Source organism: Pagrus major, chromosome 19 (genome assembly GCF_040436345.1).
Source record: "Pagrus major chromosome 19, Pma_NU_1.0".
In the NCBI taxonomy this organism is placed as follows: domain Eukaryota; kingdom Metazoa; phylum Chordata; class Actinopteri; order Spariformes; family Sparidae; genus Pagrus; species Pagrus major.
In genome coordinates this window covers 25,643,634-25,787,812 of record NC_133233.1, presented here as the reverse complement: position 1 = coordinate 25,787,812, position 144,179 = coordinate 25,643,634, and the positions used below count along the sequence as shown (strand labels likewise).

At 42.5% G+C, this 144,179-nt stretch overlaps 1 protein-coding gene across 1 annotated transcript; it reads left to right on the top strand.

The window, feature by feature from the left end:
• The first annotated feature begins 39,908 nt into the window (after window positions 1-39,908).
• On the top strand, window positions 39,909-140,154 carry drosha (drosha ribonuclease III). Its single transcript, XM_073488471.1, has 32 exons — window positions 39,909-40,064; window positions 41,393-42,248; window positions 42,335-42,403; window positions 42,925-43,225; window positions 44,877-45,018; window positions 45,810-45,970; window positions 48,821-48,901; window positions 50,499-50,585; window positions 50,817-50,903; window positions 53,347-53,418; window positions 53,778-53,859; window positions 55,318-55,392; window positions 56,566-56,735; window positions 59,473-59,597; window positions 63,617-63,716; window positions 69,954-70,061; window positions 74,544-74,651; window positions 84,050-84,188; window positions 84,286-84,346; window positions 84,632-84,691; window positions 87,344-87,443; window positions 90,597-90,699; window positions 98,685-98,755; window positions 108,034-108,078; window positions 112,203-112,360; window positions 120,449-120,554; window positions 121,826-121,967; window positions 124,514-124,596; window positions 126,075-126,178; window positions 129,332-129,424; window positions 130,344-130,390; window positions 139,438-140,154. Exons 2-32 carry the CDS (start codon window positions 41,395-41,397, stop codon window positions 139,566-139,568), a joined length of 4,065 nt encoding a protein of 1,354 aa, XP_073344572.1. The 5' UTR covers window positions 39,909-40,064; window positions 41,393-41,394; the 3' UTR covers window positions 139,569-140,154.
• The last annotated feature ends 4,025 nt before the right edge of the window (window positions 140,155-144,179 follow it).

Below are 144,179 nucleotides of genomic sequence, written 5' to 3'. Positions count from 1 at the left end.
ATGAAAGAAGAAACATTTTATTGATGGTAAACATGCCAGATTTTACAAATACAGTAAACAGTAAACAATGTAGGCTACTTCTTTGATGCCAGTGGAAAAATCCCCAGACTCCCTTTAAAAATCGCTTAATTTTGTGAGTTGCTGAGTTTGGAGAAACTTTATAAACTTTGTGAAACAGATTCTCTGACAAATTCTGAATTATTGCAACCTTGTAACTAATTCGGCAAATGTCCCAGTGATATATGTGTTTATTGCATATAGAACAGCGAAGTGAGATCCAATCACAAGTGGTCATGTCACGTTTAAACCAGGTGTGAATTGACAGGCGTAAAACTGTCCCCTTGTGATCAGATCACTCAGGATGCAGGTTGATAACAATATGAACAGCCTCCATGTCCCCAAGATGTCCTGTGTTTGTGGGGCTGAATGTATTTTTATGCACATCTGACCTAAATATAAGAAACTGGAAATGCTGTTTTTCTTTGTGTGCCAGAAAAAGGTCCCGCAGCGTTTCTCAATTATGATGAATAATTTAAACCAAAGTAAACAAAACATTTATAACTTTGTCGCGTTCGACATTGCTTCGGGAGCATCGGTATGAAAAATGAATATCAGAATGTAATTACGTCTTAATGAATTCACAGATGTCAAACGAAACACTGACTCTGCAAAATATCAGTGATGGTTTGATAAAGCGGTCTGATGAGGGAACGTCGTTTTCAGTTAAATGCATACAAGTTCACGTTGTGCATCCAATCAGTAAGGAATGTGCTTACAAACAGCGTACGGTGAAGGCTGCAGAAGGCAGAATAACATATGAAATCTACTATAAATATAAGGAAGCAGTGACTCAGCGTTCTCCTCTGTTCTTATTCATCTCAGATTGAAAGCCTCAGTTTGGGCCCCATCGTTTCAGATAACTTCCTTTCCTTTTCATTTCTATTTTCCTTTTCCATTTGCTCGGACTTCAGCACACTGGAACAAAATATCAGCTGTATTTCATGCTGTCCTGGTCGTGTCACACAGTCACAAAGAAGCCGACTCCTTTGTGGTCCGTAAAATCTTGAAGGGTGAAGAAAAAAAACACGCAGAATAAAAACGGGCATCCGGTCAGATCTGTGTTTCCACTGGGAGTCAAACTTCTTCGAATTGGAGAAAGGAAGTGACTGACATACCGTGATGTGAATGTGTGAATGACAATCAGCTGTTTCTCTTTCTGTTTTGTAACGGACTACAGGCTCCGCTATTGATTCACCCGACACATCCTCAGACCTGATCAACTAAACGCACCTCTTGCACTCTGCAACGTCCTGAAAACCTGCCAGTTTGCACCGAAGCAACCAGACGAGACGGAGCATCAATCACAATTGCGACGACTCTGTACTTCCGTGTTAACTGTCGGCTTTTTTTGATGTTGCTGGATATAATTTGTAGCGTCTTAAAGTTCCCATGAAGTCAAAATCACAGTTAAAGTGACTTTTTTCACATGTCTGGCAGTGTGTTATTTGTCCAATAAATACTTTCTTTATCTCATGATGCTGTTGTGGATGTGTAAAAACAAGAATGTCGCCAGAGGAGTGTGTTGCTCAGGACTGGACCTCAACGATTACCGTACCAAAACACAACTTTATTCAGTGATTTGAGCGAAATCGGTTCATGTTCAATGGAGAAAATAGATACTAGTAGCTTTGTTGCTGTCATTTAGCTGCCGTTAGCTGGTTAGCTCAGTAAGCAGTCACCACCGGTGACTTGACGAGCTGCGTCGCAGGCAACACCACCAGCCGGCCTGAGTCGAGTTCACACCGCTCCAACTTTCCCCTGCAACGCTCTGCAGCGGTTTCATCGCGTCACAAATGTTTGGTCTGCAGGACGGAGGCTTTAGAGGCCAAGCTGGAGCCTCTCGGGTTACTGAAGTCTGTTAAAAGGCTTCGTACTTCAATTTTCTGCAGCAGTTATTTAAAAAAAACAGATTTAGTAAGTGGAGATTTGTAGAAGAAGCGTAGCATTTTAAACTGTGTGTCTGAGCAACATTGAGATGTAAAGACAGCTCTGACCTTCAGACGATGAGAGAGGTGATGATGATGTTGGTGTCTGATGGTTCACTGAGTTCACAATTCAGACTTGTTCTTTATCTGTCGTGTTTCTGATTTTCCTCCGAGCACAGCTGACTCACACTTCACGACAGCCTTGTACATAAAGCAGAAGACTGGATTACAGCTCACCATTCAGCTCTTCCTACCGTCCTTCATAGATCCCTGACAAACCAACGGGCTTTTTGCACTAATTAAAGTTATATATTCACCTGAAGTAGCAGAAAGATAGTAAGTAAGGGCGAACTATTCAGACAGCTCAAGGATGTAACTGACGCCATGTCCCTGCTTCTTCTATTCGTCTGCTCTACTTGTTCCTCTGAAGATCCACTTGAAAGAAAAAATGAAAAGATTATCTCTGTGGTTGAGTGGACAGGTGCACGTGAGTGTGAGGGGTGAAGACTTGGACAAAATCCTGCTAACGTTCTGCATGAGCCCGTAAATCTTCATATTCCTTCATTTACTTATATAAATATGCAAATTCAGCTGCGATAACTTGATGTTTCCTGTCTGCATAACAAGACTGGAGGTTTGCAGCCATGCTGAGGACCCTGTGAGCTAAATGCTCATCACAAAAACCAGAAAACTAAAATGCTGGATGGATAAAAAACGGAGAGATAACTGCAACTTGCTCATCGAATTGGGCAAATCTATTCTGGCCTGACAGTCCAGCATACTAATTTTCTTTTCAAGCTTAACACACAACTGCTCTCTTTTGGAAAAACCCAGACAAACCAAATGTTATAGTCAGTGGTTCAGGGAGCTATCTGCTCGCCTTTTTTAGGAGAAATTGACTTGTGCTTCGAGGTCTTTCAAGAAATATGGGGACATATCTTATATTTTATGGAAAATAGTCCACTGGGTCATGAACTGAGGTGGGAATGACGCTCAAAAATAATCAATCTTACAAAAAGAAGCTTGAACTAAAAATTAAGAGCAAAAAAAAAAAAAAAATCATCTGTGGTTTGTCAGCTGTCTGTGCGTGAACAAACCAGGTATTTATTAACTAGATGTCGGGATATTTTTGTGGCTACAACACCAGGTAGTTTTCACTGAATATCAGAACATTTTTCAGGTGTTTCTTTGGCTGCAAAACTGGGTTAATTTTAACAAGACATGAGATTATCAAGCCGTCTTTGTAGCAACAAAAAACAGACTTCTTCAATGTGACGTCGGGACATTTTCTCAGGTTCTTTGTGCCAATAAAACAGGTGTTTTTTAACATTACATCAGGTATGTTGCAGCTGTCCTTGTGTGAACAAAACAGGTATTTTTAACAAAGCATCAGAACATTTTCCAGCTGTCGTGTGGCCAAAAACGAAAGGATATTTCTAACAATACGTCGGGACATTTTCTAGCCATCTTTGTGCGAATAAAACCACGTAGGTTAAATAAGACATCAGGAGATTTTCAAGCTGACTAAAATTAAGAAAAATCATCAAAGTTTTCGAGGCTCACTTCAATCGCTCTGTATACATTTATTTTTATCTACTAATTCCAAATCAAATTTGACAAAAAAATATATAACTACTAAAATATTTAGCAGCACCATACGCATTTAAAAACACACAGGTTACAAACTTCATAATACGGTGCTTGTTGTTACTGTTGCACTTCCCACTGTTTGCCTCTGTATTGGGAAATGAATGCGTAAAAAGTACTCATATAGTAAATCAAAAAGTCATTCACACTAGAGATTTATGACACTTCAAACATCAGTTATTCCAACAATGTAACGTGACAGTCGAACAACACGCCGGCCGGTAAACAGACTTTATTTAGTGGCGTCGCTGAGAATCCCTGAAATCCCCGAGGAACACAACACGTCCCTGCACCGAAGCAGAAACAGGCATCCGTCCAAAACAGTTTTATCTCCTGTTTATGATGCACTTTGCACAGAAAAGACAAAAAAAAAAACTGTCAAGGAGCCTCAGTGAAAACCAGAACTTCTGTAATAAAAAGAAGAAGAAAACCTTGTTAAAAATCCTGCTATGAAACTAAAACCGGCCTTGGAGCAGACTCATGAGCTAAAATCCTTCAGCTGCACACACGGGTTGACTTCCTTCATACATGAAGCTCATAAACACACAAGATTTATAGTTACTGCGCTGAAATGTGACACCTGTATGGTCCTTTAATCAGCATCGTGTCTGAATTTCACACTTTACTTTCCAAAAAGCCTCTTTTCTGCGGTGTGTGACTGACGTAATGCTTCGTCTCCCTGCTCCGCACACTGTGGTATACTATCTTTAACTCCAGGCTTCAGCTGAATCCTAATGAGCTGGAGGGAGGCAGCCTCACCTGACTGCCTCCCATGTATCACCCACACGCTCATTACTCCACACGGCCAACAAGCTCGGCAGATACTCCCCGAAATCGTCAATGAAACTGTCTTCTCAGTCCGGAGTCATTCTTCACACTTAATTTATAAGTGGGAAAGGTGCTGCAGCCTTTTATCTCCTGGATTACAACCTTTTCTCTTTGCCTGCGGCCTTTTGCGCCGCTTTGCCTCCGACTCTCATCGGCTCCATCTGTCCTTATCACGCCGGCCTCCTGGGGATTTGGTGCACAGAGCTGCCTGCATCAAATTAGACCGTGTTGACTCAACTCTCGCCATCCACCAGTAAAGGCAAATAAATGGAGGAATTGATGCCCGAGTCAGGTCTGCCCTGTTAGCTTCAATTAATGCACTAAATTGGATTGTTAAAAATGCATGCGTAGTGTCCCCAGTACTAAAATAGCAATTCTATTACAGAAATGTGTCGAAGATTTGTCGAAAATACTCTCCTTTAATTTTTACTCCAATGAGGGAGGGTTAGTGAAGTTAATATTTCCTATTATTACTATCAGACATTCAATCTAAGCCATGTAAAGACGATTGTGGTGACATGACAGTTGGGCGAGACGGCTGTTGAGTTCAAGACCACTTTGAGACCACCGTTCACTTCCTGTTTCAACCAATAAGTCAGATAATGTAGCGACCGTTGACACAGTCTGCAGCTGTTTTTGTCTTCCAGTCGTCTTTCTGGCAACAAAACGGAATAATCTCAATGAGACGTCGCAACATTTTCCAGCTTTCTTTGTTGCTACATGATCAGATATTTTTAACGTTTCACTGGAACATTTTCAAGCCCTCTTTGTGATTACAAAACCGGGTACTTTTAACAAGACTTTATCAGATTATCAAGCCCTCTTTGTAGCGACAAAATCAGATATCTTCAAACAATATGTCAAGTTTATTGCAGCTGACTGTGGGCGAACAAACCAGGTATTTCTTAACTAGATGTCGGGACATTTTCAAGTCGCTTTTGTGGTTACAACACCAGGTAGTTTTAATGAAATATCAGAACATTTCCAGGTGTTTCTTTGGTTACAAAACCAGGTAGGTTATACAAGACATTGGAAGATTTTTAATCTTACGTCTTCTTAGCAACAAAACCAGATATTTTTGATGTGACGTCAGGACATTCCCCAGCCGTCGTTGTGGCAACACAACATCAGAACATTTTCCAGCTTTCTTTGTGGCAAAAAAAAGGATATTTCTAACGATATGTCAGGACATTTTCTTGCCGTCTTTGTGCCAACAAAACCAGGTACTGTTAACTAGACATCAGGACATTGTCGAGCTGTTTTGGGTCTACAAACTTGGTATTTTTTACAAGATATTGGGACATTTTCCGAGCGTCTTTGTGGCTACAAAACATGATATTTTCATGACCCCAACCGAGGGGTTTTTGTGCGTATTCCTTAGCAGACCCTAAGCATGGCCAACTTTTGTTCTTGTGATTGGTTTATTCAACTCCTTCCTGACCAGTTTTTTTTTTTAATCTCGTATTCATGATTGCATGTTATGTAACTGCATTTGTTTATCCTCCACGTGGTATTAGAGTGTGTTTCTTATTGTCTGCATGAGAGAGAGAGAGAGAGCGAGAGAGGAAAGACAATGGGTGCTATAGTCACCATAACAACGCATGCCTGTATAAGATGACATAAGAAACCTTTGAGAGGCCTCAGGTCTCCTCAGAGTTTGAAATAAATAACAAGCTTCAACAGTTTCTTCACCAGCACACCTACACCTTCACACCCCTGCAGAAGGAAAATAACCCACATTAAGACACGAGATGGATAAATAACGCTGTTCTACCTGAGTCTGTGAGAGGAGGAGAGCACCTGGGACACAAGGGTCAAGCAAACCTGGAGCCATTTATACAGAAGAAGTCCAATCTCCTTGAGGGACAACAGAGCGACGCCGTCTCAGATCTGACGAACCTACGGCTCATCTTCTTCTTTAGAAAAACATAAAAGCACATGTAGATTTAAAGTGCAGCTCTTATCCATGCCTTCATCAGACTGTGTCTCACCATATATACCTGTCTGAGTCATAAGACAACCCGTTCAAGCTTCAAGTGGTGCCGCAGAAACACTTCACACAAGACCCAACAAAAGAATGAACTCCAGTCCAGCATCTCTACTTTGTTACCTGTAGAATAGATTTTCATGAAACTTGTTGTTGGCCGGTTTGCTGGTTTTGGATGCGATTCAAATCAGATGTCTACAGTTTGTTACGGAAATCATGATCAATCTTCTCGCACTCCCAGCAATCACTAGTCACGTCCCAGAGCAGACAGTTTATTTCTCCGAGGACTGATGGACCTGGATTCTGCTCAGCAACTCTGAGGTACTTCCGTCTCTCTGGACCTGACGTCGTCATTGCGTGTCGCCTTGGTTTGCAAACTGCATATATCCCTCATAAGTCATCTTGGTTAGCTTGTTAGACAAACTGACCCTAAATTCAAAATACACATACTAGCTCATAGCTAGTTTGCAACAGTTCAGTGTCAAGACTGCCATGATGAATAATTAACAGAAATAATCCGTTACCATTTTTCTTCATGTTTTAACCAGTTTTTTTCTTTTAGGCAATTTGCTACTAGGCTAAAAAAAGTTTTAGATTAGTTTCTAGTTTGAAAGCTTGTTTGCTTTCTTGCTGAGAAACTGAGAAAAATCTTAACATATAACCTGGACCCTGCAGTCACTTTGAGGGAAACAACTCGCCCACCAACACCTCTAAAACACCAATTAACACATTATTTCTTATTTGTTAAAATGGTGTTACAGGGCTTATAGGCTATTGAACTGCCACATCAACTCAGGCCACGGCAAAGCTTGTTTTATTTGAATATGTTTAGAGTCCTGAATAAGTGAATGTATCCAGTAATTCACATGAAAAAGCAAAGATTAAAAGGAAAAGTCTGAAAAATAAAGTTTATCCTGACAGGTAAAGGTGAGATTGAAGCGACCATAAAGTAATGGGATTACATACAAAGGGATCCAGTGTTTCCCACAAACAGACTTTACTTGGGTGTGGCAGTGCCCAGGTATATTTGACGAACCATCGAATAACTACTGGACAATCTCCCCTCGCTCTGCACCTTCTGACTGCTGACATTCACACATGATCTGCCGAGAAACATTGCAAATTAATTATAATTAATTAATAATGGGTATTATAAAGTGTTACCCTTTCTCTTTATGAGTTGACTTTGAGGGATACGCACAAGAATTTGAATGTACCTGTACTTCCCTGTGCCTGTCCAAATGGCAATAATGTCAGGGAGCTTACATTGTCGCCTGCGATGAGCTCTGTTGTGGCCAGCATATGTTGAAAACCAATTACTGGATTGACGTGAAAATATATGTGCATTCCCGATAGAGACACCATTGATTTGTTGACCCTGCAACCTCTCCACTTTCCCCCGAATGATGGTGGTTGTCATCAGACTCTGACATGTTGCTGATAATATGTATTTTCTGTATATCTCCACATGCCAATGAAGAAAACATGATTCATGACACCCCTTACGTTTTTCCTCAGCTCCATCCTACACAGTTATTCTCTCAAGAGAAAGATGTATTGATCTAGAAAAAAAACCCATGACCCTGAACCCAGCGCTGCCATTGTGTTGTCTCCTGTTATATCACAGCTAACAGTACAATGTTGACTCAGAGCATCAGCTACAGAACCCGGGGAGATGATTAGGTGTTGCTATGGATCAAATGCATTTTCATAGCACCACAGAAACCTTTATACCAAGGCTAAACTGTTCATCATTGCGCCCACTCTCTTTTTTTCTAGTCAAGAGCAGTAAGAGGTACAAAAGTCATTATCTTGTGCTGCTGGTTGTTCTTCAATTCCCTTTATATCTACACTTTAATAAAGGGTTGAGAGAGAACATGACTTTATGTCACAGCAGTCATATTTCTCTTTTTCTGCCTGCTGTCCAGAAACTTGAGATATATTCACTTATGTGTGATTGACTTTTACATTTTAAGATCAAGTTTGAATGTGTGTGATGTCAGGAAAACCAGCAAATATCACTGCATTACTTAACAATTGATGATAAACTTGAATTTTGCTTTTATTTTGTTCTTCCATATCTTGGATTGTGTTATTGTTTCAGTGCAGTATTGTTTTGTATGTTTTTGTCCAAACACATATCAGATATAAAGCTAAGACTTGAGGAGAGAGTAGGGTTGCAGAGCCAGACCTTCTGGAGGAATAAACACCCAGAATTGCATCAGATCGGATCCGTTTACCGATGGGAGGAGAGCTCAGAGATTACTTTTGAACTTTTGGGATTAAAAAGTGTTTTATCTTCACTCCTGTTTATCAACCTGACTGCAGCAGTGACCTGAATTCAAACACACAGACACACAAACCCTTGGTACGTGCCACTGTTGGCTAGCTTACAGCTAATGTACAGTAATCTTTATGGAGCGTATCAACTCAGGCCACGGCAAAGCTTGTTTTATTTAAATATGTTTAGAGTCCTGAATAAGTTAATGTATCCAGTAATTCACATGAAAAACCAAAGATTAAAAGGAAAAGTCTGAAAAATAAAGTTTTTGGACCAGTCATAAATTAAGAGACTAGTTCTGGTGTTCACACACAACTTTATCTTTATTGCGTTTTGTCTGCCATGAATCAATCCAGGTACATCAATAGCTGTGAGTAAAAACTTAGTAAAAGTTTCTTTGAGCATGAGGTTACTTCAAGCTGTTTTTATCAATGAAGATACATTGTACACATTAGGCTCAGTGCATGGACTTGAAGTAGCCAAAATATATCTGCAGGAGGTTGATGTGAAAGTAGATACTACGCCTGAGTCTGTGATTACCTCACCATGAGTCATTGTCTCTAGTTTTCAAAGGCTCATTTTCTGAACCAAACTCCAACTTTTGGAAAAATATTATGTTGCTCAACATAAAACTAATGTAAAAGTGCTGCAACTGAGCTGTGAGAATCAAACACACCACAAAATGATCCTGTCCAGCGAGCAGTAACTGATGACTTTTGCATTTTTATTAGATGCTGATGAGTCTGGCCTAAAATGTAGATTCCCAGTCAGTCTACTCAGAGTGATATTTAACTCCACAGAGTCTAATTACCCCTCTAACAAGCTGCATCCCTGTGTGGTCATGTCAGCACTTAAACTCATGTATTGCAACCAAACTTTGTTCAAACTATAATAACTTTATTTTAAATCCTATTGGAGTTCTCAAAGTTTTTAAAAATTTGTCAAATATGACAGCCTTGAATATTTCCATTTGAAGAAACGGCGCAGCCATAAAAAACTTGGCTTTGGTTTTGAATATTTCAGCAATTTCAGTGACCCTCACTGAAAAGCTGGAACAGACCGATACAGAATGTGTGATGCTGTCAGACAGATGATTTATAAAACCTTCGAGCAACCTGAAGGGATACAAAAGGAAGGAAATGTACACAATATATTACAAGGTTCAGTATGAATGTGTCTGAAATGTATAATCTTGTTACACAAATTGGAAAAAAAAAACAGGGCACAAGGAAAAAGGAAAAAAGGTGAACCATATTCATAGAGTAACCCTTGAGATCCCAGTGGAATTGTACACTGTTGCTGCAGTTCAATCCAAACAAACGGCTATATCTTAACCACAGGAAGAAACTGACAATTTTTCATTTTAAAAAGCAGAACTTCCTCTTTATTTTGATACCAAATATGTGCAAGTTAACATATTCATGCATGCATTCATGCATTTGATTCAGCACATACACAAAAAATACATGTCAACATCTATAAAGAGATGCATTTCAGTCTACCTGAGAGAAGAGAAGGTAACTTCAGGTCACCCTAACCCCAATTTTTTAATGGACAACCCCTAAACCTAACCAAGTATTGCCCAACCTGAACCAAGTAGTTTTGGAGCCTAAACCTAACCAAATAGTTTTGGTTCCTAAACCTAACCAAGTAGTTTTGGTTCCTAAACCTAACCAAGTAGTTTTGGAGCCTAAACCTAACAAGTCATTTTGGAGCGCTAACCTAACCAAGTAGTCTTGGAGCCTAAACCTAACCAAGCAGTTTTGGTTCCTAAACCTAACCAAGTAGTCTTGGAGCCTAAACCTAACCAAGTGGTTTTGGTGCTTAAACCATGACCACGATGCACAGCTGGTCACGATCTATTGTGGCACCTATAAAATCACAGGGACTGGAAGTGGAAACTGCATGGAAATCCATATAAAATCCCAGATTTCGACATCATGTAAATTTAAAGTTTCAGTTATTGTTGACAACTTAAATTGTCTACAACACAAAGCTCAGGACTTCATTTACTGTTTTTTTTCATCTAGTGGGTCTAGTTAATGCATAAAAACAAAGACAAGTCAATTTAAAACAGAAGACAACTGTGTAAAGTTCAGAGGATTTATCACAGTAACTACATTGGTTACATCATAATATTTCACTTCTCTGTTTGATCTCTAATTAGCTCGCAGACTTGTCAGAGAGGTTTTAACGAGGGTTATGCATTACTTATTGCCCTTTCAAACATGCTGTACTACTCATTCTTTTGTTCTCAGCTCAGTATGACTCTCTGTCTCTTTAGTTTTAAGAGCAAATGTATTAGAGAGACCTTCTAGCATGTATCAAGGGCTTGATCATTCGCCAGTAATGTTTAAGGACTGTGTTTCAGAGACTGTTGTTGTTGTAGTAACCTCTGGACTTTATAGTTGTGGGTATAAAACAACAGACCCTGACCTTGACCATAAAAGCCTCATGCAGGGTAATGACTAATGGTCGCACAGTGGTCAGCAGCTTCAGACTGGTCGTTGTGGACATCTCCCAGTGGTAAATATCAGATCAGGATGTTGCTGGAAAAAAGCTGCACTGCTGAGTCACACTGACAAGAGGTAAATGAAGGTTAATAAATGTTCATGTTGCATTCACAATGGATAATTTGTACTACTTTGCAGCTCAGACTCCTCCAAAAGTGACAAAGCGGCTGTTAAATGAAAGCAAGAGGGAAATCAGTGTTATTAATCAGCCGGTTTAAAGAGTCGGCCCCAGTTTATTTGTGGAACGTCTCATGAGATTCGTGGGCATGAACTGCCAATCAAGCTGCAAATGGTGGTTAAGGCTAATGGCCACTGTCTCTGCTGCTGCATGAGTGTGCTTTCAGACTGCAGGATAAGTCCAAGCCCAGTCAGCTGCTGCCTTCATTGCAACCGCCGAGCCTCCTGAGCAGGCAGCTCGTGACTTGAGCGTGTCGTCAAGTGATTAAAGGGTTGGCTTGTCAATGTGTCAAGGCATTGAACCTCGAATTGCACCTGACGGATAGCCCGATGCTTAGTATGCTGGCTCGCTGCTAAAACAACAGGTTTGCTTTATTAGCATTCAACAGAAACCACAATATTTCCCACTTCTCATGGCAGGAAAAAAATGTTGCCAGGGCAGCGATTTATGTTTCCCTACTGAACAACAAAGTAGTTGTATATATTAACATATTTATAGGAGTCAGGGTTGGCAGGAGTACTTAAGATCGGTCCAGTAGCATTGAGTACCACACTGTGTTTGCCAATTAAATATCCCCATCTCACAAGCATCAGGACTGAGTGCAAAATCCCCCATTGTCCCCATTAAGCCTTTGAACTGGACTTTCTGGTTCAAATAGAGTAAAGTATGGATGCAGTTGTGAAATGAGTAACGAAAAAGCCATCTAAGCTAGTTGACGAGACAGAAATGGAGGTTTGTAATTGGAGAATTTGGAGATCTGATGAATCCTAGGAAACCATCTTCTCTGACCACTGTTACAGAAATCGTGGAAGGAAAATGTTCTTCTGCAAGCAGTGAAAGTGAGCAGCATTTTGAGATTGAAATAAAGGATTCAGTTGGATGGATAAGAATGGAAAGGATGTTTTTTTCCGATGATTTGTTTGCCTCTTATGCAAGAGGCGGTCTAAAGAACCCATAAACTCCCTGATTCCTGACAACAATTGAAGTCATTTCTCCTCCTCATAATCTCTGATTTAATAGTGATACAAATCAAATCTATGTTTCTCAGTTTATCTGTTGGACGGTCCAGAGGCATCATCTGGTGAAAATATAATAACGCCCACGCAAGGCCTGGAAGGTTTAGTCAGAGCAGCCCATGGGAGAAAGATCTCCGGTGTGCAGGTCAACAGGTGGGCGAACTTTCTTCTTCTTGTAAGCAGCTGACTTGGTCATCTTCGACATCCTCTGCTACCCTGCGCATGCTATTGGCATACTGATCGACTCTTCTGTCCCTGTGTTTGTTCATCTCTTACTCATTCAGTGTTCGTGCTCTACTGCCCAGACTTTTAATTACAAGTTATAAACTAACCTTTTTCGTAAAGTAGGATAGGAAGCCACTAAAACACTGGAGGTTTGATTAGCATAGGAGATTAATTAGAAAGTGCTTGCCGCGTGAAGAATCTGCCTCCATCTACCAGAGGATGAAGGACATTTTTGAATCTTTTAAAACAAAGAATAAAAAATATCTGACAGCATCGTTCTGTTCTCCTCTAATGAAGCACATACTTGAAATTCTTCAAACAAATATTAACATTTTTAGACAATCAACCACATTTATCAAATGTTGTGAACTATGACTGCAGATTCAAACAATGCTTAACTGCTTCTTACTTATTGCACACATTTGCATAAGATACGTTAAGATACTGTATCGTTAATTATATGATATCTACAGTACACACACACAGGTCAAGTGTTGCACTGGAATAAAGTATATATAGCATTGCCCTAGCAACCATTAAGCAGAACTAAAGCAAAAACCTGATATAGGTTGACAATTATTCTCCTGTAGCCAGATCTCCACAGCACACAGGTATGGCTGCACCTTTTACCATTCTGCTGTAGTGGATAAAACCCTCAGGCCTGTTCGTTTTTCTTTAAACTAATCAAAGTGATGGATGCAGCCACGCTGGCCCTGTGAAATAGTGACGGGGTGAACTTGTTGTGCACGTCGAGAGGCAAAACAAATGGCAACAACTTCTAGCTCATTACTGTTTGTGTGTCTGAGCATGCAATGTTTACTTCAAGACGTAACTTTTTAATTAAAAGATAATATTGTCATTACATGCTGAGTTTTTTTTTCGTAGTCAGCACATAACATTACATTTAGCTTAGCTTGAAGACGGGAAGCCACGGTAAAAGGCTAGCCTGGCACTTACCTACTGAGATCCTGCTCTTTTAGTTTTTATATTTCTGTTTGAACTGTATATTTAACACAACTGTAAATATGTGGAGCCTCTATATTCAATAAATCAGGTATGCTATGTTAATTCATGAACTTTAGAGGTGCTGGTTTTTCAACTTTAGGTTAGCTGGTCCCTACCTGCTTCCATGCTAGTTTTATGCAGTTAAACTAAGTGTTTCCTCACTCTGTTCCTTTATTACAGTACAGTCTTCAGAGCAGTATCAACATTATCATCTGTCTTTTGGCTGAACATGTAAAAATACTCATTTCCCAAAATTTCAAACCATTCCTTCCAAGAATGGTGTTGCCTTCTCGGTTTTAGAAAATAAAACTATGCAATGTTTCACACTTTTATCGTCAACTTTGTCTTCTTACCAACCCTGAAGATTTATCTTGCAAACCCCCAACCTTACATAGAGTTGCCTGACACTGATTAACTTTGGTCATGACCAAAATGAGTTATCGCCTCTTTGATGAAGCCCCTCGAAACCAAAGGATGCCCAAACATCTCTCAAGAAGTCTCCATGACAACAATGTCCGTCAATGAGAGAGGCAAACAGCAGCTCGATGAAGAACTAATCACATACGCTCGGAACGACACGAAACCGCTCTCTCTTTTCAGTCGCTTGTTTGGAGAATCAACCGCCTGAGTCTGAGGAAGCAAAACCAACCTCTTAATGATGTTGCAAACGGAGGGGGATTAACGTCACACCCAGTGTCTCATTAGTCAACTCAGCCGCTGGTCTACACAACAACAGAGCTTAAATTAAAATTAAAAAGCTGTCAGGACTGTAAGACAGCAGCTTGCATAGCGTGAATAGCGGGGGCATAAATGATCGATTTTGCAGTACAACCAACTAATTTGCTATACGGATGGTAAGTCGTGGCTACAAACTGTCAGAAAATGTACTGCTGATTCCTGCCAGATTCTGTACAAACCATATTTTGGAGGTGGTACTATACATGTTTTACATCTTGTCATGGCTCATTTAAGCAGGACACAAACCTATTTTTCTTAAAACTTGTAATAACTAGTAGTTGTAGTAGTAGTACGCAGTAGAAATAGTTTTTTGTTAGGCGGCGACCTTGATTGACCGTAGTGATTATTAGAAGGAAGTTAGGGGAAGAAGTATGAAGATCGACAAAGACCACATAGGTAGGAGGTCGACGTGGAGTTTTTGGTCATCTGCACCCGACAGGAAAGTGAACAGTAAGTTATTTTAAATTACTAACACAATAAAGTTGGTACATTTTTAAGTTACAGAAGTAACATAGTTATTTAACCCAAACCACGATGTTTTCCTAAACCTAACCAAGTAGTTTTATTGCCTTAGCCAATCTAACAGCCAGCGTACGATGAGGGTTCGTTATGGCTGACGCTGGTATGCAGCATTCTTGTTTTATTATGATGGTGTTTGTTAGAGCTGTGGGAACGAATTTCGAGTGAATCTCGCACTGCCTTCGCCCCGTGTCCATAGCGTTTTAATCCGACAGAAAAGCTCTGGCGTATGAAGCGCTCGTGCATCGAGAAACACAAGTACTGAACGTGAGCTTTCATTGACTTTAGCTGGGTAGTAACTTAACGCCACGTTAACAGATCGTTGCCTTCAGAGCTAACAAATACGTAGGGTGATAAAAGTACCGCAGTCATCATCAGTCAGGCTCAGCATCGGACTGTTTTGATCCCAGAAACTGGCTTTCCGTTTGTATTGTGACCTGGCCCAATACAGGCACAGATATCGTTATATATTATTATTAGCTTTTTGGTTCTGTTACCTGCCTGCCTCTGAGTGTTTTGCGTTTGGGTCCGTTTTTGCAAAAATCTTGACAGTTATCTTGTTATATGTGTGAGTTCTGTGCGGACAGTTGCAGATTTTACATTCGGGAATGAGAAAGCATTGGCTTTGGATCACTAACCAGTCAGTATCATCAGATATCTGCTGTATCTGGAGACAAAAAGTTGGTGCATCCTTAAAACTCAGTCGAGCAGAAATCAAACTCACTGTTACTCCGTCCTGATAAGCCCGACTGAGTGCTTTATGTTGAGCAATCCGCAGTACTGCTAAATATTTATAAGAACCTTTAAAGATCTCTCTGCATTTACATACATTATGAACAAACTTTTCCTGATAAATGGAGGTCACAGTGAAAACTTTAATGCATTTGGTTCAAGTTTGAATGTTTGCCTCTTTGTTCAAGAAGTGCCGAACCATTTCAGCATGTGTAGCACTCAACATGAGAGATTTTTCTAAACTTCTGAGGTGAAAGCTTATCTAAAAGACCTTGTACAACAGTTACATAATATATGTATAGTGCCTCAAATCATTTGTCCCTTGTTGACATCAAGGCAAGTTTATTTCAGACTATGAAAAATCTCTTTTCAATACCAGACAGAACATTTCCACAAAGCTCCTCTTCAGGTTTTGTCTGAGCCCGAGCAGACGGATGATATCTGAGGCTCAGTTTAATGGGGGAAGCTGAAGCATAACGAAGCCTCTGGATCCGACTGCATAATAAATCGAGGCAAAACATTCAGGTGGGAGGATTCCCACATTTACTCTTTATCTATTCCCTCCTGTGTTGGGTAAAGTAAAAAGCTCTTTTTTCCCCCTGCAATGGAGCAACCTGGCCCACTGAATATAATTTGCTTGCAAGAAGTTATGCAGAAGATAAAATCCCCAGTTTTTACTTAGAGGAAGACTTTATAGGCAGTGAACCAATGAGCCAAACATGGACTGACAGGGGACCTTTAGCATTATTATACTATTTATTTAAACTCCCCCAACACACACAATACAGTAGGGTATTAGTAGTATACTGAGATTTTTCTTAAAAGGAAACCAGTTAATTGTTCGTTTTAAGAGACTTGTCTTATTTTTCCTTTTGTATTTGCACTATTGCTCTTGATGAAGGCAAAACTTCCAGCAATCCTTGATTACTGGTGTTCAGGCAGCCATGGATAATGCACAAGAGAAAAAGGCACTGGGATTATAAATTAATTAATTAATTAATTAAGGAACACATTAGGGTATGGGTGCGCTCCCTGTCTGTCGTACCAGCTAGATCGTCACTGGAAATGTCCTGGAAAATGATCTGTAGAAAATCTTGTTCTTGTTTTTAACCGCCTTTTTTAATCTTCCAGAAATTGTTCTGTGTGTGAGAGCACTGAGAGCAATGAAAAGTTAAATATTTAAAGAAATTAAATAAAAACTGAAAAGAGTCAAGTTGCCTGTGAGCCATCTGTTCACATTCTCGGCCAATAATTTAACAAAGTTTAGCAAAATTAACACCCGGTGTCGAGGTCGTGTTAACTTTCCTCGAGCCAAAAAACTGTGCAAGTAAACGGCAACGCTGGTGTGACTCATTTTCAAAATGCGTAACTGCTCCACTGTTTTCTTTAAAAAACACACTCACACACACACAGAGCATTTGTGAATGGATTGATTGGGCTTATTTGTGACGGAAGTCCACTCTTCACAGCCCGGTGGGAAATGGTCTTTCCATCGTCCACTGATTCTCACCAGCTTGCTTTGATTGACGCATGGAGAGGAAGGAAACGAACGCTCACAGGAGGGATTTCGATCGACCCTTCTCTGCCTGCCAGGAAGGTGTTTTGCTGCTTGTAATTGCAGTGAATTCACTGTTACATATTGGTTTTATATAATAGAAAACCTCATGAGCAGTACATGTAAAGGCTATATGATGGAATGGGTTTATTAAGGTGAGAGCTGGCGATACATTTCCTGCATTTCTTGCTTCCTTCTGTCTCTCAAGTTCGGCTAGTGTTAAGTGAAGAGTGCTTCAACACCACTCAAGAGGTCGTGGGTAGGTTGAGTCGTGATTGACCGACCCGTCCTCCCTCTGAAATGTTGATGCGAGAGGATTCATAAAGCCTCCCGGTGCCAGGTGTCCACGCTGTTCTTTGAATCCCTGCTGCTCATCGATGGTAAAGGTCAATTTGGTCTCTCAGGGAGAAGCAGCAGGAAAACACTGGCATCAGTGAGGAAACTGCGGAGTATTCCCTGTTGTTGATGGAAAAACTGGAGCGCTGAAGAAATTCCTCCACTTCCTCCGACCGTCTGGAGTGACTTGACTTCACCACCGTTAATTTACTGAGGAAAACAAACGATGAGAAACGCGGTGTGCTTCCCTTGAGGTTGCAAACTTTCGTTTAGCTTTTTTGAACTAAAAGACATTGGAGGCAAAAGGGAAGGCCCGGTAGAAACAGAGAAAAAGGAACATGGAGCAGATTAAAACATGGAAAAAGTCGCCTATAAAATTTGAGGCAAATGGGACAAATGGCTGCGGGATGTAATCAAAGTCATCGCAGTATTGTGTGGCGTTGGAGGTGGCCGATTCTCACATACCTTCGCACCTTTAAAGTAGAAATAGACAACTTTTCAGGTTCCCCTTGTGGTCACACAAAGATCAGATCTGTTTTATTGGGTGCATCTAAATGAAAAAGTTAGTCTGGAGACCTGTAAACACTTGGTTGCATTGACAAGTAGAGGTGGTTTTGTGATCTACTGATCTAATCGACAGACTGCTGGTTCTGAATCATCTCCCAGTGGTAAGAGGAAACACATGTCGACGGGGGAGCAGACTTTGACGCAACACCGGAGCGCTCTCCATCAAGTGAAGGCCCATCTGTTCACTCTTGTTTTACCTCTATCCCTCTTCACCTTCTTCGCCTCCTCCATCAGCGTTTCCAGTTGTTCCACTGTTACCTGGGGACAGTGAGCGGGGAAAACAATGCCTCTTTCTGTTTTAGATCAAAATTGTCGTCCATTGCAAGTTTAAATAAAAGGTTTTTTGAAAGAAACACATGGTTAACAGACAGGTTTTTGGCTTAAAAAGTGTGCAAATGTCTTTTTCAATCGATTAAACTACTTATTTATGCCTAAATATCCAAATGTTCATTATTCAATGACAGTACCAAGTCCTAAATCTAAGTATTGACAAACCTTAAGTTGGAAAGTGATAAAAGTGATAGAAACACTGTTGAGGTGAAGATCAAACTCCCTCAAATAGAAACTTTAGTTCAGTTTAATGTTTAACTTTCTCTATTCACTTTTCAAATAAAGCCAATAAAATGAGAAGTAGCTCTTTTAATGAGCAGACAGCGTGATGGTAAATGTTGCACAGCCTTTAAGTAGCTCTAATGAGCCGTTTTGCTCGACCATGGTGAAAAAATCTCACCGTTTTTGACAAAGTGCCTCACTCACACAGTTCAAAGGGTTGTGTTTTGTTGTAATATTCGGGGTGACGGTCCATTTCCAGACCTTTCTGCCCTCCTTCTGATCCATTATCTGGATACGCGGCGCTCATTACACTGATTTCATCAAGTGTTTGCATGAGTGCCAAAGTGAGGGCACGCTAACTGATTGTGGGCCACACGTACAATGTTTCAAACCGTTTGGACAATTAGCCCAAAAAAAAAGGTCACGTTCAAACAGATGTGGTGTTTATGTTTCGGGCTGCAGCTGAGCTCTCCACCGTGTTATTGAGGGCGGGAGCTTTAATACATCTGAAGTACTACTTGGCCCCACAGCCCTGTGACATTTGGGTGATAATGCCGATTTACATATTCAAATAGTAAGTCAAGGTGCCGTCGAAGTGATAATTAACTTTCAGTTTCTGCTGGAGAGTGAGAGTCAGGGATGTGGTTTTTAGCTAAGAAGTTTGTTTTTCATGTCAGTCGAAAAGTTCTTCCAGTTAATCCAGTCATTATATACCTCACTAAAGTTTCGTAGTCCACAAAACATGACCTCCTGTATGTTATACGTTCAGTCACTATGTATTGTACCTTGTTAGGATGATGTGTCCTGGTTGTGTTGCAAACCAAATTGCCCCTCGGCGACCAACAAACAATAAAACAAGCTGTGTGTATCTGCTGATGAATCTGCTCCTATGAGACGCCAGTAAAAGCCCGGGGGGGGGGAAACGCCAGTAAGTGGACCTCAAGCTGAAATCAATTTGTCAAACTCCATCAATCCATTTTCTGCAGCTGAACCGGGGCCAGACGGGGGCATTCACACACCAGGTGAGATTTATGGACGTTGAATGAATCCAAATCAGATGTAATTATAACTACTCTCTGTGTTTCGCAGTGTTAACACTCTCTACCCCCAGTCTGCTTTATCTAATGGTGTTTTCTATTATCTTTGCTCAACTGCAACAGCAATCTTTTTCTAAGTCTTGAATATTATAATGTAATTTATACAGGTACCAGCAGGTGAAACATCTGGAGACTGCTGCTGATATAAAACGCCGCTGCCAGGATTTTAGTCTGTGCTGAGAGAAGTGACCAAATGAACCGGTCCTGACTGCTGTTCACTGGTTGCAGGTGAGATTTAGAATTGAGTTTGAGGTTTTTACTGCTTGTTTTGAAAGACTTGAATCAAACTTGCAGCAGGAGATAGATGCATCATGAAAAGACAAATGTCAAACGTTCTCTGTTGTTTTTTCAGTTGCACCTGTAAAAGTTCATGGCTAATAAACAAATAAAGCTTGAGATCCTTCCACGCAAGTCGTATATGTCCACCGAGTTTGATCAGCTCAACCAAAGTGATTTTTATCCCGAAGAAGTAAAAATCCAGGAATTAACAAGAACAAAGAAAAACACTGATGGTGCCTTCACTGAGGAGAAGCGATGTGGAGATTCAGAGCTTCTTGCATAATCCTCCAGGTGTGTGTGCATAATTTCCCCAATGTTGTCAGTGATTTCTCTCCTCTGCTTGTCATTTATGTCGGCGCTTTGAGCTGCCATTAACTTTTTCTGACCTGATTGACGTGATTGATTGAGGAGCTGCTGAGTGAAGTGGGCCAACATAAATGGATAAAACCCAGGTGCTGAATAACTAAAGATTCAAATCAACTTCAAGCATTCACACAGAAGTAAAGTAGTCGAGTAAGAGTTTGAATGTTTTTCGAGAGTTACAGAGGAAAGGAGCGATTTATTACGGTTCATCGATGATGAGTGAACTTAAAAAGTGAAGGGGCAGCAGCCTTTTGTGCGACAGCACTGCTGTCACGGCCGCTTACTCGCTCGTGGATAAAAGGCGGACAGTCACTGATCGTGCAATCAGATGCTCACATGTAAATTTGCTTGTTCAGAGATCATGGCAACGTGTCGTCCTTGCTCGTTAGTATTTCTTGTCTCTGCGTCATACAAATCTAGTTCAGATGAGGTTCAATAAGACTTTGGTTCAGCAGCAGTATTCAAGTGAAAGAAAGATGTAGGTGTCAAAATATTAACTTTTGATTAGAGCATCACGTACCAGAGGTTCAAAGCCTTCAGACAGCGACAGGAACACACGGAGGAGGTCAAGGTGGATGGTCGGGTAACAAAACGCTGAATTTGAAAGGGATAACTGCTGTTTTTAGAACGATCGCCCTTACCAAGTTGTTATTATTGCAAGTCAAGAATCGTTCTGCAAAACCACAGATAAGTTACACAGCTGTTTAAAACTCCTCACCACTTCACATAACCTCTCCTCAAAAAGTTCCACTATTTTTAAAGCTTCTTCCTCTCGTCCTGTGGTCGTATCGCTCCGTTGGTCCGTATCCATAAGCTTTCAGGCGGTCAGAAGGCTCTGTTTGTATCCATCGCGTTTAGCGTAAATTAGCCTTTAACCCGCTCTCTTGTTTCTTGATGTGTTTCTGCTTGTTTTTAATGTCTTTTTAATATAATTGTATACCCCCGTAAAGCACTTTAAGTTGCCTCGAGTCTGAATTGTACCATACAAATAAACTTGCCTCTCAATGGCGCCGGTTATCCGCGAGGAGGCATCATCTAATTTGAGTTATAGTATTAAAGGGGCTCCATGGAGCTTCTGTGTTGTGCTGGAAGCCGGTTGTTGGTTTCTGTTATATTGAAACTAACGTCAGCTACTGTTGCTCTCTATTAGCAGGGAAGAAAGAGGCCCTGAGACGAGGCACTTCCAGAAAGTGCAGGCTTGTCAAGAGGGCTGAGAGACGTCATGTTATATATCGGCAATAAATACACTTTTAATACACGCAAATTGCTCCACAGAGCACCTTTAACATTTTGATAACCTGAAGCAGTCAGTGCCGAGTGTGAAGTAATTTTGGATGAGCGGCTGCACGCAGGAACACCGGAGGCCGAGTGATCAGCCCGTCCTGAACGGGCACGATATTAATATTCATGAATACAAACACAAACACGAGGCTGTTTACTGATTCTCTCCTGTGCCCGTGGGTGAGAGGGGTGGATCGTGTTTGTCAGCAGTACTGTCGATGAAAAAAAATTGCACTATGGGAAAAAAAGAAATGTCTGAACTGCAGTGAACTGGAAACAACTGAAAGAGACAAATTAGGCTGTAAACCAAGCCTGATTATCTAATAACCTCAGTGTGGGTGGAACAGAGACACTTTAATATATAATGCAACCCAGCGCTGCAGTCCGTCATATTATAAACATGTTTATGTTGATTTTATTGTGTCCACCGAGGTTTATTTTAAACATATTTCACATACTTTCCACCGCTGAGGCTTGTTTTCTTGTGGCTATATGGTGCCCAAGGCCGTCGTGTTTTCACGTGTTGTTTTCTGCTTCGTACCCACTTACAACTCGAGTCCAAGCGAGCACAGGGAATGAACTGGTTCGAGGAATCAAAACACTACATCCTCTTTGCCGGTATGCATCTCTAATCTGTTTCGCCCTCCAGGTTAAGGCTCACTCAAGGATGCCTCTCTACAGACTTGTAAGGGCTTTTAGAAATGTCGATAACCACTGCAGTCCCTGGGAATGGAAAGACTAATTGTTTAAATGTTTTCAGATTTATTTTTTTTTATTTTTTAAGGCCAGTGTTTGTTCAGATTGTCTGCTTAAATATATGTTTTTCTCTTCAATTATGAAATATTTTAGTTCTATTAGCAAATGTAGAGTTTTGATTAGAGTGACCTTAAACATTTCCCCATTTCCTGTTCAAAGTAAGTTTGCTCTGAGAACATCTTGGTCATGTTCCCCGTCTGATGCTGCAGGCAGAAATAAACACTGATATATATTTTGTTTAGTTCAGACAGGTGCGTTGTCGTTTCTCTTATGTTACAACAACATAAAGAGATGAAAGTCATATAAAGTCATATTCTACATCTTACACACTGAATCTTAAAAGAATAAGGGGGACGTTGGGCAGCTTTTATATTTATTATGGTTGTCTATGAAAGTGTGAAAAGCCAATGTCATCCTGAGTGACAAATCATCTTTCGGTAAATCTGTTTCTATCTCCATTATTCCTCTTCAGGGTCATCATAAAACAGCTGCTCCCAGCATGCAATAGGCAAAGCGCCTCAGACAAGACGTCAGAAAGAAACTGAAGTCTTGCATTTGGTCTGTGGGACGACAGTCCAGACGCAGGAATACAATGTTGGTAGTAAACATGTCTGCAAACCAGGGATATGTTCATGTTACATGCATCTCATAGACATGTATACGTCCTTTCATGTTGAAGGTGGAGAAGATGGTGGCGGAGTTGCATCCTGATGCCAGTGACCACTGTTCGAGACTGTGTTTCAACATTTGCAAGTGTGACCACAGGAGACCTCGGAGACAATTTCCAGCCGCGTTTGTGGCGACAAAACCAGGTATTTCCTAACCGGAACCGAGTGGTTTGTTGTGCCTAAACCGAACCAAACAGTAAGCACAGCATTCTCTCAACATAAAACACTGGACCAAAAGTTCAACATAAAGAAATGTAACGTACATTACTAATTTAATCTGCCAGTTGGGGGATGAATCTCTTGCTGTGTATGATTTATCTACTGAACGACCTTTTCCTCTCGTCGTTTTCAGAATTACTGAGGCAAACTTAGATTTGTTTACTCAGAGCGAGGATTGACGATCACCGATGGGAGTTTTATCAGGCCTGTAACAGAGCTCAGCTCAGCTCAGCTCAGCTCAGCTCAGCTCAGCTCAGCTCTGCTCCAGCAGCAGCAGCAGCAGCAGGCCACAGACATCTTTCGTAAGCCTCCAGCTCCAAGAACGTCGCTGCTCAGCCCGATGGAAATCTTTTCCTTAATAAGTCCAGACACACACGCATCAGTAAGTGTGATCTGGATGCTAATATGTGAGAACACGTGCAGCAGGCATGACTGCTCGTCATGAGCGTGAATGCGATTAGAGCTAATTGAAATCCTTTTTTCGATTTTTTCCGCTGAGACAGATGTGGTACACTTCAGTTATCTATGCCTCCTCCTTTAGGTTGATACATGTTACATAATTTCACTTGCAGATTATTGTGTAATGATTTATTTCAGAGGTGGTGCAGAGGTGAGAGAAAAAAAGGCCTCATTTGCAGGGAGTGATGCAAATTGTATGAACCCAGGTGTTTAGCTCTATGCTAATAAAATTCCTGCTTTCACTTGGAAACAGATGTTGAAATGATGATAGTGAGGACAGAGGCACAGATATATCTGCCTGTATGAGCAGATAAAAGCCCAGAGGCAATGATGTGAAGGGCCGATCCACTTTCCCAGTGAAGAGATCTGTCTGGAACAATACAATCTGTATTAACGTGAGTGGCATCTGTCCCATTCATTTTCTCCAGTAATGTAGCAGCCTATAGCAATGTCATTTAGCTGAAGGGACTCACTGGAGAGTCTTCAAAAAGAGCAGTAACAATCGAAGTGCAGACGCAGAGTTATCCTGGCATTTAGCCTCTTGAATGAGTCAAGCTCCAAAAATACCGGATCCCATTATAAACCCCCTGTGTCTCGTAAACGCCGACGTGCCTTACGGTAAATCTACATTACAAATCTGTATTCAAGCCCACACTGAGCTATTTTCTAAACTTAACAAAGCCTCTCCAGAGCAAAAGATGACAAACAACCGATTTCACGGGCTGAGCAGAACTCCCTCTGTTAAGTAAGCTGACATTTATGTGTAAATTTAGTGCAGTTCTCCTTAAAAGTAGGAATAAAGCAAAGAGCGCAGTCTGTAGGGCATCACCATGTTGATCCATGACCACCATCACCATGTTGATCCAGGACCACCATCACCATGTTGATCCATGACCATCACCACCATGTTGATCCTGGACCATCTTCACCATGTTGATCCTGGACCATCACCACCATGTTGATCCAGGACCATCATCACCATGTTGATCCAGGACCACCATCACCATGTTGATCCTGGACCATCTTCACCATGTTGATCCAGGACCATCACCACCATGTTGATCCTGGACCATCATCACCATGTTGATCCTGGACCATCTTCACCATGTTGATCCAGGACCACCATCACCATGTTGATCCAGGACCACCATCACCATGTTGATCCATGACCATCACCACCATGTTGATCCTGGACCATCTTCACCATGTTGATCCTGGACCATCACCACCATGTTGATCCAGGACCATCATCACCATGTTGATCCAGGACCACCATCACCATGTTGATCCTGGACCATCTTCACCATGTTGATCCAGGACCATCACCACCATGTTGATCCTGGACCATCATCACCATGTTGATCCTGGACCATCTTCACCATGTTGATCCAGGACCATCATCACCATGTTGATCCTGGACCATCATCACCATGTTGATCCTGGACCATCTTCACCATGTTGATCCTGGACCATCATCACCATGTTGATCCTGGACCATCTTCACCATGTTGATCCTGGACCATCTTCACCATGTTGATCCTGGACCATCATCACCATGTTGATCCAGGACCATCATCACCATGTTGATCCTGGACCATCTTCACCATGTTGATCCTGGACCATCATCACCATGTTGATCCTGGACCATCTTCACCATGTTGATCCTGGACCATCATCACCATGTTGATCCAGGACCATCATCACCATGTTGATCCAGGACCACCATCACCATGTTGATCCAGGACCATCCTCACCATGTTGATTCGGGACCATCATGTTGATCCTGGACCATCATGTTGATGGTTCAGTTCACAAAGCAGATCAGTTGGCACCTTGCATTGCCATCAGCCATCAGTGTATGGCACTGGTATGTCAATCCAGAACCATCATGTTGCTCCAGGACCATCATCAGCTTTCAGTATCCAGGCTACTACAGTGCAGATAGCTACAAGAGCTACTTTATTTCCATTTAATTTCGTTGCATATTGGTTACGTCAGGCAGAATGAGCCAGAAAAGTTTGATCAATTCAAAATACTTTTTGTACCGGGTGCTTCATTGAATTTTTGTTCACAGAACTGCTCTTTCCTGATGTCCTTCAGCAGGATCTTATTCTGTAGCTGAGCTGAGGTTCTGCTGAGGGCAACAAAAGACAGACTTTGTGTGCAGGAATCAACAAAGCATTTCTAACATCCCTCGTCCATCCTGTATATGTTCACTATCTTTACCAACATGGTGACTACAGCATTCACCATGCTAAAACATTACCAGATTGGATTTTGGCTCTATTCAGACAAGCTCTCTCCCAGTCTGACCTACCTGACTGGATGCACAACAAACCTGCTTATAGCACCATCACAGCTGTTCAGAAACTGACAAGAAAATTATATTGTTGGTGGAGTGTTTTTGATTGAAGGATACTGGCAGCCAAAATCACAACACACACAGGTCAGAAAAACAAACACTCAAGTTGTTTTAAAGTTCCCATGAAGCAGCTCTGAGAGAGCTATTGGCAGAGTTAGGTGTTCTCTCTTAAAGCAGGCAGCTGTGTAGGGCTTGTCACGGATATTGATTTGTGATTGGGGCTTCAAAAGAGCAAAAATTTAACTTTGTTGGACTCATGACGGACAGTTTAAAATAGAAAGGATATAAAACAATGCGACTGAACCAAAATATAATGCCTAAATTACCCACAATGCGACTTGGTTTGATAGAAATCACCATTAATGCAGTGGGGTCCTCCTACAATAGCCGCACGTTCGAATGCAAGCTGTCCAAAGAAGTCAACAATTTTCTATATTTACCTTTACTCTCTTTATAACCCTTTAAGATTTAAAACAATACAACTTAAATCGTAATCCGGCCAAAGACAGTGTCTACAAAAATACAGTTAATATAAGATACACAGGTAGGAACAGGTGATTGGCAGTCTGAAAGTGCAGCAGACAGCAGGACATAAATAAATAATAGAAGTTTAAATGTTTAATGTGTGTAAGTCAAAAGTGAGCAGTCTATCCTAACTAGAGGAAGCTGTTACACAAGCTGATGGTAGCTGGCAGCAGTGACCTCCTGCAGTGTTTTCTCATCACTGTGTCTCTGGCTGCAAAGAGGTTGCGGAGGCGATGCGAGATGTTTTCTATGATGGATAACAGTTTGTCCAACAGTCTCCACCACCGACTCTTTGCAGATTTAGAGCAGCTCTAGCACAAAGTTTGCAGAGCGAAAGAAGACTGCATCAAAACTGCAGACTGGTGAAAGATTTGCTGGACAAATTAATATAATACCAGAGCTCCAAACAGACCTAAAAGGTAGCCTGGCATCACAATACTCACCCGCAAATGAGTTTTAGTCTGGTAACCTCTCAGTTCATTTTCGATTTCTTAGGTTTGTTAGTGTTGGAGTACCACTGAGCAACATCTGTGAGTTGAGGCAGTGCTTAGTCTGTTTTCCAAGCGTGAAAGAAATTGCAGCCTGTTCACACACTTTCTCAAATTACAGCTAAACAGTGTATCAGAATACGCTTCTGAAAACATTTGAGGCGGGAAGTACGCAACGCATTAACAGGTTCTTGAGTTTCGTGAATGTGGACGGACCTGCAGACTCAACGCTACGGGATGAAGCTACCGAATCACAGCAGCGAAACTTGGGATGTGAGACTTTTCAAACAGGACCGTTAAACAGCGACTAGCGGTAACAGGTCCGACTGGCCTGTCACAAACAAGGTCTCAGGGTAATCTGATGGTTAGCTCGGACACAAACGACAATCACACAGCTGACGATGCTCGCAAAAAGTTTTCTTAGCAAAGAAATAGACGGAAGAAGGAGCAGCTGCAGGAGTGTATCGCCAGGTTTCCTTGGCCATTTTGATTCTTTGTGTTCACTATGAAACTGGGCCACTGTTGTTATTCATGCTTTGATTTCAATCTGGCGACAGCTGCGTCCTCTTTGTTGGAGCAAGCTGCAAACTTTATAAAACCACCTTCATTCCTTCAGTGCCTGACTGTTTCACAACCATCGGTCTTAAACTTCCTGCACAAGTCCAAACCCCAGGCCCTCTTCAGCAGCTCAAAAGCAGACAGTACGTCACATGGTTTTATCTGCTTCAGACAGCAATGATACTTCATGACTTTTCCTAGTTTTATGGAAGTACTTGTATGCATGAGTTTGAACAAAAGACTGCTTCAGAATGGAGTCTGTCTGAACCCGACCGAGTCTGAGAGAGTAATAACCGAGCTTTTTGTATGACAGTTTATATAAGCTAAAGTTTGACGTGAAAAGCCGTTGTTTTACGCATGTAGATAGAATATTAATACGTATATTTTATATCTATGACGTGACTATATAGAAGTCCAATATTACACGTTACTTTTGTTTAGGTTGTAGAAACCCCGGCTGTAAAAACATGATTAAACACAATGGATTTCTGTGTGCTACCCCCAAATCACAAATACATATATCTGTATTCATTAGGAGGTATAGCATCCTCACACAGGAGTAAGGATAACAAACTGTACATTTCTGTATGTGTGAAAGGAATATCTGATAATGCAAATGCATTTTCTTACGTTCCTCAAATGTGTAAAAGTTAGTTTTTGGTAGGTGGAAGGGTTAGCAGTTCAGTTCTTTTCCACACATTGAGAGGTAAAAAAGAGGAGAATATTTCAAAGACATTCATGATTTTTCCATTATTATCCTTTTCACACATACAGCTTTGTGGTCTGTGATGATGAATCAGAAAGTACGAACAAAACATGTGTTAAATTATGTGACTATGAAGCTGTAGTTATAAAAAAAAGTGTTCTTTCCAACATAAAAGAAGGTTAAATGTTGCATTGGTGAGTCAGTTCTGCATTATTAACACTCACGTGGCCGAAATACCAACCGCACACAATGATCACATCACTGTGACATCACTGTGACCCGACGAATGAATGACACGCGTCTGTCTGCAAAGTTAACAAAGGACTTTTTCACTTCACTTCAAGCACAGCTGAGATTTCATCCTCTTTATAGTTTTGTATTCATATTTTTCTTTCCTGTCTTCTGTATGTGAGTTTTCTCTTCAGTGTGGACTGTCCTTCTTATTTAATTTTGGGTGTTTTGACCAAACCCTCTTCTTACACTTGTAACTTGTCCTTCTCATTAGGCAGCATGTGTTCAGAGTAGTGAGATACTTGGTTAGATTTAAGAAAACAAGTTAGATATGTCTGCTGACATATGTTTAAATAAGTCAGTGTTGACTTTTGGTTTCAAACGTCAACATCAACCACCACCCTGCTTGGTTTTCCTTGCCCTTTATAAGTGGGATGCACAACTTATATCTGACCGATAATGGAAAATTTACATCATCGGTTATCGGCAATAAATCTTATTACTTTGTATCGGCCTCTGTGTAAGAGCTAACGTAGCTCACAAATCCTGCTCGCTCAGCTGATCAAGAAGCAGGTTTGGGAAGTCTTGAGGTTTCAACAATGTCAAGAAAACAAGAACTGTCTATATTCTCGTGTGACTCTGGAGGCACCCCATTTATTCACTTATTTAACGTATTAATTGTGTGTTTATGTATGTATTTAATTGCTTTGTCTGATTTCATTGATGTTTAATAACATAGCTGTTTGTTTTTTAACGTAGTCTTTAAGATGCCCTCGACTTAATTAGAAAACTTGTCCTTTGTTGACATAAAGACCCCAAAAACAAACCTGAATCCTCCACATTTTATACGTTTGCCTGAAAACGAGAGAAACATTATAAGACAAACTATAATTAAACCCATTGAGCTCGGTCTACACGCTGCTCGCTCTTAACCGAACACTCTTCTGGAAACAGGGAAATGACAGATAATCACAGTGCTCCGGACCGACGCGAGGCACATTAAAGCCAACTTCATGACCCGTATTTTTCTCTGAAATTCATTTCCTCCTCTCAGCACTCCAGTGAAATGCATCATCTTTTTCCAAATGAAAAATGTTCCCTTCAATTTCTGCACGTTACCTTTGGTAATTACGTGTGTCCATGTATGTGCATGCACAGTGAATAAGATGATAAACGCCAAATAATAAGGAGCACGCGCCTCAAGAAAATGACATTATCTACATCCATCAAGGGAGCAACTTTTCTGCTTGCAGCCCACGTTAGAATAATTACCTTTCCTCCGTGGGTTTTTTTAATTTTATTTATTTAATTCTTTTGAATCAAAACAAGCCATGTTGTCTCTGTGAAAAACAGAGTTAAATTTATCCTCCTATGACTCAAAACTGCAGTGATTTTCAAAGACATCCAGTCATAATGGTTAGGTAACCATTATTAATGAAATGTAATGTGAAGTAATAGCACCGTGTTGGCCAGTAAGATCTTCCTTGATTGTAAGACAGCAAAAACACATTACATGAGTCAGAGTCTCCTGCAGGTTGAACTGGGCAGTCTGAACATTGTGATTAACTGGAGAACACAGACGGACTGGTCATACTAGTCTAGTCGAGTCCACAAACAACAAATGACCCTATTTTTAAATTTAATTTAATTTCAGCTCAAAATAACGGTGAGACTGTCAAAATACCAGACTTTCACTGAACAATTTTCATGGCCAGAAGAATCCTTGATAAAGATATTTTGAAAAAAACAAATCAGATTCGTGTTGAACTCTGATGAATGACGCTTGGGAGTCTATTTAACCAGACTACTATACCCCTTTCCCACCGATCCCACTTAAACCTGCTAAGGTCGGGATTCTGTGTGCAATGGAATGTGTACACTCTGCATTTACACCCAGGTCAATGGAATCTGCAGTAGACACGGGTTTCTATCACCTCAGCTTGGCTTTGATCCAAACGTAAGACCCGGGTGATCACGCTTAAATTCTGCCACGCGAAGTGATGAAGCATCATCATCAACATCCGGTGGTGGCGCGTGAATAAGGAAGGAATCTGGGATGCTGTCTATTAACTACTACTAACTGCCTTGCCTGCAGGAAGTGGAAGTGGGGGTCAATAGAAGATTTTTAGCAGGTGTACCTGTGTAGTTAATGTAGTTAATCTAATTTTGGTGTAAAAGCGGTACTAGACTACTCCTAAATCCTCCTAAAATCTAACCATAGTCGAGTCAACATGAATGTTTTTCCTCTTATGATGTTATTTAAAAAAATGGTTTATTGTTTTTTGTTGTAGGCCCACAGTGCCGTGTAGTCAGCCTCCATGTTTCTACTGTCTGATTCAGGAGAGTTTTAATCTGGTGACGTGACTTTTCCGTCCGTAATGTGACCTGATTGGTCCACATGGGTCTACTCCCTGCTTAAGATGGTCTCCGATATTGTCCTGATGAAGGTCTAACCGAAACGTTATCAAAATTCATCGCAGGTGAGGCGAACAGTGTGCGGGAGTTTTTTTTCTGATAGTGAACTATTTTCGAAAGTTGGGGTGCAGTCAGGGAGTGTTTGCAAGGGTGTAGCAAGCGTCCCATGCTGGGAGGCAACACGAGTCCTCACGTACCATCAGGCTTATCGCTGTCGGCCTGTTTCAGAGTCTAGTTTCTGCTCTCTAGTGAAAAATAATCCTTTAATTTACCTTGATGCCAGTTTGATTTAGCACAATCGTGAATAGGCGACTTTTTTTAATCACAAGTGATAAGATGAGTTCACGTCTGCGCACTTTAATGATCCGTTAAGCACGGAGAACATCTTTAGAAACTTTTCTCTAAACAGGCATGAAATCGTGCAGGTGACGTAACTCTGACATCCTTGAAAATGTTTTTTGTGCTTTATTTGACACAAAAACTCTGAGGCGTAGGCTCGGAGCTCGTTATAAAGGCGGTATGACTGTCGAGGACAGTTTGTGGATAAAACCGTGAAGGGCAGTGTACGAAAAAGTGACCTGAGAGAAATAATAGATTTGTTTTCATCCAACAACTCTCATCAGTGATTTTAATATATTTTCGAAAGGTTTAATGTAGTCTGATTGGACATAACAATAAAGTACTGCAATGCATCAGAAAAGCATGAACACAAAGCGCCACGAGCAGAAAACTGGGTCTGTTTTAGTTTTTCACCACAAACCATCAACGGTCCAAATGCTGCAACATGTTTAGCTGTTCCTGCTTTGTGCATCCAACCCCACACTGGCAGACCCACGGTCGCCGCCAGCCGCCTCCATTTACACTCCCCTGCACTCATCTAAATGTTCAGCCCCAGATAATTCACTGCTTTCCACCACGTTGCTTAAACCTCTTTTACCCTCACTTTCATTTGTCACCCTGCAGGCTTCAGATGAATACAAAGTGACGCAGGTTTGCTCGGATCCAATCCTCCGAGAGAAAGTTAAATAATAGAAGCTGAGTCACCGTGCCTGGTGGCCTTGTTGGTTTGACCATACTGTTTGTTACGGTACAAAATATCAAATGATAATCTGTACTTTTTGGTGTACATCACATTCATTTATGAAAAATTGGAAGCAGATGCCTTTAAGCTGAATCATCAGGCGGAGGATGTCGCTGATTAGGTTGTTTTAATTAATAATACATCACTGTCACTTTGCTTTGAATAAAACCTTAATATTCAAGCTTGTTTCTGAGTCTTTAGCCTGTCAAACTAATTAACTGCACTCCTAGCAACAGAAATAATTAGGCATTTAAAACGGTATGAACTGGAGAGATTATTATCTTCTTGGCACACTACAACTGATAGAGTGACTGTTTTACTAAAGTAAAGTTAACTACAGTATTTGCCATTTGCTGGGTACCGAGTACAAGTACATGGGATGAAAACACAGACTTGCACGGTCAATTTATGCTTAAATCTGAGAAATCATAGTTTTGTGGGGCAACATATCTCCAGAAAGTTGGGCTGTCCAATGCTTTCAGGCGAGGGAATGCACAGTCCCTAGCCAGCGTTACTTACCAGCTCTCGAAGAAACATTAAACTTCATGCCTCCGGTGGTGGAGAGGAGCGCCAGTGTGGACTCTTCTTCTGCCTCTAGCAGGAGAAGGTGGTGGTGGTGGTGGTGGTGATAATGGTCGCCTCCCAAGAGCTCCAGTCACCGTTGCGTTTACTGTTCCAGTCATTGACTATCTGTTCGTTATTGGTCTGAACAGGTGCATACCTTCACCATGATGGACAGCAGGTTATAATACGCTCCACAGCTTCATCCTCTCATGCTGGACTGAGGGCTGACTGGACCAAAGTCCTTTTTTTGGCAAGTCTCGCCGCTCGGCAACGCCCCAGGGCAGCTCTTTTGGGGCTAACAGGACCAGGCTCTTTCAGGCGTGTTTTTCCTCAAACTCCTTGTTGTTATCTTGTTTACACCCTGAGGCTGTGGACATTAAATCTGCTAATTTGATAATAACTGCTTTAAATGTTGTGGTGTCTTTCCCCATAAAATAAGGTTTAAAACACATTTCCCCGCAGGTTGTACTTCTACCACACAGTTACACAACTTCGTGCCACCAGAGCACTTGAACAAATGCGAGTTTGATGTCTAATGTTTGAACAACCTCGTCTTTCTTGGTATTCCTGTGCATTCGTGTGATATCCTTGTCATGTATCCCAACTGTGCATGTGTACTTGCATCAGTGCAACGACATGATTGGCTGATATGTGACATACTACTGACATCACAGACGGAGGATTAGGGCCGATGGAAATTTGGGGGGGAGATCTGATTAATCTTTTTTCTCACAATTTTGAGTTTTATAAAAAAAAGTCTATTGAACTCAGCTTATTTTACAGTGGGGCTGTAATCCTAATCCTTTTCCAGACACCTTTAACCAAACAAGCTTCATTAGTTTAGTTCCTGATATTTAGAGGTGCTAGTTGGTGGATTTTGTTCCCTTTAGACAGAGCCAGGTTAGCTGTCAGGCTACTTTCCGGTGTTTTAAGCTAAGCTAACCAGCTGCTGGCTGTAGCCTTGTATTCACTCCCTCAGCATGAGAGTGGCGTTGATCTCCTGTCCTCATCTTACTCTCAGCAAGGAAATGAACAACTTTCTCTCCCAAAATGTCATTTAAAATGGCTCTATTGTAAGAGTATGGATAATTGTGTTAAAAGCCCAGCTGAGACACACTTTCTGGGAAAAATCATTACCACACATGAATACTCATGTGTTTCAGTGCGAGTGCTTGAGGGAGAAGAAGTTTCTCTCTGTACATGTGAGATCCAACACATTATCACAAACATCATCGCGGAGATGTGCTGTGTGCGGGGACAGTAAATGCCACGCTGTAATGCTTTCTGTGGCGGGGTCAGCCTCCAGCCTTGTACTTCAATGATGAGCGTTGTATTAAAGCAGATGACCGAACACTTTAGATAAACGCTCCTTATTTTCTTTTTGGATCTGTGAATAAATGAGTTAGCCTTGGATGTAACTCAATTAGCGCATACCAGCATGTAACAAAAGTGCGTCATGTAAGAAACCTGTGTTTTGTGAGTCACTGAGGTTACTGCCGCCTCTTTTATCTCTGCTTTATATCCAAGCAACGACAGAAAAACCTCTGAAGTAGATTATCTAGGTGTATAAACTACACACTGGGTTTTTTTGACTATTGAGTAGCTCAAGTAGCTAATTTTCTCTGGATTCACACCGGCCTTTTTGAGGCCACTTTCGTAAAAAGTGCCATATAACACTGAAGCTACTATCAGCCGCAGAGGCCATGGTGAGTTGTTGATGAGCATATACACCTCTTGTGTATGTCATTAGCCTTTGAATAAAGCTTTATGGAGAAGATGAAAGCACCCCTCAGCTACTGCGGATAGAATAATCAGCTATAGAAAAACATAAAAATGGAATATATATATATATATATATATATGATGTGATGTGAGGTCATTTTGCTCAGTTACTGTCTACAGACGGTTACAGATGAGTTGTGTTTAATCAGACCAGATCTTTACAGTAAAATCTATTAGTTTATTCCTCCTGATTTCACCGATTAATGACCCTCACAGTTCCTTCCATCCACATTTGGAGAGACGTGTTGCGTGTAAATATTCACATAACTCTCCACCGTCTCATTGTGTCATTCAGACACCGTTTTCTTTTTTAGCCCTTTGAGCCACAGTGAACGCTGATGAGGGGAATTACCGGATACTTTTATGCTCGGTCGGTACGACATGTGAAGAGGAAAATCGTTTTGAAAAAGACAACACTTCAGGGTTATTGTACGGATGCTGTCACGACTTGAGACTGTGATCGACTCATGAAGTTTGATAAATGTAAAAAAACACGTGACTATGTCCGTCCATTTCTGCATTTTCAGTATTTGAAATGACTCTTTAAAAAGCTGTGTGAGAAGACAGGAAGCCATGTGTTGCATTTCTCTTGAGGAAGAGAGAAAATCTTTCCTTTATTTATTTATTTTCTGAGAGAGAGAGGGTGTGACCGGCACAAAGGCAGAGAATATTAATGCTGCTTGAGGCGACCTGAAGTGAATCATAATGGAGTTCTGCTGACCATCAGCAATGTCAGAGGGAAAACCGAGGAGCCTGATGAATTCTGCCTTTTCTCAACGCCGTCGTGTTTGTGGATGACAGTAAATGTAATGCAGAATCGATATCCAGAAAATGTTTGTGTTGAGTATTTGGTGATGATTGAAACAAGATGGAAAACAAACCAGCAGACAGTCATGAGTCAGGTGAGCTGCACTGGCAAGTGAAGAAAACATATTGTCTCTGAATGACCAGCATACAGATCGGTCCGGTCTAAGGTATAGCCTTCACTCTGACTACTATATAAGGCCAAAAGTATGTGGACACCTGCACTAATCCCAAAACCACAGGCTTAAAGTCGGCTAATGATTATAACAAGGAAGATTGCACCAGTTGTTTGATATATTTATATTCAGTAATAACCCCTATATACTGTATAGATGTACGTATGTATGTGGGGGTCTGTATCTGTATGTAGTATTTTTGGTACGGTGGAGGAGTCCGCCATTACTGTGCTGGATTCAGATTGTCTGCCTGTGAGGGGATTCACAGGAAAATAAACCAAGTAGTTTTGGTGCTTGAACCTAACCAAGGAGATTCAGCTTCCACGCTCATAGATGTGAGGTCAGATACTAAAATTACTGAAAAACAACCTGCACTCACATTAATAACCGTAGACGGGTGAATTGTAGCATGCCCTTTTAATGTGAAGCTGACTGCATCCGTCACTAAAAGCATCTACAAAACAAGCCGCCGGTCATTCTCTGTGTTTCTTTTAAAAAGAGGAAATAATGAAAAACGTCGGCCCGGTGAACAGTTAGATCCAGAGTCCAGCTCCGCTGCGCCCGGCAGCTTGACGTCAGATCACAGACATTGTTAAACGCACATTTAGTTTGGTTGAGATGTAACATGCACATAACAAGGTGGTCAGTTGCACTTGTTGTTACCATGGCAACCATAGATATTGCCCAAATGAACCAGGCCTGAGAGGTATTACCAATGTAGTATGCTGCTATACGGTCTATACGGAAAAAAATGATCTCATTCAGGTGTTCGATAAGGAACCGCAGGGTTCTGTGAAGCGTTCACGACTTAATGGTTCAATATTGGATCTGTGCAGAAAATAGAACCTTTCATGTTCAAAGGGATTCTCTGACAGGCCGGTTGAAGGACAGCGCTGCGCCTTCAGCCTCCACAAGTAAGTAACACTATTTATCTTTCACTTCAACCAGCTTGGTTTCTCAAGCACGAGCATTTTAACAAAAGATGCACGTGTGAGTCAAAAAATGCTTGTGGTTGTGAGGTTTTGCTGCTTTTGTTATATAATTTATATATTTTTTGTCACGCTGAATATCAGTGTGATGTTTTGGACTAGTGGTCCATAAAAACAAGCGTTTGAAGATGTCACTTTGGGCTTCAAGAAGTTGTTACGTTGCCCTTTTCTGATCTCTTGTAGACCACAGTGTTGATAGCTGATAATGTAATTGTTATTGCAGCCATACGCTGTAAAAACTCAGAAACTTAACAAAGATATTGGTCTTTTTATTAGTCAAAAACATCTTTACGCTTAATAACAGACACAATCACCTGACAGGTAACATATAAGTGAGATATAGGGACTTGTTTTTACACATCACATCTAACTTCAAGAAATCTTACCAAGCAGATTTTTTTTACTTCTTAAATTGGCAACTTGAATTCATTCTTTTATAATCTTATTATTATGTTTGAAGAGGTTTTTCGATTTTTTCATCTCAGAGGTGTTGGAATAAATTGAGGTTTAGGGAACTAGGAAAGTATTTCTTTATGGGGCATCGTCATGTTGCAACAGGAAAAGTTTCTTCTGACCTGAACTGTTGCAAAGATCGAAGAGGAAAAATATTGCAAAATAAAATCTAGAATCTACTCACAGACGATCTAAGATTCCTTGACCCCAGACCAAAAGTAAAAGAAAAAATATGCAAGCAGATGTGTCCACATACTTCTGGCCACATAACACTCCAACTAGCAGTCAAACTGTTTTTACACAGGTTCTCCCTCGCCGGGTGATTAACGGGCCAGAGCAGCATGTGTGTGTGTTTCCTCCGAGCTAACTGTGTGGGCTCGTCCACCTTAACCTCCACATTGACTCATCTGGCGGCGCATAACATCACAGCAGGGCGCACGTCAATGCTGCAACACAAAGAGGTTAACAACTGGGCTGTGAGCCATGTATTCAGAGCAGCGTCTCCTGAGACCGGGGTCAGATCGATGCAGGGCAGAGGTCCAACAGGTTCCCCTCACAGAATGATTTGCATAGATGAGGCCAGAATGTTCCCGAGGTTTTTAAGGAATGCAATAACAGAGTTTTAGCCGAAAGAAACAACTGTACTATGAGAGCTGTTACTCATCCATTCATCCTTTAAATGATGTGTGGTGTGTTTCCATGGTAATGCTGCACCGATTCAGTGTCATTCATTGCAATTTATTAAAAAAAACCTCTGCTGGCCTCTAGTGGATTCATGGTGGAAGTACACAACAGAATCAGAATCAGAGGGTTAGTTTACACATCCAAGGAATTTAAACTATAAAAATATACAGTTTGTGATTTTTATTTCCTTTTTTTAAGTGGAATTATGAGTTTAAGTTCGCACAAAACAGTATTAAACAAGACGTAACGAGACAAATATAAAACACACGGCTGGCTAATGAACACATGACAAATACAATACAAGCAAATCCAGTATTTTCAACATTATTCTTACATTTCTTCTCCATTTGTCCTGTAGAGACTTATGTCTTGAAGTGGAAGACACGATGTGCCCTCCACCGTTTGACATCGGGAACACAGTAAAGAAACAGATATGTGAAGTTAATGAAACCTGTGAGACGAGAACCAGCTCGGTATGAGCTGATATCACCTAGTTACAGAGCAGGTATTCACACCTGAAAGACTTTCTTACCATGAATCTTATGAAAAACTGCAGGCAGTCCTCTATGCAGCAGCATGTAACCAGTGAGATTTCAAATAGGTGAATATATGTCATTTAAATAGGTTTTTACGCTCTGAACTTGGAAATTGGAATTACAATGTTCTCTTTGTATTTAGGCTGTTTTTCCATCCAAGCTTTTGTTGTTTGACTATATTATGCACAAAGTTAGCGCAAATAAGTAAATAAAGGACTATAATGAGTTTAATGCTCCTGTTACTCTCAGACAGGGGTACTTTGGGGTCACGAAAGGTCAATTTTCAGTGATATTGTTCTCTAATTTGAACTTGGACCATGTAAGACAATATGATGTGGACCCGTTGTGTTTTCCAGGTTATAGGGACAGTTACAGGTCATCTGCAGGCTTATTTTTTTTACATCAAAAAATTCAGGCGAGAAAAACTAAATATTTAAGTATGTTCAAGCTTCAATAGATCAATGACAGGGGCATTCACAAAGCTTATGACAGCTTGTGAAAAGTTCAGTCTGTAACCTTTCAAAAGAGCCTAAAACCACGGCTGAACTTCAAACGGTTCAACAACAGCTTTGATTTTACTCTGGGCTGGACCGGTTTAGGCATTTTAAGATAATAAAATAATTTGATATACATTTCCAGGAATGGTAGTAAAATGAATTGTGTTCACTTTAAAAAATGCACCCATTTGGATGACAGATATCTGTTTGCTTAGTTGTGGATATATTTCAGATTCAAAGCAGTTTATTATCAATCTGCTCCACAGAAATGGAAACGTGTAAAAGGCTAAATGTCACAGAAGTCCTGTATTAAAGGTCGGAGAATGTCAGGTCCGTCACACCTGTAATAGCTTTTTAGAACGGTGGTTTGAGCGGTTTATGCGGCCGAAAATCAGGACTCTCCCACAAAAATTTTTTTTCGGTCTTTAAGGTCAAAGAAGTCTTGTTTTAAAACACTCATCGATGTTACCTGGCTAGGTCTTTTTTGATATGTTCAATAAGGTATTGATTTAAGCTGATTTAATCTTCTGTGATTCTCATACTGAGACTGTTATCCATCTGCTATGGAAATGTGCATATACTCATTAACTGTGGCAAGATAATTATAGATTTGTGTTATGTTATGTTTTTACATTCATAATTGTACTCTGCGAAGGTAAAACCTCACTTCCATGCTATCAAGAAAGGTATTGAGTGATATATTTGGATAATAACCTTGGCAAAAAAACAAAAAGCTGTTAAAACTGTGAGACTTTGCTTCTATTTGAATGTTTTTATATATAAAAGTTACTCCTGTATGTTTATGTTGAGCCATGGAATGTTTTTTTTCTTACCTATTTTCTTTTGCATTAATCTTATTATGAGTATTATTATTATCTTAATTTATTTATGTGTTTATCCTTTTATTTTCTTGCTTGTACATTTTTTCTCTTCTTCTTCTTCTTCTTCTTCTTCTTCTTCTTCTTCTTCTTCTTCTTCTTCTTCTTCACTATTTCTGCTGATTATCAGCATTAATGCCTTGTGAATAAAAGATAAATAAACTATCAGGTCTCAGTACATTAATTTAATAAAAGATCATTTATGAAGAGGTGACTCTCTTGTGTTAAAGTAATGTTTTGTTTTTTTTCCTTCAGCGGTGCCTCAGTCCGGCTAGAAACCCTTCAAAACTACACCGGCATTTCATTGGTCGAAGGCCGATTCGCTGAACGCGATTGGTCCATCCTCGTCCCTCACCCTCACCCTTCCGACTGGAAACACGGTCCCTCGGAAAGCGTGATACCCAAGAGACAACTCAGTGAACCTCACAGCTTCTCGTTAATAGCCCTGTTTTAAGACCATTTACACTCGTGTAAACTGCGTGTTTTTAAACCAGCGGTGAAGACGGAATGATACGCTTCTGTTCTTAGTGCTCCTTTTATTTTCTGAAGGTGAGTTCTTCCTCACGTATCCCGTCAATGTGTGCTAGCAGGCTTGCTAACAGGTTACCGTCTGAAGCTTTTACCTAGCTGCTGCTGTTAGCTTAAAAAATACGCCACGCTTATATTGACCTAGTGTGACTACTTTATCTTCTAATGTTGACATTAAGCTGGCTATCTTAAGGTATTTTCCTGCGTTTTATGCGTTTTTTTTGTGGGGGAAATGACATCTGTTGAAGCTAACGCTAGCCAGCTAATGATGCTCATGTCAGTGGAGGCAGTTCTTTTATTTAAAGGTGTCCAGTAAGTGTTGATGGGATGCTGATTTAGTATTTTTGTGCTACATTACTTCATGCATTCATTCATTTAGGTGTATCAGGGAGATTTTCCTGCAAGTGAGGCAGGAAAATAATCACCACAGACACACTGCAACAATTACAAATATGACTTCTGAACATTAACATGTAAAGCCTTGAAATCCCTCAGACGAATGCGTTTTTCCTAACTTAACCCAAACACCTCAACCTGAGCACAACTGCTCGTGTATACAACTCATAACCATAACCTAACGAGAGCCCTAACCTCAGGTGGAGAAGGTGATACTTCAGGAGACACGATTTAGATCAGTGTTACCAAGTTTAGAGTTCGTCCCAAGGAATTTAAAATCCAACTTTTCCCCACCTTTTTAAAAAAAAAATCTTTTACTGAACTGTCAACATAAAAAATAAGAGAAGAAAGCATCGATGAAACAGTACAAAGAGCAGTGTCTAACAGAAATAAGACAAGCGAATCAAATGTAAAATAAGAAGACGACTTAAACGATGTAACTGCACATACGTTCATTGTCCGATAGCTTTTTTGTCTTGTGAGGAAGAAATTAAAAATGTACTGTTCCATTTCTTTCATAAATTCGTAAATCTAAAAAATTCAGTGTAATCTGGCTTCACTGTCAACGTCAGACTTTGATTTAGGTGCATTTACTTTCAGGTGTGTTTCCTCAAACTCCTATCAGACAGGTTACCTTGGGTCCACCCTGAGGCTGTGATTTTGGGGCACATGAAAACTGCATGTATAGATTCACCACTCAAATTTCTCACACGGTCTCATGACACCAGCTTCTTTTATGTCTCAATCTAGAGTGCCGTGACACTGTTAGCACATCCCACCAGAGCATTTGAACAAATGAGTTTAATGTCTAATGTGTGAATATCCTCACCATTCTTCTCGTGCTTTAACCTGATATCCTCCCCTTTTTTTGGCTGTGATAAAGCAGACGATTGGCTTGGGGTGGGATACCAGTCAATACTGATTGTAATCTGATTATTTCTTCTTGTCCACAGTCATGTCTTTCCATCAGGATCGAGGGGGTCCCAGAGGAGGAATGCCCCCGGGTCAGCACGGCTCACCTCAAAACTACCGACCCACCAACCTGAGGCCGCCGCCTCCGCAGCCTCCTGTTCCCCAGTACCACTACGATCCTCAGACTCCTCCCAGTTCAAGCTACCATGGAAACAGCGGCTACATGCCTTCACACTCTGACTTCATGCAGTACCCTCCACCAGCAGCGTCCCAGACTCCCAGTCCTCTTAACCAGTGCCCGGTGCGCCCACCGTTCCCCAAGCCCCCCGGCCGGCAGGGCTTCCCTGAACCCCCGCCTAACTTTCCACCTCCTCCCCTCCCCAGCTCCACAGGCAGTCCCACACAAGGCTCCCAGCTGTCTGCTCAGAATGCCTACCACCCTTACATGATGCCTCCTGTGCCCCCACCAGCATTACCACACCCAGCCATGCCTCCTCCCATCGCCTCTCAATCTATGGGCTACCATCCTCCGTACTCCATGAACTACCCCCATCCTCCCCACCCTCCCTTCCCTCCTCCCACCTTCAACACCGGCTACACTCAGAACCCAAGCACATTCAAACCCGACCACACCTTCAGGCACGGGGGGCAGTACAAGTATGAGAAGCCCATGGACAGCAGGAGGTCTCCAGAAAGGGGCTATCGCCACGATGACCACAGGCAGAAGGGCTATGGCTATGGTAGTCACGGCGAGAAGCATAAAATGGATTTTTCTGGAGAGAGGAAGGACCGCGGGAGGAGTCCTGACCGGCGCGGCAGGCCAGAGGGAGGACGGTACAGGTCTGAGTACGACAGAGGCCGGACTCCACCCAGACACAGGAGCAGAGAGCGCAGCAGGTACCGAAACAGCAGCAGTGACTCTCCTGAAGGAGAACGATCTGTTAAATTATTTCTTACTACTGTGTGTGTGTGTGTGTTCACAGGGAGAGGTATCGTCACAGAGACAGTCGGAGATCCCAGTCGCCCGACAGGCACAGAAAGAGGCCTCGAAGGTACAAATGTTGTCCATTGTTTGTCTTACTAGATCTGTTGTGAAATAACTATCCCCACTAAACCTCCTTAAACATTTCAGCGATCTTGGATGATTATGTTGGTTCATTTTTGGGCTTTTTTTCATGTACGTATTTATCTACATTTGGGTTTTTTAAGTGGAAACAACACCAGCTTCTACCCCCCGAGCATTTGCAAGTAGTATTGATGGCACCGAAGTCGCAAAGACAACTAGATTGTTCCGTTTTTTCTTGGAGAAACATCTACCATACACATTCATTTAGTCTCTGACATGATGAGACATGAAAGCAGATAGAAATGGTGCCAGGCTGCCAGCTGAGCCTTCATTTTCACGGGAGATTTCGTAGCCAGTGGCAGAGTAATTTCCTCACACAAAATTCCACTAAAAAACTAACCAGTGATTTGAGTTTGTCGTGTAAACCCTAACCTGGTCCCTTTGGTCACATCATAATCACATCCTGGCCGATTGCGATAATTGTTTCATTTTGTCTGTGCTTTGCAGTCGGTCCTCGAGCAGAGACAGGAAACGAGGCCGCTGGGAGGAGGAGCGCGACAGGAGGTCGGAGAGCTCCTCCGGCCTGAGCAGAGAGCGCAGCTACTCCTCCATGAGGAGCAGGGACTCTGAGGAGGCCTTGGCTGACCGAGAGCGAGAGCGGGAGAGGGAACGGGAACGAGACCGAGAGAAGGAGAAAGAGAAAGAGAAGGTGGATGACGAGAAGGAGGAAGAAGAGCTGCTGAAACCTGCTTGGATCCGCTGCACGCATGCTGAGAACTACTACTCCAATGACCCCATGGACCAAGTGGTACTGTCTGCACTTTTGTCTTAATTACATCCATCCTTTGTTCAGCTGGTAGCTGCTGTAATATCTAATTGTTATTATACTCCTGGTTCCCTTTTGCAGGAGTTTCCAAGTCCATAACAATAAAACTGTCGTTGCCTGCAGTTGGATTAACAGGAGAATCACTCGTTTTAATTCAATGCGTTGAGCACGGTGCCCATTAACGCTGAGCACACACTCGCTTGATTTTGTTTTATCCGACTGACCGGCAAAAGAAACTTCCCTAATCTTCTGTCTGCCATTTTATCAATTTTGTCTGGTGCTGCCGTTAAAGTGTTGGATTAGCTGCTCTCCTGAGCTGGATGTTTTTCAAGCCTTTCAGCTAATAGCGAGCACTCAAAGTCGCCGCATTGCAAATCACCACCTGCCCTCTCAAATGCTTCCCTAAATGTGGGTCTTTTGGATAGTGCCAACTCCTTTCTCTTCTCTAAAACTCTGACCTTTAGTGGTAGTCTCTAGATGCTCACTTCATGCTGTCATCATCTACCAAATTACACATTCAGCCTGACCTGACCTGTCCTTCAATAAAACCGACGTGAAGGTAAATGTCGAGATGGAGAGGCACTTTATTTCTTTGCTCCTCCATAAACGGCTTCAGGACTGTTCTGTTGTTTCTGCTGTGACAGTAAAGACACTAACTGTAGTAGTTATTTCAGCACATAGATGGCTGTGATCACAGAACTTCTGCTTCTTAGCTCTTTTGGGGCATTTCCATACAAATGTGCTGACTTGGTTTGACTCTGCTCTTACTAATGACGTGCTTTTTTTGAATAGCGGTCAACTGTAGGGCCGATCCGGCCCTTCTCACAGCATTATAGAACAATAGCTGTGAACAAAGCTCTGCTAATTTGGTTTTAAACACGTTTCATTTCCTGTAAACGCTTAAAAAAATAGTCCCCTGTTATTCAGTTATTTAAAAGAGTCAGGAAATCAGGAAATGTTGGGTTTTCACAAGCAGGAACACAATACACAAGTAAAATAAAGCAGTTGTCTGAAAGTAGGGACGATGGAGAGAAACTAAACTAGACATTCATGTAGAAGCTACAAAATTACTGGGAGACTTTTAGATTCGCTTTCTCTGTGGTTTCCCTGCGCAGACATGAGTCGTGCAGTCGCAACACATGCTTGTTTGAGGGGGAGACGGGGTCGTCACAGGTTGAGTTGGTCACTGTTGCAAGATGTCACTGCACCTCGCTTGGAGGCCTGGCTGGGCTCGACTCAGTGTGGTAAAACTGGTAATGGGGACGTAAATCAGGACAGTATGGTTTGACTCAAAGTGGCATTGTTTGATTGCTTGATTCCTGAACTTTTTCCCCCTATGATAATAAGAACAAGAATAATAAATGACATTTTTTAAATGTAGATTTGATTAGAAGGAACAATTGCAATGCAGGAAAAATTGCAATACAACGTAATATCAAATCATAATACTTGAGAATAACAATACTTGGCACCTAAGTACCATAGTAGTTCAGGGTCCATAGATAACCATATTGTCCCAGCTCTACCAATCAAAGATTTATAGAGCGACTGTTGGTGTGCACAGATTCAAGAGACTCTTGACTTTATTTTTATGGCCTTTTTATCTGAGTGTGTTTGATTTAATTTTGTGTAGGGTGACTCTACTGTGGTGGGGACCAGTAAACTGCGAGATCTGTACGAACGCTTCGAGGAGGAGCTGGGGAGGAGACAGGAGCGAGCGAAGGAAGCTCGACCCCAGTGGGAGCCACCCAAGACCAAACTGGACGAGGATCCAGGTGGGTTTAATCCTGTGGGAACATTTAAGAAGCCTGAAAAAAGACAAACGCAAAAGTTGAATTATTGAAGCACGTCAATGCAAATATTAGCATAAGCCTGTAATTGAAAGATGCAAGTTGTTCTGCATAAGCGCAACAGCTATAAAACAATATGTAAACAGTTGATACATCTGTTGACAATCTTTCTGTAATTGATATGCACACAAACTTGCTGTCTTCTCAGCAGTGCGTTAGGCTGAGGCAGAGATTAAGTTCAGTGTTTATGATGTTATCTGCAGGGCTGTCAGCTCGATTGTCTCTTTCAGCGCCGCAATAATATAAATCTCGCTCAGGGAGATCTAATTTGCTCAACATGTTACTCCGGGCACCGACTCCACAATCAAGCACTGGAGTTAAAACGCCGATAAGAATTGAAGACTTTGCTCAGCTAAGAAGCAAAAGCTATTCAGCTGACGGGTAATTAAAATCCTCACTTCGGTGGCGAGGCTTCTTTTTGGTGAGTGACGAAGCACCAGATGTCACCGCTGGCAATTGTGCTCGCTCGTTTTAATCTCAGATTCATTTGGCTCGAGAAATTAGGTAACAGATCTTATACTTTTCTGTATCACAGGCAACGTGTGCACACAATACGACAGCATTTTGACGGGTTGCTTGATGAGACTTTACGTTGTAGGATACTTTGTGAGGGCTCAGCCGAGCAGAGGCTTCACAAGGCTCAGCGAACGATGTCTTGGTCTTCAGCCCGGTGAGGTTCAGATGATTAAAGACCTTTTTTGCACTTTTTGTTTCAGACGACAGCAGCAGTGACTCAGAATGTGAGTCAGACGCTGAAGGGAGCACCTGCTCCAGCAGCTCTGACTCAGAGGTTTTTGATGTCATCGCCGAGATCAAGAGGAAGAAAGCTCATCCCGACCGCCTGCACGAGGAGCTGTGGTACAATGACCCAGGGCAGGTCGGTCTTTGTCTGCTGCTCTCTTGTGTAACCTGTTTTATTATAAAACCAAATTTAATGTTCACCTCCAATTGTTCCCTGTCTCTTGTGATGCTATACAAGTCTGAGAAAAAAATAAAAGTTACGCAACAACTGAACAACTTTAAAGCTGAGCTGTACATGTGGAAATAACAAGTGCAACTAATGATACGATACCACGACATATCAACCTTGGGATCACAACATACTGTAGGGCAGAGGCCAAAAAAAAACATTTCCCACCTGACAGCAGCTGAAGTTTTCACTTTTCACACGAGATGACAGTAGATGGCAGTATATAATAGTGTTAACACAAAGCTGTAAATCCCAATGAACATGACCTTTTTTTACCATCTTAAACTGCCGCTACATGAAGACACGCAGCCAAACTGTGGCTGATTCTGTGCCAGGATAATTAATAGCACACAGCGTTTAAATGAAGTCTAATAAACACAAACAAATGATATAATCCACTTTGGTTAAATGAATTCTGATACAGATTTAAGCAGATAACATTTTGTTTTTCAAAAGACAGTACATTAGTTCAACCATCACTGAAGCAAGCCGCTGTTCAACTAAATCGCTAGTCTGATGTGCATCTGAGTAATTCTTTTGCCTAATGAATAATAATTAGCTGCTTTTACTCTGTTAGCCCTAAACTACTAAAGGAGACAATAAGATCTGCTGTTGGATACGATCCTAAAACAAACACTCTTCCATTACAAGTCATTTTTAGTCTTAAATTAATAAAAAAAAAAAACAACAAAAAACACAATTTCCACAGTTTAGACACAGAAGAAGACAAACTGCTGCAACAAACTGCTTCTTAGCAGCTGTTTGAACACACAGTTACACTTCATTTATGAAGGAAGACACCATTTACCAACAGTAAACATGTCAAATTTAACAAATACATTAACCAGTAACCAATATAGACTGCTGTGGCGAAAGTCCCCAGACTCCCTTTACAAATCGCTCAATTTTGAGACTTGTTGAGTTAGGCGATACTCTGCAGTCTTTGTGAACGCTGTTTATGATAAATCCTTAATTATTCGGGCTTCCTTGTTAATTCGGCAAATGTTCCTCATGAAGATATTTCTGTCTTTGTTTAGAAAACATCGCCCCAGATTGTCCCAGTGATGTTTATTTGCATATAGAGCGGGGAAGTGAGGTCTGATCACAAGTGGTCACTCGAGAAACACATGTTGAGATGTTTGTTAATTCCAGATGAAAACTGATGGGCTCAGGACAGATGTTAATACCAGATCTGAATTCCCTCTGTGATGTATGACACACTACAGAGCAGCCTTGTGCAATAGAGCTAGACTATTAAATCAGACAGTATTACCTTATTATAGATACAGTTGATAAGTAACTGAAACACGGCAGTGCAGGAATACCAAACATGGCCTGAGGTAGTAGAAAAGAAACTGTGTCTTCATTCCACAGTTTGTCCACCAGAGTGCACTGACAAGTTTATTTTTTACACTGCAAATGTCCAGCTTGGTATGGAGCTGGGTGACAGTTCCTTTAAAAACAAAAAGACAGAAAGCAAGCGATTCTTTTATCAACATTGTTAATATTCTGTGTTTTTTTTTTTTAAATGTACATAAAAAACACTAATTTGGCAAAATAATTCAAAATAACAAGGCTTCATCACAAACTAAATGCAGTTTAATCATGAGATTCATATTTTTTTGTTCTTCTAGTTTAATTGAATCTTGTAGAAAACTTTGATTTAAAGAGAAAACGTGAAACGTGGAAGGATGCAGCTCTGCCTCATATAGTCAGAGAACATGTTTGTAGATATCTGCTGCTCAATTTAACGGCCCATGAGCCAAATCCTTCCAGTTTCTAATTCACAATAATTCAATTCAAGCCTTTATATAAGCCTTTAGTTTCCCTCAGTTGCGTTGATGTTGAGATGCACAAAAAATACGCACAGTTAAAACATCTCAAAAGAACAATATTGTGAAAATAATGGCACACTGAGGTTCAGTGTTGAGTTTGTTTGTCTGTTTATACCAGTTATTGAATGTTCAGAAATGTCCCTCTGCTGACATTTATGCCAGTTGAGTGTGATGGAATAAATTCAGCTGCTGGTAACAGATGGGAGGCTGATCTTTGCTGTGCAGGAGGATCAGACAGCTATGAGCGATGCTGGAGGAGAAAACTATTAGCTGAAGAGGAGCAAAAGTGGCAGAAATGAGGATAATTCTGATCCCTTTAATGCATATTTCACATTAAAAGATATTTAATATGCTGCTCATTCTGTCGCAGCTTATGTTTTTTTACGAATCTTTCCAACACTTGAGCGATGGCACGATGGAAGCATACACAACTTCTACGTTCCCTAATCACATTATAAGTTATGATTGGCTGCTAATGGAAGAAAACATCACTATGTAGAAAACGCAGCAAGATGTTTCAGCGTTATTTGATTGAGAGCGCCGAGTTCAGGCTCCTCTCTGGGAGGTTTTTAAAGTCATTTTAGTAAATATTGGAAATCGCTTGCTTCAGTAGACGAGGCAGTTTGCGCCCTGACATCTAACTATGTAATTGGAAAAGAGTTGTTTCTCCGTTTTTTAAAACGAAGTTGAAATTATCGGGAAATGCACAGAAAAACGTCAATAAAGTCTTTTTTGGTCAGCGTTTGCCCTCACATAGCACAGACCCCATCAAACAGGACGACTCAGAACTCCAGTGAAGGAATAAAGGTCAGGAGTGTGCAGCGGTGCAGTTTTTTTAGATGTGAAATGTTCTGCAGCCCGCTCCGCTATACACGGCAAGTGAAGCAGTTGTGTCTGATTTACGTATTTTCTCTCTGTCCAGATGAATGATGGCCCCCTGTGTAAGTGCAGTGCCAAGGCCAGACGTACAGGGATCCGCCACAGCATCTACCCGGGGGAGGAGGTATGACACGCCGTGAATAAATCACCCTTTCATAACCTTGCACACAGGGGCAAGGACATTATTCTGCTCAGCCTGAAAGTATTCTCTGTGCTGTGGCCGTTTTCCTTTGTGTTTAAAGGGACAAACAGATTGTATCATCCCAAAAAACCAAATGATGATGCTGCAACTGCAAGAATAAGACAGGAGAGTCGATCTGTACCAGTGCACACGGAGGCATCTACAGCAGATATTTCACTATCCTTGTTTTTATCACAAGTGTGATATTACTCCTTTTATTTGACTTTTATTAAACTATTTGCTTTTAAAAAGAGGAAGGCTTCTTTTAGCTGGAGGTAAAGTCAGTCAGTGTTGTCGTCAGTAGAGACCGATGAAGGTCATTGATTATACTTAATGAGCGCTGTTATTTTGTCGTTCTACTCACCGGTTACTTCTGCAGGCATTCAAGCGTTATTTGAAGGTCATTTTTTAGAGAATGTGTGTTGGCAGAAATGAAGAGGACTTACCACCTTGTTAGTCCATTAGTCGACTAATTGCTTGTTACCGTCTTGGTTGACCTGGAAATTATGAGTCAATTAGTTGTTTTTAATGGCTTCATACAGTAAACAGGAAGTGTGACTGTAGTCATTAAAAGGACGTCAATCAAGTTTTTTTAGTCATCAGGCGTTGATGGGAACTGGTGGTTAGATATAATATATAAATATAGTTTGGTGTTAATGTTTATATTCCTCAAAATCTATCTGCAAACCAACTGACAGAATTAAATGTTGGCAATGTACGTTTCTGCAAACTACATTTATATCGCCACTTTGTTTTTTTATATTCATCTTTCACTTTTATATTGTGACCATGCTGCGCAAACGGTAAAAAAGTCATGTTTGGGCTTAAAATACCTGCTTTAGTTGCCGTGAACGCAGCAGGGGACGTCTTGACTTCTGTCAAAACTCCAGCTCTTCTTTAAAATATCCCAGTGGTGTCAAACTCTGTGCTACCTTTTCAAAAAATGTGTTCTTGGCAGCATTCTTGCCTGTAACTCCGCCACCATTGCTTCCACCTCCTGTAATGTGAAGGTGACACGACACGTATTGTTGAAATGTCGATATGGTTCGTACAAATGTGAAGATATCAGTGGTTTGCAGAGATTGCTAACTGCCAACATTTTATCCTGGCGACTGGGCTGGAATCTGTGTCAACTGTTTAGTGTCGACTTCTACAAGCCTGCTTCCACAAAGGTTGGGACGCTGTGTAAAGTGTAAATGAATAGTCTTGGGTAGTCTTTGGTTTTTTTAACTGTTGAAACTGTATAGATTAAAAATATCAATTGATTGTGAAAATATAGGCAGATCAATCGACAGTGGAAATGATCTTTAGTTTCAGTCCCTCCAGCAGCAACATGCAAAGTAAGAAGAACCACAACATCCTGACTTTTTTTGTGATTGCTTTAGTTGGAGATGATCTTAAAACTGAGAGACTGAGTTAGTTTATATACATAATTAGTATCTCTTCCATGTGTGACGTTAGACTACAACACAAATGCTGTCTTAAAGAGGATCAGACATACAGATGCATGTGGGTTGTTGAGTTTGTGTGTCTCTTTCAGCCTGTGAAACAGTGTCGAGCGATGAACAACAACTCAGGAAAACTGTTTCACTACAGGATCACTGTGTCTCCGCCCACCAACTTCCTGGTAAGACTTGGTCTCTTTTTATTAAGACTCTTAAAATTGGAGGAGCTGCTTTTATTTAATTGAATAACATACATTGTATTACATCTGTACCTTTTTAGTTTGAATTTCTTGAGTATTTCTCTGCAGTCTTTAGACAGTATTGTATTGAAGTACCAGAGTTTTAATTCTTTTGTCGTATGTTTGATACATTTTCTGTTCACTCACCGAGCTGTACTCTGTTTTCTGTGTCAGACCGACAGGCCGACGGTGATCGAGTACGATGACCATGAGTACCTGTTTGAAGGCTTCTCTCTCTTCTCCCACACACCTCTCACTAACGTAAGCCTGCTTTGAACAGTTAACCTTATAGGCCGTGATCCATTAATTTTACACCGTTTGAGAGTGCACCTGCTACGCCTGTTTTATATTGAATGTCATCTGTATTTTTTAATTTGTTTTTTTTTGCCTCTCATATTGTGTTTTCAGGGGCAGGTGTCACGTTGACTGTTCGTGACTATTTAATTTCAAAAAGTATATTTAAACCTCACAAAGGTGAAAAGAAAAATTAAACGGGGCTGCTTCAAACTTCTGTATAAGCTTATATAACTCCTATGCAACGTTACGTACAAGGCACAGTATTACAAATGTTCACGAACAACCTGAAGACCAAAAGTTCATGATCCTGTTATTCAAGGTAAATCGTCATGTACTTCATAATATAACGTTCATCCAGGATGCCGAGTTCACACTGTCGGATTGCAGCCCTGATTTTCCACTCGCCGGCCGTTTTTTTTGGAGATTATCGACAAAACCCCCAGATCAGAGGCAAATCTGCGCCCGCCCCTGCGTGTGAACTGTTCAAAGGCGTGATACGAAAGTTCACCGTTGCCTCGCAGACGCTCAAGATGTTAAGCGGGCTAAATATCTTGCTTGTGCCGAGGAGCTGCAGCAAAGCTACAGCCAATGAGAGCAGACACTCCTCTGCTGTCATCTGCAGTAGCTCTCTGAACCCGCTGTTATCATGCATCTGTTTGTTCGGAGGCGGCACAGTGATAAACCAGAATGCATTGGCATACACACACAAGCTTTTCAGTATTTCTAACCCTGTCGTCCTTGCTGAACTACAATACAACAATGCCACTATATGTTTTCAGTGAAGAATACTTGTTTACCTCCAACTCTCTCATCCGTATTCTTTTCTTTTTCAAAAGCTGAAACAGGCATGCCGGGTCAATAGGTGGCGGGTTTACAACGCCGATAAGTCAAACACCAAAGAGGAATATTGTGAGCATGCACAGTGAACTTTTTCCCCTTATTATTAATTTATTTACAGCTATTTGAAACGTATTTCCTCACCTTTTGATTTAACACCTTTCCGGCACACCGCCCGAGGTGCTCTGGACAAACCAAAAGAAAAACATTTGTGTGGACGGACGATGAGGTGGAGGAGTTGCTTTTGCTATCATACAGATACACGGAAACCAGAGTTTTTAAAGAAATGCACTTTAGAAGGTGTTTTGTGGGACAGGAAAATGTTTGTTTTGCAAAATGTCTGTGTTAGCGTGGACGAGGCTTTAGTTTCAACTGTACAGCCCCGTCCTGGTATTCCACCCTCATTTGCTGTGCGAGTACGTATCCGCCTCTATGAACCTCAGCTGTGTAATGATTGTTTTATAACCTCCCTCCGTACACTATTTGACCGCTGCTGCTCATTCAGCTCTTTGCTGACCACGTATGATCCCCCTCCTCCTCCTACATCTCCGCTCAAGCAACACATATAATTTAGGCCAGCGTTTGAGTGAAAAATCCCCTCCTCCTCTTACTCCACTCTCCTCGAAAATAACTTCAAAATCGGCTTTTTGGCTCCGGGTCGGCCTCTTTGTTGCCCGGACAAAGTGCTCCTTGCGCTGCGCTGACCTTGTCGCTGAGTCCTCTCCTTCACACTTTGAAGGCCCATCAGCGACTGTCAAACATTAGAGAGGTCGTGACTCAGAAAGGGCGCTCTCTCTCTCTTTCTGCAGCCGACTTTTATCCCAAGGAGGAAGTTTAAAGGGAGCGAGAAATCCATAGGGGGACCGCCGCTCCACGTTTCTTAAAGTGTGAACATTCATGTGCCTTGTGTCCATCAGTGTTCGTGCTTGTGTGCTCTTCCTGCATGTTTGAATAATAAACTACTTGGTCAATATCCGTCTAGCTTGAAAAGCGCCCCGAGGATTAAGGCGTGATTTGAACTGGATAATTTAAGCAGGCCTTGTTAAAAGCTGGGGTAAACGCTTCGTGGCAGTGCGGGGATTAGGAACCTTGGAGCGCAGTGATATTAGCCCCCCTGCTAGTTAGCTGCCGGGATGGGCAAGAATGAATGTGGCTCCCAGGTTAATCTCTTAAAATGGACCCCCACGCTCTGACAACAAAGACCGTGTAACTAGGGAGATTAAACACAGAGGAGCAGGCTTATCTATTTAGCGAGATTTGAGTTACTTAATTTTCAAGAGTGTGTGAGTGTGTGTGTGTGTGTGTGTGTGTGTGTGGAGGCATGCGATCTCACAGGGCTCATTTAATTGTCCTAAGGTTGTGCATGTTTAAACACTTTACAGCAGAGTTACAGTGTGATACCTCGCTACTTTTTCCTTTACATGCATGTGGTCGTGTCGGCCATGTTGGGCGAGCAGAGACGAGGGTTTTAATGAGTTTCCTTGAAAAGCTGTAACCTCTGCCTAACGCCATGGTAATGAGTCGGCCCGTCCTTTCTTCTTCTCGTCCTCTGTTCCTTTCATCATCACAGATTCCATTGTGCCGTGTGATCCGCTTCAACATAGATTACACCATTCACTTCATAGAGGAGATGACACCGGAGGTCGGTAAAACCCCACTTTATCTCTCAGCTCTTTCTCTCCCCTTTCTCACCCCTTTTTGTTTTTATCTCAAACGGCTGAGGCTGAGCCACATGTAACCCTCACACCTCAGTGCCCGGGTGAGCCAAGGTGCTAATCCTTGTAGAAGAGGGAAAAGAGATTCTTTGTAACCTGCGCAGGTTGATTACACCGATAAGGGTGGCTTATGTGATAAAGTTAGAGAACTGGATTTACTTATCAGTCATATCTACATTAAGGTACTTTTCATGGCAGTATTACAGCTTCTCTTTTTTTCAGTCTGCCTGAACTGTATGATCACATAACACTGCTCTCGAACACCGTCTCTCTTCCCCGTGCCCAGAACTACTGTGTCCGAGGCCTGGAGCTGTTCGCCGCCTTCTTGTTCCAGGACATTCTCGAGCTGTACGACTGGAACCTGAAAGGTACAACTGCCAAACCATGTTCTGTTTCACAACAGGGATTAACCAGCAGTGCTGTCCTACCTGTGTCAAAAAAGAGCCGAATGAAATCATCTCAAATCACAGCTGGATGTTGCAGGAATTTTGAAAAGGACATTTGGCTCATTTGACTCTTAAATCCTTTCATTTATGCTGATAATAATAACTTTATTTATACAGCACATTTAAAAGAAGAATTTACAAAGTGCTTTTACGGACAAAGTAAAAGCAGGAAACTCAGGAAGACAATATAACAGAATAAATGCTGAAAAGTCAAGCAGGAACAAAAAAAAGCCCGGACGAAGGAGGCGTGAAAACAAGAAGGCAAAACACAAAATGTCAATATGAATAAAAACAAAAGGAATAAAAGCAATAAATGGACAATAAAAAATATGTCTTTTTAGAAGTGCATTTAACCTGCATTCTTTCTAATGGCCAGCAGGGGGCGACTCCGCTGGTTTCAAAAAGAAGTCTCATTGTGTGTAGCCTATGGGAAAATAGCCCTACTTCTCACTTGATTTATTACCTCAGTAAACGATGTCCTAATGAGTTTATGGTCTCAGTGGTCAGTTTTAAGGCTTCAGAACGGGAGACCACAATGGATGACATCTCAGTGGGTCCAGCTTCTATTTATTCTGCAGTCTATTTATAAAATCCTGTTTTCATGGGAGTGAAAAGTGTTACGAGTCCTGGCATGCAGACATGTATAGCCATCGTTGGTTGGAAGTAACCTTTACCCTTAGATAATATGTTGCTGATGTTACTACTCATTATGTTTTGAAAATGGAACAGAAACTGAATCATTTTAAAAGTTGACCTTAAAGGAAAATTTCATCATCTCCTCCCTCCACGCTGATGTAAAGTCAGGTGAAGTCTCGTAGTCCACAAAACGTTTCTGGAGCTTCACAGCAAAACAGAGTTGCAGCATTCTCATAAACGACTGAAGTAGCTGGAGACTTGTTTTAAAATGTCAAAAAACGACCTGAAGAAGAAATAAAATGGCTCCATACAGCCTCGTCCGATGTAATCCAAGTCTCCAGAGGCCAAAATTTGATTTGAAAAGATGTTATTTACACCCTTTTTAAGGTTGAAATCTTCACTGTAGCTGCAAAGCTAAAAGCGCTAGCATGTATCCAGTGTGATACATAATGAGCTGTTGAGATGTGTACAGAAAGCATCTCAGGTTTGTCCTCAGGCAGAACATCTAATCATGATATTATTAATTCAGCCTCCACGGTCATCGTACATAATCACAGAATATTTACAGTAGTGAACGTCTTATTTCACTTCACAGTCACTGATAGGATTTAAGATTAAGAAATCGTGACAAAACTGTTGAGGAATCTAATTCTGACCATCATTTCAACCATGACCCTACACTCCTCATCCTGAAAAGCTTGTCAGATTTTATTTTGAGAGGTTGTTCTGTGCTCTTTCCTCCAGGTCCTGAGTGGGACAATGAGTCCTCTGGATGCCCGCAGTTCCATTTCATGCCCCGTTTTGTACGATTCTTGCCTGGTAAGACTGCCAATAACCTACCAAGACTGCTTTCCTTTTGCCATTTGTCTCCCTCTGGTGGTCAGCAGTGACTCAGTCTTCAAGTTAAAACATGCCGCAGATGAGAAAAAAGGAGCTGCATGTCTCCAGTAATGCCATTGCCAAACTTCTCTGCATACGCTGGTGTTCATATTTGTGTTCAATGCAAAATGACTTCCAGTGCCTGAGCAGCTGTGTAGCTGCATGGCATTCATCTTCAGTACACATGATGGTGCTGGTGCACTATGATTTTGCCGACGGTGTTTGTTATGACAGCCGTGCCACCTACCTTCTTTCCATCAAAAAACAATTTCTCTCCTAGCTCTCCCAATTTAGTCCGCTACAAACACTTATCTGCCTCTTTTACAAAAGCACACGTAAAAAAAACAAAAACTGTCCGACGCATTGTTTTCTGATGTGATCTGTGAAGAGGAAGACAGTGAGAGGAGACGGGGAGTTATGGTGGGAGTGTTGTGATGCTGCGTTTGAAAGTTACAGTGAGAGTGAGTGCATTTGTTATTGTCTTAATGCATTTCCAGCACTGAGAGGGCAGTGGATTTTTGTGCTTCTGTCCATGTGAACTCTTGTAAATGGAGGTCTATACATTTTGCATGAGTGTCTATTAAACCGACTCTCTTTGACCCGGTGGATTGCACGCGTGTGCCTGGCTGTACTTCTGTGTGTGCGCGTCTGTCGGCTGATTTGAATGTTGGTCCACGTGCGTGTCATTACGTGCCTCCACGTATTGTAAGGCATCCAACCTTGCATCAGTGCCTCTGTTCACCTGCGCGTTGCTTGCACAATGCGATCGCGATGCATGGGGACACCTTCACAGTATGTAATATCGGTTCAAAAACTCTGAGTTGGCAGAGGTGAGGCCGGTTGAGGCGCTTGCACAAAAACAAAGATTTTTCTCCTAACATCAGCCTTGATTTTGGGCCAAGGATATTTGAACAGCGAGAGAACACATTGTATGAAACATTCTCCCTTGTGTAAAATGTCACAGCTTGTTTAATTCCACCAACTGTTGCTACAAAAGACTCAGAGTTTTGCACTTTTTTTCAATTTCCTGCAAATCTCTGGTGGTATGTTTTACTTTTCTGTCCATACATGCATTTCTTTCTGATGTGTGTTTATGTTGATTAATCATCCTAGATGGCGGGAAGGAGGTGCTGTCCATGCATCAGGTGCTGCTCTACCTGCTGCACAGCAGCAAGCCGCTGGTCCCCGAGGAGGAGATTGCAGACATGCTGCAGTGGGAGGAGCTGGAGTGGCAGAAATACGCGGAGGAGTGCAAGGGCATGATCGTCACCAACCCGGGCATGGTGAGGCCTCAGCTGCACCGTTACGACAGGAGGCGGCCTTGTCTGCCGTTTCAAGGGCAGGCGTCGCCCCCAACCCCGACACTGCAGGAATAAGGCTGTTCCTGTTAGCCTGTGACATGAGCAACCTCACCTATTATCCCCAAGGGCGTTTGCTGTCATCAACACTATTCGGGGGCCGACGCTTTTTATGTCACGATGAAGTTGGTTAACCTTCTTGTCTGGCCCATATTTTAAAGGATGTACAGTAATTGTGTCTGGGTAAAGGTGAAGATGTCATTGCTAGCTAAAAGGTTGCATATGAGCAGTGAATATGATTGTGTAACCTTTTGGCGTGGGTGAGTTATTGAGTCAACGGCTCTTGCTGGCAGCACTGAATTGTTGCTGTCAGGGTTTCAGATAGGTGGGTGTATAATGGTCTCCCGTCCCTACACTGAAGTTAAAGATTGGTCTGCCAGTCAAACAAAGTCTATTAAAAAGGTCATATATAGAGACTCACCCTGTTAGGAGAAAATAGAGCTATCTGAGGCGACGGTCAACAATGGTTATCGTCTCCTGGTCAAACCCAGGATTTTTTTTAAAGGTTTGGTTTGTAGGTTCTTGCTTTAAGGGGTTATTTTATGATCGTTTCATTCCTTTACAAGGTTTCGAGACCTGTCCTGAAACCACTTACTTAACGGAGCAGTTCACCCAAAGATGAAAATCCAGTCAACATCTCTTACTGCCATGCTGATGGAAAGTCAGGTGAAGTTTCGTAGTCCACAACACATTTCTGGAGCTTCACAGCAAAACAGCATTGCAGCATTTTCCTAAAAAACTGAATTAGCTGGGGACTTGTCACCAGAACAAAAACAGAAAATGGCTCCTTGCAGCTTGTCCAGTGTAATCCAAGCCTCTGGCAGCCCTGAAATCTCAAATTGGTTTAAAACGATGTTGTTTAAACTCTTTTCAAGCCAGAATTTTCACATCTGTCAGAAAATAGTAAGAACTTTTAACAAAACACCGAACAAAACAACAAATAGCTCTAAAACTTTTGTAAATGGCGATGACGAAAATGCATCTCGGTCTACTTAAAAGAAGATAAAAGTAGCTTCAGGTCAGTTTTATAATGAATATGTGACATTAACACGTGTCTTTGTCTGCTTCAGCATTTAGAGTCTGACAACAAAAAGGATCCTTCACTGGATAACGCCAGTCTTTCAAAATGGAAAAAAAAGAGATGTCCCACACTCCAGCCCACTCAGCATTATTATAAGAACAAGCAGCAGTAATGGAGTGGTTTAAGATATGTGGAAAAGTTTGCTGCAACCCATTCAGTCCTCCTGACAGACTATTTAGTGCATTTTTTTCTATTTTGAAAACAGCATCTGTCTCCACGCAGGTCCCACTGTTTACTGTGATGTCTTTGTCGCGTATCGTCTTAGATTTTGTTATATGACGTGTTTTCTTTTCCTGGTTTTAAAGGCTGCATTTCAGTAAAGTTATGAAGTTTTCCCAAAATTATATTTAAGGCCATATCGCATAGCCCTCGTGGGTCAGGATCTTTCTTACGACACACTATCATAGCATCCATAGGATTTTAAAGAGCTAGCTGAGACTTTTTTAGATTTACATGTGTAAATCTGCAAAATGTTGTTGTTACAATGTGTGTTTTCAGTTCCAATTATTGAGGACAACAAAAAAAACAAGCTTTTGGAGTGATTTGCAAACAACAGGTTATTTGTATTTAGCGAAATATAAAATGGAAAATGGAAAAACTGCAACCAGTTTTTTCTGTCTGATGCTTGATAAATGATTCAAACAATCGTCCTTCTCAAAAAATAGCTTCTGACTCATTCGCTAGTTAATTGGACGTGATCTCAACCCTCACATTTGGTGAAAGGAAGTATGTTCACGGAGGTAAAGAATTCATAAACAGACACAGTCGGTGCTCTGTAATCAATTAAACATCCCTTCAGAGCTATGTTGACTGACTCACTCCATACATGCTCTCCTTTTGTGGAAATCTTTCCTCGCTGTGGGATGTCAAGGTCGCACATACTTCTCCAAATGAAGGGGTCCGACGCCAATCAAGCACGCCAAGCTCGAGTGATTATTCTCCACACTAATGAGGGCACAAATCGTCGTCAACCTTCAAACAGCCATGGTGCATTAACACGACGCCAAAGAAAGCAGTGTACATATACATTAGCATCTACACTGTGTCGAGACTGTAAACAGGGGCAGTCATCAAACCCTCCATCAAGCCAATCAAACCTGATTATGTCGCTTTAAAGGCAAAATCAAAGTTGCCTGGCGACCTCTCGCTCTCAAATCAAAGTTTGTATGCAGGCCATGACGAGCGAGCGCGGCTAATGTCAAGGTGAGCCCGAGCCTCGAGCCATCTGCCGTGCAGCTCATCACGCCTTATGCTACAGCTCCTTCCTCTGATCTCACAAAACGCCTGACAGGCTAACTGTGATTTGGGAGTCAGCGGAGGACATGTTGCTTGTCAATCTCCTCCCCGATAAGAGCGACAGAAGTTAGCTCGCCCCGTCCCGGACATCACTTTATCATTGTTGTACGCACGCTACGAGCCCGATCTCTCATTACACTCCTGTGACGGACGACCCTTATGGTGCGGATTATTTGTTTTTTCACATATTGGGAGCAGATGATTGAATGACAGCGACGGCTGCCTTGTAGCTATATGACTGTGTATACTGTATCATGACTCACTGTTCTGGCTTCTCTCCCTTAGAAACCCAGCTCGGTGCGTATCGACCAACTGGACAGGGAGCAGTTCAACCCAGACGTCATCACCTTCCCCATCATCGTTCATTTTGGGATCCGGCCTGCTCAGCTCAGCTACGCCGGAGACCCTCAGTAAGCACACACACACACACACACACATACATAAATGTCGATCACACATCACAGGACAGATCTTTCCCTCCGCCTGCCTGCTGTGTATCGCCTCCCTCGTTCCCTCAATCCTTATTCACCGGCGCTCTCCCAGGACACTGAGACGGCAGAATATTTCGTGTCGCATGTCGAGGAGGACGACGTGTGTCAAAGAGGAGGGGAGATGTGAGAGTAGGGGGGGGGGAGAAAACGAGTGGCGTGACATTTTCACATGCGTCGTCACGGGTCCCAGGTTTCCGCTGTGCGCCTCCGCCGTGGGATCTGCCGCAGGTTTTTACGTCTCGTGCATAGTAATGCCACACACAGACGCCACAGGGCTGCAGCAGGGAATACTGTACTGTGCTGGTGCATAATTAACAAAAGCAGTGTATTAGATCATCTGAGCCGCGGTCTCTGAGGTGTTCGGAGAGATGCGACGACGCCGCGCTAAGCACCAATCAGAAGTCGGCGCACAACTCGGTTTCTGCGCTCTCAGTCTAAATTTAAACCTGTGGATTTCTCTTTCAACTCCCAATATCTGGCCTCAGTCACAACAGTCAGGGGGAAAATGCCAGTGATGAAGATGCAAACAAGAGGATGATCATTAGGAAATCCATTTAGGCAGAACTAGTTTGCTTCTTTCCTCCGACTAATGTCCCCTTCTCCCCCGCCGCTACATTTTAGCCGCCTGTCCGCTGAGCTCTTTCATCCCTATGCACCCTGCTGCCATGTCAAACTCCTCAAAGCGTCAGACAACGACAAATTTATGGACGGACTGGGACATCATTAGCTGATGCAGAAACGAGTAGTAAGAGACCAGTGGAAAGGATTTCCTACCACTGCTAATGATGCGTGTAGCGAGGGCAGGAGTCGGTGTTGATTGCGGCGGCGGCAATGCCACAGAGAGGGAGCCTCGGACACAGCAGCAGCATATATTAACTCAGGAGACTGAAGAAGCTGTGTTAGTCGTCTTCCTTTTCAAACTGCCCAATGGATGCATTTGTGTTCAGGGCCGCCACTCGAGCTTCTCCGGCTCTATCACGACTACTGAGGCAAGAATGATGACATGTCAGAGGTCAGGGAATGTAAAGAAAAGAGAGCAGGACGGACGACGCCTGCGAGAGACGGATGAAATACGAGGGGAACATGATGGAGGGAAGAGGATACGAGCAGAAAACATAATCCAGAGGAGGTTGAGACAGAAGGGCCTTTCTGACATGAATGTGGTCTCATCAAATACGTCTCTTTTCTGTAAAGTCACGATGGAAGTCTCACAGAGTTGGGCCCAGTAACATTCCTCGAACACCCCCCCAATCTTTGCTCGAGTTCAGCTGAATGCTGTCACATTTCCGTCTCTCTCATGAGACTGAAGTTGAGCACATCATTTACATACTCAGCTCTGATTGGGGTGTTTTTTTCCTTCTCTGACATCGCCACTCTACAGGCGCACAGTGAAGTATATAAGTACGAGCGCCGTGTCTCCATGTATGATTTTTCCCTTTCAAGCCTCGCTAGCTCGTGAAAGTTTTATTGCAGAGATTTTTCGAGAGCTGTTGTCCTCCATTTTCCTTCCGTACTCGACGGGAGTAGAAAACAACTACGTGCCTCCGTTTCACGAGGACGGCAAAATATAAAATGATAGGCTGTCGTCAGGTTGTCTGTCCCGAGCGTCAGAGAACGTTTGCATGAGGTTGAAGCTTTCTGTACTCCGATTGCATCCTGTCATGTTTCCATGTGTGTGTGAATGGTTGGAAATCTAAAGAGTGCTGCAATCAATTTGTCTTTTGATTATCATCTTTTTTGTTAAAATTGTTCCCTTCACAGTGCAGAAACACGTCACTCACATCATCGGCTTCCCCCAAAATTTCCTGGGTTCAGCTTCTACAATATTTACTTGATCGGTGTCCAGCAAAATTCTCCACATTCAGCATGTGAGCTAAAAGGGATTAAATGCAAGTCACTGCTGCATTTAGGTTGTTATCAACTACAAAAAAACGTAGTTGATTAGTCGATGAAACGCAGGAGTTTTATCATCTTTTTTTTTCGCCCAATAGCTGCGATCAGTTCTCGTCTAAAACGTCTCAGATACGACCAGTAACGGGTTAAGTAATGTATGCAGGAGCTGTGATCTGATAGGACTTCATTTTGTTGCTTTAATGTGGCAGAATTGATGAGGACATTTGTTAAAGTTGGTTAAACTTGTGAGAATTTTGCTTCATCTGCAAAGTGTGAAAGGTGCTCGGTGGAGCTTCAGTGTCGCGCTGGAAGCCGGTCGTCAGGTTACGTTAGCGGACTCCATCTCTAAGCCAATGTTAGCTGCTGTTGCTGTCTGTTAGTGGAGCTGAGAGGAGGCACTGAGATTCTGTGGCGCATGTTGAATTTCTGGACGTTGGCACATAAATGGTTTTTCCGTCCGTCTCAGTTTGAAGCAGCTCTTGAATGGAGCTCAAAATAAAATTGAATTGAGTTTAAAATAGAGACTCAAGCAAAAAAAATATATAAAAAAGCAACCGCTGTAAGATTGTCTCCGTCCACCGAGCTGCTTCCTATTGTTCCCTGTTATCTGGTGCACTTGTGACATCGAGTGACACACAAGAAAAAAAAAACATAAAGGCAAACTCATCTACTGGCAATGGAAAAGAAGTACATTGCGTACTTTTAGTGGAATTACTCACGTTGAAAAAAAACATTATATACGTGATCATTTCTGTGTAAAACGGGCGTCAACGAAACGGATACGTTCTGTATGTTCGAATGCCAGAAAACGCTGTTACTTCATCCGATAGACGAGGCCAGCAGTGCTGCAGATATCATGCCTGAAGAGTGCTCGACGCAGGAAACAGGAGAGAGAGAAAGAGGCAGCATATGCTAATGAAAGCATGTGCAGGGAGTGGCGAGGGCCTCGGCAACGCTACCCTGAGAGCACACAGCGGATCTGTGGAAAGGTCATTGGAGCGGATTGGGGACGAGGGGGCCTCCCAGGCTGGATACACTCTCTCTCTCTCTCTCACTCTTTCCTCCTCTCTCTGTCTCTCGTCCGCTCGGGCTGCTTCAGTGCGGAGGTGGTGGTGAGCTGATAATCGAGGCGGTAAAGCCGTCTCATTCCCTCGTCTCAGTCTCTAATGAAGTCCCCACTATTAAAGCTCTATAATTCTTCTATTCCACAGCACACCCCTCTGTCCTCCCTCCAACCTCCCTCCTTCTCCTTCTCCTTCTCCTTCCTCCTCTCTCTCTCTCTGTCTCCGTCTCTTTCTTTATGCCTCTCTGCCTTTCTCTCCGTCAATGCGCCATCCTATCCCCCAATCCCCGCCACCTTACCCCCTCCATCCCACCAATCATAATTGAATAACTCTGGGTAAATGAGGAGAAAGTCTCCTGAATGGGAGCAGAACGGTCACACTCGGCCCTCAGTGCATCAATCAAGAGGTCTGATTGAAAAGAGAGAGAGAGAGAGAGAGTGGGGGAGGAGAGAGAGAGAGAGAGGTGGGGGAGAGAGGGTAGGTGGTTAGTATGGTGGCTACATGTCACCTTGCCGATAACTCCCTGCCTCTTTTCAGATGCAAATGAGAGCAAAGACAATGAGGTTTTATGGAAAATGAGAATGAGGAGGTTGCGAGATAGCTCTCGTGTCGCGTGTCAGGGGCTGCTCGGATGTTTCACGACTTACAGCTTTTTAAACGAGAAAGGAAAATAAGGTGAAGCTTAAATTGTGTGTGTGTGTGTGTGTGTGTGTGAGAGAGAGAGAGAGAGAAAACTGCTGCTCTCAGTTCAAACAGTGGACATCTGAAAGACAGAGAATCTTCTGTGTCCACTGCCCTCACACACAAGCAGCTAATGCAATAACGGCCGCAGGCAACTGTTAAATTATGTTTAATATCAGGCCGGCCGCAGATGAAATATTGATGTGTTGTTGCACAGCGGGGGAGCGAGAGGGGGGGAGGAAGAGGGGGGAGAGAGATGGACTCCTGTCAGCCTGACACCTCCTTATTTACTGTTGGCAGGTACCAGAAGCTGTGGAAGAGCTATGTGAAACTACGCCACCTGCTGGCCAACAGCCCCAAGGTCAAGCAGATTGACAAGCAGAAGCTGACGCAGAGAGAGGTGGGTTGAGAGAGGAAAACAAACACGCTTTGATATTCTTTGTCTCCTTTTGTCACACTCACGTTTTAACAAGTGTTTTTTCATTTTAAATATTTTCGGGAGCTCGCTTTCCTGCAGATACGAAAGGTTACGCTGACACACAGGAGCACTTGCACACTCTGCATAAATAAAAGCTTCAAGGCCGTTAATTTCCCAAACAAAACTATTACCATTACTATAATTCCTGCTGTGCGCATGGATTCAAATGCCGCTTATCTGAGACTCACCGCTGGTCGTCCGTTTGTTGCCTGAAAGTCACACGGATGCTGATTCACCAAACAAAAGTGAGACAACCAAAACCTACAAAGACATAATTGTTTTTTAGACAAAAAGCATCAGAACCAGAAACCAAAGCCTCACTTCAACGCTTTTAATGTTTTGCCACAACAGAGGAATATTTAATATTGCATCCAGGGTTTTACCTTGGAAACATTTACACTTTCGTACCACGTACATGAGCGTAGATACCAGGGACACTGGAAGTCAGTCACAGCAAGGTGTCTGACATTCATGTTTTATCATTTTTACAGTTATTAACAACAAATTATAACAATTTGAGAATGTTTTGCACCACAGCAGACGGCAAACTTGAACATTAACATACTTTAGGTCAAGGCAGCCACATCACCTACAGTAAACTGCAAGGACATGAAGAGGGAGAGAAAGCCCCCAGACTCCCTTTAAAAATCACTCAATTTTAGGAGAAAGTTAAATAACCATTTGGTTATCAGCATTAAAAACAAAACATTAAATTGTTTCTATCATTGTAAAAACATGTCAGTTTGTCGTGGCATGGCTGCACCAGCCTGTCGGCTTCTGTGTATAAAGTGCGTCTTACCTGCCGACATTTAACAGCTGGTGAACAAACTGTTTTCACCATTTACACTCCATTTTCTTAAAGAAAGAAAGTCCCAAGACTCCATTTTCGCTTTTTTTTATAATGCCTCCTACTTCCTGTGTCCATGCTAGATACTGAACTGATCCAGCTTTACTCTGGATAAACATTTATATTGTCTAGCCTCTACAAGCAGCCATCTCCTCATTATTATTCACCAAACCTTCACTGAACAGCTTTAAGAGTTTAAAATAACTTAATGTTGCAATTGGTATTAATGCAGGAATTTAGAGCATGCTGTGTGACAACTATTACCTTTCCTCGCATTAGAGCCTTTCTCCCAGCATGTGTCTACATTTCTGGCTCTTGTTTAGCTCAGAATTATCATTACTGTAATCTTTTTCTTATTTTCTTCTGTACTCCAGGTAAATACTTTGTCTTTTGTCCTGCTTAATAATGCATAATTTAGACGAATTCACAGCTCAGAGTAAAGCGGCTGTAACTGCGCGTGAAGGTCAGACCACCACCAGGGGCCGAGAATGGAAAAGGTTTAGGTTTGGTGAAGTAATGACCGTGTCGCCACAGGGAATCGCAGGATACAGGTGTACTGTGTGTGGTTTAAGTAGCAGAATAGAGGGCTTTGTCCCAGCGCTGTAATTATTGTATATACTGGGAGGCACATTCCCTCCAATATTCCAATATACTCGAAATGCGAGCCCTAATATATTGATATAAAAGATCTAAAGGCAACCACGCACCGCTGTCTGAAATAATCATTTGCAAATGTAACCATAATCCTGACTAAACTCAACAAATTGCCATTAATACTATTATTGCTTTGAGTATTAATGTGTACTTCAGTTCTGTTTGTAGTTTGTCCAAGTGGTTTTGCCGTACCCACGTAGAAGCTGCTCGACTGCTGTGGGTCCAATCAGTGTTTTTTTTTTGTCTTACTTTCAAATGTATTAAAAAGCAGAGAGCTATGATGCAGTATGAGTGTTATGTAGGCCATATCACAGCAGATTATGAAAATTATAATTTTATGAATGGTTAGGAGCGGAGAGACCTGGAGGAGAGAAGACGGGACGCCCACCCAAACAATAATTTGCAAAATCTCGCCTACAATGTCTGGACTTGTCCTTATATATCAGAGCATAGATTTCTGTTTTTGTAATTACGAGTGCAGCGGCCGTGCAGAACATGTTGTTCGACACAGATTATCTGGTGATGTTTTCGGGGTTTCCAGATCCGGTCTGAAGCCTGCAGACCATCTCACAGACTCACAGGGGCCCGATAATATCATACATGTTGGATTTTTTAGACATAAAATCCTGACGCTTACTTCGGTACTTTCTGAGCCGGAACAGAATAACCAATGAGAGAAGCGTCCTGGAGCAGCTAATGGTGCTGCCTAGCAGAGGTAAACATCCCAGCCCTTGAGGCTAACGTTAGCATTATACTGTTGACAGAAAAATAAAATCTCACCTCCAGTTCTCACTGAAGAATAAAAAACCTGTGTTGATCGCGTCTCCCCACTCACCCACACTCGTTTAACTTTCTGCTGTTGTTTTTTTCTCACTGCAGCTCGTTACTACAGCAAGTTGTTGCATCACGTCCAACCTCCATTTTGTATTGTAGCCCTTGAGGCTAACTTTAGCTAGCATACTACTGCTGACAGAAACTAAAAATCTCACCTACAGTTCTCTCTGAAGAATAGAAAACCTGTGTTGACCGCATCTCCCCAAACATCCAGAAATGTTACTACAGCAAGTTGTCTCCATTTTGTTTACGTCTGCTTCCCCATGAGATCACGTGATGGGATCATGTGTGAGCCAAGCCAGAGCATAGAGCGTTGTTCGCTAAACATGTCGTGTGTCCAAATTGCACCGAACTCGACACTGCACTCCCTTGGGTCATCAGCACCAAACCTGCCAAGTGTGAAGTAGATCAGATTAACTGTTCCTTAGATAGGTGAATAACATACAGACAGACGGAGATTCTTTGCTTTATAGTTAGATGGGTACGGTGGACTATCCCTCATCTCTGCCTTCTCCCACCATGTCTCTGCTGTACACACCGTTTTAACTTCTCTCCAGTACGTACAGCTTTCTCCACTCTCTCTAAAGGCTGTGAGTGCGCTACTGATCCAGTCTCCTGCTTTGGTCTGTTTGATACACTCTGAACCAATAATGAGCAAGAACTCGGAGCTCAATTAGCTTGTTTCCCAGGTAGCTCTGCAGAGCTCTCCAGCTAACAGGCCCTGACAATCCTACTGTCAACCTGCACCGTAGCAATTAGTGAACCCAAACACATGCGCACTCACACACTGGGCCCGTCAGGCTCCACCACAAGCATTGGCCACGTCACTGTCTCTTCACTGCAGTGGCAGTGTGGCATCGCTGCTTATTTAATGCCCGAGGGAGCACTGAAGCTTCCCGTGTAAATGGGCTTTCACTGAAAGACTAAACTTGTCCTCCTTTCATCGGTATTTTCTACCATTAAGCGTCACCCTGTCAGAGGTGTTCACAGCACTGTTGTGCTTCTCCAGCCTGCTCTTTTGATACCTCTGAGCTCCGGAGTCCTCAGAGCTCCGCGGAGACCAAAGGTGTGCGCTTTGGCTAGATCTGGCCTTCACACCAGGGCGCACGCCTCTGCTCCCATCTCCAGATCTCACGCTGAGAGCACCGAGGGTTTTTGTGTATGTGTGTGTGTGGGCAGAGTTCGTGTGGCATTGAGGGATGTGCAGACTGTCAGTGTGTAATTCACAGACAGATTTTTCTTTGCGAGTCCGTCAGCCAAAACACTTGACTTGACAGACTGATATTGTCATCAGATAATACTCCAACTCCTTTGGCTCACTCTTAGACGACTGATGAACACATTTCTTCTTTAAATGCTTTATTTTTAGTGAACAGTCGGTACAATATAACCAAAGACAATGCAGGTTATAAAACATTTCTGTAACTGTATTGTAAAAATACAGAAGCATGTTACTTTGTTATCTCATATCTCTAATTTGAATAAGTACGCAGCCCAGAGTCGGTACTTTGGCATTGAATTCAGCGTCGAGTCTTCTCTATCAGCTCGGCATATGTGGATTTGGGGATTTGCTCTGATTCTTCCTTGCAGATTTGGCCGAGCTCAGTAGAGCTGCACGAGGAGCATCTTTGAAAAGCTATCTTATACTCATTCCACAGATTTTCCATTGGTTTAAAGTCTGGGCTTCAGCTGGGCCGCACAGGAACTTAACGCTATTTTTCTCAGTCTATTCCAGTGTAGACTGGGATTTCTTTTTGTAAGAATCAGCCTACTGTCACATAAACTGGCCCAAGATGAAGCTTCTGGCATTTTCTGGTTCTTGACCAGAATTTTGTAGTCATTTGGCTCGTACTGTAAGTTTTAGCAAACAGTCAACAAAAGATCCAACAGGCAAAGACAAGGCTTGATAATACTTCTCGTCTCGTCTCCTCGTCTCGTCCAAGCAGCAGTCAAACATTGTTCGGTTGGCGCTGAGTTTGGAAGACAGACTGAAGTTAAACATCTAAAAATAGTAACCACTGTTACATTGTCAGAGACTTCCTTGTCAGTATCTGATCCTCGTGAGCGGCCTGATCCGTTCTGTGCATGGGAAACTCTCAACAGAGATAAGAAAAAAAGCGAGATGTCTCACTCCTCCAACTTCGATCATCAGAGCCACAAAAAAATGATACGTGTAATTCAGAATATTATAGATTTAAGACTTTTTAAAACAAGCTTAATGTCTTCTGGATGTAGTCTGAACAAGACATATGATCCGCTGCTTTCTACTCTGCTACACTCCACTCGTTTTTTCAGTGTGTTTGCGAACACATGTTGATTTACACAAGAAAAACAAACAGGCACACTCCTCTATTGGCAATGGGAAGGTTTACCATGTTTAAAAAAACCTGCATATACAGTATACGCTAACCATGATTATCTATTCCTATTTTCTATCTATTTTTCTAGAAATATATCCATCAGTTTAGAAAAACCTTATGCTAGGCCACCTTTAACTTTAATTGTCTAGCTTTCCATTGCTCAGACAATATGAGAATAAGCTAATGTCACGCAGTAAAGTTTGTGGCAGCACGCAACAAATCCCAAAACAGTTAAACACTAGGTGCCGTCAGCACACCAGATAATGCTCTCGTGAACGTCTACTATGTCTCAGGCTCGTGATGTCTGTGTGCAGACTCTGTTTTTGTATTTTAGACTAAGATGAAGTGCCCTTAATGAACCTGCAAAAGAAAACATGCAACAGATGTGCACTTCCCCTCCTCAGACAGTTACTTCGGTGTTTGACCTCGCTCTGATCCAGAACACAAACACTCCTCTCAGCAGCAGGATGTGATGATAAAAGTCAAATGATCCGTGACTTGTGTGTTCGACCAGCAGAAAGTTCTTCTCTCCACCTTCCCCGTCCTAATTATTAACTTTTTCTTTCATTTGTCCATTCCCTGACCCCGTAGAAAGCCTCCCGTAATAAACTATTTACATATCATTCGCACTTGGCTGTGATTACTGCTTTCCATATACAGTGGCTGGCTGTCCATGGAAGGATTTGTTATGCGTGTGTGTGTGGTTGCGCATGCACGTGCTGCGCGTGGGCAAGCGTGTTCACTTTGATGCACAGTTCAAAGTAGGATGGCATTATTTATTCATGCCTTTGTTGTTCTTATTTCCTCTGCGAGTCAAAAATTCCTGGCGTTCCATTTTAGGCAGATCACGGCGAACTCAGACGGAGTCGATAGCGTCTCAGCTGAATGAAACACACTCATGCGCACACACATTTAGGAGGTGCAGTCTGTCAATACATCTTCCATCTTGGTTGTTATTTGTAGGACCCTCTTGTCTCAGACACCCCCCCCCCCCCCACACACACACACACACACTCTAAGTTTGCAGTTATTTACTGTCGGGCTGACATGATTCTGTGTGTGTGTAATGATTCCTGCTGCTGATGGAGGTACCTCTAGGCTCCTGTGCGGTGGTCCTAATGGGCGGCCAGGTGACTTGGCTCTTTGCGACTGAGACTGAAGCCTCGGTGTCGGGCTCTCTATACCCAGCACCACCTCCACCACCGCCCACAGCCATCCTGACCCATAGCGGTGCCTCAATTAGTCAGGACCGGCATAACTGTCACTTCCCCTGTTGCTCCTATCCTCTCCTGTACTGTATGTGTGTCATGCCATGGAGGTTTCAGTTTATTGCATGTGCCAAGGAGCAGGAGTGTAAGAAGGGGGGAGGCGAGTGAGGGCGGGGTGGGGTTTTTGAGGATGGGAGCTGTCCCCCGAAGGCTGTGCTCCAGCGGATCAATAATTGACTGGCTGGTTGTTTGGCAGGAAGCCCTTCAGAAGATCCGTCAGAAGAACACCATGCGCCGTGAGGTGACAGTGGAGCTCAGCAGTCAGGGCTTCTGGAAGACTGGCATCCGCTCCGACGTCTGTCAGGTAACACCCGTTAACTCTGTGTGTGTGTGTGTGTGTGTGTGTGTGCGCACCTACAAACACTGACACGTGCATGCATGCTGCAGTACATACTCCATCTATGCATCAAACACGTGAATGTTCATATGCACACAGATGCATACACAGATTTACATGCACACACTGTTTAACATTCACATAACAATGAAACTTCATCATATATGTTAACAGTGCTACAAAGTGTCCAGAATATTCAGAAATGGTTTAAAAATCAAGCGAAGTACAAACAATTAGGACGATAAATAAAAGAGCCATTTAGATTTAGAAGGACACCAAATAAAGATTAGATTCATTATCAGTTAATCATTTTTTAATTTAATTGTAAAGTCAGAAAATTGTCAGAAATGACCTTAAGTTTCCTTGTTTGGTTCAAAACCCCCAAATAATCAACTTACAAACATATAAAACACATAAAAGAGCAAATCCACACATCTAAGAAGCTGAAACAAAAGAGTGTTTTATTTTTTTTTGGTTGATAAATGTCTTCAACCAATGAGTTAGGGATGCATGATATGGGAAAAAACAAAAAACTAAATTAAATAAGGATTATTTTGCCTATTTTAATACTGATATGTCCTTAAATCAAATCAAACACTGACTGAGAGATAATGCAGACATATTTAATGAATATTTATAACTTTTTGTCATAGTTTTGAGCTTATATTACATTCGACCGTTAAGTACTGAGATGAGCAGTGAGATGATTACTCAAACTGTCTGCTGTAAACATCCAATCACAGTTCACAGACCCACTTCCTGGTTCAATTTTGACCCGTGCAACGAGGGATCATTACTGACACTTTCAGTTTCACCTCCGAATCAAGACTTCGAGATAATCTCTCTAAACCGCTGGCTCGTCTACATCCTGTCTATTTACAGGATGGATACAGTAACTGATAGAATATCAGATAGATGGAATAATGATGGCAAGAACCCTGAAAAAATGAGACCCAATTTGTAATACACGGCAAAGAGGTCGACACAGACCAGTGCTCACAGCACAGCCACAGTCAGAAACTTCTGATCTTTCCACACGTTGCGTCACTTCTTCCGTTCAAGTGTCAAAATCGGAGTAGGGAAAGTGGACTCCTACTGAGCCTCAGCAACCATTGCCTTCATTAAGTAATGTCTCACTCTTGACATTTTATTTACTTCACCAGCACTCGGTATGGCGAGAGCGCATGTGCCGTTATCTCCCTTCATGAACTCGTTAGCGGCAAAGTAAACCAGAATTAGATTACATCTCCACACGGTCTATGTGTTCTCTCGATCTCATGGAAGTGGGACAACATATGCAGCTTGCAGTCCCGAGCGTGCATACAGTTTAGCATGGGCGGCCCTGATGAGATCTGAACCATGACTCTGAATGTGTTAGTGCCACGCGGTGCCCACTAAAACATCCAGAGCTGCATTTGTTCGTGGATTTGTCTGTAATGAAATGGACTCGTATGGTTTATTTTTTATAGTTCTTTTATTTATTGTCTTTTCCAGTATTTTTTTTGCCGGTTACTCTGGAAATAATTGCCATCAGCGTCGCACATCTTTTTCCTGTGAACTCACGCGAGGATAGCCTACAGCTGATACTCATGCTCACATTTGGAGAGGAATGACAGAAAGTTCTAGTCTCGCAAACCAGACCTCTCTTACAGCAAGGTCTAGCAAAGAAGGATCCGATCCATAATTGCTGCCCAATTATATTTGCTTCAAGCTGTACTGCTACGACTAATTGGTTCATGAATAATTTCAGTTCGAACCAACGGTGGTACAGTCTGCACAGCGTGTGACACAGACGAGAGATAACGGCAAAACTGACCCATAGTTTCTTGATTCTTAAAGCCGGCGCTGTATTCAGAACAAAATCAACCCCCTCATTACTGACATCGCTCGGCTACACCAAGGTTGTTTCACTTGAAAGGCTCTGTCAAGGACCGGGCTACACATCGGAGGCAGGAATGGATTTATTTATTCATCTATTTTTTTTATTTATTTATTTTATTTTATGTTTGTATGTTTTTCTTGTTTCTGCTCTGTCTTTGTGCCTTTTTGCACCCCTGATCACATCGATGTGAAGGCCATCCATTGGTCAAAAACATTTCAAGGAAAAAGCAGCTTGTTTTCCTGTGTACAACAGAGATAATAAGTGTGAGTGGGTCTTTATTCATTGCAATAATGTGTTGCATTTATTTATTTATTTATCATCACGTACAATACATGAATCCGCCAACTAATACAACAGAAATAATGCCAGAGCACGGAGGAATACAGCTATCTTCATTTATATTGCCTGCAGTTAAGCAGGAAGTAGATTAAATCTCTAGAGCTTAAATACTTGGTATTGTTGAATATATGTTGCCTCAGAAAATCTCTTAAAATAAGTTGGAACAGAGCACTGTAAGCCTTTAGCCTTAGAATGACCTCTTTATTAGATAAGACGCAGCGTATATCAGCATAAATGTTCAGTTTAATATGTACTCTGTAAGAAACAAAGGGATGTGATTAAAATGGGGTCAACGGTACACAGAAGTCACGGCTCGGTACGCACCTTGGTGTAGGCCCGGTGGAAAAACCCAAATGCGTAGGGCTAGGTTTCTTTTTTTTCTCCTGACAGGTCATTTCCTCCTGAGATAGTTAGTAGAGCCTGTAAACCAAATTCAAAGTGCTCTACAGGCACATAGAAATTAAAACATTCAAAACTAGAATGGCACTCAGTAGAGAGTATACCTCCACCAAGGCCCACAGTCCCTGTTATCTGCATCAAGCTTTACTCACTTATAGTTACCAACCACCTAAATACACCTGATTTCTCTTGTCAAGATCCAACCAACCAACCAACCAACTAACTAACTTTAGAAACGTTTTAAAATGGCCCTTTTTAAAGACAAGAAAAACAAAAGGAAGCAAATAGTTAGATATTAAAAAAAGGTTATGTATCTAACTTATTGGAAAATCACAGTAAAAGCTTCTTCACCTTCACTTGGTATCTTCCCGTGTATCCAAGAACCTTTCAATCAGACAAAAATGTGTAGTATCAGATAGTTTTTGCAGATTCGTCATAGAAATAAGAACTGTGCAAGTTTTATTTCGTATCGAGAAGCAAAAAAGTTACAGCATGGTGTGTTTGAGTTGATTCGCCTTACTACACACATTGCCATGTTGATGCTGAAATGATATATTGTACAGCCCTACTCGGAATAATGTGACAGTCGGATGTATCCACGATATCTGTACCATGATGGTTCGGGACGAATGCATGTACCGTTACACCATTACTGCTTACACTGAAAACATGTCGCTATGACCATTTCTTGACATTCCAGTTAATAAAATGTGATATACTGGGTTGAAGTGCAATTTAAAATTCATGCTTGCAATATTTCAGCCAGGGGAAAAGAAAATTCAGGCTGCTGGTCCACTTGGACGTTGTCCAAATGCCCAAACGTCATCCGTGACAGTAAATTAGAAATTTCCCACCTTTTAATTACCTGAGTATCAACTCTAACAAGCCCCCACGCCACCTCGCTACACACACATACACTCAGTCACTCCGGCAGTCATCAGAACAGGTCAGGAGCTGTAGACACGACCAGGGCCCGGCTTTGTTAATTGGCCTGCTTAACAAGGCCTGGGGAGTGTGTCACAACGGCCCCTGTGATGGCCCCAGGGCTACGTGGCAGTGCTGCTTGTAGCCGCCGGGCCTCCGGCTCACCCTCCCCAGTAGCACTAATTAAAACATGCATGGCTCCCTTCTCTCTCATGTGGTGGCACGGGGTTAATGTGTGTACACCAGCCTTTGCTACAGTTTCTCCGCCACTCTGACTGGCCGACTTGATAAGCCTCCACTAATGATTCTGTAGATTGGCTCTCCGACTGTCATGCGCTGACCACTGACTGTTTTCTCTCTCCGCTTTCATTCTCACTTTCCGTGTCACATTCCCCTCGTTGATATTCATGCTCTCTTCGCACCCCATCTCCCTCCCCCCTCGTTTTTCACTTGCACTTTGTTGCACTCCAACTTTTTCTTTTATCATACGAGGGTCAGAGGGGGGCTGTCAGTGTTTGTCCGAATCTAAGTGTGTCAACATGTCGAAATGGGCTTCGATTCGACTGTCCTGTCCAAATGTGAATTTCCCTCCTCTCTGTCATTCCCTCTAACAGAGCAGCGATTGGGTTTTTGATTATTTCATCTCTCTGTTGCAGAGCACCACTTAATAAATAATGACTGGCTGATTGATTTCTCCCTCCCTGTTCCCTCGATCAACGCTCCCCCTTTCTCTCTCACAATCTCTTCATCACACTTTCTCTCAAAACTCACTCCCCTTACTCTTCTTTCATATCACACATGATCCTTATTCTCTATCTCTTCCCATTTCTTTCCCCTTTCCAATAATCCCCTCCTGTGCTGCCTTCCCTCTTGCCCTTTTTGCCAATTCTCTCTGTCCTCCACAGCACGCCATGATGCTGCCTGTTCTCACCCATCATATCCGGTACCACCAGTGTCTGATGCACCTGGATAAGCTCATCGGCTATGTCTTCACGGAGCGCTGCCTCCTTCAGGTAAGGCACAGTCATGACAGCTGCTTACTTATAAACCGATGTGACTCTATGCCCCCGAGCTGCATTATTTAAAGGCTGCCATAGTTGATAACTAACAGGATAGATAAGGGTAGGCAAATCCCTGTGGTTCTTTTAGGCAGGGTGCAGTCTACAGCCGGTTAGATAGCCTGATAAAAAAGTAAACATTTTGTTCAGGGGCTTCTTGTGCGCAGAGATCCAGAGAGGCAGCGTTTGCCTCATTATTGTGCACATTCCACCTCTGCAGGGATACTTCAGGTGGAAACAGGGGCTGAGGAGTCAGCTGAGGTAACCCACACACACACGGCCTGAGTCATATCTCTGCAGCGTGCAGCACAGGTCTGCTGTGAGCCGCAGTGACAGTAGACAGGACAGCAACAGCCTCCTCCATAATGCCAGCTCTCCCCTGTCAGGTCTGCAGCCTCAAGCTGTGCGCTCTCAGAGCGAGCCCCACGGCTGCCTCTAGCAATATTGAAGAGCTGTCATAACCTGATACATTAGAAATCAATGTGTTGTAGCCTATTCATAGTTAAAGAGGGGAAGGATGCATTAAGATTCGCTCAAGGCTCTGCGCGTGTGCATGTGTGTCTGCGTGCACGACTGCTCAGTGCTGCGGGTGTGTTTATGTGAAGGGGATTTGCACATATCGATCAATGATTGGTCTTTTTGTCGTTTGCATAATGATGACCTGTCATTACGAGTGCTAAAAAGGAAACACTGACCTGCTGCGAGGCCAGCCGTCAGCCGACAAGCCACGGCCCTTTCATCGAAGAGACGCCCGTTTGAGCTTGACATCTCCGTCTCTCGGGGAGAAGTTAATGGATCTGTCCCTCCCTCTCTTTCATTCAATTCCGTCATCTTTCAAAAAGACAAAGAAAAGAAAAACAATCAGTTTGATCGTAACTGCTCACACACAGGCCTCTGGAGTGTGTGCTGCCTGTCTGTCTGCATTGCAATTCTGTCCACTGAGGTGTTAATACCGTGACATCGCTTGTTTGTGTGTGTGGACAAAGCCAGACCTGTCAGCACTTCCCCACCACTGGGACTGAAATGACCCAAGTAGGGAGCCATCATCGCTGGGCTTACAGCACCTTCCTCATCTACTGCATACACACATCAGTGGCTAATGTCCCACAACACACACACACTTTCTGCCCAGATAGGTTTGGACAGAACAGCTGCAGGAGTGCAATGGTGCTTGTTCAAACAGCCCTATCCGAGTCAGAACTGATTTGAGGCCCGCCATCGCCTCCCATTTGCCTCCACTCTGATGGGATGAGCACTTTTAATGGGTTGAATGTTTTCCAGTAGCAGTCGATTCATTTTGAGCATGAGAGAATGTGCTGCACTCTTTGATTGCATTATAAATGAATTGTGCTTTGATACAAGGTTTGTGTGCTTTGAATTAATGTATCGCCAGCTGTATATATAATGAAAGGGTGCATAACGACATTTTCAAACCACAGTGTGGATCTTATAACGCTGAGCATCTGTCTTTTGGGTGTGTATATCCTAAGGATTGTACGATGACACTTTTGCCAAACACTTCCCAAATGTGCTTCTTGCAGTAGCACTTTGGAGCTGTCGATAGCGTGACATAAAAGCCACATGTTTTAAGGTTTTGTTTTAGAGGTTTCTATAAACATTTGGATGTTTTTTATCGCTTCGACTCCCTGATCACCACTGGAATCCTTTGTAACTCCTGTAAATCCAAATCCACTTCCTCCGCCGAGTGGTACGTGGCGCCTGTTCAGGCTCAGGCTGAAAAGAAGTAGCATGCCGCTTTTATCATGATCGCCCACAATCCTCTCTGGTGGGGATGTAGCCTGAGCTGTTGTAGAGAGGCACCAAGGACATATACTGTAGTTGGGCCCACCTTTTGCACAGGGACAGCTCTAGAAACCACCTCTGGAATATTGTCTGGTCTTCTCTCTTTTTTGAGGACTTGACCAGGGTGATTTGCAGTGTCCAAGTTTAGGAATACTAAACGCAGTCATTTGCAAACAGCGGACCATTTTCAGGAATCTTTCTAGTAACCTTAATCTGCTGGATGAGTCAAGAGTCTTGATATACTGTATTTCTAGTGCTGTTTCCTGCCCCCCAGAAGACTTCTGGGGTACTACAACCCTGATCCCAAAAAAGTTGGGTTGCTGTGTAAACATTAATAAAAACAGAATGCAATTATTTGCAAACAGAATTAGTTTATCTACTAGTCTTTCCGAGCCGATGTAGTAATATCCCTGCTTGTGAACTATTTGCGTTTTCTTCGCTTAGCTTCCTCAGTATAGCTAGCTGGTTAACGTTGTTTCAAGCTTCTGAGGCTGAACACAGGGCAGTTACGGACATGTGGTGAGGAGATGAAAACACTTTTAAACCTGACACAGGGACGTATGTTGGATGCTTACCAGGCAGGGATGTGAAAGTGTATCTGCCTCCATTTGCTGGGTGAGACACTGTGAGGTAGCCACCAAAGCGACAGCAGAAAACAGTGGTTATCAATGAAACAACGTTATCATTTATTGCAATCTTTTACCGTAGACATCGTTATATGCCAGTATGGTAGACATTGCCCAACGCTGCTCATAAATTTGAGCATAAATTTACAAATATATCAAGTTGATGAGGTAAAGCATAAATATATTGTCTTTGTACTGTTTCAATTGAGTGAATGTCAAAAAGCAGATAGCTAATTATCACATCCGGAGTCCCAACTCTTTTGGAATCAGGGTTCAATTTTTCTGGCAAAAAATAAAACAAAAATCCTTCAGCTTCCTCTGCTTAACATATGTCCTTGATATTAGTAGTCACACACGGATTACTATGTACTAGTGTAAAATTTTAGAAATATTCTGACATGTTGATCACACGCTCATTTCTGGTGAAAGCTAGTGTGCTTTGAATTCAAAGAAGTACTTCTAGAGATGAACAAGACTTGGGCCGTCGTTCTCTGTTTGGGACAGTTCAATCGGTACTTCAGTGTGAGAATTTTTGTTCTAGCTATGAAGGGTAATGAGCTGCACTCCCATTAAAGGAATGAGAATTTATTTCCCTTTTTTCATATTTTCCTTAGAAGAGATGAAACAGCTGATCATCTGGGAAACCAGAGTTGGGTCGGTCTGTAGCGAATCAATGCTTGTTTCCAGCTCATTCTCTGTAATGTTTTAATGAAAGCATGTCTGCGAATCAAAATTGCAAGAAGAGCATATGTCGTAAATGTATAATCACTATAGGATACTGTCAGTAAAGCCATGAGATCATTCGATTCTCAATGCAGCAACATACCTGTTATTGCAGTACAGAATGGCAATGTGATCCTGGCATGAGGCAACTGACAAAAACCCAGCCTGGGAGCGGGAGCCGCTGCATTCGGCACATCCCCCCGCCTGGCTCCAGTGGAGCCATGGTCCTTTGAAGCTCCTCTTCTGAGAGCCTCCCTGTTAAACATTTAACATTTAAAACTTTGGGGGGGAGGGTGGTGGGGTTGGAGAGACATGGTCGCCACATGCTCCCGCATCCACACAACCACCAGACCCTCATAATCCTTTCCACCCCCTGTTGCTTCATCCCCATTCCTCACTTTTGACCCATGCTGACAGAATGAGAGGCATCACAGAGGATCTCAATAATTTAACTGTACAAGTCCTCGGCCCGAGCTCTGATATATGCATGCTTTTGTTTGTGTGCCTCCACGGATGCGGCTTTGACTGTGTGTACAGAGTACCACGGTATTTTATTTGTTTTGTTATTCATGGCGATGTGTGCCCAGCCATGTGATTGAGGTGTCCATCTGTTTCAAGTAGGGCTGCCATGAATACCATTTAACAGCCTTCAGAATATTTGCTTGTATCTCCGAGCAAATATTTGAACATAATGTTGCATATTATGTCATAATCTAAGGAATGGAGATGAAGATGTCATACACAAGCAAGACCGAACCTTCACCAAAACCTGAAGCCACGTCTTCAACTCGACTTTAACTTGATGCAGTCCTGCTGTAGAACGTTGATTAAAACAGTATAATTCAGACATGAATGTATTATTTACATCTGAAATGGTTTTGGCTCCTAAAGAAGAAGTGCAACATTTTAAAAACACCCACTTATTCACTTAGTGTCTGAATGTTGTAACCATTTTTTCATCCACATATAATTTGATTTTGAATTTGTTTTCCAGTCCAGAAAAGTGTAAACAACCCAAAATGATTATTGAACCAAAACGATGCAATAGGGCTCTAAATATTTTGGGAACCTGTTTTTCTTTGGGCCCTCTGCAGACCACTCACTGGTTAGATTAAAGAGGTTTAAACGTAGGGTGAGCAATTACTGAGAAAGATAGTTGATTGTAGAGTCTCATTCTGAGGTTGTTAGTGCATGACCACCTGCGAATGAGACTTAACAATAAACAATAGTGGCTTGGACTGAGTACTGACTGGTATTTGACGACCTGGGAGATTCAACAACGAACTGATCTTTCTCCAAAATCGCTAGTCCTATGTTTAAGCTGTGATTCTTCAGTCCACAGTGTGTTCAGCTGATATTCAGTGATCCATTTCCAATAGTGCTAACCTGAGACCAACCTTCTGTTTATATTTTGAAGTTTTAAGAATATCTTTCCTGAAGCAACACGCCTGTTAATTCCAGCTTGACATTATTGTGCACTTGGCACTGAAACAGGAACCTGTCTCTTTTCAAATCTGCACAGATTTCGATGCTGAGCTTCCAATTTCTTTTACCAATGACTGGTGATTTATTATATTCTTCTTTTACAGTTGCTCAGAGGTGTCCTTTGTCTCTTTCTGCCCTTTCAGTTGTCAGTTTAGTTGAACCATTGTACAGCGTTTTGTTCTCCATATACAAAACAACATGTACTTTTTCTGGAAAACCTTTTATACAAAACAATATCTATTTTGTGATGAGGACTTTCTACAACTACAAAACATTAAGAGCATTGTGGCAGGCATTTCCACACTTTTAAACAGTGATGCACCTTTCGGCACATGTTTTGATGCCAAGTTGAGCTATTGCTTGAACTATTGGGCTATTGCCCCCCCCCATGACTAGCCGAGGTACTGCTCTGCTGGTCCATATCGGTAAGCTCTCAGAAAATGTGCAGAAATTCTGACATAATGAACATAGACTACGGACAGAATGCTCCGCCCGTATCCTTATGCGTATATAACGTAGAGCATAAATGAGCCATGAGATGTCAATTTGGTGTGTCAGGTCCAGCCAATTCTGTCTGAATAAGGCCTTTACCACCCATAAATCCCTTGTATCAGCCAGTTTATTTGGATTAAGTCAATAGTAAACCAAATATTTTGTCTCTCTTCAAGCATGAACCTATTTAGCTAATCATCAAACACAGAGACAAAACATTCAAACATTTATCCTCTCATTACGATGCAACCTTGGTCCTGGCATTCATGTGGATGCCACTTGATACCACCCACCCAAACACCAGTGCAGACCTCGTACACCCCCTCATAGCAACAATACTCCCCGATGGCAGTGGCCTCGCCAGCAGGAAAATGCAGATCGCAACACCGCAAAAGACTCGGGCTCAATGTGTCGACCTATAGCCTCCAGATTCCACAGATCTCGATCCAATCGAGCATCCGTGGGACTTGCCGGAACAAGTCTGATTAATGGAGGATCCACTTGCAACCAACTAAAAGGTCCTGTGTGTATGCCTTGATGGGTCAGACCTGTTTTGGCAGCATGAGGGAAACCTGCACAATATTAGGCAGGTGGTTTTAATGTTGTGGCTGATCGCTGTAAATCAACCCTAATGGCCGTTGACCAAAAACTTCAGCAATGAAACTGATAAAACGGACTTTGTCTCGTTTGGGAAGAACATGATGACAAAAATAGCTAAATCCTCAAAGAACTGAAAAAAATCCAAGCTTAGCCAAAATATCCTTTCCCATATTTGGCTCTCTGTTCTCATTTTGGCTGTCCCTCCTTGCTGGACGCCACTGGTGTGAATGTGCAGATCAGTAGGTCGGAGGGACAGATTGATGTAGCTGCAGACATTGTGGAGCTTTTTTGTGATCCAAATAGCAATGTACTGTAAGGACGACGCAAAGGCAATTGTTATATGGCACATTTTATCACGAGTAACCTCCAAGTTAAAATGCAGAGGATCGAATATTCAGATTTTGCGAGGGAACACAGTCTGTACCTGCTGTGTTTTTTCGCCCCTGAATCCTGATTTACCTGTGTACTGTATTTAATAATGCAGTGCATGGTAATGACATTGAGTGCTGTTTGCCAAGCAGGCAGTTTGCCCATCAGTTTCCCTGCATGCAGGTCCAACAACACTTTTTCCAGTCAAGTCTGCAGCTCTCCACTGAGCGATGATGTTTATACCCGTTTAGCCAAAGGCAGTTGAGCAGCAGCTGAGGCAGTGATCACTAAATCCAAATCCCCCCTATACTTTACGCAGTCATTATGTTGACAGGAACAGTTGCAGACGTCAATCCTCTCCACAGATTCAGCTTAAAAGCCAAGACTGTTGTTGGATGTTGTCCTTAACTGTGAAGAACCTGCAGTGTTTACAGAATAACTGATGTTTTTTTGTGTGATGCATTTCCTTCAGAGTACCTAACTCTGTAGTTCAGGCTGTGTAGTAGGCAGTCATTGACTTGTGTCTGACATCGCACAATGGGGGGAGTTGAAATTGGAAGTAGAAGTGGTGGTTGTTGTTTTTATTTATATTTCCATCAAACTGTCAACACGGCACTGAGATTTGCTAGATTTCTGCTTGTGTCATGTCAAATAACTAGCTTTTTCTCCCACCAAGAAACGCTGTTCCTCTTAACCACAGGACAAAAAAAAATACAATCACTGTTGAATTTGTCATCTCTGTGTTCAAGGCTACAAAGCTGAAGGCCTCTTGAGCAACTATAAATATTGAAACCTCTCTGTTAACGTTTTACATATATATCTCATTGGAGCTTGAAATTGATTTGAAGTTGGCTGAAAGGAGACAAGCATTTTGAAAAGCAAGCCCAGGGGGGGAGAGTAGTTGGAGTTTTTTTCCCCTCTTTTTTTGGGCTGAGATTAACATTCTCCTAATGTAAGATTGATAAAGGCTTGACATATCCTACTGAGTCCTATCTTTTCCCTTTTTCTTCCCTCAGCGAGTTTGAGATGTTCAGCCGCGGCAGTCTTTCTAGGCACAGCAGTTTCCGTCCTCTTTTCAAACAAAGCTGAGTGTCGACTAATGCGTTTCCTTCAGGCTTATTTTTACCTTAAATTCCCACGTTTGCCTCTCTTTACAGGTTTGAAAAGTTTAAGTCATTAATTTTCATACAAACAACTTCACCGTGACAAAGAGGCAGGGGGGACACACAGCGGCTCACCTAAGTACAGATATTTTCCTTTGAGCGATCGCTGATCCAAAATAAAAAACATGATTTTGCCTTGACCGCCGTTACTGTTTGTAATTAGCCTTTACACAAAAGATGAAATGAACCTGATGAGGCTCTGCGGAAGCTTTTCACAAGGCCTGGGGTTGGGCCATGTTGTTGGCGTCCAAACACTGTCAGTTTGGCTTTTGTTGCTCTCTGTGCATGCTATTGACCCTCTGTGACCAGGAATGAAGCTCCAGAACAGAACTAAACACAGGAAATAAAAGCCTCTGAGGTGCTCAGGACAATACAACAACTCAGTGTCAATGCATATTTTTGATAATTTACTGCTCTGCGACTTGGATGCTTGAGTGGGATGTTGAAAAGCAGATGTGCAGAGATGGATTGAGACTGAAAACACCACAAAGGCCAAAAGGGATAAGGCATATTTCTGCCAAGGCCTAACAGTCCCCTTTAATTCAGTCAAGCCTGATCCAGTATCAAACTCGATAGTCCCATATCACATGATTTAAGCACACCAGATCAAGGTCATCCAATTGTACTCACTCATAGATACCAACCACCTAAATACACCTGTTTTTTTTCATCAAGATCGATGTGTTATTCCCTGAGAAATTAACAAAGATGTTGAAAAAGGCCCTAGTTTTTGTGTAATCTCGCTGACAAACCAACCAACAAACAAACCAACGGACACGGGTGAACACTCGACATGCTTTGCAGAGGTAAAAATCAATTTCAAATGAAAGCAACCCTCATATCCTAATTGTACACTTATCTTTTAAGAATTGATTTTTCAGTCATCTGTGGTACCTCAGCTGCCACACTTTGGTGACGAGCTAAGAGTCAAGTAATGGTTGATAAGAATGCATTCGTGCTCGGGGTTGTTCCAATACCGGGATTGTAAACGCCTCAGATATAGCTTAAAATGCTGGTTCAGATATTGGCGAGAACATGAGTCAATGCACGGATCCAATACCATGTCATTTATTAGCACCGAAACAGGATCCTGTTTCTTCTGGCACACCTGATTGCAACTTAACAGATTTTTTTTACTGCACAAGAAGCCAATGTCCATAAACGGCCATAAGGGACTTGTTTAACTTCAAGCACCTCAGCGAACTTAGATTTGTTGATACTGTTTCTTGAACACCCTGGTGTCAGATCTGAGCTAAGTATTGGTCAATGCGCAAGTTTAGGTATCTGAATCAGGAAGGAGGAAATGGCAACCGAACATCTTTAGTCTGTACAACATGTTGTCCAAATATTGTTGTTCCAAATAGCCACACTGTAAATAAAAGATGGAAGGTGGACTTAAAAGCCGGCCGTCAAAGAGAGGAGAAAGATGCATTTTTCAGACGGTCTCATCCTGGCAGCATTTATAGTTTTGCACTCGGCTGTTTAGATGAAAATGTTGAATGTTGGATTGTTTGTGTTTTCAAAAAGTTACAGAAATGGTCGGGCTCAAGCTTTCCGAAGACGATCAACCATCCAACAAGCAATTCTGAGAAGCGTACTGTTCGCTTAACAGATGATGTCAGATCTGTTGTCTCTGTAATGTGACCGTCACACATTTGCATTTTACAGAATTTGCAAACACCCCTGTCTTTACCTGCAATTTCGACATTGGTGGTGCAGAAACCAAAATGGTTTCACATGATTATTTCTCAGATGGTTTGTTGTTCAGCTCAGCTCCATAGGTCCTTCTTTTTTCTTTTCCCATCATAACCTAGTAACAGGCAGGGAACCATGACATGCAACAGACAGAATGTAGCTCCTCTCAGTTTGTTTAACACTGTATGAGAAGTCAACCAAACTGCTTTGTTTATGTTTCAAAGTCATTGAGCAGGAGCAAAGACTTATTGGGGGCAGGAAATACAACTCAAGAACGCCAGTAAATCAAGACTCTGGTTCATCCAGCTTGAACAGAGGTGAAGTTTCTGAGTGCCTAGAAAGCTTCCTGTAAAATTGGTTGAAAAGTGTTGAACTACTCCCTCATTCTCTCCTCCAGCTCGCCATGACTCACCCCAGTCACCACCTCAACTTCGGCATGAATCCCGATCACGCCCGCAACTCTCTCTCCAACTGCGGCATCCGCCAGCCGAAGTACGGAGACAGGAAGGTCCACCACATGTACATGAGGAAGAAGGGTGGGTGACTTTTGCTTCTCTCTCCACGTCTCGTTACTTCTTGACCACTCAGTCTATCGCGGCCCCTAACCTCTCCGCCCGGGGGATTTGTTTTCAGGAATCAACACATTGATTAACATCATGTCTCGTCTGGGGCAGGATGACCCCTCACCATCGAGGTAAGCTGCCTGCGGGCACATATCTGCTCATGCTATCACTGACCACAGGAGCAATCAAAGGGGCGATTCTTGTGATTAATACACCCGGCAGGCCTGCTGACAAGAAAATTAACTTTAACTGTGAAAGGAAAGGATCTCTCAGGGGAAATGAAATGAGCTAATTTTAAGGGCAACGACTACTTATTATTGAACGTGAGCTGCTGTTTGCCTGAAGTGCATCTTTCTCCCAACTGTCCTCACATCTCCACCTCCCCCTCCCGTCTCCTCCCCCCTCGTCCTGTCCAGGATCAATCACAACGAGAGACTGGAGTTCCTGGGCGATGCCGTCGTCGAGTTCCTCACCAGGTGAGAAAGCGCTCGCACATCTCTGATAGACGGGAGCGCTAATTGAATCCGACTAAAACACGATCGGCCTTTCTCTCCCTCCGTTCCCTTCTCACCCTCTCACTCCACTTCTCCCTCTCTTTCATTGTCTGTCCACGTCTGTCACAACCGCACTCCTCTCCATACTGTCCACCCATTCAAGTCAGTGATTTACTGGTAATTGGAACTGGGATGTAATTTTTTTTTCTCCCCCTTTTTTTTTTAACGGCCTGAAATTCTCCATGACAACTTGCAATTAGCTGTCTGGCATTGCTGTCTCGAATGCTGACTGTGTTATTGACTCCCAGGTGAGTGCAGGCGTTGCTGCCCGGCACTTACCTAAGCACAGCGCTAATTATATGTAGCTATTATTAATCTTGAGAGAGTGCCCACCTACCTGCTGCACCTCTACCTCCTCCTCAGAGTGGATATTACTTGAAGAAAAGATAGAAAATGTGCCCCCTTGCTCTCTTTCTCTCTCTTATACTCTCATAGGTTGCAGAAAGGAAGAATAGATTTTTTTTTATCTGACTTCCATTTGCCCAACTTCCACTACCAAAATCTAATTCGTAACCCTCGATGCTAACACTTCCACATCAGTGAGCATTCAGGAGCAGGATTTAAACCTTAATGGGAACTGACGCTGGGTTACACAGGACACTGCTCCAGCTCCTTATGTAGCAAGAGCAGTGTTACAAAGAAGGTGGTTAGCCTCTGTTTCTCCGGATATCTCTGGGCATGTTTCGCCACTTTCTCTCCCCCCTCTTCTTCCTCTGCCTTCCTTCTTTGATTGTTAGCGTCTGACGAGACATGCTTGGCCTGCGCGCTGGCCCTCTGAATTATTTATCAGCCTCTTGTCCAGTTAAATGGGTACAGCAGATCCAGCCAACTGCCTCGTGCGCCCTCCAGTGCGCGCTGCCCTTGGAGGCTATCTGTGCCTGTGCTGTCCAGCCAACAGAATATTTTGCACATTTGAATAGCCCCAACACAGAGAGCCAGTGTTGAACAGAGGGGGGTCATGGGATGATTTTTCTTTTTTTTTTTTTTTTCCTTTCGTTTTTTAGTCCACTTGCAATAGTTTTGATCCTGGGTCCTGTAAAAGTAAATAATTCATTAGAGCGAGTTCTGAAAGTCCAGGTAAGTGTTTAAATTAGTAAAAATGTGTAAAGATGAAGTCAACATTGCTTTGGGTTTTCCTTGCAGAACATGCTCATGAGAAAATGGACTACAGATGAAAGTAGAGCCAGAACCTGAGAGTTCACTTTGATGTAGAGCCCGGTCTGAGGGGTCGATAGTTCAGTTCTGAAGGCTGTTTTCTTGCGAATCAGCCAATCTGCTCCTGATTAATAAACTGAGCTACAAACCTGAAGCCCGCCGTGCCGCCCAGTTGGCCGCTCTCTCTGACTGACACCTCTGCCAGCGAACCAAGTGTCTCCGCTCTAATTATTTTTCATTACGCTAAGTGCTTTTTATTAATTCCAAGTGCTTTGTTTTCACACCAAGATCACAATACCCTGACAAATAGACCTCTCGTGGATTTGGAAAAAAAACCCAGAACGCCACCTGCTTTCCTCCCTTTGCATTGATTAGAAATGACTGAATTAAATGGCCTGTTTTAATTCAAATGAAATCAAATGATACGCCGCGGTTAGGGAGACGCTGGACCGTAATGAAAATGGAACCTGCTCGCCCGGAACCCAGCTGTGGAACCACTGAAGCGTCCGCCGCCCATTTCTGGGTTCCAGCGCCGACCTGGAAAGTGCTGGAAATGTCTGAAAAATTAATTGGGTGGTCTTGAAAAATTAAGTGAACACAGGAAACATTTTTTAGGGCTTTAACTAATGATTATTGTCATTGTCCATTATTTTCTTGACTAGGCGAATAGTTTTAGTTTAGTTTTTAATTTTTCTTTGATTAAAAAAATGACTCATCATTAAGAAATTGTACATTTATTGTTAATTAAACTTTAGTTAAAAGTTAAATTAACAAACCATTTATTAAGCAACTGTTTATTGTGAGGCTGTAACTGATGTTTATAACACTTTATAATTGGTTAATAAATACTGTGTAGTTCATCTTTAAACATTATTTGGACGACCTTCAAGACTGTCTCTGGGGCGCGTTACTCTTCGGTATTTATTTTCTACAGCCAGTTAGCATTTGATTCAGGAGACTCTTAAGTTTCAGTCTGGCTCATTTAAAAGTCCCAATTTGATGTTTGTTTTGTCTGAGAAAGGATGAAGTTTTAAAAGACTGGCTGTCAAAGTTTGGTGTTTTCTGTGCTGTGCACTCGGACAGAACCACAGCTTTAGATGTACTTGGATGTTTTAGACATTAACATGAGTTTTTAAAGGATTAGCTGTTCAAAAGTTGTTAAACATTTTAGAACAATGGCTATTTTTAGCCAACGACAGCTGTCTGACAGTTAAAAGTAGCTTATAAAGCAATTCAATGTTCATTAACAGTGAAAAAACTATTTACTGAAGTTAAATTAACTTTAAATTTAACATTTATTAATAATAATTACTGTCAGGTGTCTGACACATTCTTGTTTTAGAGTCATTTTCATTAGATTGATGTTTCTTAGCACTCTGACCCACTGATCCTAATTTGTCTTTGTTTCTTTGTCCACAGCGTCCACTTGTACTACCTGTTCCCCAGTCTAGAGGAGGGCGGCCTGGCCACGTACAGAACAGCCATTGTACAGAACCAGCACTTAGCCATGCTCGCCAAGGTAAACCCACCTCCAGCTCGTAACGAGTGCGCAGGTCAGAGCAGTGAAAGGTCTGCGAGCTGATAGGAGGACATGTGTGAGACGGTGTTATTGTTTCCTGTCTTGCTGTTATGACTTTGCCTCTTTCTAAGGGGGCGCTGGGGAAAACACAAATTTTGTCTTCCTGCCATCCCTACTCGTTTTTTTTTTTTTCTTGCCCCCTCAGGTTTGTAATTGGAGTTAAAAGGTTGTTGTTTTGGAGGACTAGACTAGTGCGGCAGGGGTCCCTGTGGGCCCCTAGAGGTCTTCCTGAAACACTCTCCAGTTCCTGTTATCACTAGGCCCCCTTTGCTTCCCCTCTTTCTCTCTCACTCCCTGGCAGCGTCGTACAGCCAAGCCTCACTCACTGGCACGTTTGTAAAGAACACAACAATAATCGTCCCGTGATGTGGAGAAAGCAATTAAAAACTTCAATCTTTCATGTTGCTCCCTGCTGAATACAAAGATGCAGCCGCCCGAATCTGCATTAGTGCTGTGTAGCAGTTTGGCTTGTTTCAATTTGCCGCTCGCGGTAAAGTGAGTGTGATACAGTGTTCGACGTTGCCAAGTTGTTTACCAGGCTCCTCTAAAGCCGTCTGCTCAAGAACACTCGCAATTATCTTTCAAAAAATATCTTCAGCGAGCAACGGCACAAACCGCCACTTCACTTGGAAGGCTTAAAAGTCAGAACGCTTTCCCTCTGAGTTGGAGTATTTATGAATTGTGATTTAATTTGTGTGTGCAATCACGGGGGGTGGGATACCACCAACAGTTATCAGCCGTAATTAAATAGCACCCTGACTGTTTTTTGTTCGGTGTTTCGTCTGTGGTGCGCTGCCAGTAAAGCCAAGTTGGGCTACTTTTGACTTGGCGCAGGGAAATAGTTGCAGAAAGTTTCACTGACCCTCAGCCCCACACATCACATCACAGCGCTTGTTTACATTAAATGCAAACTAAGCATTCTGTTTTTGTTTTATTTATTTCATTGATGTCCTGCTTTATTCTCACACTGCTTTATCAAACCCTGAGAGTTGACCAATACTCCATTGGGTCAATTAGGGGGAAACTTTCTCATCACATATTTTTTCCAGCAGGTCATCTTAGTCTTTCCACTGAAGTCTATTTGTGCAGCTCAGTTGTGACATAAACTGTCTCAACGGGCTTCACAGGCCCACATCAGCAATTCCTCCCAACATATTAAAACATGGAGAAACTTTTTTGGAAAAGGCAGAGCACTTTATTAATCCCATTGGGAAATTACACTGTTAGAAGTGTAAAGTCACATAAATCATGAAACAAATGACATAAGGACACTGGAGGAGGTGCTGCAGGAAGGAAAGACGTTTAAGAAAAAGGTATAAATAACAATAAACAACTAGAATAAAATAAAGTGTATAGTGGAGTCCGACCGATACTTCATGTAGGGAGTATATACACATATACACGCAGATATGCTCATGATCCCTCAAATGTGGTTGCAAAGATATTATTATCATCTATAATGACACGGCACGTTGCACTGAAACAGTCAACTTCAATGCTTGACCTGTATCGAGCTGATATTATCACCAGATATTGGGAAATTTATGTTATTAGCTATTTATCTGTATCAGTGACTTTGTTACCGATAATAATAGATAATAGTACGAAACTAAATTGCTTTAATGGACTTAATAACACGGCATCTACACACACAGTAGGTGGTGGTATGCACCTTTACAGTTGGTCAACAACGAGAGGAAGCAGAATGCAACACGTGTCCAACAAATCTTATTTATTATAAAGATTATTAATCATACATTTTAGCATTTTCTTGCCCCTTAAATGTGCAGAAACTAGAGGTTAGGATCATCTTTTTAAAATACAAAAATATGAGAATATCAGCGTTGAGAAGCGGTTAATTCTCGGTTATCCATATCAGCATCCCCAGTCATGATGAATTGCTCTGTTGAGTCTATCTTATTCTATTCTCTCTCTTTTTTTCTGCATTTCATTAAACATTTTAATTATTTCTTTGTAATTAGCTATGCTTTTTTATGTCCTTTTGCTGCTTTAACACCCCAAATTCTCTTTAGTGGGATCAATAAAGGAGTGTTAATATAATATCGCAATGTTGATATCTAGAAATCTCCTCAAAAGCACTTCTTAAATGCTTGGACTGGGTGGAAAAAACATTAATGATGTGGATTTAATGACTAAGTGGGTAAAAACAAGTATAAAACAAGTAGAACAGTCTGGTAAGTTCAAGTTCAGCCTTTAAAACCAGGAAACGACAGCACTTATGTCATATCACTGTAACAGTATAATATCACCCAGCCCTCATTCTTACCTTCTCCTACACAGTAAACTGAACTGATAATATTCTGTTCAGTAGAATATTGTGTAATGTGCAGCAAGGTTTTGGACTCACCTTGTACGGATTGATAAACAGTCAAATGAATGAAATGTGTGGCATTGAATACATGTTTACATATAACACAGACACACACAGGCGGATGCACGTTGAATAGAGGTGTTCAACAGTATCATGCGACAGAGATGAACAGTAGTCGCTTTATTGTAACTTCCAGTATAATAAACACAATATCAGTTCTTTTCAGCGTCATTGAGATGAAGTCAGCTGCAGTTTCAAGCCACCTCTCTGTTATTCATACTTATAGCACTAATGTCTGTCATTGTAAAAAGTGTTCAACACATGAAAGAAGTCCCTACTTTTTCAGACAGAATGAAGGTCACCACTGTTTCTATTTCATCAATTTGTCTCGGGATTATCTGGCGTGTCCGTGTGTGTCTGCGTGTGTGCGCGCGGCAGTGTAATTTTGTGCACGTGTGTGAACATTTTCCTCCTGTGCCGGCTTAGTGCATCATGCCACAGCTGGACAACACATGGGCACATCTGTCAGTGCCATGAAGTAGAACCTTTTCCAGCAAGGGCAGGCAATCTTTTTCATTTCCCTCGAGTTTTTTTGGCCCCCCCACTTTTTTTTTTTTTTGCCTTGTTTTCCATAGAGAGCCTATGAAAATGTGCAACACCAAAAAATGCTATTACTTTTTTTTTCAAGAGGCTATTACTGAGGTGTCGGTGGCGGCACACTGATATGAATGTTTGTCTTTTTTGTGTTTGTTTTTTTACAGAAACTGGAGTTGGATCGCTTCATGCTTTACGCTCACGGGCCAGATCTGTGCCGGGAGTCGGACCTGCGACACGCCATGGCCAACTGCTTTGAGGCTCTTATCGGTGAGGTTCCCACGAGATTAAGATAGAAAGCTGGGATCACGGTTTTACTGGAGAGCAAAAAAAAAAAAAAAAAGGAATTGCATTTTGACTAAACTAAATATGTAAATCCATTCCCTAAAAGGATAGATTTACATATACCGAAAACAAATACTGTCTCTCCACTCTTACAAACACAACACACAAATTAGCAGGGGGTTTAATACTGTTTCAGTGGAGGGCTGATTTGCTGGACTTCGCAGCAGCATGAAAGTCTTGGTAATGCTTCTGTGCATAAATGTGTTTTTTAACCCCGTGAAAACAGACCTACCGTGGGCGGCCCTCAACTGGCCGTGGGAGACTGTTGTTGACATGATCCTGTTTAAATTTATCTGAAATAAAAACCATAATAACTACAGCATTCATTTTTTGTAGCACGAAGCAAAAGGCCTTTGTCTTTCGCCTAATCGCGTTATACGTGCATGATGACATCATTATGTCACGAGACGTGAGGTGCAAGAAGTCGTAACGAAGAGCGAAGGTGCCAGAGGACTCCCACGAAACGGTCGCAGGAGATCGCTGTTGGCGTGATCCTGTTTAAATTGATCTAAAACAAAAAACATAATATCTACAGCATTCATTGTTTTTGCAGGAGGAGGCTAAGGCTTTTGTCTTTCGCCTAATCATGTTATACATGCGTGATGATGTCGTTACATCATGTGCATGTAGAGCAAGTCATTGTGACTGAGAGAGAAATTGAGAGGAAGTGTAGTTTTGACCAAAGTGTATTTTGTATCGAAATATCTCTATTATTATCTCTCTCTCTATAAAAAATGATTATATCTCAGAAACATACGTAGTTGAAATAAGTTGTCGAGTGTTTATTAAAAATTAAATACATTTTTATTTCTTTCATGTTTCTACATTTAGAAATCTTTAAGATCAATATGTTCTGTGTTTTTATTAAGTACATTCAATTAAAAAACATGTCTGGTTTTTAAACTTTTTAAATCTACGACCAAATTTCGATACTTTCATCGTTTATTATTGTTTGTTGACTAATGTAAACTTTTAGCTGAGGCTGTACACATTTCAGGGATGTGAAGCATTTGAAGATACTCCAAGAAATTCTACCAATATAGGCAGTGGCGGCAGTTTCTTAATTTACGTGCCAACTTCACACACTTTAAATAACTTTTAATGGTTGAATTCAGGTTTCTGTGTGTGTGTGTGTGTGTGTGTGTTGAGCTGTGTAAATAGCTGCAGTGGATCTCCCATTAGGCCCTGGAAACATTACACAGCTTTATTGATCTCAGGAGATGTGGTTTGACCTCTGGCTGGACAGGCAATCCCCAGAGCACCACTCTCCTTTACCCACACCAAACACATACACAAGCTTGCTATTCATCTCGCTAGCAGTTCACTGATAGAGTTTGTGCAGTGATTAGGACACTCTGCAGGAAACCACACACACACAGAGACACACACATAAAAAATCTCATGGCACGGACGGTCTCCCTCTCTCCATCCAGCCCCATGGGCAGCGCTAAGCCGAGCCTCACTCCTGGAGAGCTGCAGAGTCGGCAGCTTTCCTCATCTTATCACCATCTTGATTGAACCAGTTCAGCCATCTCTGCGCTCCCCTGATGATAGATACAGAAAGTGGGTGGCTTTAAAGAGATCTTCTCCACGCTCCCCCCCGTACCCAAACGGCAGCACACAACGAGCACTGGGGGAAAGTGCTGACTGGCACCACGGCCCCCTGTCGGCCCCGGGGCCCCGTTCTTGTTACGGGTTCATTATCGGGAGACGGAGTCATAATCTATTCTGTCCCGTGGCTGTCGCCGCCTCATTGCAGCACACATCCGAGCAAGGCAGCGGGGCCACGACACTGGATGCCTCCCTTTCTTTTCCCCTCTCCCTCTCGTCTTCTATCTCAAGTTTCAACTTAATAAAAGTGATGAATAAACAGATGCCGTTATAAAGGAACCTGTGAGCAAACTGCTGTCAGAGAGCACCCTGTTGTGACGAGCTTTGGATTACTAACTCAGAAATATCACCCCCCCCCTCTTCACCGCAGACACACATGCTGAGGGGCAAAGCATGCACACATACGCACAGATTCAAGTCGCTCGCATTGAGGACGCCGTCTGATGTTGCCGCTCTTCTTTCACCGAGACTTTTGTCATCTTCATTTCAGTTTTTTTTTAGCTCAAACGCCTCCTTTAAGACCTTGTCGTTGAGCAGTCTATCTGTCTCCACCCTCCCCTGTCTCTGACTTACTCTTTATGTCCCTCCATCTCTCTCTGTTTCCCCCCTCTGTGATCTAGAGTTTGGGTGTTATTAGGTGAAAGATGTGCCACGCAGATGATGAGTCATCCTGTCACTCTGTCATCTCCCCCCCTCTCCTCCCCTTTCCTCACCCTCCAGCCCTCCCGACTCTCTCACCGCACAGAGCATTTTCTCCTTACAAGACGAACTCGGATCGCTCACACGTGCCGTAGGATGGTACGGGGGGCATACAACCGCTGTCATTTCATCCTCACGCAGGCCTCTCTCCGTCTGACATAGACGTCAAACCGCCACTTTTGCAAAAGCAGCAGGCGCCACATCAACAGACGTACACTTCTGCAGACGTGTCGCTGCCTTGTTGTCTGTAGGTACCGTCATTTTTTGATTTTCTTTTTCTGTTCCAACACGCTTTTTTTTTGTTTTTTCCTCCAGCGTGCACACGCGTGGAATTCAAATGCTTCTCTTTCCTGAAAGCTGTGATGGAATATGACATGCTCATAATATTTCCAAGGCCCTGGCAGATAGCTCTAACGGCTTACTATGCATGTTTTCTGACCTTTGTTTTATTTGTTTCTTTGCCACGGTGACCGTTGAACCTGGGCTTTGTTGGAAATGGCAGATAATCTCCTGCTTTGCATGGGCAAAGCTTTCCCTCCGTGGAGCCGAGAATGTGTCTATCTCCTAACCCTGAGGCAGGGCCATTCTCTTGCTCGAGACAGAGAGAGAAAGAAAGGGAGAGAGCTGGGGAGGGAGGAAGAATGGAGGGAGAGCAGTAGAGGAATGGAAAGCAAAGGCATCTGCAATGCAAATGGGTGCCCTGCAACCCTGAATAATTCAAAGTGTTGAATGGAAATCTTGCTTTTCTGATCCCCTGTCATTAACTTCTGCCGGAGTGGGCCATTCTCATTTGGGCTCTTTTGGCCCGCGCACCTCCCATTCTGTACCACCCCCTCCTCCCCCCTTTCTCTCTCTCTCTCACCCTCTCTCCGCCTGTACTTATGCTCTTGCCCACTTTACCTCTTCGTCTTTAGAAAAACCACTTTCTCCCTCCGCGTATTCATAGAAACTCCACCTGCCTGTTGCCCTCCCGTTTCCCTCTCAGGTCCTCTTCACTGATAAGCCACGTCGCTTCCTTCCTAGCGAACAGTTTGAAAAGAATTGAGAGAAGAAGAAAAGAGGCCCCACTCTGTTTTTATGGCCCTAATTTCCTTGTACAGTTGATCTGTGGATTATACGCTGCCAGCAGCCATGGGGGATACAGATGGTGAACCTTTGTGAGGGCCCTCTCTAAGCTCTTCCTATTAAAAGAACGGAGAGAAAGGATTATCTCTCACTTGCTGAATATCAGATTCATACACAATGCAGCCGGTGTATTCATTGAGCGAGTACTGCTCCCTTTGTTAATTGCTGCACTGGTAGCAGTGGTGGAGTTGGTTTCTAGTGCGCCCTCTTTTTTTTTTTGTTTCTCCGTCTCACCCCCCCTCGCTTCGAACGTCATTTTTTTTTTTGAAAAGTAAGATGTTTGATGTTCCAACGCACTCAGCCTGCCTTTGTCTTCGCCGTGACGAAAAAAATTCTATTTTCCTGTTTTGGTTTTAGTTTATTTTTTGCCCTTAATGTGTTGCTTTCTGTGTCCGTCTGCCGCTTCAGCCCCCATTGAGCTGAGAGGGAGCGGCTTAATATATTATTTGATGGATTAGAGCCTGAGCGTTTTTGAATAATTCATTCTAGGTTATTAATGTGACTGTCAGCCGCTGGTGTTTCATATGCCCCTGACTCTGGGTTTTTATTGGTCACTGAAAGCCCACAGACATTGGATTTCTATTCCTAAACATAACACTGTACAGTCGGCATGGCTGTCTGAATTAGACTTGTGACAGATGTGGAGATTCATTAGTGGCTGGCCGTCTCTGGCCGTGACTGATATTCTCTCCACAGAACTGGGTGAGAACTTTATATGCACACTCTGTTCTCTCTGACCTATATCAAATAGAAAAGGTGAAACTTGCAGTTTATCAGTTTGGAGTTGGACTCGGTTTGGCTCCATTTTTAGGTAGAGGGTGCACCCAGATTTATTAAACTTAGTATCTTGCGTAAAGATGACGATTTCTCAAATAGCAGATAGGTAATCTACCTTGAAACAAGCTGAGATTTAGTGCACAGAACTTAAACCTCTTTCACAATGGACAAAACATCGGCATTCACTCTGGCGTCAAATGACTTTGCAGCAGTCACGGGTGTTTATCAGCCTCAGTTCTGATCGGTTTTCAGGCGCAACGATATGACGTGTGTTTGAAAGAGAGACTGAAGTAAAAGATATTAAAAAGCAACCACCACTACATTCTCAGAGGCCTCCTTGTCAGTACCTGATCCCTGCCAGCTGCCTGATTGCTACTGAGCATGTGCAGCTCTCAACAGAGATGAGAAAGAAGCAAGATGTCTCACTCCTTTGCCACTTCCGTCTTCATGTCTGGATAAAACGATGAGATGACGAACTTGAAATATCGAGGCTTTGGGATCGTAGGTCAAAACGACCACCATGTCAAAGCGTCAGTGTTTGATAAGTTGGGAATGAGTCTCAAAACTAAACTTTCTTACAAATTGGACCTTTAAACAGCCTTGGTTACAAGTTTTTGATGAAACTGGGGTATTTATGTGCTTGTCTCCGAGCAATGAGAAAGGAGTCATTTGCCTATTTTTAGAGGGTTTACCTGCATTTGAAAAACCCTCACGTATGCAAGTTTTAGTGTAGAAGGTGTTATAAGGGTTCCTAAATACTGAGTTATCTCCAAGCTCTAAGTCAATGCATTCAATACATTATATACTGAATTCAGATCCAATAAAATGCTGTTGGAATCCAGTTTTAAATCAGTGATATTAGGTTTTGTAGGAGCTTGTGAATCAATCACATTTTCCTGGAAGTTTCGAAAGAGTGTCCAGTCGTCCATTTCACCCTCACATCCAGTCAAATCCAGTGTCCCCCCTGCAGTGGCAGTGATTCCTCCTGCATGTATTCCAGGCAGGTTTCCCTCACCCGTAGGCCTCACGTATTTTCATACTGGCCGCTCTGCCTGAGTCGACAACTCAGTGGTTTGAATGTGCCGGAGCTCGGAGACTGCAGAGTGATTTGCCCAGCGCATGATGTTACTGCGAGATGAGCTGTGGAGAGATGCTAGCATGTAATTGCCGGTTGAGTCGGCTGCGGCGTCTTTGTGGGCTGTGTGCATTCAGGGCGTCAGCTGCAACTTTGCAGGCTGATGGGGTGCGCTGTGAAGCACAGATCTCCGTTTAATGATTGCGGCAAGTTGTGCGATTGATTGGATCGCTTTGGGGCACACTTTTTGCATGGACAGCCGCCTTGTCAAGAGTGTTCTCGTAAGAATTAACTGCATATCTGGGTTTCTTCATCCACAGGGCCTTTGATTGACACCAAAGGTGTTGCTTTGAGATTTTTAATACCTTTATAAATCTCTTGAGGCTCTCCTGGTTTTCCCCTCCCTCCCCACTCGCCCCCCCACCCCACCCTCTCCTGCCTCTTGGAAGAAGTTTTAAAAATCTAATAAGAAGCAAAAACTTTGAGATTTTTGACGTCTTTGAGGCCTCCATTTGAGGAACTCTCCATATCTGCTGTGTCATCAAAACATGATGAAAACTGCCTCCCGGCCCCAACCACACCCCCCCAGCCTCGGTGCTCACACACATGAATGCATTATGAGTGATGGTTGAAAGACATTCAAAACTTGGTCCTAGGAGGGAGCTCTTATCCTCCCACAGCTGGCCTCTGGAGGAATCATCTGCTGAGTAGCAGCGTCTGGAACTGAGGTCCACATTATGGTAAAACCACAAATCTCAGAGCTGATGCTTAGTGGAAAACATCCGCTCCCCTCTCTAGAGCCTCCTGCGGTCAGCCTCAGTGAGACGTTCAGCATGTCACGCCGAGATTACAGAGGCCTCGCTTACTGATACACATCTGCAAGGAGTTTAGTGGGATGTTGTGTTTGCGGACGCCTTCCAGAAGACTTTAGATTTATAGATAATGATTTATAAGCGTATTGTGATCAGATGTTCGATGGTCATAAGCATCACAGGAAATTGTCTAAAAAAAACCCACAATGACGGGTTCAAATTCACAAGCTACTTTCATTATTTCACCACTCAGCTGCATTTTTATATTAGTAAAGGCCCTCCAAATGAATGAGAGCCTGTTACTTGCCAAAGTGGCTGCTAGGGTGAGACAAAGTTGTCAGGCTTAATCAAATTTTACGAACATTTGGGCAATGGCTGGTAGTAATTTCCCACTCTGTTTAGAAGTAAAGGGCATGCGAGGCAGATAGAGTGGGTGTGCATTTGTGTTTGTCTTTGTGCGAGGTGGTTTGTTTGTATTTTTTTTTTCTTTATGGCTCGGGTTATGTAGGCCGCATCTTCACTGTTTGTGTGCGTGTGTGTTTGTGTGTGTAAATGGCCTGTTAGCCATCTGAAAGCAGTTTCCCTCCCCAGATGATGAATCCCTCATATGTTTTTGATGTCGTCCATGAAAGCAGTTTGCGCATTTAGACTTGCAACCGCACCGCGCCCCATTTCCACTGGCTCATTTATGCACATAATAAAAACCGCTGCACGATTGTATACCCAATTTGCCAGGTGGTTATTGCTTTCTAAATTGAATGAGCCACCCTAAGTGTGATGGTTGGAAGTTGTACGGAGCTTAAAGGCACCATGATAGTTCCACTGATTTTAGTAGAAACAGTAGAAGAGCAAAACAACACGACACACAAAAGGAGAGTTGACTTGGGCGAAGGAGCTGACTGCTGTAGCCGACTGAGCTGGAGAGACGCTGCATATCATTCCCGTAGAGAGAAAAATTTGGGATACTTGTTCTTTGCTTGCTGTGACAGCAGCTCTCTCTTGCAATTTGGGACCAATCCTCTATTGAATTTCTTTCTTTGTCCCTTATCTTTTGTGTGTCTGTTTGTGTGTGTGTTTGTGTATGCACATGCTGTATGAAATGTGTTTTTTTTTTTTTATATATTTTTTTTTTCCGCCCTCACAATTCAAGTTAGATTCACCACATTCTGTGTGTTGTGTGGACATCTGCACAGATAAGTCGCACCCGGGAGTGTGGGCGGGCGACAAAGAGGACATTATACTTTGGTCCACAATGTCCGTGAATAGGTTTCAGCATGAAGTACACAAGTCTGTATGTGGGCTCCTACATGTTTGTCGGGCTTATTCATACACGGGCATGTGACACCGTTTCAGCCTGCCACTCTAAATTCAAGTTTGATGTTTATGTGACCTTGACCAGTTCCATCTCAGCACGATGGTGCAACCATATCTTTCTCCTCCTCCTCCTCCTCCTCCTCCTCCTGCGCTGTGACAGGGGGGGGGAGGTGGATCTGCACCGGAACCCCGAGGTCATTTCACCGCCAAAAAAGCAATAAAAATGCACTCCTACTTTTAATAAAGCAATTATAACTCATTGCCGAGTTCAATTAATTTTAAGTTTTCCATTAGGAGAGAAGTCTGAAATTGCCTGAGAATTGCTGGAAATTTTTACACCAGAAATGCACTGGTGGTGGAGTGTCATGCTTTTCACAGTTACTTTACATTTCTATGGGTGGAGGTTGGGGGACTTGTTTACTGTTTCACTAAAGTATTTCCAGCAAATACTGAATTTTCTGTTTTTTTAATTTTGTGTTTTTGTTTTTTTTTTCCAGGCGCTGTGTATTTAGAAGGAGGTTTGGAGGAGGCACGGCAGCTCTTTGGTCGACTGCTCTTCAACGGCGAGGTAACTGACAGTTTATTACTCGAGTCTAATTTGGTTTCTGTCCTTTGCCACCGTACGAGATGTCTATGTGCATGTGTCTCTTTCATGTGTATGTACTCATCTCGTCTTCGAGAGGAGCTGTGGACACACTAGACAAGATTTTTCCTATTTCGGTCTGTGCAAGACAACTGTAACATTTTCGCCAATCTGGTCTCTTTTATTCGCTCAAACCCACACACTGCATGTTTTGGCAAAGTACCACACATTGCACGATATTGAGGCCTTGCCAGTCTCAGAACCTGAGATCTCCCAATGCTCGCTCTACCCTGCAATACTTTTGACTAGCCGCTTATTGTGTGTGCACTGATATGCACAAAGATAAAACAATATGACTGAGACAAAAAGAAAATCTGGATGAAGCCATAGCTTGGCTTGTATGTTTTGCAAAATGAACTGGAGGTGTGGAACATTGCGGTTTGCCAGTCTCCAGCAGGACACCTGCTATTGTGTGTGTGTGTGTGTGTGTGTGCGATCAGCAGGCATGAATAATTGATGAATGAATCAGGATTTTGCATTTATCCTGGCAAGAAATATTATGAATCAATTAAATGACTTGCAGCACGTCTAGTATGTAGCAGCAGGCCCGGTTCTAATTGGGCATTGAGGGTTTTGTCTGAGATTCAGTTGGTGACTCCCACACACTTCAGGACACACAGCGAGATCCATCAAACATGTTTGATCAAAACCGGTAGTGTTTGAGAGACCAGATCAGAAGCTGCAGGACTAAATCTTTGAAAAACCCCACACCACAAAACATCCCCAGAAGATTAGCGTTATTGGAGAGAACCCCTCCTGAAAACATCAAATACAATCTGAAATACTGTTTTATTTACATGATTCTTCAGGATCAAGACACATTATTCTACATTCTTTCAAATCCTACCCTTTTTTCCACTTTAACTGACAAAACATTTGGCCCTGATCTGTCTTCATCCTCGGCCCAGTTTACCGCGAGTCTCCTCTGCTGTGCGACCAGCCATTGTGTGAGAGCGCTGACAGTAGAGGATCTGCTTCTGTGTGGAGAGCTGAAACGTCCTTGATTCTGTTTCACTGTCATCCTCGGGCCATGAAAGTTGACAGCAGTTATCGAGTTGTCAGAATTTGGAGGTCTTTATTTGCATGATGAAAGATTTCGGTAAAAAAAAAAAAAGCTGAGTTTTTGGACACAGATTTAAAAAAGAAACTACTGAATCTTAAGTTGTGGAATAACTGTACTGTAAAGAGCAGTGCAGCGTCTATTGGAACAGAGACTGGAAGCACTGCTTAAAAACTGCAGTCAGCACAGAGAATAGACAAAGTGAACCACGCGCTAACAAACATGTCTTCTCATTACAGAAGATCCCTGCTGTTGCTTGTTCCTATGATAGTCCAATTGATGATGGGATATGGAGTATGGGCGTTTTGTTTCTGCAGGGAGACAACAGATGAGAGGAAAGTTAGGCGTGCTTATGACAGGATTTCCAGATGGAGCACACAAGAACAATGAGTAAAGGAAAGACAAAGACGGCGTGTATTAGAAGTAACATTTCAAAGGAAGCCAAGTAGACAATGAGAATGACATCAGCTGCAGAAACTGTTTAAACTGTGGTCAGTCTTAGATGAAATGGTCTGTATTTGATTTAGTAATAATAATCCATCAGACCTTTCAACCTTAAGTAATTGGCAAGATCTTAAAATCAATGCTATAGTCTTAATGGAAGCGTTGTAAAAGGATGGGCCAAATATGTGATCCATTCTCTTTGTTCTGTTTTAAAGTGTCTCATCAGCATTTTGAACCTGAGTGTGAGCTTTGCAAAAAAAACAAAAAAAAACACAAGCAATTAAATTGGTCAATACAAAAGTAATAAAGCTGAAATAACTTTCTCTAAAATCTTTGTGAACCTTTTGTGCAAGATCTTTAAAGTTTAATTAGAATTTAAGTCATCAAGATTTTCTCACTAATACTAATGTCTACTTTTTACAGAATACAAAAGTATTTCATTCACACAGGGTCAAATTGCACCTACGTACGTTTAGGAAGTCCTACGTGGCCACGGGTCAAACATATTATTTCCTCCGTTTTCCCGTGATAACGAGTACTATGTTTTTATTTGTGTAATTATTATGAGATAACACCTGTTGTTTTCCAGAGATAATGAGATCAGTTTGTCGGGTCATAGGGAGAAACAATGAGAAACTCCACATGTAACATCTGTTGGGAGAAAGTGGAAGTATAAGAAAACTGTCAGTCATATAGAACGTATACTAGAGCATACCAGTGTCTGTGATTCTAACACATGGCCTCAAGTTAAATGTAATGATCAGCATGGTTAAAACCTGAACTAAAATGTCTTCAACACAAAGCCTGGTTGCTACTTAGTCAAATCAACCTGTAAACCTGAAGAAGTCATGCTTTACACTGATTTTTGAATACTTAAAGTGACTACAAGGAACTTTAAAGTGTTCACGAAACAGTCTGGTGATTCCTCCGATGATTATAAATGAGCTGCAACAGCAAACGAGACCATCAGCGAAAAAAAATGCTGCTTTTATATAGTTAACAAATGCACGCGCCGCCTGCACACGCTAGCAAAGATATTTACAACAGATCGTACCGCTTTTGTCCAAAGGGGGCGCTAGAATCTACAAAAAGTGAAAGTTCCTCGTAGTCACTTTAAAGTGGACTTGCGTTCATTTCCAGCTCTTTATTTTCATTCTGGGACTCCACTCGAGTAGCTTTACACAAAATACCTTGTTCATTTTATACTGGTCCTTCATACAGTCCTGAAACAAGCCATTTTAGCTCCCATCTCTCTAAGGCCCCCCTCCCTCAAAGTCGGGAAAGGCATTTCTAGGTAAAAAAAAAAAAAAAAACCTAACAAAAAGTATTTGACGGAAAAAACAATGGGAAATATGTTTTTTCAAACAAAACCACAGTTGCACGAACTACTCAAATTTTTGTAAGGTAACGACTATTCGAATATTTAAAAATCATGACCCATAACTACCTTAAAGCACACTTTCTTCTGATTGGCCAGCAACCAATCCTACTGTACAAAACCAAAGCTTCAAACTGTATTCGCTGGTTTTGGTAAAATTGGATCATATTTCATGGAAAAGACGAGTCTGGTTTTCCCTGCCTCAGTGCTTCAGACTTTTTCCCAAAGTAACTGGTAACTGCTGATAACTGTAGCTGCTGTTCACTAGTTACCTCAGTTAGCCGTGCAGCTAGCGGCCCAGTTAGCTGTCTCTGCCCCGGACTGGGAAACTCAAACAACCAGAGGAAGTGTCGGTATTTACACGGCAAGCGCATCGGACCACCGTGAGCAGGATGTTTTCAGGGCCAGGGCAGAGGCAGCTGACAGATATTCCCAGGAGAAGTTGTCCAAACCAAAGTTTGAGTGATTTTCAACTTTTGGTTTGAAACTTTTTAGCTATGCAGACTAAGGATTGAAATAGTATGGCATGTCACCCCCCTGCTGAAGCTTCCTGATGGCTGCTCTGTCATACAAAGCTGCGAGGAGACAGATGGACACAGACCAGAAAGCCAAACACCAGCCGGGTGGTATGATGGGTTGTGGGGGTGTGGAGCTGTGGGGCCGACCAGAGAGATGGACAAACAGACAGACAGACAGACAGAGGGAGGGAGAGATTTCTGTGGTCTGCGGGATCACTTGAATCTGTCTGTATTTCCACGACAGAATTGGTCCTCACATTGCACATTACCAACCTAATGAGATGCCGTGCAAAACTGAAGGACTCCACATTTCCCCTCGCACAACCTGGATGGTTTTGCAGCTCCTATTTGTCAGTACGGTATTCCATTCACACATGGTTGATCAGTCCCATACCCTCCTTTTCTCTCTCTGTAACAACGGGATGCTGGCTGGTGCTCCCTCTTGTTTTCTCCATCATTCCTTTCCATTTTTTCCCCTCTCTCTAACACCCCAGGATGTCATTACCCCCACAGATGTTTCGCTCCAGTCCTCTTATGACAAGTCAACACAAAAGCTCCACAACTCCGGAGGTAGAATTCAGAATTGACTACCAAAAACAAAGCACGCATGTAATTTCCACCTCAAGACCCAGCCAGACAAACAGTGGCCCCATTTTTTTTTTCCACTTTCTCTCCGTTATTCCCTAATTGGTATGGCATTCATGGCTGGAGCGCAACAGTTATTTCCATCCACTTGTTTTTCTCTCAACACGTCACCTTTGCTGGCACTGGTTCCCAAACAACGGGGCTCTCACAGAGGATGGAATGTAGCTTCATTGCACACAGACGCCCGGAGGAAACAATAGATGCTAATTTGCTAATGACATTACTGTGGAGGTTATTAAAGCATCAGCAGAGAGGCAGGAAGCATCTTCTTCAGGGGGAGCTGCTCGATTGCTCCCAACCTGGACTCAACAGCAGTGCAATATCAGTGGGGAAAAGATGTTGATGCGACTGAGCTGTCCTGGGGGAAGTGCCTCTTTTGAGGAGCAATCACCATAATGATGATCTCACTGGTTGCCCACAGGCTAATCTGTTGGCTTTTATTAACACCAACCGCACAAGCACTCAGACGCCAAATGTGACAAAGGTTGCTGTGACAACTGAGATGGTCACCCTGGCACTGTTGCTTTTTAGTAGTGTGGCATTGCAGCCTTCTTCCTACCTCCCTCACTTCTGGGTGCAGTGCCAGAAAGGGTTTTAGCAGCTTGCCTCGAGCAGAAAATGGCATAAAACGATCAAAATCTTTCAATCCTTTTTCTCCCCATTTTGATGTTAACACTTCTGGTATGTATTCTGAATTGAATGGCCCCATAAATCAGGTTTTTAACTGTATTTGATAATCATTACCTACTCTGATATTATTATGGTCTCTTGGTACGCCAGTAGAGTGTGCTAGGCTTACATGCTCGTACGGGTGAAAGGCTGGCTGACGACTCCCTCCACACTGAGGCCACTTCAGTGGCTTGCAGCAGCAGTAACCCCTTGTCTCTGTTAGGAGCATTCAAGCTGCATTAAGACAGATCATGTGCTTTATTTTTTTGAGGAGCATCCACTGGGCATGAGTCTCTCTGAGTCTCTATGTCACAAACATACACTCCACTGTTTTCACTGAGCTACTTTACACCCTTCAGCGTCTCAATGTCCCACTCTGTTCATATTATTTTACTATTTTTATTCTTTGTTTAACGAAAGATACAGTTAATTTTTCTGAGCACAAGTCTTTTCTGCTGCGTCCTTGGTTTGGTAATAGCTCGGAGAATGAATGTGTGCGCACATTCACACAGGTCTGTTCTCCATTCACATACACTCCGCTGCCCACACTTGCAGGAACTGTGAAAAGTTCACCTCCACCGTGAATCGCATGATAGACTTCACCGAACAGTCAGCATCAGTTTTCCCATATTGGAAGATCACCTTGACCATTCACTGAAGGAAGCCTCCGTTTTGGACTTAGGGCCGCTTTTATGTTGGTATTGATCAGCGACGCTATCTCCTATTGATCTCCCTGCTGCACTACTACGTTTGATGGATTGATTGGCAGCCTGTAGCTAGAGACCAATTTGTCAAGGAGCATTGGACCTTGTCGGAGAAGAGCACCATTATGTCCCAATCATGGATGGCCGACATTCCCAGGGGTGTGTGGGGTTAGGGGAGCGTGTGTGGGCAGCGGGTTATAGCGGTGTTGCCTATTCACGGTTGGCTTGCGAGCCCTTAGTCTTTGCAAGACCGAGCCTGCGTCTCGTCTCCCCCGTGGGTTGCGGCTGCGCCGATTGAAGCCCACTTTTAAACGGAGATCATAGGCGGCTTCACCAAGTTGCTTTTTTCCTTTTGCCTTTTAATTTCAGCTCTCATTATGGGTAGGCCGTTGACATTCAAATAAACATGTTTGCATATGTTTTTTCTTTCTCTTTTTTTTCTGTTTGTAGCACAAGAGCTCCATCCTCCAAATGGCTGTGATTCAGCTGCTGCACATGATGATTTGTGCCCCCAGTAATTATACCTTCCTCGTGCTGGGAAAGAGAGAGAGAGTAGGGAGAAAAAAAAACCTGTTGTTATTCTTAAATCCCCACTCGATGCCGGCTTAATCATTGTCTGCCTTGTCTTCGCAATGGCTGTAATTGAAACATTAGCTGTTCGGGTCTATATACAGCATGTGGGCGGATCGTGTGCGCCCTGTGGACGGATTTTAATCATAAGCAACGATTGCACGCCAAAGCAACTTGTGCGTACTTCACTTTCTCTATTTGTTTTTTATGCCTTTTTCGGTGTTTTCTTCCTCATGTTCTGCACGCTTGTCCTGCGTTTGAGATGCATCGCTTTCATGTGTATTTTACAGCAATTTGTGTGGCTGCAAAATCACTACGTCAAAAAAAAAAAAAAAGCATGCGATCCATTAGCCGGCGGTATTGACTTTCCTTCAAGCGATGCCATCCTCCACAGCCAAGAACCCATGTTGTATTCACAGGCAGGCTCCGTGTTGACTTGATACCTGCTATGTACTTAGTGCTTTTCGACTCCAGTCCCAGGCTAAGAGACAAGCAACCGAAAGGAAGCATTTGCTCAAACGTATTGACCACTTTCATGAATTTTTCATCGGCTGCTCAAGGCGATGGGTTGCCAGCTGGGTGGGTAGAGGAGATGAGGCGCCCGTTCGATGCCGCTGACCACACACACAACCCCCCCGTAGGCTAGAGACACATTTTAAAGGTTTATCTCCTTGAACCTTTTAAACACCTGAGTGATACTGTACTTTAGAGGCCCTCGCCACATCTCTATCACCGCTATGACTCACCTAACATTAGACCCCAGGCCCAACACTGCTTCTGACTGCCGTTGTCCTTGGCAACAACTTGAGCCACAGCTTATACTCCCTCTCTCTCTCTCTCTGCTATCTATTTCTGAGCCTCTGTCTCTCTACCATTCGATCTCGTCTGGTTACTACAGAGCAGGGTTGAGGAAACATGTTGATCTAGCACATATTTCTCTCCACAGGCAGGGGAGGCACAAGGAGTCCAACCCCTGTCAACGTGTGTGTCTCCAGAGACAACACACCTCTCACAAGCCAAATCCCACCAACCCCTCCAACCACAACACCCCTCGCCTTCCGCTCAAATCCACACACCCGCCTCCCACCTCACTCCCCAGTGGGTGGTCGATATACAGACCTCTTGGTCTGAAAATGAGATGCCGACTCATTTGCTGCTATTTTAACGCCCCCTATTATGGCTGCTGATGGCACCTGAGAGCACTTGGCCTCAGAAATGAGTGTTCCTGACATCTGCGGTGCATTGTCACCATCTCAGATTGTTTTCGCCCACCACAGAATCAATCTTTTAGTGTTAAATTAATTATTATTTCTGATTTTTGGAGTGCGTTGTCACTTCTGTTGGTGTATTACCACCAATAAAGGCACAGCATTTTAACATTTTAGCACCTTTCAGCCATTGTTTTGGTTTTTACGATGGCAATTGTGTGTTAATTCACTCTTATCGCTGTCTTTAATTCATTTCCAGCCGGCGCAGGCAGCAAGAAAAGCTGTTAAAAAGCTACTTTACACTTTTCTGCTCAGCACCTTATGGCAGACAGAAGATCTAGCAAGCAGCTAGTGAACATAGTGGAGTGTTTAGCTGCAAAAGAGAGAAGATATATCCCTCAGGAGTTAGCAGAAAGCAAAACAGAGGCTTAACTTTTCACATTGGTTGTACTGGTGTGCCTATATTTTTCATATACCTACGAGCACCAGCACAACATAGAAATCACATCACCAGAACCAGAAATTGTTTAAAAAGATAAAGTGATAAAGTGCGGGTGTTTAAAGTGCTTTACAAATAAATGAATCCACCTAAAATATTATTAGGATATTATAAAAATTATTTGATATTACAGGTTAAACTGCAAACTATAGAGCTGGCTCTTGAATATATAGTTTTGCCTGAGTATTAATGCAGTAATGTGTAAATGTACTGGTTTTTTTAACACTTATAAGCAGTGACAGACAAATAAGCAACAAGAAAAGTAAAAAAAAACAAAAAACAAAATGTTTTTCTAGGAACATGACTCCGACAATATGTCAATATTGTGTTTACAGCTTGTTCCACTGACGCCAAGTGGCCAAAAAAAATCAATGACTGCAGCTTTAATAAACATGGTTAACCAGGACGTGCATAGTTAATGGGAGCCCAAGGGAGCCATGCTCCTCGTTAACTACACTCATCGTTTGGACAGTATTTTATCCAGCGCAGTTTATAGCTGGTGGGTCGAATACACAATGCATTCCCCAGTCTTTTATCCTACACATCCATACAGATCAGTTGTGGAGGATTAACAATCTTACCTGTGGCTCTTGACTAAGCTCTCCAGTTTTTTCTGTCTTTTTAAGTCTTTTTAACTAAAGCGAATGGCTGACAATGACAACAACGATGGATTTCGTCGGGGATCACTTTCAGAGCGATTTGATTGATGACAGAAACACTCTCAGCAAATGAAAAAAATCCATCTCAATTCACAGGACCATCAATTAGCTGGATTTTGTGGATATTTTTCAACAAAATATTATTGCTGGAGTGATTATAATATTGGTTTCTAACTGTAGCTGACCTCTTTTATGCAGGCTAATTGATGGCATTTAGCAAACACCCTCAGATGCTCTTCTCTAATAACTCAGTGGTCATTTATACAACTTATTAAATGTTCATACTGGACTGCAAATCACACATCGCACTGAAGCTATTTTCACCTGAGACATACCGCCGAACACTCTCTGAGGTTGTTTTGTCTTTGCTGAAGATCATCAGTATAATTACTCAAAGTATGAGGGATGGAAACTCTAAAAGAGTGCCTTCTAGCATTTTGGGTGGTTGTTCCTCTGTGTAACATACAGCAGTAACAGGTGGACACAGCTGGAGCATGCAGCAAGTGCTTGCCGCCGCTGTAGCTGACTTAGTAGAGCATGTATGGAGGCTGTGTCCTCGCTACAGCAGCCCAGTGTAACATACAGTGGTAACAGGTGGACACAGCACTTTCTGTTCATCGTTCATCAGTGTGGATGCTCAGATCATTACTGTTTGTTGAAGCACATCCTTTCTGAATATTAAGCAGTATGTATTTATTTCTCTTCATTCCAAAATGTGTGATTTATTCTCATGTTTATTTGTACTGTTAGACTGATATTTATTTAAACTCGGATGACCCTCACGCTGTAATCTCTTTCGTCTGACTGCTCGTCTCTCTCTCTCCCCCCTCTTCTTCTCTGTCTTTTCAGAATCTACGGGAGGTCTGGCTACACTACCCATCACACCCCCTGCAGGTTGGTTGAAAAATGTTTTATTATTGATGTTTATTTTGGCTAGGTGCCTCTCATTAAAAACTCACCTCACCCCCAAAGACACAAAAGCGTTCTCCCATCTTTGAAGTTTTCCAGCCCGAATGTATGTTTTTCCTCTGTGTGTGTGTGTGTGTGTGTTGCTAACAGAGGTGGGCAAGCTGTTAGTTATTTTGCCTGAGGCTGACTGAGTGCTTTATAGCTGTCACAAGGCCCCCGGTAGCCTTCAACTAGTCTGCATTGTTCTGCTCGCTGCTCTCCATTTTGGTCGAGACCCTAATCCGCTTTTTCATTCACTCACCCTCTCTTCCTCCTCGCCGTTGCTCCTTTTCTCTCCTCTTTCTCCGCCGCACCATTCTCCCCTACTCCTTCATCGTCTCTCTCTCTCTCTCTCTCTCTCTCTCTCTCTCTCTCTGCCTCTCTCTCTTTCTGTTGTGCCGTTCGTTGCTTTTGCATGATCTGCCCAGAAACATTGAACATGTCAACAGTGTTTGTTTGAAATTAGGATTTGGAAGAAGAGATCAAAGATGCCATAACAGGATTACAGTCCCGAATCACATGGGGCCTCCAGGGACCGTCAGGCATCCTTCTCTCTGATGTGTTTGTGTGGAGAAAGTGTCTCTTTGTGTGTATGCCGAGACTCGTCTTTAAGCAGTTTATTCTCTTCATCTCCCGGCATGCGCATGAGGTCTGCGCCTTCGTGTGTACATACGCAAAACAAAATAACATCGCATTTCTATATGTATATATGTGTTTAAACCTCCTAACCCTTTTTTTTATCCCAAAGAAGATCCACAGAGCTGGATGTTTTTATTTGAGCTTGTCAACTCTCTTAAAAAAAAACCCCAGCTGTATCCAGCAGTCTGTTTTTTCCCGCTGAGTTGCACAGCGGAGGCCCCAGCGGCAGGCACCCCGGTTAGGGTGGAGCCCCGGGGTCAGCCCTACCAACCGCTTTGTGTTGCGAGGAGGAACCACCACAGAGTGCTGCATGAGTAGTCATTAGCCGCTTCAGAGCGGTTTGCCTCATTACCACACACTGCGCGTGGCTGAGGTTTCCTCTGGGTGGTCCCCTGCCAGTGGGGTAACGCCTGTTAAATTGTGCCAACCTCTTGGTTGCTTGATCGCATCCTGACCTTTTGTCTTGAGATGATGATATCCACGAAGGTTCACACAACAACAAAAAAAAAAATCTTTCCCCTCATTATTTATTAAATTCTTTAGTCCATAATTGATGGAGGCTCCTTGGAGTTTAGGCTGGAAAATGATGCCCAAAACGTCTGCAGAGAGGTAACACGGTGTCAGCCCCCCGTCCGCTGCCCACCAAGACGAGGATGACAACACAGAGGTGAAAGAGGAGCTCGCCTTAATGAGATTTGATTGGATGGCAATGGCAGCTCGCCATGGCGTGGGTAATTATGCGTTCACCCGCATGCATGCATTAGCCTCGCCACCGTCGTGCCCGACAGAGCGCGGTGGAACGCTTCGAGGCACATCTTTATGTCGTTCGTGTTCGCTATATTCGCACCAGCGCATCATCACCCCCGGCTCTCCAGAATAATTTAGCAGAACGTCATTTACGTCGAGTCGAGATTTCAACATTTTTCCTCTGGTTTATTGGGGAGATACACGAGTGTCAGGCTTTTTGGGCCTCAAAAGACCTCGGCTCTGATTCTGCTTTCTGCCTGGACTGAGCTGAAAGTGATGCTTTGAAGCCATTTCAAACGTGTTTTTTTTTTTTCTTTTTTTTTCACAACTGCTGTTGATTTTTTTTTCCTCCTCTCTCCACTTCGTTTGAAGCCTTGCTGCTGGCCATTCCCCCTGAAGGATAGCTAGCGCCTATGAGTGCTGAACTCGTCAGATGCCGTTAGTTGTGATGCATGACATTTAAACGCCTTTCCTTAATTAACAGAGGGAAAAAGGGCTGGAATGAAATGTTTCTTAGGACATATTGGAAGATGGAACCATGACATTACTGGCGGCACTCCAATTAAAAGACTGAGTTTAAAAATACATCTCAGCTCTACGTGCTGGCTTGACATGGGAGACTTTGAGAAAGCTGTTTACTTGTCATTTCTTCATGAAAACACAAAATAGATGCTGGAAAATGAAGAGAAGTGTCCATCTTCCCCTGGAGAGCCTTGAATGCAGGTTCTTTTAAAAAAAGACGCTTTTATACCGGCTAAAACGGTCAATTGAATGTGCTTTAGTTCTCCTTTGAATGTCCGCATGAAATTATGTGGCTCAATGTTTTCTTTTTCTTTGGAAAAGATGTCTCGGTCAAGCTTACAGTCGTACCACGCAGAGACCAATTAGATGTTTCTAGCAGCCTAATTAATGCACCCATAAGGAGATATCTCTTGATTCAACAAACATGCATGCACATATTTTCTGAGCATTTTTTTCTTTAAATGACCACAGACTTGAGCAACTACTGCATTTAAAACAAGCAGCTTGTTTTCATGAACCCGTCTACCTCTGAACTCACCGAGCCCCTTAAAACCGATATTAAGAGCACAATCTGCAGCGATGTTTCTCAACCAACAGCATTTCTTTCAAGACTTATCAAAGTCGTAAGGCCGGGGAGTCTCTGATACAGCCTGCTTTGGAACAAGCAAAAGGCAACTAAACAGTACGACCGCTTCAGCGGAGATATTAATTGACCGTTTGAGTCGCCAGATTCAGAGAGAGGGAGGAAAAAAAAGCGAGCTGTTTGACTTAAAAACTTAATGACGAAGAGATTCCATCTGCTGCAGATCATCTGAGTTTGTTTTGAGGCGGAGTAAAAAACACACACTCTAAACAGGCCCTCAAGCAGCGCATACTGTAGAGGTTCATTTCATTTAGGGGATTTATTTGACACTCTTATGCGGAACGATTTCATTGAGCAAGTAGAGGGTTTTTTTTTTTTTTTGGTGTGTGCGTGTCTGATTTGAGGATCCTTGAAGCGGTCACGCTGGTTGTTACTGGGCACATTTTTGCTATTTTGAGAATTGAGATTCTGTCCTTCGCTGTTGCTTCTTCTCATTTTCGGTGTTGTTTTTATTCTGTCATGGATGAGTACATCTAACACATTTGCAAAAAAAATATACACAAAGAAAAACAACACAATTAAGTGACCCAAAATCAAAAAAACAAAAACAACAATCATTTAATGAAGTAAATTACAATGAACAGCACTGAAAACAGACGAGATGTTTTAAATTATGCAGAAACAAATGATCATTACAGCTGCAGAGGCTGCTGCGCTGTGTTACACATTTAAATTAAGGTTGTGACATCCATTTTTAAGTTCGTGTTTATCACAAATAGTTCATGGTGAAAATATTTACTACTCATTCCACAAATCACACCACATGGACAAAAGTATGTGGACACTGCATCCATATATGATTCCCAAAACCATCTGCAATAATGCCACAGATGCTGGGGGTAGAGCTGCAATGATTAATCAAATAATCGATTAGTTGTTAATTCTATTTGAGGATTGTTTATGCCTCCACGATAGCGTAAGCTATGACTATGTTTTTGGGTTTCCAGTTTGTCCGACCCATTCTTTGAGCCGTGAGGAAATTTCGTCAAATTTAGCGCAAATGTCCACTCGGACTCAAGGATGAACTCGTTAGATTTTGATGGTCAGAGGTCAAGATCACTGTCACCTCACGGCGTCCCATTCTTGTTAACGCCATATCTCAGAAACCAGCCTTGAGAAAAACGTCCTCAAATTTGGCAACATCCACTTTAGATTCATGGATGAATTGATTAGAATATATTGGTCAAAGGTCACCGTGACCTCACAAAATACATTTTTGGCCAACACTCAACAATTCATATTATAATTCTGACAAAGTTTCACACAAATATCTTCTGTCCAACAGTCAAAGGTCAGGAACAGCAACTTAAACTGGTACGCAGAGGCAGACAACGGTTTCTTTACTCCTCCATGACAGTAAACTGATTGTCTTTGGGTTTGTGGACAAAACGAGACATGTGAGGACGTCATCTTGAGCTTTGAAGTCAGTTTGGTGTGTCTGGGCCCTCAGATTTCCCCTCATCGGATCAAAAGCATGCCCATGTTTTTGTTACCAAATCACCTTCCTTCTCCTCGTCAGGTCCAGGAGCCTCAGACGGACAGGCAGCTCATCGAGACGTCACCGGTCCTCCAGAAACTAACCAGCTTTGAGGACTCTATCGGCGTTCTGTTCACACATGTGCGTCTTCTGGCCAGAGCCTTCACCTTGAGGACCGTGGGCTTCAACCACCTCACCCTGTGAGTATGCGGTCAGCGTTTGTTTGTTGATAATGGCGTTACAGCCAATTAAAATGCAAAGTGAGGCGCCAGTCAGCCAGATGTAATTTGCAAGGATGCTGCAGAACTAGCCCCGACTTTGTCTGCTGTTCCCTTCAGAGGTGATGAGGCATGATGCATTATAATATATAATATGATCGGAGATGCTGGGAGTTTATCATACGTCGAGCATTTTAAATTGTTGTTTCTGATGTGAATGCGGCAGCCGCCTCCTCCCACATCATCATTATGTTTACCCCCTGCAGCGCATACATTCTCCGGCAGTCACTAAGACTGCCTTTATAACAAGTGATGTCACATTCACAGCACCTCGGTGAAAGATGCCTCTTTCACAGTTTTTTTGGCCCGGTGCCTAATCCAAGGGTATCTGTAGTCTGCCTGTACCAGTGAGGCCATAACCCCCACTGCCTCATGGGAAATGTGCTTTTTGATTCACTGAGTTGTCCAAGATTGAAGGTTTGAAATACATCTTTTTCATTTATTGCAGCCACATCTCCTATCTGAGAGATTATTTTCTCTCATGAAGTGAATTCCTCCATTCTCACTGAGATAATTATGTTTTTTTCTTTTTCATCCAGATTTCATTTAGCCAGAGTTCAACACGAACGTTTTTATTTTCTTCCTATCAAAATACCTGTTGAAGGTAAAGTATAGGAAATATCCATTTATTCACTGCATCGTTGTCAGAATTTCACACGCACTGACTGCAACTCGTCCATGTTCCATGTGTGTCGTCATTAAAAATGTAAAATAGCCATAAATTGTCAAAAATGTCGAACTGCCAGAAAACAGAACAGTTCTGGAGTTAAAATGTTTAAAGAAAGGATACAACTATGGCTTACTCAGTACCTTTCAGTCTGTCATGCATCAGTATTTGGAGTATTGATAAGCATAGCGCAGGAGTAGGCGATACGATAGATTGCCGTATCAATGTTTTGCCCCCTCCCCTACTATACAAATTCTTTAGGTTATCAAATAACAACAGACTTAAAGTTGCGTCAGACTGCAACACTTAGTTGGAGTTTTTCCCTCATCATCTAACCCCACCCGACTAAACTTAAACGGATACGGATTGCCCGATCAGCTGTGCAACTCTAAACAAAGATGAGAAGGACGCAAGCTTGCCTCGATCAGGCCAGGCTGATGCTAGATATACTCAGCCGGTGAGCCGTACTGCGCTGACATATACCAGGCTGTAGCTGATATACGCACGATATGAATTTGAATGACATGCTTCTCATGGACATACTGATCAGATAACCAGTACTTTAATGTTAACTTCCTGACCTGTAGTTTAATAAGTAAACTTGAGGATAAGTAGATGTAGTGAGCAAAGATGGCTGATTTAATTTTCCATAGCTATAATCATAATTGTTTCCCTCCTCCACATTGCAATCATGTCGTCTTTCTCTGAAACTGTAAAAAATTAACACAGCTGCCAGTTTTAATCTTCTTGCAGATGGAAAGCCAATATTAAGTTCACTGTACTTAAGGTATCCTTGACAAATGGCAGCTACTTTGCTCAAACGAGGGCTTGAAAATTGTTTCCATTTTTTCATTCTTACCTTATCGACGGTGATATGTTGTGGTTTCTTACTTGTGACAAATGTAATTATTGTAAGTCTGCTAAATGACCTAAATGTACAGTACTCGAGTGTGTTGGGTTGGAGAGGTTATGTATTTGGTCCTTCGGTGTTTGCTCTTGTTAATTGCCGTCTTTCACAGCGATGCCATTATGATTTCAGCTCTGAAATGTGAAAGGTGTTTTTTTTTTTTTTTTTCAGATGTCACTTTGACACTTTGTTCAATAGCCAGTAAAAGTTCCAAACATCTTCTCGGTCTCTGAGAAAGAAGGGCGGCTCGGTCGTGTGGTCGTTGTGTAGCTGCGGTGTAACCTTGTCCATTCATCGATGTGACAAAGTTTGCCATTTTTTCATATGAAAATATATGAACTAATGACACCGTTCACTCCAATTTGAGGTGTTTTCTGATTATGAGAGGGCTGCGGAGGCTTATCTCACTTCTGAGCTTTACAACACAGCACAATAGTGAGTTTGACAGCTAAAGCAAATTAGCCTTGGCAGCACACCTCTGATATCTTATTGGCAGCCTGCTCTCTGTAATTGCTTGCTTAGGTTTGCCACAAGGACACTGCTCTGTGTGTGTGTGTGTGTGTATCATGTACACACTTTCACACATACACTACGCTGCTGTGTATCTTCTAATCCATCACTTAAATGTCAAACCTCTCCCCACTCATGGTCAGCGAAGTCGATTAGAGGTCCAGAGGTTTGTCTCCCGCTGAGCTTTACTTTGAGGACTTTCCAACTCAAGGTTGATACCAATGTTATTCTGGAACTTGGCGTCACATCCAGTAGCTTCACTTCGCTGTATGTAATGTGGGAGTTTAACCTAGTGCCTTTGTTTATTTCACATAATTGTATTTTTTATGTTTCCTGCAGCAAAAAGGAAATAATTCATATATTTTCAGGGTAATTTATGTTCATTAGCTCATTAGTGGCCAAAGGCAGGTTGACCCAAATAGAGCCGACTGACTTGAAAGCTAGAACTGAGCAACGGCTGCCCACAAGGACCAAAGGTTATAAAAAAAAGTAGGTCACGCTGGCGTGATGGAGAGAAGAAGGCGGTCAGATAACGCAAAGGGAAGGTCAGACAATAAGGTAGACAGCAGATGAGGAGACAGGACCCGGGCCGGCCTTTGGCCCATCACTTTATGCAGAAATGGAGGACAGGCTGACCTAGAAGAAGACAGCACAAGAAGAAAGTACGGGAGTTGACCCTGTTGTGAGGCAGTCGAGACCGGAGGCTACCATCAGACAGCAGAAATGGAGAGCTGTGGCCCCCAGGCGCCGGGCTTCCTATCTCCTCTCACAGCGGAAGAGCCGGGTGTTGCAAGAATTTCAGTGTTGGTGAAAAAGAATCCGTCTCTCTTCAAGTTGAGTTAAATGAAAGTACATCTCGCTGTGCTGCTGTGAGGGCAGTCACTTGAAACATTCATACACGGAAGGATCGTTTTACTAAATAGAGTCAGGTTGGCCAAAGTTGAAAGGCAACATTTCTGGATTTTTTCGATTTTGAAAAGAATGATTTTTTTAAGAAACACACAGACGCGGTTGCTTCTTTATTCTCAACCATCACTGTTGTTTGGCAGCAAGTTTCAGGTGGGAAATAAATAGATGGGTAGTTACTGGCTATGTTCTGCTTTTATTATCTTATTTTACACCCAGATTAGTAATTATTCTTGCGCCATTTGTAATTTTTTAATCACTTTATTTTGCAAAACCTGCACCGTTATTCACCTCACAGTTAAACTAGGTGTACTGGTGTTTTGCATGTGTCGTATAGGCTACTTGATGCCTAAATTTTCCTTCCTCAGTAGAGTGCATACCTCCACCAAGGCCCAACAGTCCCCTTTAATTCAATGAAGCCTGATCCAATATCAAACTCAATAGCCTGCATCACTCTAAACCACCTCTAACTGCTAGTGTTGCAGTGTTGTACCGCATTCAAGGTGTGACGGTTATCACAATGTGTACATTTGCTTTTCTACGGTATTGAATCCGACCACATTAGCGTTTTAAAAATATATATTTTTCAAGTTTTATGTCTGTTGAGACAAAACAATTTGAATTTGAAGTTTTCACTCCTTGAAGTCACAGATAATAATTGCTATAATAATTGTGTCATGCCGTGAAACCGTGAGATTTTCTCAGGTGGTTATTGCACCATGAAAATCCTCATACTGTTGCAACCCTAATAACTGCTTAACCATAACTTAAACTTAATAATCTCCATTGTGTTGTGTAAGAATAATAGATTTTTATTTGGATCTGCTCGCTCATAGATACCAGCCGCCTTAATACACCTGATTTTTTTTTGCATTAATTCCTAAGAAATTAACGAAAATGTTGAAAAATGCTAGTGAGAAAAAAAATTTCTGTGATCCGTCCCTCGTCCTCAACCGTCGTTTATCCAGATCTGCACCAAAAGTAAATGTGGTCTACTCTGAGCTGAGACTCGTCCTCCATCCCAACCTTCATGGAAATCTGTTCAGTAGTTTTTTGTGTAATCCTGCTGACAAACCAACCAACAAACGGACCAGCCGGAGGTAATTCTGATGATTCTTTGAACGAGACAGGATACGAAAGACTAACCTAGTGCTCAAAAAAAGGAGTATTATGAGAAAATACTTAATCGAACTTGCTATTAGAAGAAAAACAACAGCCTTTTAAGACTATTTAGTCCATGTCTCCAAAGATGTGATATCATTTGTATTATAACTTCAAAGCCAAGTCAGTATTTCTCCTCTGCAGCGAAAAAACACACTTAAATCATTTTCTGTTTAGTGCAGTTTTGCTAAAAGAGACGCTGAGATTCCATTATACTGAAGTACCGTTTTGAATTTATATTGATCTTTTGATGTCGTGAAACTCGTTCCCCCCTATCGTACGTTACCAACAGATTGTTCTTCCGCTGTCACCGACTGTTTGATTCCACAGCCGCGGCTCCACTTTGCCCCGCAGTCACACTTTGTAGAAACGTAGCGGCAGATTACACGTTTGAACCCCTCGCGCGAGCGACGCGCATGTGGAAACAACGACGTTATTTCCCTAAGAACCGAGAGGGGGAGAAAAAAAAAATGGCCTTAAAAAATGGAGTGCTCTCCTTCTTTCTGGAGCGGGCAGCTTGTCGCCGCCTCTTCAGAGGGGCTGTTAAAGGTATTTTAGATCAAAGTCAAAGGCGAATAAAGACCTCGGCTCCACACTTTACTTCAATTTCCCCCACCTTACTGGAGCATTGTGCCTCTGCTGTTGAAGTGAATAAGGGACGGCTCTTTGTGAACGCTTCGCACAGCAACGACCCGCTCTATCTGTCTTTTTTTCTCCTCCATCTCCCCTCTTTTTTTTCTCCCTTTCGCCTCTCCCTGTCACTCCACTGTTCCCCTCTCTGGCTCTTCCACCGATTGGACCCGAGTAAAAGCTCACACTGCACCTTCTCAATCTGCTTCTTCTCCAGCAAATGCTCTCTGGCATCAGCACATGTACAGTAGTGAAGTGCAGGGTGAACAAGTAGCTCTCTCAGCCTCCCACTGGCCTCCGTTTCCCTCCTCTGTCACCCTCCTCCCCTCCTCCGCCTCCTCCTCCACCCAACCTCCGCTCTTTCACGCTCTCATGTGTTGTGGCAGAGCCTTTTCATTAAGAAGCTCTGTGATTATTTTTAATGTGGGAGTGCGCGTCAGGCAGTGTCCCTTCCCTCCTAATGAAGCTCAGATCTGGACCTTTAAAGACGGAGTCAAATGAAAAGTAGCCTTTCAAGTTTCTTACTCCGCCCGTGTCCCTGGATTAACTGATCTGCTATCTTTGGGTTCACACATCAAAATCCTTTTCCTTTATTTTAGTTTTTAGTCGAGTTCTGGACTGTTGGTCTGACAAAAAAATGCTATTGGAAGGCGTTGTGTTGGGCATTTACACGACCGTCGGACACGTCAAAAACACGTCCAAAACAAAATCTTAAGGAACTTAAGGTAAGAAAAATGATATCAGTCGTCGTGCGTTTGGACGTCAGTCGGCAGAAAGTTTTTGTTCACTTCTAAAAGTGCTGCTGTTGCGGTTTAAGCGACTAGAAAATTATTCATTTCTTCCTCCTCGTCGGCCGTCTTATACAACAATGTGGGTGAGGAGAAGTGATGATGGAAGCAAGAGTCCTCTCAGTGGATAAAGTGGTGGTGAGAGTGTGGGGGGAATTTCTCCTTTTGAATCACAGTGTTCTTCACAGACGCCATGATTGTTAAGATCCCTGAATGAATTGAATCTAAAGATCAAATAACCGATTTTCCTCGTCAAAAGAAAGTATTTGATAATACGACCACTGCAGGTGAACATCTATGTGATTTGACTCAGGCAGAGATGTTTACGTACGAGGTTTATCTGATGTTTTACCCGGAAATTATAGTGAGAAATAAAAGGCACAGTCACCTTGAATAAAATTACAGATTTCTTTGCGCTTGAACGATGATGGAAATATGAATAAAAGACATTAAAATGCGAAAACTATACAACTACTATGTCTTTTAAATCTTTTATTAAAGGAACAGAAAATTAAGTCATTATCTATGAACCCCTATGTCGAATGGAAAGTCGGATGACGTTTTTTTTTAGTCCACAAACATTTCTGGAGGTCGTCCAGGTCTCCAGAAGCTCAGCGATACCAAACTGATTTGACAAGATGTTATTTACACTCTCGATTGCTGTCGAGCTGGTTGCACCCACTTCAGACAGGATGCACGCTTTTAGCGTAGCAGCTACAGTGAAGATTTCAACTTTAATAAAGGGTGTAAATAACGTCTTTTCAAATCAAGTTGGAATCTCAGGGCTTCCGTAGACTTGGATTACACCAGACGAGCTGTATGAAGCCATTTTATCTTTGTTTTTACGATTTAAAACAAGTCCTTATCTACTTGCAGCTCTGTTCGGCTGTGAAGATCCAGAATTGTTTTGTGGATTATGAAACTTCACTAGACTTTTCCATCAGCATGGGGGTGATGTCAGCTTTCTCCTCGTCTTCTACCTCTGCATCTTTCTCTCTCTCATCTTCAGACTCCTGCGAGGAGCTCGTATCTGTAGATGTATATGTGCCTCCTCGCATGGTGCTCACCCACCCGACGCTTCCTGCCTGCTTGGCACAGCACCAGCCCACATCTGCAATGCTAATCTATAATTCTGTTTAATTAATGACCTGCCTTTCACTGATGGGGGGAGAAAGGCAGGAAGCTGATGTACAGTATCGCAGCGCTGCCGTGAGATTTTTCCTCGAAATCGTTGCTGGGGTTTGAAAGTTGTTCTGCGTGCACGCTTGCCGCTCTGTGGGCTTAGGGTTTTGACAGGCACTCCTGCAGGTGTAGCAGAGGGTTTTTTTTTTAAAGCATGTATTTTTCCTTCCGTTTTTTTTTTTTTCTTCATTTGAATTGCAATCAAAGCGGGCCATTTTTCTTTAGAAGGGCTGCTACTTCAGGCAGCCTCCGAGTTGTCACACAGCCTGTCAGTGCAGCTGTTCCCAGAGGCCACCCATGAAATGTACATCAGCCGACTTCACCGTTTCTGTTAAAAGACTAAAAGCCTGGTAGATTTGTCGAGAGAGCATGATGCCTTTCATGCGCCGCTGATGTGTAGCTGAATAACCTGTCCCCTCCTCTTTACCCCGTTTCTCCCTGCCCTCCCCTTCCCACCCCTACGATTTCATTTCCCTCATATCCTTCTGTAACCTCTCTATGAAACGCTCACTCTTCCTGTTCCCTGTTTATTAGGGCAGGGTACCGAAGTTGATATTTTTAAGGGTAACGACCAAATTACGTCGGTAGTTCTGAGTACCGATTCACGTTAAATCAATCAGAGTAACGTGATAGAAAAAAAAGAGAGAGTGAGACGTCCCCAGCTAACGTTAGCATGCCTATGGCTAGCGCTGCACTCGCTCAAAGACAGGTGAACCTTCCTACGTGAACAACGAGACATCAACATCTTCTTTGACATCTCGAATAAGCATGTTGGAGGAGTTGAATCTGCAGAGTAACTAGTGACAGGAAATTGTAATTAAGAACATTACTCGAGTAAATTGTACGAGAAATGTTCATTTTTGCTGCAGATGGTCCCAAAATATCGTTTTTCAGTCTCCTTGATTTCTAATAATCGGTGTTGACCCTGAAAAAGTCAAACCGTCGACCCCTCGTATGCAAGCAGTTCTAATATTGACATTATACAACATAAATGCCGGCGTTCCCTCTTTAGATCAGGCAGACTAGACGCTGCAGCAGCGTGTTGCTGCCCTCAACGTCTTGTTAATAATGTTCCTTTTGCCAGCTGCTTCCAGGTCTTTGAACAACTTCCTCCTTTGAAGCAATGCCAGTTGCATTTTGGGACTTACTTTTACAACTAAAATGACATTTTTGTTTTAAAAGACAGGGTAAAATGCACCGTTGTGAACAATTCCCCCAACCCTGCTGTTTACGCATCCTTTTCTTTTCCTCTCGTCCAGCGGCCACAACCAGAGGATGGAGTTCCTGGGAGACTCGATCATGCAGCTGGTGGCCACAGAGTACCTCTTCATCCATTTCCCCGACCACCACGAAGGACATTTAACAGTAAGATCAAATCATAAATCATCACAGAGCTCTTCAGGCATTCTGCATCTCTGCACCTCTGCGTTGTCTTTATTCCGTCTTTGTGCTGCTGCTTCCTGCTTCTTACCCAACATGAAGTTACAGCTGTGCTTTTGTGTTTGTGTGTGTGGGTGATTTTGACTCCCTCCCTCCTTCCTTTCCATCCTTCACATCAATCTTTGAACCTCCGTGTGCCAGCCAGGTACTCACCCCCTTCCTCCTCTGCTTGTTTCCACAAAATAACTCTCTTCCTCTGCTCACCCAACACAGTGCCTGCATGTTTACTGTACTCCGTGTGATGGGTATTGTCATGAGACAGAATTGTTCAGCGGGTTTTCAATAACACATCTTTGTCGGCACATTTTTTTGGCGAGGGCTGTCAAGTTTCTGTAAAAAATAAAGTTGCGTGTGCGCGCGAACCCCGCGCGGCTTGTAACACAGGTACAAAGCAAATGATCGGCGCTTTGAAACGCGTGAGTCCATTTTCTGACAGCATCAGATGGCGTTACAGCTCCCCTCTTTTCATTCAGGCGTCAGCACTTCGTCTTCAGAAGACTTGACTGCTCACGGCCGGAAGGGATTGAACTCGGTCTGAAAAAAACTGCAGAAGGAACCTTTTGCAGTCTTGATATTTATTTGTGGATGTTCTGTATAGATGGAAGCCGTGACGTCATTTGTTTAAAAGCTTCCAGCCTGAAAGAGACTGAAAGCTCCAGCAATGACTATGCCCAAGAGTCAAGATGGGGTACATCTGAAATGGATTTCATATCGGGGCAAAAAAAAAGTGCTCATTCAACCAGTGTGTGTGTGTGTGTGTGTGTGTGTGTGTGTGTGTGTAGTGTTAAGGAGGGCACATCACAGCGAGACAGATTCAGACAGTCATATTTCATTCTATTTGCTCTTTTCCGCATCTTGCAGCTATATTTAACATGTTTCTGTTTTTTCCTTTTACAGACGTTAAATGCACCTTACCCGCTCTAACATGTTGTCATCCGCTAAGCTCCGAGTCACAATGTAATATTTAACAGAGCGACGTTTGCAATCTCCCTGAAACATTTACTCTGCATTACCATTCCTGTCTTTGATGAATTATTCCATGCTGGGTTTATTTTGATGTTTTTCCTTGCACTTCTGTACATTTCCATGAGTGTGTGTGTGTGTGTGTGTGTGTGTGTGTGTGTGTGTGTGTGTGAGTTTCATTCACATCTTGGCCCGACGATGAAGACTCGATGCTGTATTTGTTTTCTCCGCAGCTCCTTCGCAGCTCGCTGGTAAACAACCGCACGCAGGCCAAAGTGGCGGAGGAGCTGGGCATGCAGGAGTTCGCCATCACCAACGACAAAACCAAGCGGCCCGTCGCGCTCAGGACGAAGACTCTGGCCGACTTACTGGAGTGTACGTTCGCCGTTCTTTGATTCATTTGCAGAAGCATGAAAAGGAAAAGAAAGAAAAATCTTTATAGACCTCCTTAGACCCCTACTAAACCTTTTTTCGTGTACGTCTCTCCAGAATGTGCAGTTTAAGATGGCAGCATGAAGTGCCGTTATTGATTTCTTTGTTCCCTTTGTGTTAGATGTCAAACACAGTCACATCTCTGCTGAAGACACTGGCAGAGGCTCCCTGTGTGCTCAGAATGACTGCAGGAGTTAGTGGAGATTTTTTCCTTTCTCGTTTTTAATTCCAGCAGGTACATGCCGCCACAATATCCGCTTCCCCCAATTAATGCGCTACTTGTGGTAATTCTACAAGCTTAATAGTTTGTTTTTCTTTTAAAGCAGAGTAAGACGTCCAAAGTCTGCTAAAATAAACGGTAGAGGGAGTCACATTTGGTAGCTAAAGAGAGAATGATTTACATCGTCAGGTGCTTGTTTAATCCACGCTGGTAGAAAGTCTCGTAGTCCTCGTTACACACTGAGAGTTGGTTTCTATATAATTGTTAACTAAGTGGAAAAAAAGAAAATTAATAACAATATAATGCAGGATGTGTGTGCTCCAGGGGAGTGAGTCAGCACGACTTAATGCTGTTAATGAGTACAAGTGTTCGAACGCCTGATCCTCATAATTTAGTCACATTTGACTGCACATATTGAAAACATGTTTCACACTCAGCTGTGCTGTATGTCATCTTAGCTGGACAGAAGTCTGAAAAAAAAAACTAGCTGTGTTCAGTAAAATCATGCTGATAATGTGATTTAAATTTAATAACACAAATAAAGTAAAAATAATGTGCTCCGGCAGGGAGGATTGTTAAGTTTGACAGATATTAAAGGTATAGACGAGCACTTTGTAACAGTTTTTGTCGTGTCCATTACAACATGGCTGCCTTCCTCCAGGTGTGTCTTTAACAGATGGTGCACTTGTGTTGAATAGTGGCTGAAGGAGCAGCTAGACGACAACAAAGCACCGCTAATTTGGTTACAAACACATTTAATTTCCTTCAAAATCCTTCACAATAAAAGTCTGCTTTTATTTAGTTATATCAAAGTTTATATTTTGAAACCGCAAAATCAAGGAAAGTGGGGTTTTCACCTGCAGCGACTGAACACGACTCCTGAAAGAGGTGAAAGCGAACGTGGTGAAACGGTAAAATATAGAATATGTACAGTAAAAAAAGGAATACAAGGGGGATGCTAAACTTCAAATCACAGCAACCCAGTAAAAAAATCTACAAAACCAGAAAGTGGTGGGAGGAAAAGCACCATGTAAGGATGGGAAGGGATCATGTCAGGGGTTAGTGACTTCCCATGTCTTACTCTTTCTTATACAAAGTCAAAGTCACATCGTGTATTGGAGGCGGTCATTTGTGAAATATAAGCTGACGTTATAAAAGCTAACGTTAGCTTATTGTAGACATGTTTGTGTCTGTGTATTTTTTAGCTGATAATCAAAAATTTACAGAACAAGAATATTACACTCACCAAACCAATATCAATATTTAAGAGTTTAGAAAAATCCCAATAATCCAGACCGGCTGCATGAAGAGAAGGACCCTACATGTTTTTTAGTTTCAGCCTTAGAAAATCCAACGTAATGGATACTTCTCACTCAGATTTTGAGTTTCGCAAATAAAACAGAAAGCGCAAAAATGCTAACTCGCTTCTAGGATCCTGTTGTAGTCCACGCGAGGCCAACGAAGGGAGCTAGCAGTGACGGGGACTGTAGTTCACAGGGAATAGATTGTTCCTGATTGGCAGAAAAAGTGGAACAAAACTGTGGAAAAACAAAGGGAAGATAAAAGCACTGATGCATTCAAGGTCAGCATTCAATAGGCGCCCCCACCCTTTAATACGCGAGCTTCATGTCATTTGCCTTTCAAATTATCCTCGGAGGTTTCGGGCCGGAGCAGAGTTGATGACACAGGAAGGAGGACGAGGGTCAGCGCTGGAAATGAGTGCAGCTCTTCCGCATATGAGCAGCCGTGCCCTGCAGCTACAGCGAGGCCTGCAACTGGCCTCCTGAAATATTACCTATTATTCTCCTCTCTCATGTCCCACTGTCTTAGTCACGGAGATGAGTAAATGCTCTGGCAGCTAATAGAAGAGGGAAAACAAAAGAGAGAGCCCACGAGATGAAGATGACACCCAGCACCTACTGCTTACATTTTCAGTTATCTTCTACCGCCGGTTGCTCTCAATTCAGCCAGACGTACAGTTTTATCTCCTATATTATATGGATGTTTCTTTGAACTCTGTGTGGCCCCTCGCTATACTCATTTGCTGTTTGATGGAAAAAGGCAGGGAACTACACAACTATCTTTTCCACTTCTTTACATTATCGTCACGTTACTTGCAGCGGAGGGCCACAGCTGAGGTCTTTGATAATGTTTTATTTACTTTGAGCGCAGCAAAGGGAGCAAACTGTTAAGAAAACATCAACTGCTTTATTTATGCATTTGTATTTTTTATATATATAATGTTTCTCTTTCCTTTTTCTGTCTGCAGCTTTCATCGCAGCCCTCTACATTGATAAAGATCTGGAGTATGTGCACACCTTCATGAACGTCTGCTTTTTCCCCCGACTGAAGGTGAGCCTATTCATAGCCATTCACCACTCTTACCTGATCAATGAGCCGCTTAGCCCGGGCACCTCCGAGAGAAAGAACCGGCGAGATGATGAGGAGAGAGCTAATGGCTGGGGGCCCTAATGGTGCTAGCATTGACGCAAGGCCTGAAGTGGTGCTCTGCTGTTGAATGCCCCCCCCGCTGCAACGGCAGGCTTGATCGCTATTTTTGACATCTTTTAACGGGAATCGCAGCAGCGGTGTCCGCCTTTTTCCTGTCAGTCCAAGAAGTGCTCGGGCTGTTAATGGTGTCCACTTCTGTCGTGTTCCAGGACTTAGGATGAATCAAGTTTCAGTCAAGACTCCCGCGGTCAGATATGAGTGAGGGAAGGACGGGCGTTTTATTCTCAAGCACCGCTGGATTGTCCAAATTTAGATAGAAGAGCCTCTAAGACACAAACGATCTCACATACACTCTGGTAGATAAAAAAAGGAGGCATGCGCACAAGTGTGCACACACGTGCTCATGTGCTGGTACCCACACAGCGTGGACCTCTCCTTGTGAAGATGCTGCAGTGGTCTGATATGCCATGCTAATTGCTGTCTTGGTGTGCATCTCCAGGGAGAATCCCCAGCTCTAGAGGAGCTGAGCTTTGCGTCATGGTCGCTGCAAGAGAGCACCTCATTTCCACTTCCAAGAGAAAAAGTTGTGAAACAGCCAGCACGTCTCCTTACATAGCCTTCTGGAAAACCACAGCGTTGCACACTGTGCTGCTTCATCCAATTTGGGTGGAAATAGAGACAAACCCAGGGACATAAACGCTCCTTTCCTTTATGTTCGCTCCTTTTCCTTAAGAAAAGAGGATACTGTAGCTCGTGTATATGCTTCACTCTTTTTCAAAACAGCCTAATTTCTCTGCTTTGGGCTAAAGGGGTGTCGGCCCCCAGAGAGAGAGGGAAAGTGGGAAGGAGAAAAAAGGGGAAGTAAAGCGCGAAAGCAAGAACAGCAGAGATGGAGGAGTTGGGGGAGGCAGTAAAGCGAGAGAGCAGGAGAGCACGAGCAACAGAAGCAGAAGCACTCTTTGTAGAAAATTAATAGGAGCAGACAGTTCTGGATTCAAAGTCTGCCTTTTTATGACGAGGCTGCTTCCCTGTTAATGGAAGGGCTTTTAGAAGTCCCCCTTGGATAAGAGAAATGTATCAGGGCTGCACACCTGGGAGACTCCCAGACGCTCTTTATATCTGGCCAGGGATTGGCTTTTGTCTTAAGTAGCCTGTGATTTGTACTCACTGTGAAGAAACAGATGGAGAGCCAGTCAGGGAGAGAGCAAATAAGTGAGTGCAAAAAGTGTGTGTGGGGGGGGGTAGAGATGTCGGAGAGGGTCACTGCAAGAATGAAATAAAAGCATGACTGAGGGAGAGGGTTTTTTGCGTCTGCCACAGATTTTAATTTCTCGTTCTGTGGCTTGATTTCACGTGTGTTTGGTTTTTCTGTGTTTCAGGAGTTCATTCTGAACCAGGACTGGAATGACCCGAAGTCTCAGCTGCAGCAGTGCTGCTTGACCCTGAGAACAGAAGGCAAAGAGCCCGATATCCCGCTGTACAAGTAAGACACCAGCTATTTGAAGCTCGCGCCGATGTTGAAATTTTAGGAAGCAAAATCTGACTGTGTTTTCTTCCATCTCACTAAAATCTCTTTAAAGTTTTAAATAGTGTTTGTTAACTGGATCTGGAAGGACTAATATGTGGTTAAAAGTAGGCAATATTGATGTGAAAGGTTTCAATTTACCTCCTCAACCCTGTCAGATAAATACAAAGACCCTGTCATCTACACCACCACTCATTTCAACTATTCATCTATTACTTTATGTAACTGTTTCAACTGTTTATCTACTAATTTTAGCTATTTCAACTGAATATCCATCACTTTTAGCTAACTATGTCAACACTGTATCCATTTTTTTTAGGCCCTTTATCTATTTGATCCATTAATTAATTTATCCACCACTTTTAACTATTTCAACTGTGTGTAGCCTGTCCATTAGATCTACCTTTAGCTAACTTAAAGTGATGAATAAAAACTTTTCACAGTTAGCTAAAAGAAATGAAAAAAAAACAAACAGTTGAGATAGTGAGCTTAGAGCGATGGATATCTGGACATTTGACATAGCTAAATATTTAAACTGTATATCTTCCAGTTACTTATCTATTACACCATTTATCCATTACTTTTTAGCTATCTATTTAAAATGTTTATCCATTAGTTTAAGCTAGCAAGCGTATCACCCGCTCTCAACATGTTGGTGTTCAGGCCTACTGATCATCAAGCAACCGCAAAAACATTAGTTTGGTCAGGATACACTAGTCTAACACAGATAAACATAAAAGGAATAGCTCCCTCAGGAAAAACTGAACCGTATCACCCCATCTTATACATGTTAATGTATTGTTAATTAAATTTTTTTGTGTATATCTGCGTTTTTTTTCCTTGAAAACGAAGAGATTGATAAACGAAATGTGCGTTCTGTCGTTCCCTTCCACGCTGAAAGGAAAAGAGTGTTTGCGTCCCTTTTCTCCAGCGTGCCCCGAAGTCTCCGGTTGAGATGGGTTCAGTCAGGCATCGCAAGGACCACAAATACACTTTCAGAGGAATGAAATGGCACAAACATAATTTACCGGACTTTTCTCCTTGCCTTTGGTCCCTGAACATTGTGAATAGCTGTGTAAAGGTCTGTGTTGTTGTGATAAATAAACACGCCCAAAGAGACCTCTTATTTGACAAAAGGTCAAGGAGCAACTGTCATTTGACAGAATGCTTTTGAGAGCTGCCATGAAGCAGTGTGTTTGTCACCATGGAAACTGACAAACAGTGTTTTCTCTCTGGTTTAAAAAAAAAAAAAAAAAAAAGGGGTCGGCTAGACGTGCAAGGGCGGTTGAAGACGGAGCAGCTCGGTGTACAATGAACTCCACAATTCCTCCTTCCTCAGTTTTTTTTCCGTCTTCCTTGTATTTATGTGAACGTCTCTGCGGCGCTCCTCTGTTTATTATTCCGTCTATCTGCCCGACGGATGGTGATTTTTGACACAGCACAACTCTGACACTACAATCAACACTTCCCTCCAACTCTATTGCCCACAAGAACGTGAATGAGAAACAAATAGGAGCTCCTGAGTGACTTGAATTTCAACACCCAATAATAGACACAAGCTTATGTAAAGCCAGCAACCTATGAATCCCAGGCTTTTTGTCGCAGCCTCGAGTGTAATTACAGCTCGCTTTTGTTCCCGTTCGACGTATACAAGGGAGCAGCCGATAATCTTGAGCACGTCCTTAACCTCCACAGATGACCTGACCCCTGTGGGTCGATAAGCCTGAGTCGTGCACCTTTTTCGTACAGCACGTCATCCGGAAGTTGTCGGCGTCTGAACATTGTTTACAAGTGTGAAGAGTGGAGGAAAAGGAAGGTGAGAGCGGAGTGTGAGTCAGATGGAAAGAGTGTAAATGACCGAGGAGGAAGGAAAAGGAGTTAATGCACAAAGCCCCCCCCCTCCGCTAAAGGTTCCCTAGTGAATATGTCTGGCTGATGACAGATTCGCACCTCAACCCCGGCACCATCACTTTACTGTACATCTCGTCCGGGCAGCACACACCAGGGAGCAGACACATACACACTTTCACATTGTGCAGAGAAACGGCCTGAGTCAGTAAGTAGCTGCTCTTAGTGAGCACAGACCCTCTGCGGTGCCGTTTTTCGTCTTCCATCTGTGTGCGGCCTTGAAGCTGACAGCCTCCCCAACAGCTCGCGAACATTTCCTTTCTCGTTCGCGCTCATCTTGTGTTATTTTAGCAGCGAGATAATTCCAAGTGACACGCTCTCCCTGTTGAGATTCGGCGAAAAGAAGAAAAAAAAACGTCACGGCTACACAAGAGTCATATTTGCTCCACGCGTGCGATGGTGCTTCTTCATTTGTAAGTGAGAAAGGGAGGCTGAATTATTGATAAAGTGTCATAAGTGACCACATTGCATTAAAAATGGATCGCTCTCCTGAAATAAGTAAATTGTCTGTGAATAATTTAGGTGACTCACAGCTTGGGGTTTAGAGATGTTTATGCTAATGTTAACATTTCAAACATCTCCCCAAGTTTTGTCTGCCGTCTTGTACACACGTCCCAGCAGAAATGAAGCAGAGATGACAGCTTGACTTTTTTTTTTTTTTTCTTTCTAAATGAGGTGCATCTGTAAATTAACTGACTGATATTCTCTTGTCATTCCTCCTGTAAGTCTTTCTCGGTCCCTCTTTCAGCTCTTTCATTGTTTACCCTTCTAGCGGAACCAAAAGGCTCGTGAGGTCTCTCAAAGACTGTTGTCATTCTTTTATTTCAGTTCCTCTCCCAACGTGTCATTTTTTTTTTTTCTCACCAAACACACAGATCTTGGGTATCTGAAGATGATGGGTGTGGGGAGTTGGGGAGGCTTTAAAAAGTTGTTTATATGTCCCTCAGATGGCTTCTGCGCGCTCTCAAAGCACAGCACTGAATCAAAGCGCTATTCCCCTCCTCTCAACCCGCCGCTTGAGATGAATTATATTTGTTCCAATTGAAAACTTTTTTTTTTTTACCTCCTTTTTCTTGTTATTTCTCTGAAGGACAATGTCCCCGAGTGTCCTTGTGCCTTTTCTCCTGGGTATTTTTTATTATTTCTCCCCTCCCTCCCTTCCTCCCTCTCATCCCATATTTTTTTCTGTGTTTGAATTTGCAGGACCCTGCAGACAGTCGGGCCCTCACACGCTCGCACCTACACCGTCGCCGTGTATTTCAAAGGGGAGCGAATCGGCTGTGGCAAAGGCCCAAGGTGAGCAATACAATAACACACAACGGGACGAGGCGCTCCGCTTCTTCAATGCGCCCGCTAATGGGCTCGAGAAATAATGGCTGTGCTTTATTGATGGTGTTTATTATAGCAATTAAGCTCTTGTTGGCCTACTCTGTCGGGAGAGACATTATGCAGAATGAAAATGAATCGATTCATTATTGATTTGACGTAAATTGTGTTATGGAAATATCACTTTGTGCAGGAGAAGAGTCGGCAACCAGGCGACATTCAGAGCTGCTCTTACCTGGGCTATTGTGTGTGTGTGTGTGTGTGTGTGTGTTTGCTGTGTGCGCTCACACATTCACGCTTTTGTAAAGAAAGTGAATCTTGGCGAGAAGGCCTTTTCAGGGTTGGAGGGGTTGACAATAAAGCTGCAGCTGAGCCTGCGAGAAATGAAACCTAAATCCATCAAACACCCCCCCCCGTCCTCTCCTTCTCCACATGTGGAAATCCCCTCCACGGCCCCCTACTTGAAAGCGCTCTCTCTTGCTCTAAGCTGGCGATAAGTTTGTCCCTTCCATAGGATCTTTGACAGCTTACTGTTTTTGTATTTACATGACTTAAGCTCCCAGCCACCTCCGCTGCCGGGCTATGATCACACAGCACATAATATATACGCAGGGACGGTGAATCGCAGGCGTAAACAGTGCCCAGCGCAGAGCCGCCAATAGGCTTACCTTTTTGAAATGTGTGCGCTGTGTTACCTGGGATTGTTTGGCAAAAAGGGCTCTTTCAAAACAAATATAAAGCACTTTTGATAATCCGCTCAATATTGGGCCTTTTTTTTTTCTTCATTTCTTTTTTTTAAAGGACATTTTGAATATGCTAAAGACCTTTTCTCCCTCTTTCTCCGTCTGTCTCTCTGTCTCCTTCTTTTTGTACAATATTTCTAATCTAGCATCCAACAGGCGGAAATGGGAGCTGCGATGGATGCGCTTGAAAAATGTGAGTTGTTTGGCAACATGAACCCCTCCCCTCCACACACACACACACACACACACACATATTCACACTCTAAGCCGTTCACACGCTTTGCCTCAGTGTTGAATATTAGCCTTGGCTGTACAGTATGCAAGATGGCTGGCAGAGAGCTGTGGCCTGACCAGCCGGTTGGCTGCGACATATAGGACATTAGGCCGTTTGAAGTGCTCGCCCAGAGCACAGGCACGAGGCCTCGCCAGAGATGGAGAACCAATAAAACAAGGACGGGGGGAAGCTAAGCGTCCTCGACCATGTCGATCATCCGGGGGAGCGACCACAGGAAGTTTGTGTCGAGGGCCGCTCAAAGTTTGTGTTTTTTTTTTTGTTGCGTTTCCTCTCCGGTGCTCAGCGCTCCTCTTCAGATGTGAAGGAGCGCAGCTGACGCGCTCCCTATGTGCTGCTTCACTCCTTGGCTGTTTTTCATCTTGTCATCAGCCACCACTTAAGGAAAATAGATAGTTGAGGTTTTTTACGCATTTTCAATGTCTCATTCTCTGCCAAATAAAAAAATGCAATCACAGGGGCTCTCAGAAACACATCCACCAGCCATTTCCATCATCTCCCCCGTTCGCCTCTCGCCGCTCGATGCATATGCATGCGGATGCATAATATCACACATTACGCCGAGTGTGCTGGAGTTCTAGTGTTCAAGTGTAATTTTTGGACTGGACTCTCGCCGCCTGCCATCCCCATGACCGCCACATTAATCAAATGTACAATTTGTTCTTTTACTCGACTAATTAGCAGGAGGTGAACACAAATGGCTTTGTTGGACCGGGCCTGTAGAACTTGCAAAGGGCACGAAGGTCAAGCTTTGATTTCATTTGGCTCGTAAATGAGGCCTCCAGCCACTCGTGATTGATACTGTTTGTGCGCCGGAGCTTTAGCTTTTTATGAAACATTAGCGCCCGAGTGTTATTATTTAAAGCCGTTCCCTCTGTCTCTCCCTCGCTGTCTGCCTCCCCCTCTCCCTCGCCTCCCTCCCTCCCTCCTTATCAGGGGGCGTAGTTCAGTGCACACACTCTCTCTCCTGTGTCGTCCTCCCTCCCTTAATTCCTCCCATTTCCTCTCCCCAGTGTACACCTCTGTCACCATGATTGATAGATGCTCATTGCTAGTAAATGAACATTTCCCCCCTCATAAATTGCTGTTTCATGTGACTAGATTAGCAATGCCTTTTAAAAAGGTCAGTTGATTTAAAATCATCTCTCCAAGTCTTCCTTCCCTCGACGCAAAATACTTCCAGTTTCGAGGGCTTTGTTTGACTTTGTATTGTCACTTAATTTAAACCCACCAAATTAACAACTCTGCCCTCAGCTCAATTTACTCTTTTCTTTCACCCGCAGCACCTGAGGTGAGCCTGTCAATTATATGATTTTAATTAATTATTAGAGCGGGAGAATAGGCTGCTCAGTCTTAGATTTTAACAGTAATGTGATGTGAGTAATAGAATTGGTTGTTTGTCGATAAAGAGAAAAGTTAAGAGCGCTACAAGGAACTTTTATGAAACAGTCTCTGTACAGTGCTGATGCCTGTTTATGACCTACATAAGAAAATGAGACAATTACCGAGAAGATGAGCTATTTCTGTGCATTTACTGTTTTTATTCTTAATGCTACAGCACGACAAATGCCGGATGTTTAGGGCCGACGCAGAGTGAAAACATTTAGATACTGACTGATTATCTTACATACACAAAGTAAAGATATAAACACACATTTCTTTGTGAGAAAAGACACAAACGCAATGGAGGCAGGAGATTTTTGCAGTTAAACAAGAGACTTTATTGCCCAAAATAAAAAAATCGGAGCACTAAAACAGTAAACTTCAGTTACAGTAACCTGCACAAAGCATCTTTTTTGCGGCTGGTGTCTGTTAGTGAACACAAGTTGATGAGGATCCGAACAACAAATCTGGATCTAGTGGATTTGAATATAAGCTTTATTAATTAAAGGGGTCTGAGTGGTGTTCTAGTTAGTTTCTCAAGGCTTGTGTCTTTAACTTCCAAGTCCAAGTCCAGGTCGAGTCTCAAGTCATCTATTTTCTGTCGAGGCATCGAAACAGTGGCTCGAGCCAGTAATCAATAACTGGATCCCACATGTGTTGGCACCAGGGCTGAAAACCAGCGACTCGTCGGTGGTTCTGAATCCGATCCATTCCACCATCCACCCATTCACAGGAAGTGCTCATTATTTAGAGGTCAGGTTTCTTTAGTCGCCCAACCAATTTTTATTTTTTCAAATTCACCACTCAGTCTTCTCTTCTGTGCATTAAATCTCGCCAATATCGTTCATATTCTATTATTCCAGCGTTGAGTGTCTTACTTCTGAAATAAATATGCAAGGTCAGTCAGCGGGGTTCAAACACGCCTTTGAAGGATGGATGTGTCTCCTGACCATGAGCTGATATAATGAGACTCGAGCTCATCTGCTGCAGAAAACCGCCTGACGCATCAACTCCTATTGCCGCATTGTCTCTCATGTGATTGTCAAGGGCCTCGCTTCATTTGTTCACATAGCAAGACTAATCAAGGACATTAGCCCTGGTGTCATGTAATTCGTCATTGATTGTCTTGTTGGCCCTCACTGCGGCATCGGCTCCACCATTACTCCTCTTGTACAACAGCTCCTACCTCGTGTTACTCTCGGATCGAAAACACCTCCCCGCGACGTGTCAGGATTCATTTCCATGTTTTATTTAAGGCCTCCTCGAGTATCAGGAGCACTTTGAGCAGGATTGAACTTTTTGTTTCTGCTGCAGATCTTTTTTTTTTTTCCTGGCAGACAGAATCCGCGGCTCCAGCGGTGTCGGCGAGGTGAGAGACATGGCTGCGTTCAGTCAGACAGCTCAGAGCTCATTAAAGAGACCGGGCCGTATATTTGGTGCGCGTGCTGTCTGTAGCCGATCCACTGGTGGCTCAGCCGATTTCACATTTCATTATTTGATGGCCCTGCGTTTTGACAGTCTCCTGCCTGTATCTGTCAAGGCAGAATTAAATGTTAACCAAGGCCCAGGCCGGGAGAAACATGAGTGCAAACAAATCGAGCTGAGAGCAGCCAGGTAGGGGGAACTGTGTTGACGGAAAGGAAAGAAAGGAAGGAAGGTAGGAAAGAGTCGGCAGTGCAGAGTTTCCCCGGCCCCGAGGCTCCGTGCACCACGCGCCGTTAGGTCTAAGGCGACATCAAATATACATGGAAACGGCTTAACCATTTATCATTCATCCTCTCAGATAGTACTGTCTCTGTTTAAAGTCTCCAATCTCTCTCTAAGACTCAACCCGCCTCCCCTGCCCATTTTTTTTAGCTTCCTCGCAGCTGCTTGTTTCTCAAACAATGCAATATCTGTTGAATAAGTAGAAGGAGCCTCGATCTGGCCTAGTCGCTGGAAGGGGGGGACTACATTTCTTCCTCGGCTTTCTCTAAACCCCCTTAATCTCCAGATAAAAGCACTGGATGGATAGAGGCAAAGTAAAGTACAGTATGCAGGATCTCTATTCACTGGCTTGAGTCTTTTGTTTGGCCTTTGGCACGGCGGTGGAAATCCCTTCATCAGCGCCGCTATACAGCCGCACTATTGGCTTGTTGACTGATGTGGTGCGCGCGAGCTCTAGGTGATAGACTCAGCCTATTGTGGAGTCGCCTCACAGCCCGAGCTTAGGCCGACTAGTGAAAGGACACTGCATGTTCTTGTGTCCTTTAAAAAGGGGGAGCTGATCCCTCATCACGGATTCCTCAAGCCAGCTGCCGCGTGGGCGCGCATTCCAGCGCCGCCGTCGGCACAACGGGCCGCGTTGTTGCATCCGCGGCCAGAAATCTCCACGTCCTTGAGTGGACTTACCGCATTGTCCAGATAAACAAAAGAAGCTGATCCGAGTTGAGTGCGTTAACGCCTTAACCACAGGTGATCAGCATGCAGAGCGCGCCGGACGTCTCCGCGATGCCCAACACAGACGGAAATGAAAAGCCTTGTGTATTCTTTGGCAACCCTATTCTCTGACGCCTGCTCTTGTGCCGCATGTTAAACAATGTAAATGGCCATTTTTTTTTTTTTCTTCCTCTCGAGTGGGTTATTCTGAAGTCATCTCCCAGGGAAAAATGCTGGTGATTTCCATATTTTAACTGCAATATGTAGTTTTCTCTCCAAGGCTCAGCAAGTGTTCCTTACTCACCGATAGCATATTGAAATAGACTGTGTGTTTCTGTGTGTTGCCCTGAACATGTACGTATGTGTGCAAATGTCTTTCTTCAGGTTTTTCCTTTTTTTTTTTATTTGATCCGTCTCCTTCTTAATAGGATACTGCCGTTATCTTGCACTTTCGCTCTCTGTTGCCATAATGACGACTTAAGAGGTTCGCAAGAGGAAGAAAACGTCCTCGTCTTCCTTTCACGAGTCAAACACACGTGCGATGTAAATTTTTTATCGTTTACCACGAGAGGTTCAACCAACTCCTCCTGTCAGTCAGGTGGAGAGTGTGTTTGTTATTAGGACCAGATTCAGGCCACCCCACAGTCAGTCTTTACTCAAGTAGAAGTTCAGGTACTTGTAAAAGACTCCAGTAGAAGTAATCGAGTACAGGCTCTGAAATGTACTCAGAGTATCAGAGTAAAAAGTCTCCCTCTGAAGGACATTTGTGGTCAAAGCTAACTGAGTCTCACATCATATTAATATAATTCAAAGACTATTAAAGTTAAAGGTAGAATCAGTAGGATTTGTCCCAGCTGTTCCTGAACGCACCACAAAGATAGTTGATTGTTGAGTCTCATTCCCAGGACGTCAAATAGCCACATTTTGGGTTGGTAAAGCGTCCCGAGCAGCAACAAAGTGAGAAAATAAGAAACTCTCTGCAGATACGAGACACTAACACGCCTTCTCTCCCCATTCAGCCTCCCTCTCTGTCTGTTTACGTCTTCTTACGTCTTTGTTTCGTCTCGCTGCGTCTGCCGTGCGTGATGCGCTCTGATAGGCTGAAATCTTGTGATGTTGGGAAGGCGGCGTGCGATGACACCAAAAAAAAAGTTCAGATGTTTGTGTTCAGATGTAGAGAGGGAAAGTCACAGAGATACTCAAGTAAAGTACAGATACCTGGAAAGTACCTTGTTGCTTCCCACCTCTGCTCACAGCTTCCTCAAACTTAAGATGACGTGTTTTCACTGCATGTTTTGTCGGATAAACGGTCATAAAGACAAAATAAATGTAATTTAAAATGCTACAAACTTTCACATTTCAAGTAGCAGAAGCTCCAACTTTCAGTCACCTGACAGAAAGCATTAAACAGGTTTCTGACTGTGCTCCTTATTGGATCTTAGATGAGGCTCACTTTAAATAACCTGATCCGCAGGTTGAAGCACAATCCAGATGGATAATGTGTCGCTCCAACACTTGAGAACTATTTTTACTTCTGCTCCTGCTGTGTGCTCCTCCGACCGGAGATGCAGGTCTGCAGCAGCCTCCAGAAAACACAATATCCACACAGCAGATAGTTGGATAGTTGGCTCAAACCCCGGAGGCGCCGTGTTATCAGCCGTGAGTCCAGTGTCTGGACAATAGTAATAATTAAATTTTCCCATTTATCAGAGGATAATATACCCTATCTGGCCATGATACAGTGCAAGCCCCCAGTATTTAGACAAAGACGCATTTCTGTTGTTTGGGAGCACGTTGGATCAGAAATGAAACAATGTGTGAGGTCAACGTGCCGCCTCGCAGCTTTAAGGCTGTTTGAGGATGTTTACGTCCATGCTGGGCGAACCAGCTAGACCTTTTTAAAATATATAAAGTCCGTCATACGTTGGGAATCCTAAATAAGCAACCAAAGAAAACAAAACTTTAAGAGCCAGCAGTTGGATGCTCTCAGAGAACCAGACTGAAGTCAAAAAGTCTCCAAAACAAGAGCAGAGTTTCACCAGTGTGACTTCCACACGCTAACATTAAATGTGATGACTTGATTTAAGTTTATTTTAATAACTCTTGACCCTTTTTAATTTAAGGACTACGTCTTCAAAAGAGATTTTAATCTTGAGGGACTTCCTGGTTAAATAAAGGTTGGAAAAATACAGATAAAAAAATAAATAGGAGCTAGAATTCAGTTATTATCTTCATCATTTTGAGATACGGCATCATAAAAATTCAAAATGGCGGAGGGAGGAGAAGATGCACCGAGAGCCTCTAAAATAACAGGTCAGCAGGGTTGGGGAGTAACTGAGTACATGCAACGGGATTACTTAATTAGGATACAACAAAAAGGTAACTGTAATTAGATTACAGATAGATTCAGTAAAAATAAAAAAGAGGCAATTATTAACTGTACTGGAGTACATCTTTAAAGTCATCCTCCCAACCCTGCAGTTAAATCCTCTTATTCTCAGGAAACCAAACAAAATAAGGTGTTTAAAATACTTTGATCAGATTGAATGAACATTCGTCTTTTACATTTGTTCTGTCCACTCCAGTGGAGGTTGTGCACCAATCCGTTTATTCTGCCTCTTAAGATTCTGACTTACTTTCGGCCCAGAATAGACCTCATTAACTTTTGGTGCTGATCCAGGAATTGTTTCTAACTTTCTTTAACATTGCGAGATGGAGCGTGTTTTGACATTTTCGTTCGGGAACAATTCATGGATCTTGATGAAACAAAGGGGGTATTGAGGTGGCTGGTATCTGTGAGTGACAACAATTCGATATGAATCCAAATTAAAATCCGTATCGAGCAGATGTGAATATGTTTTATGTGATACTTGATTAAAGAGGACTGTTGGGCCTTGGCGGAGAAGCCATTCTAGTTTAAAATCATGATGTCATTTACTTGAAAAGTTTTATTTAGGAGCAATAATAAATGGACTTTAGATTCATTCAGAATATTTGCCAATTTTATCGAAAAAATAGGCCCCATAGGTAAAATATAGTCCTCCACTGGAAGATGTATTCTCAGTCACAGAATAAGCAAAAAATATTCTTAAAAACTGGATAAAGGTTTTTCTAACATCTTCTTTACTGGACAAAATGTTATTTTTTATCTGTCTGGTTTCTGAGAATGAAATAATATATTATTCCTGAATAACTTTTTATTCTGTATATATTAAAAAAGGTTATTGGTGTGATTTTTCACTTGTTCAAGAGTGAAAACAAACATTAAAATATTTATGATAAAATATTTCTCTGATTGAATTATTCATGCATGAAAGTGTTGCAGCTAAAAGTCGATGTTCTCACTTTTACCTCTGACCTCTTATTCAAAGTCAACATGCTGCTTTATAGAGTCAGAATAATAGAAAACGACAGCTAACTTACAAAATACACTATTGGAAAATAGTTTAAAAACACTCGAGTCCTCTTCATTTCCCTTCACCGACCGACTCTAAGACTTCCTCGAGAAGAAGGTGTTGAAAGACTGATTTTAATTTGTGGAGGTTTGCACCGTCACGCTCAGCGACCGGAAAAACTGCACAGTTGAATTTGTGCCTCGGCGAGTCGACACAAACCAGCGAGCGTCTGTCATGCGTGCTGTTTTAAAATTAAAGTGAGGGGCAGAGCCAGAAATGTAAACACTGAAAACACAAAAAACTTTACAAAACAAGCTGGCGGATCAGTGGGACGAACTGAGCTGAATGTCTCTGTATGGGTTTGAGAAAATCTGCTTTATTTTAATTAGAGCTGATATAATTAGTCGACTGACAGAAAAATAATCAGAGACTATTTCAATAAGCAAATAATTCTGATAAAAGATTTTCTGTTTTTCTGTTTATCTTTGGAAATTGGATATCTTTGTTTTTATGACTGTTTCACAAAAGACGACATTTTAATAAAACAACATGAATTTATGATTAAAGTAACGGCTGCTGGAGCTCAGGCTGTTATTTGACTCAGTGATTTATCACAAACATTCAACACCAACACATCTGGAGATACGTGCCTTTCTCTGGGCTGGAAGGTAATCTCAAAAGTAACTAGTAACTAAAGCTGTCAGACGAATGTAGTGGAGTAAAAAGTTCCATATTTACCTCTGACATGTGGCGGAGTGGAAGTGAAAAGTTTCAGAAATACTCAAGTAAAGCTGCTTTATACTTTCACTCCACTACATTTGTTTGATTACTTTAGTTACTAGTTACTTTGCAGATTACGTGCTGCATCAGAGCAAAAGTAGAGCTTATATTATACATATTAATATACGTGTAATATACTTTTACTTGTAGTTTTGATACTTAAATACGTGTAATGTCAGATACTTTAAGAGTACTTTTACTCGAGTGTTTCCTGGAGTCTGAACCGATCCACTGATTCCACCAAACCTCCCTCTGTATTTGTCTAAATCTGGCTCGTGTGGCTTCAGGCAAGTTGGCAAAGAGCAGAAAAACCCAAATTGAAGCTTCAGAACTTCTTTGGAAGTTAATGGCTGATTTGGCCGAAGCTCCATTCATGTTTTCCTTCACCGGTTTCTAACAAGTAGCAGCATTTGTCGGCTATAAAAGGCGTCTGGCTTCAGTTTTATATATGAGACTTTTCACAGCGACGATTTAAAGATCATCTGCGCTCCATCTGCAGGATAAACACACTCCTTTTTCTCGTTTTATCTCTTTCCTATATGTTAACATCCGACCAGCTTGTATCTGTTTTTGTTTGCTTTTCTCTGCTGTCACAGCACGCCATCTTATTACAGATCTCATTTAGGAATGTTCACTTGTAATTATGCTATCAGATCTCATAGTCACTGTGCTGAAACCAAACAAGGCCTGTCTAATTTCTTGTTGCTTCATCATTATTAATGAAATAACAACATGAGGGCAATTTAATCGCAATACTGCCCGCAACATTCTCGCTCATTTGCCCAAAGTGACAACATGACACTCGCTATGAACACAAGAGTCGCTGCAATTTGAGCCCTCAAATTGCCGTCGTCGCCCAGTTGGAAACTGACCTTGTCTCTTCACACCCTCTTCCTCTTGTGTCTTTCTCTCTTTATCTGTTCTCCTTGGTCGACTTCTCTCTGTTTCCCGCTCTGCCTCTCCCTGTACCAGATAACTTCCCACAGATGGCTCATCAGAAGCGCTTCATCGAGCGGAAATACAGACAGGAGCTGAAGGAGATGAGACGAGAGCGGGAGCGGCAGGAGAAGGAGACCGACGAGGCGGAGGAATGCAGGAAGTGACAGCACCTTTTTTTTGGGGAGGAGGAGGCGGCCAATCAGGACCAGCGGCCACATCAACGAGCTGTGTCCGGAGAGCGTGGCCAGGCAAGACGTGGCTAAACAGAGACGCCACTAGTTGATTCGCGGAGATGTGATAGTTTAGAAGTGGTGATTGTTGCACATGAACGTGGGTGGGACACAGGTGGGCATAAGTTGTTTTGTTTTTGACTTTTAACCCACAGATTTCTGGTGATATTAGTTTTTTGTCAACGATTTTGAAAGTTAAAGGTGCAACATGTAAGATTTTTGGCTTAAAACACTCCAAACTGAACTGACGTCTATGTTTTGTGTCGCAGTTAGCATGCTAACCAGCTAGCTCCTAGCTGCATTGTACCTCAAGAGGCTCACCTGGTGCTCCACTAACACAACCGCTAGCTGCACTGCTAACTGAGCAAACAAGCTAACAGCAGCTACAGTGAGCAGCAGTTAGCGATTACACCGGTGATTTGCTGCCCAAGTCTTGCATATTGCACCTTTTTAAAAGGAAAGGTCCTCCCAAAAAAATGAAAATTCAGTCACTTCACTCAACTTCAGGTGAAGTTTCGTAGTCCACAAAACACTTCTAGAGCTTCACAGCAAAACAGTGTCACGGCATTCTCCTAAACAACTGAAGGAGCTGGAGACTCGAACATAAAATGGCTCCATACAGCTCGTCCTGTGTAATCCTGTGTCTCCAGCAGCCCTGAGATCCCAAACTGATTTTTCACCGGACGAGCTGTAGAGAGCCATTTTGTTTGTTTTCAGTCCCCAGCTGGTTCAGTTGTTCAAGAGAAGGCTTTGACACCTTTTTTGCCGTGAAGCTCCAGAAATGTTTCGTGGACTACGAAACTTCACCTGACTTTCCATCAGCATTGTGGTGAGTATACAAAGACATTTTTTAGGGGGAACTGTTCCTTTAAAGTGTCACAGAAGTCCAACAGAATAAGAAGTGATTGAATGTGTTGTTGTTTTTATGCCGTTTAGTACTGTAGCACTGGTGGCCTTATGTTGTCTTATGTTTGTTTGTTGCGCAATTTTTAAAAAAATATTGAGTTTATGATGCAAAACCACCACAGGAGCTCCCGTTACTGTCACATCTTAAAAATAATAAATAAGTTTTTTAACGGAGAATGAAATGTTAAGTCGACCATCCGAGTTAATATTGTAAATAAAGTTTCAGATTCTGTTCCAGTCGGTCGTAAATATGATTTTATTTTGTTGTAATGCTCACCCACTCAGTCCTCTGCTGAGGCCTCAACCAGAGGAACGGTTGAGTCAATTATATTCAATGACTACAGTGTCACCATCTGTCTCACATCTGCCACTCATCCTCTAATAATCAAAATGTGTTTTTCCTTTTTTTTTCACCCACTCTCTCTTTTTTAACCTCTCTCTCCAAATCCGATTGGCTGTCTAACAGATCTTAATTATAGATTGTCTAATTAACAATTTCCTCAGCTCAGTAGCCTCTGGATCTAGCTATTTAACGACGACAGTCGTATGAATTACTATCTGACACGTGGAGTTGGATCTTTTTTATATTGAGATTTATTGAAGATAATATGTACGTATACCTGTGAGGACGGTTAATGCCATCATTCTAGCCCTGTGGCTGCAGATAAAACTGAAATTATCCTCCATAACCAGAAGAAAAAAGAGGAGAGAAGAGTCAACTAGAGCTGCTGCACATGTAAATACACCTGTCGGATCATTAACCGTCCATTTAAAGGGTAACTCCACCAATTCTCCACATTAAAGTGTGTTTACAGGTCTCAGGGAGTCGACCGCATATGTGAAAAAAGTAGTATAAAGCCTTTTATTGGCTCCAGAGGAAGCTGCGTGTAATCTGATAAATTACCTCCAGTGATATCACTGTGGCCAAGCTGCATTGTGGGTAATGTAGGCACAATGTTTTAAAATCACTGTTTGGACTCATTATGGACAGTTTAAAAAAGAAATAATCACAGTGGATCCAGCAGAACCAGAGATATCGGCTCTTTCATTCCACACGTTCTTCTTTTTTCAAAACCTGCTGCCTACATTACCCACAATGCAACTGAGCCACGATGTGACGTCACCGGAGGCAGTTTATCAGATTACATGCAGCCACAAAAGTCTTTACATCCCTTTTTAGTAACGCTTTATATTTAGGTCCTTGTAATAAGAATTAATTAGTATTTAATAAGCCACTTATTAGACCTTATAAGACCCTGATTAACATTAATAAGGGTTAATAATAGCATCATTTACACAGTTATTGTTGGTTTATAACTATTTATTAGAAACTTAACAGTTCATAGACTGCCAAACAACATTAATAAAAACCTTATGAGTTCCCAAAATTGTTAATAACAGCATTATAAATACATGTATTGCATTAAACTTTCATATTGGCTCATTTTTAAGTCTCCACTAACTTTTTTAGTGAAATATTAACGCTAATAAATACTCTATTATGTATAAATTATCACTTAACTATGCACTTAGTAACAATTAACTTTGCTTTTTTGCAGCTACTGGAGCTAAAGCAGGAGCAGTCCATCTATAAATTGTTTACAAGTTTCTAGTCACTAATATAAGTGTCTTATTAACATAAATAAGCATCATGTTAGGTCTTATAAGTGGCTTATTAAGTATTAATTAACGCCCTGTAAACTCTCTTTAATGTGTAAAATTGGTGGCGTTGCCCTTTTAATGTATGAAAGAATACGTCACAAAGACAACAGAGGCTCTGGTTTTAAAGATATTTAATCGTGTCATATAAATATTCAGTACAAAATATCACGTTTTACAAAGCAGATCGATGAACGGCCAATGACGTTAGGGCCCCTTTGCACTACCACAACCTCTCCACTTGTTTCTACGTTGACAAAACTCGACTGCTCAATCACATTGTCACCAACATAATATACCGTAGCAGAGGTGAGCCCCGAGGCCGACAGTGTCTACACATCAACAACCACAGATCTATTGTATCTGGAGAAGAAGAGGACATCAGCGTCACCATCTAGTTGCCTCAACGTAAAGAAGAAAAAAAACCCAGAGACGTGACGGCGCGGCACGTTACGATGTGCAACATTTTCTCTTTATCATAGCGGAGCATGGCGCCAGTGCTTGGAGGCAGTTACACTCTCCATAGGACAACACAAGCACGTCTTCGTAATGGCGATATGCTGACACCCTGTATGAAGACAGAAAAATAGTGAAGACTGAAGGAAAAGATGCTTTTGGTGAGTGCTGCTGTCATGTTGATTTCCATTCGAGGCCTCATATTGCACCTTGAGGCAGAGAAGCAGTTTTCATAGAGCGAAGGGTTTCTAAACCCATTAAATGCTTATCACGGAAACGTCGCCGCAATCTGAAATGGCCACTTACACAACGGGAGCTCCGGCAACGAGCTTATAAACAATACAAGGGGGCGAGAAAAAAAAAGAGCACGTGTGTACAACAGGCGAGCGTAAAGAATTTTCCAACCACTCTGTTATCAATTGAATTGTTTAATGTGCTGCACCGTCGTCGGTGTCAAGCCTGCTTCAGAGCACAGAGAAAAAGTGTACCCATGTGGCAATTATGCCATTGTGTTTTGTTATTACTGTTTCAAATGTCTGATAAATGTCAGCCTCTCCACAGGTTGGCCTTTTGCTAAAGTGAGGCCAGAGCTTGTTTTAGTTTCTGTTTTTTTTCCCTCTTCCTGATATCATTCTGCCCTCTCAGTTCAACAAGCTCTCTTTATTTCAAAACTGTTTATTCATAGTTAGGATAGTTAGGTCTTAAAGTAATTTGACAATATTGTTTTTTTTGTGGTTTTCTAAATCAAATTAAAAGCTGAACTGCTTGTGTGTTCTCGCTGCAGGATAATGTTTTGACCTTCTCTCCGAGCCGATGACTCACCTCTGGGTTTAAGAACCTTATTCCATACCGCTCAAAGGTCAGGTGCCCCTTGATAAGCCCCTTTATGGAAAAGCCTGTTCGTCCCTCAGGAAATCAGTCGGGTAAAGCCCCGAACACCTGGACTGGCTTCATGTTTAACACTACGTACAGTACATGTAATGAAAGGCAGGGAACAGAGAAGAGAAACTGGATAATTTTTTTTTTTTTTTTTTTTCAAAAGGAAAATACTGGTGTCCTTCGCTTTTTGGCACATTTTCATGACTGAACTGCTATGTTACATTATTATACATTCTACTCTGCAGGGCAGAGATCACACGAGGATCCATGCTGCCAGGCTTCGAGCTATGTGATTACAGCCACACGTGTGGTTCACATGTGACGACCAGCGAGAGTAGCTACTTAGCGTAGCCTGGTTTTCATTGAAAGGAGAGCAAAGGTCGGCACTGAAGGCTTTTTCTCGATGACTTCCGTGAGAGTTCGATTTACCTGCTGGCTCCACAGGCAACGTTCTCCTTGTACGTCATATGGTTGGTTGATCTGATTGGTTGTGATCACCTGCCAAGTATTTTTTTTAAAGTGCCTGCCATTTTCTAAACAGTCTCGAAGGGCATCTTCACTGATCCCTCTCAGGCCACCAAATCTTCATCCAAACTAGTGTTTATTTTATTTTCAAAGTAAGAAAAACTGGTCATATATGCTATA

Bases quoted from the DNA above. Each gene is read 5' to 3' on its own strand.
- drosha (XM_073488471.1), top strand. From the start codon at position 41,395: ATGTCTTTCCATCAGGATCGAGGGGGTCCCAGAGGAGGAATGCCCCCG. The intron at 74,652-84,049 runs GTAAGGCACAGT...TCTCTCCTCCAG, and splicing joins CGGAGCGCTGCCTCCTTCAG to CTCGCCATGACTCACCCCAG. The intron at 129,425-130,343 runs GTGAGCAATACA...TTTCTAATCTAG, and splicing joins GGCTGTGGCAAAGGCCCAAG to CATCCAACAGGCGGAAATGG.